Here is a 136,409-nt window from a genome sequence, read left to right as displayed (position 1 = left end):
TATAGAAGAAAACAGCACTTCCAAAGAGCATTGCTTTTCTGAGGACTCTATGGATTCTGCACTTAATTCAGTAAATCTGTCAAGCCCAGCCTGTCAAAATTCCACTGAATATCGTACTTCGGGGAGTGCAGCATATTACAGGAATTCCTTTCAGCCAGTGACTGCTACCTCAAATTCAGCCCCGATCCTGCGCCGGCTGTCATTGAGCTCTGCTGGGAACAGCAGTTACTATGAAGTCAGTAGGAATCGAATACAGAGGAGGATTGAAGGTATGCCTGAACTTTCCAAAGTATGTAACAGCTTTTATGAACATGCAAAGTCCGTGAGTTATGAACAAAACAAAAGCATCAATCTGTTCAAAACGATGTTCAAAACGATGGGCTTTGTAGCTTTGTTATTTAATTCCTTGCTATGTTCTCTTGAAGATAATAACAAGCTCCAAGCCTGTTAACAAGTCTCCTGTGAGACAAGACTTACTGAAGAATAGTCATTCTCAAGTAATCACTGGTCCTTTACTACATTAAAAAATTTCCAGTAAAATGTCTAATAGACAAGTTTGAGACAGTCTTCCATAAATCATCTCAGCTGTATATGTTAAATATTATGAGCAGGATGTGGACATAAGGTTTGATTTTTTTTTTTCATTGTCTGATATTAGCATTAACACATATGCAATCTCAGTCAAGCATTTTCATTATCTTTCTTAATGGTTATCTTCTGAGAATTTGTTTAGGAGTGCATTATGTTTCTATTTTTTATAAATATAAAAAGAATTTTTTAACATAAAAAAGCCTCTCATGTTAACTAGCAAATGTTTAATTTGTTCTACACAGTAGAGGGAGTCTCTAACTTCATATGCAAGAGGACAATTATCATCTGTAGATCTCCATATGTTCGGAGACAATAGCCATCACAAAAAACTGAAGAGACTACATGCAGAGCTGCAGAAGGCTGTAAATCCTAGACTCACATGCACACTAACACAATACAGTCTGATCACAATGCTGCAACTACGAGTCGTTAAACATCAGTGGGAACACCACTCCATTCTCTCATCATTGTATGTTCTCAGCTCCACTTGCACTAGGCCAACATCTAGCCTGAGGAAGAAGTTGGAAGCCTGATGCAAAAATCTGCATGAAACAAATGCTGCTTTGGCAAGAGACTTAAGAGCTGGAAAATATAGCTAACAGGTTCACAGAAGTGTAAACTCCACATTACCATCTTGAAAATTACTCTATGAAAGTTATAAAACATATGCTAGTGGAGCAGCATATTCTTGGGGGTAACTGGTACAATCTGTGAAACAAGTTCCTAGAATATGCTCTTTATTACTCTTCTTATATGACAACTTCCAATAATTTCTTGGGAAAATTCCAGAATTAAATAAAGGAAGAGTATTTTCCACAAACAAACAAACAACAGCAACAAAAAACACACAGAGAGCTTTTTAAGCACGTTTAACTTGTTCTATTAGCAATTACGTTCTCTCTCCTGAAGTCTGTATAAAACTGGAGTTTAGTGAAGAACTTGAGGTGTATTTCACAGTTATGATCTTCAGGCAACATTATCCCAAAGTGGAACAAAGACACCCAGAGAACCGGTTCCCTACTTAGTGAATTCAGTAAAGCAAGACATGCAATCCACCATAACATCTTCTATTAAACACAACACTTGTGGCAAAAAGAAGCTTTTAAGTCCACAAGCCCTTCTCTTTCAAGTACACAATCCTCAAGACAATAATGATAAACTTTCTAGTTTGATCTGTATCAAAAAAGCAAAGCAGTGGCTACTGAGGTTTTTGGAGAAAGCAAACTTTTATTTGTCGGCTTGAAGTAGCTGCAGCAACTTGCTAAAAGGAAAGCAATAGCCATCTTTCTATAGAATTTCAGAGGTACTAACAGACACAATCAATGATAAGCACTATAATATTAAAGGAAACAAATGAGAAAATTAGATCAGTAGAGAATGAGACCACCAAATGAAGTCTCAGTGCAAGACTGAAAGGCAGAAGTAATACTTCAAATGGCTACAGAAAAGCACTATGAAGGAGTCCAAAACTTGTAGATTGAAACTTCGTAAGTTTTTAAAGGTATGATGAAATACTGGAAGCAATATTCCACACCAGAAAGTTTCAACAGGAGTATTTCAGCAAATATCAGCCAACTCCATACAATGTCTTATGAAGGAATCTTTTTATAGTAATCAAGCAGAGATCCCAAATACATCCGTTAAATAATCATTTTATGTCACTCTTTCCATGATCGCTCAAGACATAAAGGGTTTTAAATTGACTATTTTACAGAAGAATTTAATTGCATTTACTCCAATTATATCCCAGGTTTCTTTCTGATACTACAGATCCTAGTTAAGCAACTGTAAATAGGGATGGCAAAGAGAAACTCTGCTTTGATTCCCAAGACACTAGCATTTGAGCTTAGAATCAGAAAATCATAGAATGGCTTGGGTTGGAAGGGACCCTCAAAGATCATGAAGCTCCAACCCCTCCACCATATGCAGGGCCACCAACCTCCCTATTAAATATTAGACCAGGCTGCCCAGGACCTCATCCAACTGGCCTTGAACACCTCCAGGAAGAGGGGTGTCCACAGCCTCTCTGGGCAGCCTGTTCCAGCACCTCACCATTCACTCTGTAAAGAACTTCCCCTGATACTCAACCTAAATCCTCCCTCCCTCAACTTAAAGCCATTTCCCCTTGTCCTGCCATTATCTTAAGCTTATCTTAACATAGCTCCTCAGGTCACATACACAAGGTGGGAAAACTGGCATACTTCATAGGATGATCATCTTTTAAAATAGGTGTTTCTGTCCAGCAGCTATACTATCCCAATCCACTCCCTTTCAATTCATCTAGCCTCCCTACAAACCAACCCCAACTGCAGTCTTGTTATTGAAAGCACGGTAACAGGTATGAGAGCTGATTCAGAATTGGTGTCTGACAAATACAGTTTTGCAATTAACGGAGCAACAAATGACTCTTTTCCTACTTCGACATGTGGAGCAGATGCGAGTAGTAGAGGGATGGAATGAGAACAAGTTTTTTTCTGTTACAAACAGAATTCACATTCTTACTCTCAACTATTCCAAAATTCAACAGATTTCAATGCTCTCTGATTTAGGTTTTGTAACAGAAAACTGAACATCCCTCATCTGCTTAAGCCTTCAAAGAATGCTTCTGCCACTTCAGTTTTGTTAGATTTGTAATATGGAATCAGCACTCTCTTGACCTTTGCCCTGTGAAATAAATTGTTATGCTGCTCCTTTAATGTATTTCCATCCATTACTGCATGGATGGCATCACATCTGCAATAGAACCCAACATTCACCACCAAGTAACCAATCGATGCCTTGTAAAAAAGGGCTGATCTGAAATAATAAACACATTTTCCTTACTCTGTCTTGTATCTGAACAGGTATTAACCAGACCCAGTTGTACCACAGCACTGGTAAAATACTGAAAGCAGAAGGCACTGCCATGTGATCTTATGCTGTAAGGCAGGCCCTGTAAGTAATAACTGAAGTTTTATTCTCAAGTCAGCACCAGACACCAAGGCTTCATACATGTATGAGTCCCAATTAGGAAGTTCAGCTTTTCAAAAACCAGAGTTAAATATGTTAAAGGCTGCTATTTAATGATTTCACAATGCAGCAAGCTGTTAATGACAGGTAAATTCAGCAGAAGTAGAACTTCCATATGCAGAAGATCATTAACAACATCAAATTTACTACATCTGAGAGCCACTAACAGAGCCCAGTAAGCCATATCAATTTTATCTACAAATATCAGTCTTCCAGAGGTGAGTTTTTGCACACTTGAAATGTACAAAAGATCAATGAATAATTGTCTCACCTGAAGCTGGAAAGCATCAGTTTTTCAAGTTAATTTGGTATAGACTTTCTGCACCGAACGTTTACTGTTTCAAGACCTCAAGAGGAGATGAGCAATTGCTTGCGCATCCGTTGTTATAAATCTAGATTACAAGTATCTGTGTGTATATGTAGATATACATGCCATAATTATTATGCTTTTCTTTTTCTCTATCTCATTTTTTCCCTCATTTCTCCTCTCCATCTCACTGAGATGGGGGCAGTGAATGAACAGCCACGTGACGCTCAGTGATCTGCTGGGTTAAACCCCAATGCATCACCATATCTTAAAGAACTTGCACGCTGTAAAAGATTTCTTCTTTTAAGAACGTTGCAACAAAACGTTGCTGGCATGCCATACAGAGACTTCCTAGCCTAGAAGGAAAAAAAAAACGTCAAGCAGCAGCTATTCAGTTTGAGATGTAAGGATAATTTATCTGTAGGCATGGCATTAATATGTAGCAGAACTAAACCTATTCCTTAATAGAGGACATAAGAGAACGAACACTGACCTAAGAGACCAGGGAATGGGAGAAAGGAGGAAGCAGCAAATTTAACATGTGGAATCACTTGCCTGGAAGCTAAACAGATTAGCTGGAAACTTTTCACTCACTTGGTTAAGGTATTAAGAACACAAACATTATGTATGGATAAGATTATGAGAATGACTTGAATTAATAAAGCTGATACTCCACTCATACTGAGCTTACTTGACAAATGTATAGCTTGTATAGCTGCAGCTGTTGAGATGCACAAGCTCTGCTTATTACCAACAACCTAACTGTACAGTGTACATGTAATTCAACTTTGCTATTGCTAGACTCTGATTTAAGAACTGTTCAGAAAATCCTGGACTCCCAGTGATATAAAGTATACTCCACCAGGACTATCTTAATAAAGTAGTTCACAAACATACATTCTTGACTATGCTTAAGGAGTTACAAAAGTGATAGAATCTCACTGCAGGTTACTTCAGTTCTTTCTCCCTACCCTAGGTTCACAAACAAGTGAAGAAACAAAAAAATTAGAAACATCTTCACATACCAATTATCATTTCCCCTCCATGATGGCCAGATTTCAGAAATCCAAAGACTGTTTTGGATTGATAGGCACAATCCACACAAGCTTGTACAGCTTGTTGAAGTACCACGTTGACAGGACCTGGTCCAAAGTGATCTGGAAGCTCCTGAACCTTTTTCTTATCCAGGTGAGGCCCAGAATTTCCATGCTTGTTGACATAAACACACACTGAAAAAGAACAAGCCATATTTATACAGAATATTTCTGCTTTCTTCACACCTAGTGCACACAGAATAGAGACATGTTTCACGTGCTAGAACTGCATTGTTTCTTAAGTCCCAAATTCACTCCCATCTGACCTCTAAAGCCTTTCCGTACCCTGCTAACGTACAAAGCTATCACAACCTGCATCTCTACTCACGCAATAGTCCCAGCAAAGCAAGAACTACCAGTACATGCTCTAAACTACCAAAAATCTATTCTTAAAAGTTGTCCTTGCTGCCCTATTTTTTCTCAGATTTGAGACGATACAACAAACCAAACCCTATAGCATACGCCTGCTATTGGTGCCCATTCTGAAGCACCCACACAGCGTTAATAATGTCTGTGCACAATGGTCAATATCTGCTATCTTCAGCAACCATGCATGTATGATTTCCACACTACAGATTGACTTTCAGTGCTAAACAAAAGAACAGTACTTACCTGGAAACTGTGCAAAGTGGTTTAAGGCTTATCATGAAAGTAATCAAATAGGACTGTTGAAAACAGAGACAATGAAAAACTATCTTTCAAAAGGAACAACAAGGCAGAAAAATATGGAGAAAAGCTGTAACTGAAGGGTTTTTCTTTCTTCTTTTTGGTCTTGACTATCACATGACCAGGAATGCACAAAGACATTAGTACAGGTTAAATCTGTGGTGACTAAGCAGACAATCTAAGTGATACGTAATAGAAAAGACTGCTGCATTTTCTCAGCTGTAGTACCATTCTGGCTTAGTTAGAAGCATAGATTTTAAAAATGAAACATTTCTATGAAGTGCTTCACTGATCTTGTGTCTTCATGCCTATCTGCTTAGTCTCTGATGTCTGCAAATTGGAGGAAGCCGCTTTGTATGAATAAACAAAGATACAAATCAGCAAAAAGAGCTTTCATGACATCTTCTGTCTGACCTCAATAATAGCTGAAAGGTTTATTTTCCTAGGAAACACATAGGTATTTTCCCGTCATCTATCATTGAAGTTGGGATGGAGAAGAGCCTGACAACTTCTATTGTAAAAACAGTTTTTAATTTTGTTTGGGATACTTTTGACATTTAACATAAGTTATGGGCTTTTTTAGAAAGATCTGAGCTTTCAATTGACAACCTACAAATTGTTTCATTACAGAGTTACAAGCCCCTCAACAAGCCAGCTCATTAAGTGGCTTATTTTTGTTTTGCCAATGCTTTTTAAGATACATTTCATTACATTTTCTCTTAAGTTTGCTTGTTTAAAAATAAGGGAGATATTTCCCCTGACTGCTTTTACTTGGTTTAAATGGACTTGCTTTTTTAATAGAACACTGAAGAGAGACAAAATCTCCATTTTGTGTTATTAAAGTCAAGCGTGCATGAAAGCAAAATATCATATGAGCTTTTAGCTACATCAAATCCCATTTCATACATCAGAGAATGAGTCAGAAATGAAACAATTGTACAGTTTCCTCCTTCAGACAGAGCAAAACTGACAGGTTTAGCAGATGTGTTCAAAGTCTCTGTGCCCCAGCACTTCTTGTTTTAATGCAGGCATCAAAATACCAGTTCTACAAAGTAACACTGGCACCTACAAACATCTTTTTAAAAAAACGTAGTAGGTGAGTAAGTTCGCAGATAGTTCATTCACAATCTTGAAGCAGTTTCTTTGAGTAACTGCCAGGTTTCAAACATTTTTTCATCTGTGTCAGCTTTCTGGGACATCATACTGAGTTGTTGTAGGGGTTCATTGTAGTCTATCTTCATGAGATATTTTTATTTTGACATCCTTGCTTCTTTTGAAAATGATGTAATTTCCCTGCAAAAACCTGCAAAGCCATGCATACATGTATGTATGTATATACGTATAAAATATGTATGAAAGCATAAGTATAGCGTATATATAAAAACATGTATGCATGCATGCGTACATACTATATACTGTAGTATATACATACATAACTCTCTCTGTTTCTAAAGAATAACGAGAATTTAAATATTTCCTGGCTTTTGTGACCAATTAATTCAGATTAAGACCCATAAAAGTAAACAAAGGATGATGGGTGTGCCATCAGCAAACAAGCTTGTCACACTGCTGGCAAATGGAAACAGGCATGACTCCTTACTCATTTTTCTAATAATCCTGTGCAGAAATTGTTGGCTTTGCATCCACTGCCGCTAGTTAAGTGAAAGTGCTATGGATCCCTTTAGCTGTAACATTCTGCCATTTTTGATATTAAAAAGAATTTGAAGAAATACATCAACTTCATCTATAAAAGGGTTCCAGGATCAAAATGCTCATCAGGGTACAACACGCGTGCCGACTTACTTACAGGGAGATTTCTTATAAGAGAAGCAGGTCTAAGACATCTGTTTATCTCCAATTTAAACAACTTAATTTAGGTAGAATTATGTGTTTTACAGCTATTCACGTTGCTGTGAAAAGAAGCGCGGCTATACGAATAAGAAGTCGCGCGGCTCTGCCCTCGCAACTCCCCCCGCCCCGCGCACGGAGGCGGCCCCCAGCCGCAGCCCCCAGCCGCAGCCCCCAGCCGCTCCCCCCCTCGCGCAGCGCCACTCCGGGGTGCCGCCTGCCGCAGCGACGGCGGCGGGGAGCCCTCGCGCCCAGAGGCGGCCTTCCCGGGGTCTGCCCTCTCCGCCCCCCTCCCACCTACCTGAGGGCAGCCGGACGAGGGTCCCCTTAGACGAAAGCACAGCCCCAGCCCGGCCGCTACCGCGAGGGACCGCGCCCGCGGCCGGAGCCCGGGGGCCGCGAGGAGGGAGGGCTGAGCGCCCGGTGACAGGTGAGGACGGCCCCCGCGCCGCTCCCTACCTCGCGCCGCTCTCCTCGCAGCCGGCGGCTCGCTTACCCTCGACCGCCGCCGCCCCCTCGCTCCGTTCCCCCGCCCTAACGCGGAGTTCAACGCGACCCCGCTAGCCGCGAGGCCCCGCCCCCCGCCCCGCACTGACGGCTCTCTCCGCCAATAGCGAAGAAGACGGCCGTCCTCGAGCTCCGCCCTCACCTCCTTCGACCAATAAGAGCTATCCGTGGTGCTGCCCCTCTACCTTCCCGGCAGGCTCGGTTGGCTCGCAGCTGCCGAGCAACGGGCGCGGGGCTGCGGGTGGGGCCGCTGAGGCCGGTGGCCGGTGGCCGGTGGCCGGTGGCCGGTGGCCGGTGGCCGGTGGCCGGTGGCCGGTGGCCGGGTGAGGCCCCGCTGCGGGCCGGGGTTGGTGCCGCGGGATTGTGCCCGGGGCTCCTCGTTCGGGAGCTTTCGCCTCATAGATGGACGTTTTTTGTTCCCCTCCCCTTTTTCCCTCTCGGCTCAGCCATCAGGAGGATGGAAATATCTCCCGCACTCACAAAGCTGTAATCTCGGCTTGCAGATTGTGCTGCTGGAGCCTGCGGGGCTGTGCTTCCTGCTCTGCTCACGGGAATTAAAAACGTGGGTGAAAAATAAAGCTGCTTCCAGATGCACTGCGTGTCAGATGCATCGCAGCACGGTGCAGCTCTACCGTAATGGATGCTCCATCCCAGCTCCCATTTTCCTGGAGTGCTACAATGGTTGTTTAAATGAGAAAACCCTGTGGAGTCTGCTGGATGCGGTGTGCCATTGGTTGCAAATGGCCAGCCCAGCACTTCCCACATGAGGATATGAACCTCAAAAACATCCACACAGGCATGGCCACCGAGTTTAGGGCACCGTGGTCCTTAAAGACCAGGTTCTTCATCTGCCACCCCGCACAGAGCGTATCCCCAGAATTGGGTGGTGAGGTGCTTTGGGTTGGGTGAGGGATGAGGTTCTGAAGTGAATGCCGTCACCTCTGCTCTCGGAGCATCAGCCCACAGCATGGAGTGCTGGAGGGCATGAAGGATGTGGTTAGTGGGCAGGGTGGTGATGGACTGATGGTTGGACGAGATGATTTTAGAGGTCTTTTCCAACCTTAATGATTCTATGGCATCCCCTCCAGGTGCAGCTCCATGGACAGAGGTGCTCAGGAGCGCACCTCATACCTCCCAGAAAGGTGGGCGCTCAGTGGAACCCAGCAAGGACAAGTCCAGTAATAAGAATCCCTGAGATGTGGCCAGCTAGGGCATCAGACCCATGGACCATCTACTGGATTTTCCAAATCTCCCACCAGGCCTCCTTGTCAAAGCCTCAGAGATTTGTTATTCAGGAGAAGCCCTGCTGTAGCCTCCTAAAGAGATGATTCGTGGTTCATGGCAGGCAGTCAAACTGATTGTCTGAAACACTTGCTCGCAAGTCTGCCAAAATTCCCAGTTTATGGTAAGATCTTCCTACGGTACTGTGTCAGGAGTGTATCACGTTACCCTTAGCTGGAAGAATAACTTGAAGAGATTTTTCAGCATTCTTTTCTTTCAGAAAATGCTAGTATTTCTGGGAGAGAAGACCATCTAGTTTTGAAAAAGCAGGGAGTAGTGAGAGGAAAGGTCCTAGTGTTTGGGGTGAAAACAACATCTGGAGAGGATGAGCATGGTGTTTCTGGCAGAAAAGTTCCTGTATTTCTGGGAGAAAAGTGGTATTTCTGGGAGAAAATGTCATCTCTTAGGCAGAAAGCTGGTATTTCTGTGGTCCAATGCCCTATTCTTGATGGAAAGTATCATCGTGTGGAGTGTGAAGTAGTACTTGTGGGATGAAATGCCATCTCTGTGGGAGAATGGTGGTATTTTGTCGAGATAATGTCATATTTTTGGAAGAAAGCTGGTTTTTCTGTCAGAAAATGTGATAGTTTTGGCTGAAAATGAGATATTGGGTATTGGAGTGTTATATTTTTTGGAGAAGAAGGAAACTGATATTTCTGGGAGAAAATATCATGGATTTGGAAGAAAAGTTCATATATCTTTGACAAAGCTGGCATTTCTGGGAGAAAAGATGTTATTTCCGGGGGAAAATGTCCTCTGTTTCGGGGAATGCTGGTATGTCTGGAAGGCAATCTAATTTGGGAGGAAACTGTGATATGAAGTCTAGAAAAGTATGATGGTAAGTCTCATCCTGTGGAGTGTGAAGTAGTACTTGTGGTAGAAAATGTCATCTGTTTGGGAGAATGGTGATATTTGTGGGAGAAAAGATCGTATTTTTGTTGGAAAAAGTCACCTTTGGCATTGTCATATAGTATTTTGTGGATGAAGCGTGAAGCATATCTAAGAAAAGCTGTTTTTCTGGTAGAAAACTTCATCTGTTTGGGGAGAAGGCTGTTTTTTCAGGGAGCAAGTCTCCTTCTTTGGGGAGGAAATGTCCTCTTTTGAATGGCCGAGTAGTACTTGTGGGAAGAAATGCCACGTATTTGGGAGAAGGGTGGTATTTGTGGGAGGAAATGGCATAGGTCTGGTAGAGAATGTATTCTTGAGGATTAAAACATGATAGTTGTGGTGGAATAGATCATGTGCTTGGGCAAAAAGCAGTATTTCTGGGAGCTAATCTCATTGGATTGGAGAAAGCTGGTATTTCTGGGAGCTAATGTGTTCTTTTTGTAAGAAGATGCCATCCTCTGGGTGAAAAACGGGAATTTCTGGGAGAAAATGTCATCGAATGAGGAGAAAGCTGGAACTTCAGGGAGCAAATGAGATAAATGAGGGAGAAAAGTGGGAAACGGTGGGAAAGACTGTCTTGTAGAGGAGAGCAACTGCGGTATTTTTGGTGTGCCAAGTGGTCTCGGGGAGAAAATATGGTAAACACGGGAGAAAATGTCCACTGGAGGAGTGTCAAGTAGTATTTTGGAGAGAAAATGTCAGGTATTTCTCAGAAAAGTGCTTTTTCGGGGAGACTTGATCTCTGTGCTCAAATGACATATTTCTGGGAGAAAATGTCTGATGTGGGGGGGAGAAGGTCATGTATCCGTGAGAAAGCTGGTATTTCTGGGAGAAAATGCCAGGTATGGGTGAGAAAACAGATGCTTGAGAGGGAAAAGGCCATATTTTTATTTTTTTTATATATATATAAATGTAAGAAAAGGCCATCTCTTTGGGATCTGGTAAGAAGTGTATATATAAAAAAAATAAAAATAGGTATGTTGCTTCCAGACAGTGTTCTTCTACTTTTGAATTAGTTTTGGCTCAAAAACTTCCTGAGTCATGTGGTTCTACTGCATATTTATTGAACTTTAAATGGCTCTTACATATTATTTCCCAGTTTACATTCTTAACCCCACAAAAGCCTTCAGTATTGATAGCATTTTAGTAATAAGCTTAACAGATTGTCATCCCTTTTCCATGCATAATCTCTGTTTTTCTTTGAATCTATCATAATTTGAAGCATAATATATCTTTGCTGAGACTGTGAAAAGTTGATCTCTCCATACTCCATGTCACATGCTGCCAAGAGGTCACCCCGTAGCCTTCTTTTAACCAGGCTGAACAAGTCCATGTCCCTTAGCCTGTCTTTGTAGGGGAGGTGCTCCATCCCTCTATCATCTCTGTGGCTCTCCTCTGGACCTTAACAACTCCCTTTCCTTCTTGTATTGGGGGCCCCAGACCTGAACATATAACGCTTAATGCTTGAATCTTTCTACAAATCTGCTCATTTATGATTAGCTGCTATGATTAGCTGTGTCAATGCACACAATGGTAAAATATTCTTACATTCTAAGAAAACATGTCTATTTAAAATTCAGAGTTTAGATAGAAATATAGTGTCTAACTTGTAGATGTCTGAACTGATGAACATTCCTCTGATTATTAATGCAGTAATGCAGCATCTCATTTGAGCCTAAAGAGTTCTGGTCACTCACTCAAATATTTCAAGCACTCAGATGTTTGATGTAGCTGTCAATAGGAATTGCAAAGTCAGAGCTCCACACAACAGATGTCCAGGGTAGCCCTATGGATTTAATTCTGCTTTCTGCAATATAGCTTCACAAGGCTGTGATTAGAATCAACCACTTACATATTCTTATCATTTACTGCATTAGTGCATTAGCAAATATGCAAGTCAGCCTTCAGCTTTTCAGTTTACAGATGATGCGCAATGAAAGCAGAGCGGATTTATTGATTAACTTGTTGGAATAAAAGATACTACAACGTTGCTTCCTGTTACAAGCACTTCTCAGATGTGATCAACCAGCTCCTAAACACATGCAGTGACTTAAGATGTCTTAAGATGAAGACATCTTAAGATGATTTAAGACATGTGAGACACAAAAGGATTTATTTTTTTTTTTTGAAGTAGAGCCAAAGAAAATGAGCTACAGTTGCAAAATAGACTTTCAAGTTGTAAAATAAATATTCAAACAATTTATTTAATACTGGCTACTTTATAAATATCTTACACTGAAACCTGACTTAGGTATATTTTGATTTAGAAATCAAATTTAATGTACGAAAAGTTAGTATAAAAGCATTTTATTTAAAGCATAGGTTTTGCTAGCAACGATTAAACGAGGGACAATAAGAATATAATATGTGGTTGTTCTGGATTCCCTGAACACAGTACTCCAGTAGCAGTCATAACCATTTTTTTCTTTAACAATCTTTCTTTATTATTTGCTTTCATTTCTTTCATGTTTTTTTTTTTCTTCTATTTTTCTGTTTATTGTTCATATATCCAGATTAAGTCTTTAAAATAATGTCCTTTGTGCTAAATTTTGAAATTATTAGTGGAGTACTAAGTGTTTCGAGTTGTGTTATTTGACTTTGGTGATTGTTTGCTATTCTAGACCAAATGGGTGTAGTTTTTGGTATGTTTGTTCCCAAGAACTAGTATTCTGTCATCAAAATTACTAATTGTTATAAATTATGAAGTGGATATGAATTTGTATATGCACCATCTACTCTTTATGACCCTATGGTCCATTATACCTGAATTCAAATATAAAAATAACCATTATCAGAACATTTGATTAGACTTTTATACAAACTTGTCTAATCTAAGTACATATTGCTAGAAGATAAATGGATAGCATTAGGACAGTATACATCTCATACTGAAGTGTTTTAGGAACCTAGGACAAATTATGTTTCTGAATTTAGGTATCTTTCACCAGCTGAGGCACACTCAGGCATTTTGTCTGTTCAGCAGTTGTTGTCTCATCTCATACCTCCTTCACATCTACAGAGCTATAGGGATGTCTTTGTTACTTAAGCATCTCTGGCACTAAGTACCCTAATTCAGCTTTTCTAACTAAACATAGTTTTTACCTCAGCTCAGAAATGCATCTCATTTCTGAAATGAAATGCATGCCATTTGCATTTCAGTTATATCTAACTAAAATGTGTATTATGTTGAATATGTGTTCAGAAACATATGTAATGAATTCAGACTTCTGTGTCTCCTTTTCTCTCTATCTACTGTGTTTAGGATTGAACCTCTAATGGTAGATGCAGTATGTCAATGGTTTACAGGCCAGTTCAGCCTGGTTCCATGACTAATGGGTCAGGGGGACCCACAGACCCACACCTTGGGAAAGGGGGAAGGGGAAAAGGGGTAGAGAGGGCAAAGGGTAGAGAGATGGGCCTAAAAATGAAACAACAATGATCTGAGGAGAAAAGTTGATTTACTAAATGAGATATTGAAATGCAAGATAACACAATATAATATAATATAATTGAAATTGAAGTTAAGAAATCAAATAAAATGAGAGTGTCCAAAAAACAAAGGCCTTACTCTAACGCTGAAGGTGAGATGGCTAGGGAGCACACACGCTGTAGAGATGAGCGGAAAGGAAAAAGGAGATGTCTCATGATTTGCAAACAGTTTTGTTTTCCCATCCAAACAGAAAATAAAAATGTAAAGTCCTCTGGGCTATATAGTTGTCTTCTGAGACAGCTATACCTAGAAATATCAACAATACACGGAACTGGAGCATTAACTCTTTAACTCCCAGTGCACTACTTGATGTTAAGATGTGAAATACCAATTACAAAAATCCTGAAACTGTGATACAGTTGAAATGCCCCATCCCTTGCAGTGGTTGTATGATGTGACAACCTGTATCGGAATGTTTAATTTTGCAAGCTACAGCATCTGACTTACAGGGAGAGATTTCTTCTGCTTCTGATTGCTCAGAACAAACCCATCAGGGAGAGATACATTAATCTTCTGTGATGCAGACCCAAACACGAAAAGTTAGCTAGCCTATTTGCTGTCATTAAGGAAATAAATAAGATTGACTGTCCCATTGCATCCACAGGAGGGGACTTCAGCTCTTCTGTGAGATGCTCAGTAGTGCTCCTTCTCAATGTTTAACACCATCTGCCTCTCCAGTGTGGCATTAAACACAAATCACACCAGGACTACAGCAAGCTATTGGGAGAAAGACTCTACTGGGATTCCTGTTCTTCCTATAGCCCTCCTGGATGCCACAGGAGTGGCTGTTGTCTTATGTGTTGCCTCAAGTGTTCTAATTTCAGTAACAACAGTAACACTTGAGATAGACAAAGTAAACCTCTTAAAAAGCCCAGAGAAGTCATCTGCTGCTTGAGATAGCTTGCAAAAGAAAATTCAGTTGTCTATAAACATGTTCTTTTTCACTCTCTACATTTCTTGGACATGGAGGTTGTTAATGATTTTGCATACATCAATGCAAGTGCAATTCACCGTAGTTCTGACATACAGTCTAATTGGCTTTAATATATAATTTTATTTTTTGAATGCTAACGTTTATGTAATGACTTTCTAATTGATTTTTTCTTTATAAAGGACCATTGATTCATTCCCTTCAGTGAAACTCAGTTAACTTTCTAAGAGAATTTATGAAAAGAAGGCTGTGCTACTGCTACTTTCTTTCTACCTTTCTTTCTCTCTTCTATAAAATGTGTTATTTATATTCATAAGCAAGCTTCTGCAAAGATAAACAAAGCTAAACAACTGTGCTTTATGTATGAGTATGAAATAGGTTCCTTATAAAAAATGTGTCTCTTCAAAGATGGATTGAGCTCTTGTGGCACTCTTCCTAAAAACTACATATTCATCATGTCTTATGATATATTAGCATGACAGCTATTTAACATTTGTAACAAGTTATTCTAAGCAATCAGACTGAATTGTACACAGATTATACGAACTGATGTTATTTTACAAAAATAGAAATGATAAATTTTAAATGGAAGCATAAGCTATGGTGTTATCACATTGTTTATGTCATTGTGAATTAAGTTACAGCTGATTTTATATGAAGTACAAAGACTGTGAGGAAGTTTTCTGTTATTGTACAATATACAATCCCAGCTAGATAATAATAAGTAATGAGACTGATAATTGGAAACAAAAACAGAATAGAAACCCACACTGTTATTTAAGCCTGATTTTTTACACCAGTGACAGAGGAAGAAGATCTAATTAAAAAATATGCCAGCACGTTTAAAACCAAACCTATACAAATATTGCAAATTAGATCACATTGTCATTTTGCAAGCTGTTCCAGACAAACCACCAGTTTGGCTTAATTACGTGATTACTTTGATGTTCTGCAAGTGTATCCGTTTCATCATAATTTGCCAGGAACTTGCAAAGGAGATGACATGCATAACATTGAACTATTCCTTAATACAAAGCAAAAGGCACAATGAGATCCAATTCCTAGAGGATCAAAACAGATATAGCCTAGGTGAAAATAAAGCCTATTTTAAAGAGTAAACATTATTAACTATTGGATGATCTTCTGTAGGGTGTTTGTCAATTCTGTCTTCCATTACTATAAGTTTTGAAATTAAGAGTGAATAACCTTCTAAATGTTTCACTATGACCCTGACTGAGAACTCATTAACTGAACTGTTTCATAGGAGTCTGTTCTGTGTCTACTAAACTTCTTACTAGATTATCATAATGCTCTCATTTGGACGGTGAGTCTCTCTTTTAATAAATAAATAAATAGTAATTATTTATATTTTATATTTTAAGAGAGATGTAAAAACAGTGCATCTATTGTTTTTATTTTTAAAGGATCAGTACAAAAATTTGTACTGAGAACAGACTTCTGAGGGTATAATGGATATTATCTCCTTTTTACAGACAGAATGAGTTTCATAGACATTGAGTTGTTAGGTCTAAATTCAAACAGTATGCGAGCAACAAAATGAAAACTTCCAACCACCATTCCTGGCTCCGGTGCTTGTACCATTGCATTACATGTATTTACAAAGTTTTATCAAACCGCTGTAAAGATGTTTCCTGCAGGTATTCTGAACATTTGTAAACATGGTTTCAAAGTACTCTCAAGCTCTATTTTAGTTTTTCTTACACTAATTCTAACAGAATGGATAAACTTCACTGAAGAATAGCAATGTATTAATAGTGAAGATCATATTACTAAGCTAGTTATAATATTAAGCTAGTTATAATAAGAATAGCTGTTCTTACTGGAAAAGGGAAATATTCATTTTATATATATGGAAAAATATACACAAGATTCACCATTTTTTACCAATCCTTTCCTGGGGAATTTGGGTCTTTGAATAGCAAGAAAACCACACTCCTCTGTGCTGTTATAGATCCTTTTAACTAGCAAGTAGGTGATGTAAAACAAACATTGGGCCTTTAACTTTGTATATTAAAATTTCCGTTGCCTGCTTCTACACCAGTAAGAAAACATGAAACCATTAATAGCAGAGATGCACTCTGTTGGTATCTAAATTTTCCTTTATTCAGTCCATAAAGGCTATCATCTCAACTCATTGATACAACTAGCAGCCTGATACAAAGCAAAGCTAGACTCAAAATATCACCACTTCCTTTTTTAAAAAATCCTGACTGCCGAAATTAATAATAAGAAGAAAGACATACCAGAATCAGATAAATCAGATACCTCATGCTGCATAAATTAACAAATGACTTGTAAATAACTAGTTACCAATTGACTAAATGTTAAATATTCTAAGATTTGTAATACAGTGTAAAATTAAGTTTAGGAAAATTCTGTTGCAAATAAATAAACTTGAATCTTTTAGGAATTGTTTTCCATCTATTAGTTTTTTTAAAAAAAAAAAGAGAGAGAGAGAGCTGGAGTGGGGGAGAAGCTAGCAACAACATAACAACATAGTACAGTCATTTCTTAGATTTTAGGTGAGGGAATAATGTACGCCCTAGAAAAGCAAGTATACTTTTGAGTGAGTGTACCAAATTCAGGTGCTGAGGAAGCAGCAAGCACAGATTGCCACAGTGCTGTGAGAAGTGAGGTGTAGCTGCTTTGTGCCAGACACAGCTGTTTCAGCTGGCTCCACTGACCCCACCACAGGGTGCAGTCAGGCCCCTCAACCATGGGCAAGTGCCTTGGGATGAAGAAAGCTTGGAAGTCCAAAATGCTGCCTGGCATTAAGAGGAAAAGAGTGAGAAACAATCCTGCAAGTAGCTCGGGGAGGAGGTGCATCCAGCAGAGTTCATTGTGCTGTTCTGGAGAGCCTGTGCTGAAGCAGGGAAAGGTGTGAGGAGGAAAGGTCAGCAGAGACGATCAGCTCTGAGACAGTTAGAAGGGTCAGAAATGGAGGGGTGGCGTAGGCCTGAAAAGCAGGCAGTAACATAGGCTCTATGCTCTCTGTGTTTGTTTCTCTCCATCTCATGTTATTTGTTTGGAAACAAATTACTTTTCCCCAAGCTAAATCCGTTTTGACCATGATCACAATCTGTAAGTAATCTCTATGCCATCAGGTTTTCACTTAATTTGGAAATTTAGGAAACTATGAGCTACAGTGTTATGACAGAATATATTCCCCACATAACCTGCAGTGCTTTAAATAAGCTAGTCTAAAAATTCTGCAAATTAAGTGAATAGTTTACTTAAAACATTTTAGTTTTAGTTAAAACATTTTAAAAAAGAGAATGTTGTTTTGTAATATCTTTTTTTTCCTCAGTTCTGTTTCGGTGCATCTAGATAGCCATGTTATCATTGTATGTATTTCCAAAACCTGAGACAAAGTTCTATTTGGCTTTTATTGATTATTTGAAATCAATTTTTAGGGATCAGATCCATCATATAAACTATATTTTAAATATTGATTATTTTAACTTTTGAAATGCAAAGCAAGAAAATGTAAAGCTTGAAGTGGCAAAAGAGAGAGGTTCTGTGGCTAAGACAAGTTTAGAAGTGAGGATGTCCAGACTCCACGCCCAGTGCTGAGGTTTTTTATTAACTAAATATTTGGCAAAAATTTGTATTCTAAATTTTTAAAGTGCCTAGTCTCACATCTCTTCAGTGTGCTCCCCTGCTTTAATCAGACTGTTTCCTCACCTACAAGTGGTATTGCTGATTAGTTCTCTCAAATTTTACATGTACATGTAAGTGGTTTTTCTTCATTTGAAAAGAAAGCACAATTCTCAGAATGTTTGGCTTTACATGAAATCATTGGATGGCCTTGCTAAATCTGAATAAATGCCATGGAGCAATAAATTTAATAAATAAATCACAAAAAATAAAAATAAAATAAAAATAAAAATATGTATTTGAAATGAATCTTCTACGGGTATCTCAACCAGAAAAGGTGAGTCCAAGAGGGTGTACCCCCCCCGAAAGAGTGACACAGGCAAGATGGTAACAGCAGATAAGGAGAAGGCTGAGGTACTCAAAAAATTTTTACCTCAGCCTGTTCTGATGAGTGCACAGCACAGCACACAGCCCTCAAAATACTGGTTCACAGTGAGGGGATTGGAGAAGAAACATCCTTCCCACTGTAAACAAAGATCAGGTTCAGGATCACCTGAGGAATCTGAACATCCACAAGACTATGAGTCCTGATGAGATGCATCCCAGAGTCCTGACGGAATTGGCTGATGTAGTTGCCAACCATCAAACATATTAGAAAAGCCATGACAGTCAACTGAATGCCCTGATGACTGGGAAAGATTTGGAAATGTTTCTGGAAATGTTTCTAAAAATCTATATAAAATCAATTTCTGACTATTGCTTTTCTTTTTTATTTTATTTTATTTTATTTTATTTTATTTTATTTTATTTTATTTACTTATTTTTTATGGTGCTGAGTAGTGATATTTAGAGAAGGAAAAAAAAATATATTATTAAACAAGTCAGGAATTAGCAGGTAAAGCTTAGCAAAAAAAGAAGGAAAATTACTACTGTTGCTATTTAATATTAATAAATGCCTAACTTTCTAGCTGTAGCTGCAGTACTCTCTGAACATGTCACAAGGGAAGAGAACAAATATAACTATTCCAAACTATTTTAGAGTCACTGAAGTCAAGAGTTCATAAGGTTGATGAAGTTACCAACGATGGTTTTGACGTAGGAAACCTCTAGTCAATTTGCCTTTCATTACTCCTAGTTGTACTAGGAAAAGTCCATGCTCCAAAAATAACTTCCTTAAGAACTTCTCAATAGAAGATCATGGGTTAGGAATCTTCTACTGTATGGTTCAGGATATGAGCAAAAGGATCTAAACGTAGTATAGCAATGGGAAACATCAATGAAATGCATGTGGATCCTTTCTAGAACTCAGAGATTAAAAGAGCTCTGAATGCAAAAAGTTATATTAAAACCCACAAGCAGATGGAAAATTCATATCAGAAAGAGTGCCTTGAATATATTTATTTCAAATATTCCTTTCATACGCATCAAAAAAGTACTACTGATTGATCCTCAGAGGCAGAATTACAATCTGTGACTGTCTTCAAACATGCTTATATGTCCTTCTACTTGAATGTGAAAGCTGTTCTCCTTCCTAGGAAAATGAAGACAGTTCTAAACACCTGGTCTTAAGTAGCTTAAGAAAAAGAAAGAAAACAATATAATGAACATAAGATAATGGAAGGTAGGTTTATTTGTTTGTTTGTTTTAAAGTAAATAATCTGATTTCATGCTTCTGTTTCTTTTGAAGCTTTATTATTTCAGGAGGTTTTTGTTCCTTTGGAAGAGATACTATTCCTCTGTGATTTCCCTATAGTTCTATTCATGTTTATATGAAACAAAGTACTCCAAAATTCAGAAAGTCTTTTAGGTCAAATGCCCCTGAATAGATCTTAGCATCTGAAATAGGAGGACTTCTGTATCTTAGCAAAATAGATTAAGATGTAAATATCATTTAATAACCAGAAAAAGAAAAGAGCAATAGAGAAGAATGACAAGATTTTGATAGAGTGATTTAAATACATCTTTTCCTTACAAAGAAAATGATTTAATCATTTACTGTTATATCATTGAAGCGAAGTGAGAGATTTCTAAAGACTGTTAGATGTTCTGGAACTAGAATCAGAATGAGCTACGTTCATTCATCAGATAATCTCTTCTTTGATATGTATTGTGTGGATGTTTCAAAGCATTCCTCTTTCCCTGTTCATAATGAAGTTGTTGTCCATGAAGTGCCTTCCTTTCATAAGCAATTCACTCTGCTTCTTTTTGATGTTCCTGTTCAATAAGAACTTGCTCTCTTTCAAAATGCTCTCATTCCATCCTTTCCCTCTAGATTTTACCTTTCTATTTCTAATTGTTCCCTTTCTCTTTGCAAGCATTCTTCTTGCTCATACATTATTTGTACACATTCTCTCTCATGACACTCCCTTTCAGCAATTTCTGTATTCTTTCAGAGTTCAAGAGCTCACTGTATTCTCTCCAGCAGAACCATGTGTTCTTGCAATCTCTTTTCCTTCATCTTTCCAAAAGACAAGATATCCTCTCTACTCATGTATTCTCTAAACTACACTTTATCTTGAATAATACACTCTTTGTTCCTCTACATCTGTGGTTTATTAAACCTTTCCCTTCTAACTGTCCTAGTGTGGCCTTGATTTCCTTTTGTTTAATCTAAAACTACAACTCAATCTTTTACCACTTATGCTTTTCTTTTCTTCAGGTTTTCTTTTTTAGTTGTTTCTTGATTAGGACCATTATCACTCTTCTCATCTTTACCCTCTGTTTTCTCGAGTTCTTAAGTTTGTTTTGTTTTATTTTTGTTTGTTGTTGTTGTTTTTCCAAATTTCCTGGATTGCTTCTATTTTGCTTGATGAAGTTTTTCAGGCTTTATCACTTGGTGCAGTTTGTTTATTCCCCATGCTTCTACCTGAAGCAGATTTCTCATCATTTTTTCATCAGCTTCTTTTTGGAGGGGTCACCTTTGACTTTCTGAAAAGAAATTTACACTGATTTGGCTTTTTTTCATAAGAACTGGATTAGCTGTGAGAATAATTTCAGTTCATGTATTCATAAGTAAGGAACTGTAAATTAGTATGCAATATTGGTGATATTGCTGCTGAAATAATTCTTCAGTGTAGTTACCATACAGGAGTTTAAAATTACTGGTTTGTCCCTTAAAGAGATTGATTCATACTTCTTGCTATTCTTCTGTGCAAATAAATTACCCAAGTGAACATAAACTGAAAAAGCTGCAGAAGTATTTTCAGCTCTTTGTTGAATATTGTCTCCTCAAAAGAAACCAGACTGGCTTTCTCTAGTAGAAAACTAGCACCAGCCTCTGAGGGACACCATTCATCACTTATATCCATCCAGACATTGAGGCATTGGCCATCACTCTTTGGACTCGATCCTGCAGCCAGTTCTTCGTCCATCAAACAGTCCACCCATCAAATCCATATCTTTCCAATTTGGAGGGAAGGAAGTTGTGGGGTACCATGTCAAAAGTCTTACTGAAGTCCACACAGACATTAATGACTCTTCCCTTATCCATTGACACAGGGACACTATCATAGAAGGCCAGTAGGTTGGTCAAGCGGGATTTGCCCTTGGTGAAGCCATGCTGGTTCTCCCGCATCACCTCTCTGTCTTCCATGTGCCCTAGCATATCTTCTGGAAGGATCTGTTCCACAACCTTCTCTGGCACACGAGAGATACTGACAGGTTGCTAGTTTCTGATGTTGTCCTTTTTACTTTCTTAAAAATTGGTGTGATGTTGTCTTTTTCCCAGTATCAGGGCATTCAGTTGACTGTCATGGCTTTTCTAATATGTTTGATGGTTGGCAACTACATCAGCCAATTCCGTCAGGACTCTGGGATGCATCTCATCAGGACTCATAGTCTTGTGGATGTTCAGATTCCTCAGGTGATCCTGAACCTGATCTTTGTTTACAATGGGAAGGATGTTTCTTCTCTAATCCCCTTACTGTGAACCAGTATTTTGAGGGCTGTGTGCTGAGCGCTCATCAGAAAAGGCTGTGGCAAAAAAGTCATTAATTACCTTAGCAGCTGCTCTTGTCACTTCTTTAAAGAATAACTCCTTCATTCCTTTTAGGTATTTCTCCTGAATTTCCCCATTGCCTTCTCCTGTTGCTCCAGCAGTTACTGCCTTATTATCATAGAATTTTGTATGTTCTGCAGTGTTGCCAATACCTCTCAAGGCAGGAGGTCCATTATGGCCCCTGCCAGCACCCTGTCCCACTAATATTTTTATGCCTTCCACCAGGGGAAGGCTCACTATCCTCCTTGTCCCCCTTCACACCTAGTTTAAAGCCGTCCCAGTGAGCACAGTTAGCTTTTCCCAGAGCACTCTTCTTCCTCTTCGAGAAAGTTGAGCCCCATACGGTGCCCACAAACCCAGTACCATGTAGGAAGAAAAGCAGATTTCTCTAAAAGGAGGGTCTGCTCGGCATATCGGACCTTCAGTTCTCTGTGGGAAGGAATCACTTACAACTGATATTCATATCTTCTTCTTCAATTAAGTAGTCTTTGTGTTGGTGGAAGGCTTTTCCTCGATTGGTTTAGTTAGCACGTCTAGACTAAGCAGGCTGTTCCCACCCTCAGACAGGCCTTCCTCACCCAGGACCTCATACCCGTTGTACAGAGGCACCATGGGGGAGGAGTGTGTGGGGGGTGTCAACAACAGTGTTAAACTCACTTGTTGGACACATATGTGAAACTCCTCATGTGCCTTGCCCTCTGGACAGTTCATCATCCTCACAGCCCTACTTAGGATGATCCCTAATGGTTTTATGCAATTCTTACATTTTCTCATCCAGAACACACAGAGCTCAGTTTGTGGCTGCACCAGCACAGAGGTGAGTGGCACAATCCTTACCTTCATCTGATGCAGCCTAGAGTACAGTTGGCCCTTTTGGCTGCCATAGCACACTGCTGACTCAGATTCAGCTCACCATCAACCAGAATGCACAGACTGCTTTCTGTGGGGCTGCTCTTCAACTTCTTATCCTCCAGCCTGTATATTTATACAGGATTGCCCTAAGTCAGATACCAGTACTTATTAGATTTCCTATGATTATGAATAACTACTTTGCAACTTACTGTAATCTCAATGTTAATTGTACTCTTAAAAAAACTCTTATAAGGAAAATACCTTATTTTTTTATTTTATTCTATTTATATATTTATATTTATATTTTATTTATGATCTATTGTTTTATTAGTATGCAATATTAACTTCCAACTTCAAGCATTTAATACACAATAGCCATAATTTATTCTCCATTACTTTTTTTCTTCAGTTTGACTTACAGCTATATTTCTGAAACAAACTGTTTCACGTATGGCACATTTTTCATTTAAGGATTATTCCTTGCACTCAGATAGTCTAGACAGAATTGCAATAATCTGAAAAGTAGTCCTTGGAAATTTCACATACAAATGAAAACCAGTTGTAACTGAGGATAGTTGATCCTAAAAAGCTTACCGTCAGTATTTTCCCATCAGAAAGGAAAGAATATGAAAAGAGCAAGGATTGCAATTTTGATTTATAGTTATAAATTGAAGATTTTCTATCAAGGACAAATAAAATTCTTTACATTAATATATACCTAAATAAAATATCAAATGTGTGCAGTTTTTTACTTCCTATGTCCCTACTGACCATTGCATAATCTCAGAATCAGAGAATTAGATAAACTAAATTGAAGAGATGTGGAATGGCAGTGCTCAGTTTCCATTTAACTCTCACTAGTGTGCTTGCTAGTAACATAATCAAATTCTTGGGTTTCATGAGAGTAAACCAATAGAGTAGTGGAGTCAGCTGGAAGACACTAGACTTTGAGACCAGACTGGTGTACAAAGAATACATGCTGTTCTGAAAATTTTTAATGGTTATTTAAAAAGTATGCAAGTGAGTGAAAATAGCTAAGTATATCAGTTCCAGAGAGGAAAGGAAACCATGGCTCTTATTGTGCTTACCCTTCACAAGGCTAGAGTTCCTGATACTGTTGAGCTCTGTAGCCCAGCAGCAGTGAGAGGAGAGCTTCTGATGTGATGATTTCAGCAATTGCTAGTTTTCTTCCCATCTCTTTCATTTGAGATCTAGCATTTTTGGTGTATTAACGAATAAAATTGCACAACTCCTTGGGAGACAAACAGTTTTTATTCTCTTGTAACCATTTCAGACTTTCTTTATTCTTATTTAATTTAATGTGGATGAGTCATTTGGTAACTCTCAGAACTAAGGTGATTTTATTCTCCCTTTTTTAATTCACAGTTACATTGCAGTCTGGAAAAAAAATGATGTTTTGCTGCATAAGAAGTAAAGTGTTTTAGTTTAGTTAGTGTCTCCCACTTTGCTTCACTGACTATAAAAGCATCGATTTCTAATTTACCGATGTGAATACATTAGTAAGTGCTTAAAAAGTTTTTGTTTTTTTTAATTAATTTTATTTTTGCAACCCTATAAAATCCTATAATAGATTCTTAGTCCCTATTTCATATGTTTAACTGGGGCACTGAAAGATTGAGTCAAAACTGTCTAATCATTTTCAGTACCAAAGATATAGGATATAGGAAATTAAATGCCAATAAATATGTATTTGCAGCTTATTTGTTGAGCATCAAATGGGAGATGTGAAGCAGTTGCAAAGAGAATTCAGTAGTTGTACTGTATGGCATATCCTATATGTTACCATTTGGCAGCATGCAGGGTTGGGTAATATGCATGTTTCAGATTGTCATGCAAATAAAGGAACTATTTTAATGTTATCAGTCTTACTCATTTTGAAGCTCGAAGTTATCTCTGGGTCTGCCCTCTGACCTGAATTGTCTGAGTTAAAATTTGCTTAGTTAAAGAGCACATTAATGACTACTCCCAAATATGTTAATAAAAATGTTACTAATTATGCTATTGTTTTATCATGGCAGCAAAGAAGTAACTTTATTCAAGGTCTGCAAAGGCTGAAAGGTTGTATTTTCACAAACTCAGTGCTAGTGTGAATACTGGTTCTTTAATCCTAAAAAAAATTAGAAAAGACAAGGATAGTTTCTCATCAACAAATGCTTTCAAATCAATCTCATTCATTTTTATTATTGAATGTGTTTCAAAATGGAAAGCAAACAAACAAACAAAAAGCATCTCAAGGTACTGCAGCCTCAGTTGTTTAGGATACTAAGACAAATAATTATCATTTCGCTATAGTATGACTTTCTAGGGAATAAAGAGTGTGTGTTTATGGAAGTAAATCAGTGCCATAATGTTATTTAGGAATTCATAAAGACTCTGTAGGAAACATTATTTCTAACCTTTCAGTTTTGACTTCACAATCTAATGTTATTTTAATATACTTGGGGTATATTTTATGTTTTAAAAATCTGACATTTTTCCTAATTTGGTGTCATCTTGACAAAATCTGCATGATTCAGCACAAAGGTTGAAATCTATTCATTATTCAGTTCTGTAAAAGTATCTGCTATCTTTGCGAATAATTGAAAGTTTCTTATCTTTCACATTTCGTATGTACACCAGAAAGGAGTGGGATACTTGCTTGTGAGATATTTTGAACATTTATGGAATATTATGTTCAATTTCAGAATCTGGAGAAACATAAGTTCTTTGCTACCTTTTCTGAGCTGCCATCTTTAGGAAACTGTGATACCCTCTAGAGTAAAACTAAAATATCCATCCCTATGTCCACTTAATGAGTATGAAGTTTAGGGGTAGAGAGAGGTTTGTGGTGGAACAAATTAACAGCTTATACACACGTGCATTCTCAGATGTCCTACTTCAAATAGTTGTTCTGTAAATTTAGCCAAGGATTAACTGACTGGAAGTAGTTAATTTCCCTAGCAAATGTACAAATAAATTGATAATTTTTCTGTGCATAAAATGGTATGAACAACAATTTTGCAGAAGGATAACAAAGGCAATTCATTCTTGGACTTGAAATGTACAAGGAGGGAGATTGGATGTTAACTTAATGCTTCATTACTGCAACTATATTAACAAAGATAATTGACTGTGATACTCCTAGAGGAGGAAAAAAAAAGTGCTTTTTTTCAACTTGCATTCAGTTAAATTTAAGTTTTTACTAGAAAGAGTGGTCGTGTTTGTATTGTTGCTTTTCTTTGTTTTGCGTCTTAAGAAAACCACAAACATCAGTACACAAGGTTGAAACACTGTTTGAACATGTAATCCTGATATCAGGATATCATTTTGTACAGTTCCTCAAATTCTGTCTTCGAACTGATTTTTTTTTTCCGTGCATCAGTGTGAAGAACTGAGATATATAAGAGCCATTTTTGAACAGAAGTCAGATTTATCTCTTAAAGTTATTGAGACTACTATTGAAGTAATAAAAACTTGATCTCCTGCAAATGAGATCAAGGTCCTTTGAAGTGTAGCATAGGTAACACACATTATAAAGTGTTAGCATATTATGTTCTAAAAGTAAAAAGTGTTACAGTGGTGAATCATGGTTTCGATTTAAAATGTTTTAGGGTGAAAGGCTACAAGTACAGCTTTCATCATTATTTTTTTGAATGTAGTGGATGAAATAGGTGAAATAGATCTAATTATGTACACGTGGTTACGGTATGTTTTAAGTAGACAAAAACAGATGTGGGACCTAAAGAAAGCCCCCAGGGAATCAATAGAGAACAATGTGACCCAAGTTTCTATTTCAAAATGCTTGGAAATATTTTAGCATAGAAAAGAGCTGTATTTAGTCATATCAGAAACCTGTTAGTAGAATGTAGTAAGATGCATATTTTTTCCTAATAATGAATTTTTCTTTTTTGAAACTTTACGAAAACATGGAATATTTATATCTCCTTTTTCATCAAATGCAATTGAAATTGGCCCAGTAAGCTCCAAAGAGTTGAGAAGACTAACATGCAGAAAGATACAAAGATATCCAATCATATTTTCCACACAAGACTGTGCAGGAGACTTGTTACTAATAAACCATTTTTAAAAAGAAAATAGAATAATTATTTGTTGATGGAAATTGAAATAGAAAATTGATGTAAATGGAGTGATCATTCTTTGCATTTTGGATTTAAATGCTTTTGAGCTGATACAATGAGAGCAGAAGTGTCTCAGAAGCTTTTCTTAACTTATTAAATTACTTTTCTTCTTTCTATCTGGCCTAGTCAGTTCTGTGTTTAACTCACCTTGGAATTCTCAAAGAAGATGTAATTGTGTTTTCCACAGACATTTTCTGTCTATGGTCATTTCCATATTTCATAATAATGCACTTTTATGTACATGTGTTTTTACATGCAAGCTCTGTTTGAAATAACAAGAGTCATTTATAGAGCTGTAAAGCCATGGAACAGAATCTTTGTAGTGTTTTCACTATTACTGTATCAAAATAAAGGTAGAATCCTAGATTAGACTCATAAATTATCGCCATCTTGTGTCTACCCTTGCTACAGTGTCTCTGGCAAAATGTAGCATTCAAGAAACATAAATGGGTAAGTAATGAAAAAAGCAGTCCTTCTTTGTTTAACTGGATAATAAATGTCATGCTGCTATTCCCTGCATTGCACCAGGTGTACATCACCGTAGATAAAGCATACATCAAAACAATTTTTACGATTGTGCATGAATAAACTGTTAATCTGTACAGAGACTAATCCACCTGGATAAATTAATTTTGGTTGAAGAGGATTTTTCTTCAATAAATAACATTACTTTTCAGTTTTGAAATTTCTTATTTCAAAGATAATTTTGAAATTATGATTTTCTTTTTATTTATTTTTTTGTTGTTGTAAAAGATGATCAAAGCCTCAAAATAAGGTTTTATGATTTATTTGTTTTATTCATAGAATGGTATTGCAAATCTATTCTACAGAAAACCAAAGCTATTTTTGTCAGCTTTACTTAATTAATATTCTTTAGCTGAATGTTAATGAAATTCAGTTTTGAATTTATAATTCAGTTTTGCATTTGTTTCTGGTTGATTTCATTATATTATAAATATAGATTTTAAAACTGAATTTGAATATTAAGTTTCCCTAACTTTGTCTCCAAATTTAAAACAACTTCAATTCTCACTTCATTTTTTTCTTTCTTTTTTTTTTTTCTTAACGCAAATAAAATTCTACTGGATATATTTAAAGTATTTATATGTGTAGTAATGTAGCTGAAGAATATTGGTAAAAACAAAATCACTTTCAAAGACCTTTCAAAGACCTAAATTCAGCTTTAATTGCTGATGCTTTTCCTGAAGAAAGATCCTGTCCTGCAAGCTTACCTATTTTTGTGGTGTAATTAGTTGGCCCATTAAAATACATATTATCTGTTCTATAAATCTGCTCTAGTAACTTCTGAAAAATACATGACACTAATCATAATTGTACTCTTTGGAAAGCGAGTTACAAACCTCGTACTGAGTACTTTTGAAAACTCCACTGAACATGTGTTCAAAACAAGTATTTAGAAAGGAATTGCAGGCATATTTTCTTACCTTCCTTCATTCTTACTACATACATTACTGTCGTATGGAGTACTGTATTTGAGAGAAGTTATTGTGACTCACAACATCCCCAAAGTTATTCTTCTAATATGAGATGAAAACATAAAGCAGCTTAAAGAACTTACTATAAAAATGGAAGCGGCCTGTAAAAAAGGCAGTTTACTGAACTGATGAGGCAGTGGTACCTGTTTTACAAACAGGTGAGCTGTCGTGGTCTTATTCTCAGTTTGGCTTAAAGAAAAACTACATTACCCACAGAAAGAACCTTTCTGGCAATAATTATAATAAAGAGTTAATGAGATCAGTAAGCTAGCTGTCTTGTTTAGTTTACACAAATATTTCCAGCTTTTCCTGAAAAGTAGTTTTGCATGAAGGAGGTAGAGGGAGGAAGGAAAGAAGAGAGGTTCTTACTGTGTGTTTCTGTGATTTGTTGTTGTTGTTGTTTGTTTGTTTTATTTAGAAATCACTCTCTGTGTAGAATAAAAACAAAAATATATATATTATTTACTTTTAAATCTTGTTAAACTTTTTATTAACCTTGACAAATGTAGCTTTGCAAATTTTGTTAATTCCTTTTTTAATGAGAATCTGACTTTCTCAGTCAGAAAAGGAGATTTTACAGTAATAATACATAGTTCACAAGCTCCTGGAAATTGATTATTCAGCCTTATAACAATAGAATTTGGTCTGATATTATCCACAGAACATATATTACTTTATAAAATCTATCTAAATGAAGGCTGAATTTAAAATATATTTTTCTGCTGGAGACAAAATGGAATGCTTTTTAATTATCTAGGAAGCTGATGACAAAGTACTCTATTCTCTCTTGACGACGTTTATGCATTCAGCAAATATTATTTGATCACAGATCAATGTGAACCTTCAAACTATCAAATACCTCCTGGTTCTAAGTCTTTCTGACATAGTATTCATAAAATTCAAGTTTAAGGATCAGCTTTTTTATTCATGACATAATGTCCTGTGATTCCTTGAACAGGACTCAGAAAATAGGCAGTTATTCAATAGATTGTTTAGTTCTTGTTCGGCCTGTGCTTTTTGTTGTTGTCTGTCTGCTATTCAGCTCAGAATACAGAACTATTGTATTTCTCATAAATGCTTAGCACTCAAATATGGAAGTGCTTCACAGGCATTAATTTTTGTACCTAACAAGTTTTACTATGAAGCCACGAGTGTCTTCATCATTATTTAGCACAATAATTGCAGCAGTACAAACAACCAACCTTATAAAAAATATTACATGTATTATTTTTTTTTAGCTCATCAAGGAAAGGGTTCTGTGAATCTTTACCTACACCTAGATCTACTGTGCAGTATACAAGATGGATACTCATCTGAAATATCTAGTGCTGTATCTATATGCAAAGCGTCAACCTAAATTTTTGGCTTTACAAAATTTTGATGACTATATTTTGCAGTAGATATATTTACAGCCTAGTTGTTTCTTCATTTCTTTTTATTTCCAGTACTTGAATGTATTATAGGATTCTATATGGGTTTATTTGTGTGGCAAAGATCACCTTTCTTTGTTTACTGCTCCAAGATACTCGTTTTATTGAAAATTACTCATGAAGACTTATGATGTTTCTCTGAAAATGCTGAAAATAACTAAATGGCAGTCTTTAACATTTACCATTAGAAAACAAATGGTTTGTGCATGAGATGAAAAGACAATAAAATCTGTTATGTTAACAGATAGATATCATTTACTTTTAAGCAGAGTACTATGAAATCTTTTACCAAGAGGTACAAAATTACAAAAGAAGCACTGAATTTACTTCAGTCATTTTTAAATTTTACTTGAGAGTCTGTCACGGAGTTATCTAGATCAACGTGTGCCCTCGACAGGGGGCAGCAAGCCCATAGGCCCCCTGGCCCAAAAACAGGACGGAAAAGGGGGAAGGGAAGGGAGATGGGAGCTGGGCCCAGAAACCAGAACAGCAGCAACAATCTAAGGAGGAAAACTTAATTTTACTAAACATGATATCGGAATGCAAGATAACACAATATAATATAATATAATTGAAATTGAGGCTAATAAATCAAATAAGAGAGAGAGAGTGTCCGAAACTAAAAGGCCTACTTTGAACTGAAGGCACACGGTTGGGGAGCAGACCCACACACTGCTAGGCAGTGAGCAAGAGAGCCAGAGAGCAAGATCCCATGACTCCCTCCCATGGCTTATCTTCCTCTCTGAACATGAATTCCCCTGGGATGTGTAGTTCTTCCTTTCTTCTGAGAACCAGGCATCCAGAAAGTTGTCAGTCCACGGAACTGGAGTATTAACTCTTTAATTACCCGTGCTTTACATGATGTTTGGTGTGGAATACCGATAACAAAATTATAAAACCATGACAGAGTACTGTGTTTTGTACTTTTTTGACTTCCAAAGTCAAAAAAGAGCTGATTTTGCTGTGGGAGGTAACTATGGTTAGGAGAGAAACTGTGTGCTCATTTTCCAGAAGGTAGTACATAAAAAATAAAGAAAGATCTTTGTATTCCTGGAAATTTGAGAAATTGGAGGGTCTGCTGTAGGAAATAGGATATATCAGTGTTTCTGTTTACAAGACAGTGACTGCTGTTTGTAATCTGTTAGAGGATGGGTATCTTGTCACAGAACAACCCTTTTGGACATCTTTATAAATGTTTTAGTAACTGAGCAATGGATCAGTGATGCAAAATACTTTCTTATCTAGCAGCAGCTCTTATCTGAATTTACTGTATCTATTGTGGAGAAAGCACGAGGTTCCAGTGCTACAGTGTTTGTGTTGTGAGCACTACAAAACTTTTTAAAACCACTGTTCATTTGCTCAGTATCAAAGAAAACATTTTAACCAAACTTAAGTGCTAACTAGTCACTCGGAGGTCTTCACTACCTAAAATTTTCCTTCATAACAGAATCTTTACAGTGTATGAGATAGAAATAATAAAATAATTTTCTTATTCTTTCCCTTAGGCATTTCCTGGAAACACAAACTCTGATAGTGTGGTCCGACATGATTTGCAACACCCAGTCATTGCTCGCTATGTACGTATAGTTCCTTTAGATTGGAATGGAGAAGGCCAAATTGGGTTAAGAATTGAGGTCTACGGCTGCTCCTACTGTAAGTTTTTCCATTATATTCCTTTAAAAAAAAAAAAAAATCTAAATAGAAACTGTCTTTGAATTTCAGATTAAATCTGAATCTCAAGTGCTTTTTGCTAAAATGCATGAAGATATTCCAGGATTACTAATTGTAATAACTGGAGCTTAATTTAATATTTACTGTATCCTTTATTCTGAGTTTCTAGTTAGCTCTTCTATAGGAAATACAGCATTAGAATTAGTAAGAGTGCTTTGAAATCACTACTTTTGATCTTCAAAATTGTTTTTGCAGAAGACTTGAATAGACCAGTTGAGGAAAAGATAGCATTCAGATACATTTCATGCTGGGTCTTGAGAGGGAAACAAGACATAATTCATTGCCTGATGACAAAGATAAAAATAAAACAAGTAAAAATTCAATTGAAGAAGCTCATCTTGTCTAAATATGACATGTTTTTCAGAGATTTTTCCTTTAATATTTGAGTATAACTTTAGAATCTCTTCTAAAAAAAAAAAAACGAGATGAGCAATGGTGCAAGTGGTTAAGAGCACAACAGATCAAGTTTTAAGAAAAGCAAGTGTAGTTTCTAAATACCATTCCTTGAATTTGATCCTGTGGGTGCTTATGTGAAGTCCACATGCCTGCAAACTGTAAATGTCTGATGTCCTATTTCTATGCAAATTTAGTACAGTATTCTTGTAGGTGTTTTAGGGGAAATAAATACTTGAGATTTATCTTAAAAAAAAAAAAAAAATGTTAGAACAAGTTAAGAAGCACCTATCTTGAAGACTCTTCCATTGACATCAAGTGATTTAAGGCCTATTGAAACACTTTGTCATGGTAACTAGCAATTATGTTAACTAACTAGCAAAAATATCTTGTGATTTCTGTTGCTTTGACTTGGCTATGTGCTTTCATTAAACACTATTGAGAATCACATTCTGGTATTATTTTTCCTATTTCCATGCAAAGAATTAAAGCCTCATTTTAAAATTTAGATTAAACTTAGATAATTTTTTAACAGCTGAAATAACTTAGCTGAAAAATCAAATCAAACTTGCTGCGGTGTTGGTAGGGCTGTGCTGGGGGAATTCATGGGTGTTGGATACGTTTGTAAGAAAACACATTGTATGTGTTATCTGAGGAACTGTAGGTTATCCTACAACAAGTTGGTTCTTGTTCAAAAAGGTAGTGATCATCTGAAGTATTAGGTAGCACTGTGTACAAGGCTCTTAATGAACCAAATTTGCCATCACTCTACTAAAATATTTTATATGCTGTTTTAAGTGTAGCCAACACTATAACATGGTTGATTTCACATCATGATTACATTTTTTTACATTTAAGTATATCTACTTTGAATACAAATACAAGTATATGGAGACAGAAACCAACTTTTTTTTTTTTTTTTTTTAATCCAACACTTTTTTAAACAACAACAAAAAAAAAGAAAATATTTTTAAGTTGTAGGGTTTTTTTTGTTTGTTTGTTTGTTTGTTTTTAGCCAAAAATATTTACAAGCAAAAGGTTTTAGGTTTTTGTTTTGTTTCCTTTTTTTTTTTTTTAATTAAATTGATATCTAATGCACTGTAAGCACGTTACAAGATGAATTTGGAGTCTGAAACTAAATGTGAGGAAAAGCATAGTTGGCTAACGAAATGAAAAGTTGTCTGCTTGAAAGACTGCATATTTCTGGAGAAAAATAAAACACATCTATCAAGGAAATAATGAATCAACTAAAAAAATACTGATAAAATTTGTCTTCACAGACAACTGAAGTAAGAAACCTAACCTTTTGTTTTCCTCGAAGAGAAGCATTGAACTGCTAGTATTATAAGTTATTTCAGTATTTTGTTAATGACATTAATAATAATGTTTTACATTTATATGTCTATAGGAACTTTTTTTTTCTTTCTCCTCCCAAACAAACAAAACAAACAAAACAAACAAAACGAAGAAACAAAAAAAACCTCTCCTAAAATACTGTGTAGATTTTAGAAGCAGGAATCAGGCTGTCCTTGAGTCAGTATGCTGAAACCAGTAGACAGCAGCAGCGCAGTAGAGAAGAAAAGTTCACTGTCTTATGACTTCTTGGAAAAACAGAATAATGTTTGAGAGTTCCAAACTTGTTTTCAAATGCATTATTTGGAGCAACTTATGTAAAGTTACATTGTTCCATAGATATGGAATTCAGCAGGAGCAAAGCTTTTAGCCCTATAATTAGTATTGTATATTGAAGCATTGTCATTAACCAGTGAGATTTGCAGATTAATCCTGCTGTCAGTGAAGAAACTGACTGTATAGATAAGTAGCAATTTTTTAAGCCTGATTAAAACATGGGCATCTAATCCAATTTGTGAAAATTTTTGAAACATTACCTAAAGCAAAAGGTTGCTTAATACCTTACAATCATATATTTTTCTTCAAGTTTGTAGGTTTATATTGAATGCAGTCTTTTATTTAGAGAATATTTGAGAACATATTTCAGATGTAGAACTTGCACATTTTCTCATAGTAAAGGTTTAATTGGAAAGTCATAAACTTAGTGCTTAAGAAAAATATTTCATTGCACAATACAGCAATCTGGTTATTAGTCTCAGAGTATTAAGAACTCTCATTAAACCACATATTGAAATACGTGGTCATTAATTGCCATATTGATTTGTTCTTATTTTTCTTGAGTATGCTGATAAAATACACATTATTTTTTGTGTGTCAGAAATGGAAACCACATTCTTCCTTACACAGCAATGTGAATTAAAAAAAAGGTTCAACTTTAAAAGAGAATTAGAGATGACATCTATTCCCTAGAGAAGTTTGTAAAATTACAAAATATTTCCTTTCAAGGTGCTCTTATTCATTTAATTATTTGCTTGCCTTCTTGCTTTGAGATTTTTCTATGTTTGAAACTGCAGATGAGATCTGTGACGTTACTTTCTAATAGATCTCTTGGAAGTCACAAAAATAAATAAATAAATTAATTAATTAATTAAAGTCTCCTTCTACAGTAAGATTGAAAATGAGCAAGCCATAGGAAAAATTTATCAAAAAGCAAGTCATAGGAAAGAAAGTAATGTTACAGAAGGCAAAGTATCCACTGAATTCATTAATGCAAAGCTGATGGAATATTTATATTCAAGCTCTTTTTGAGACAGAGAGTAAAGAGACATGATAGATAGATGTCTCTCGTCATGTTCCCATTTATGAATTTTTTAGACAATCAGCAAATTCAAGGCATCTGGAGGCTATGACAACTACAATATATATTGTATTTTATCACTGATTTTTGAAGTTCATAATAAGCTCCTGCAGAATCATTGCCATACGAATAGTTCCTTCAATCACAATACTGCAGCAGATTAATGCATACAAAACAAACAAACAAACAAACAAACAACAAAAAAAAAAACAGTAGCATTCCTATTGAACAGTCTTTGACAGCACTTTTTAAGATAATCTTATGAGGACTTCTGGGTGCTGAAATCTTATGGCATGAGTGGAATGGAGTCACTGATACCTTTGCTCATGGACTAGTTCTATCTTGCTATGTCAAATGTTACTGTTAGAGTATTCTGATGTATGACTGATTTCTTTTTAAGGAAGGAGAGAAAAGAAGAAAAATAAACAAGTCAGACCTTATCATTTTATGAAGAAATGAACATTTTTTTATGGAGATTATTTACTCCTTAGATAGTACAGTGAACAAAATCTTGGTCATGTGAATATTTACAAGAGAAAAAAAAATTAGACTTGGAGATGCTGTTAAGGCTTAAGCCATAAGTATTTGAAAGGAATATTTACAATAACTGTTTTGAAAATATTGAAGTGCTAAAAATTAGAGCTTGAACAGATTTTGACAAGTTAATCCTATCTGCCTGTAGTGACTTTAAGTGAAACCATTGTTCCTCTTCACTATTAATTCCACATTCATCAGCTGTATTCATCATTAGAAAAATTTCTGTGATACTTGTAATTTCCTTTGCCATTGTCATGCTATTGCTACCAACTATTCATATCTCCATCACTCTCTCCTATGGTTGCCATATGTACTTCACAGAAACTCCATTCTCTCCAAAACTATATATTACATCAAAATATCACAGGGAATATTTAAAGTAGATAAGAAAGCCACTATTTAACTTGTGTGGAACCTAACCAATTTTCTTTTGTCCAGTGCCACTAGATAGATATACTGGACATTTTGTTTCATCAGCCTATGCTCACAAACAAACAAACCTTCACGATCAAAAAACTGATGAAGTGTCTTGATGGCCACTGGAACTCCCTATGCTGAATGAACTATATGTCCATATGTATGTAAACATATGAATACATATTTATTCTTTTACACTTTTTTTTTCCACCTAAATTGTGAAGATACTTATGTGGTCTCATAATCCATGTAAATGGTTCTTTGCCAACCTCTCATAATATTTTATTACTCATAATAATAATGTTCACTAAACTGTCTTAATGAAAAGATGGACTTCTATGACCATAGAAGTGATGGAACTGCATAAAAATATTAAATGATAGATAGGAAGAAACATTTTGAAGCATATGTTTTGTCTAATCATGTTCTCATATTTGTAGCAACTGTATTAAATCATTGTAATTAAAATTGTTTTTCATTTTGGAGAAAAAAAGAATCACAGATTTGAGAAAATTATCAGCAGTCACTGTAAACTTAGTAGCTTTGTTTGTGACAGTGAATAGAACACTTAAGAGTTATCCGAAGCATCCAACCCTCTTTTTCTCTGTTTCTCTTTAGATATTTTTATTCTGGATATTTCTACAATTTCTATGTAATTGATCTTCAGCCAGCATAGTCACAGTTCAACATCTGCAAGCATAGCTTGGTATTTACTTTTTCTGATATTACAGGTGCATGTCTCAGTACTTGTATTAAAACAATGGAGAGTGAGGGAAATGAACTGTGAAAACATTTGAAGATCTCTTTGAAAACATGCTCTGTTTGAAAGCTTAATTCTTTTCTAATGTACTCTCTAGCATGTTTTTTTTTTTCTTTTTTTTTTTCTTATTTGTTTTTACATAGAGGGGACTTCTTATCTTGAAGATCATAAAAATTGGTGATTTTCCTCATTTGCTCCATGGTACTCCTCAAACAGTAGAGTTTTGCAGATTTAGGATCAAAAATAACTTTTTTTTTTTTTTTTTTTTTATAAGTATTTAAAGTGTGGGTTGTTTACCTACTCCCCAGGAAGAAATAGTTGTGATTGTTTCTTTGCAAGTGTTTGTTATTCTGGTATGAAAGTAAGTGAGAACAGACTTCAGCTAATTTCTTATCTCTAGTGGTTAACAGTAATAGGTATGGGTCTATTTTGGTTCTGGCTGTGTCCAGCACAGGGCACCCCAGACACACACAGCAGCCCAGCAGGCCCTGTCATCAACTCGGCACCTAAGAATGGTACAATTTTTAAATGAAATATTAAAATTTAACATATATTTTTCATTCTTTTAACATATATTTAGTCTGATACGAAAAAATGTTTTATTTTTGTATCAACTTCTTGAAACCACAGCAAATTGAGCAGTCCATTATTTTTAAATGTCTAGCTGTAGTGAAGTTACTGGTGGATATTCTCAGGCACCACAGGTTTGTGATCTGCAACAGCAATGTGTATCCCATACAAGTACATTTGTTATGCATCAGTGGATGCATAATCAAAGTCAGATTTAAAAAAAATCTATTTTACATGCATACATATCCCACCAAAATGTTCAGTTGCATACTCAAACATTTTTCAATTACACTTGAACACTTTTTTAAATCATTCAGCATTTCCTTTAGAAGAGTATGTATTGCTAGTTCATTTTTAAAAGATTTTTTAAGGTTTTTTGATGGAATACTGTATAATCAATGAATGTACAGATGTTATAACAGAATCACTGAATGGCCAGGGTTGGAAGGGACCTCAAGGATTGTGGATCGCCAACCTCCCTGCACATGCAGGGCCACCAACCTCCCCATTTAATGCTAGACCAGGCTACCCAGGGCCTCATAAAATCTGGCCTTGAACACATTCAGAGATGGGGCATCCACAACCCCTCTAGGCAGCTGTTCCAGCACCTCACCACTCTCTCTGTAAAGAACTTCCCCCTGACATCCAACTTAAATCTTCCCTCCCTCAACTTCAAACCATTTCCCCTCGTCCTGCCATTATCTACCCTTTCAAAGAGTTGACTCCCCTCCTCTTTGTAGACTCTCTTTAGGTACCGGAATGCTGCTAAGAGGTCACCCTGCAGCCTTCTTTTCTCCAGGCTGAACAAGCCCAACTCCCTCAGCCTGTCCTCACAGGGGACGTGTTCCATCCCTCTGATCATCTTTGTGGCCCTCCTTCAGAAAAATTGATTTAGAAATACTAAATTTTTTTTTTATGGGACACTTGGACTTTGTTTATCTTTTAGAAAGTCACAATAAATTAAATAAGATTTAAATACATTCCCTTAAATATTTTCTTTGCTCTGAAAGTAATGCTTCCCATTTATCAAATTGTATCATCATAATCTTATATAATATAGTTTCCATTTAAATAGAATAAGTTCTAAGCTACAGAAGATTATTTTTCAATGTAGTCACCATGACTATCTATGCATTTTTGGTGGTGATTGAAGAAGGGCTTGTATGCTGCGTGTATTGTTTAAAAAAAAAAAAAAAAAAAAGCCTGGAGCAGCAGATTTGATCCACTATTACTGTCACCACTGCTGAAACACACCACCTAACACACTATGCTAACACTGACTGTTAAATCTCTGTGAATGTTCATCAAGTATTGAAGAATGTCAATGGATGCTGTTTTTTCCACATGGAGGAATTCAGTTATATCTTTGTTTCATGTGCACTTCTGTGTCAGATATAATTTTCACAGACTGCCACTATGCTGCCATCATGGCAACAAAATCTAGTGGGATATTGGTGGGAACGTTCAATCTCTACTGTTATACTACTGATGTCTACCTCTGATATCATGGGCCAACAAAATAAAATAGAAGGCATTGCTTTCAGAGCAGCCTTTGCATGAGAAATCTATAAATCTTTCCTTTTCACATAAGTGCTTATGTAACTTCTAGATTAGAACCTCAAACTTTTAGAAGAATGTATGTAATTAGCAAGTTCTGAAAATAAATATTTTTTTTTACATTATTAATTGTTTTCAGCATTTATTTTTCCGAACAGAACTTCATATTTCTGTATTGGTTGCTGGAAAAAGAATTATTGCTTAATTCCTTGCATGGTAACATCTCTATTTTTCTTTTTCAGAAACTTGAAGTAGTGGATTTTTAATTCTTTCAATATAAACATGTTCTTACTTCCTTTCTTCCTTCGTTTTCTCTCTCCTTGTTTTCTTTATTTCTCATGGTACATAGTTGCCCTTTTGGTTCTAAGTATATTGAACAACTTGAGAGAATAACTTTATAAAACTATAGCTATAAGAAAGTTCTTTGTTACCTAAAAGATCGCATCCCTGGATGTGTTTAAAAACCATTTGGATGTGCTGCTCAGATACATGATTTAGCAGAGGCTTGTTAGGGTAGTAAGGTTAGGTCGTTGGACTCAATGATCTTGAATGTCTTTTCCAACCTGAGTGATTCTATGATTCTATTTGTTTAGCCACAGCTGGCATTTATGTAGCATGCTTTTATTTACGGATGCTCTTGCTTAGTGATGCATGTATAAGTGTGTCTGTCCCCCCATCACTTTACCCCTGTGTACATTCTCTTCAGGTAGAGAGAAAAGCGGTGATTCTGTTTCCTATGAAGACTAAATTGCAAACAATCATACAGACTGTTACTGAACTAAAGAAAACTGAGTTAGTTGTGTTGTTTTTGGTGACATCAGTGTTGCCATGGTACCAGAGGATCTCAACGCACCCCTTTTGCTTGGGTACTTCTTATATTTTTTTCTATGCCTTGTATAGATGCAGAAAATTGTACCATTGAACTGTCCACTGGACTAATGGGGTAAGTGGGACAGCTGTCCCTTCACCGCTGCTTCATAGCTTCTCTTCTTTGACTCGTTTTCTGAGGAAAGCCTCTGAACGGAATACAACTTGCAAGCATTGGTTGTTGGTTCTGTAGGTTAGATTCAGTGAAGCTTACTTATATCTGGTTAATCTGGGGAGGATTGAGATCCTCTGTATCTCTGTCACCTGTTCCACGTTTGAGCACCCTCACAGTGAGAGCCTTTTCATTCTACTAAGTGTCACCCTGGGTAGGGACACATTTCACTAGATGAGGTAAAAGGAGCAGTCCTTGAGAGCAGCCCTGCAGAGAAGAACCTGGGCGTCCTGATGGATGATAAACTTAACATGAGCCAGCAGTGCTCTTGCAGCTCAGAAAGCAAATGGTATACAGGGCTCCATCAGAAAAGGGGTGGTCAGCAGGGACAGGGAGGTGATTGTCCCTCTCCACTCTGCTCTTGTGGGGACCCATCTGGAGTACTGTGTCCAGATCTGGAGCCTCCAGTACAAGAAAGACAGAACTGATGGAGAGGGTCCAGAGGATGACCACAGAGATGATCATGGGACTGGAGCACCTTCCCTACCAAGATAGTCTGAGGGAGCTGGGCTTCTTCAGTCTGGAGAAAAGAAGGCTGCAGGGTGACCTCACTGCAGCCTTTCAGTACCTAAAGGGAGCCTACAAACTGGAGGGGAGTCATTTCTTTGAAAGAGTAGACAACAGCAGGACAAGGGAAAATGGGTTTAAGTTGAGAGAGGGAAGATTTAGGTTGGATGTCAGGGGGAAGTTCTTTACAGAGAGAGTGGTGAGGTGCTGGAACAGCTGCCAAGAGAGGTTGTGGATGCCCCATCCCTGGAGGTGTTCAAGGCCAGATTGGATGGGGCCCTGGGCAGCCTGGTCTAGCATTAAATGTGGAGGTTGGTGGCTGTGCACATGGCAGGGGGGTTGGAGATTCATGATCCTTGAGGTCTCTTCCAACCCTGGCCACCTGTGATTCTGCAATTTTTCTGGGAGGCAATTAAAGTTAACGTAAATACAGTTTTGCAGCTTACTCCTTTCCTTTCCTTTCCTTTCCTTTCCTTTCCTTTCCTTTCCTTTCCTTTCCTTTCCTTTCCTTTCCTTTCCTTTCCTTTCCTTTCCTTTCCTTTCCTTTCCTTTCCTTTCCTTTCCTTTCCTTTCCTTTCCTTTCCTTTCCTTTCCTTTCCTTTCCTTTCCTTTCCTTTCCTTTCCTTTCCTTTCCTTTCCTTTCCTTTCCTTTCCTTTCCTTTCCTTTCCTTTCCTTTCCTTTCCTTTCCTTTCCTTTCCTTTCCTTTCCTTTCCTTTCCTTTCCTTTCCTTTCCTTTCCTTTCCTTTCCTTTCCTTTCCTTTCCTTTCCTTTCCTTTCCTTTCCTTTCCTTTCCTTTCCTTTCCTTTCCTTTCCTTTCCTTTCCTTTCCTTTCCTTTCCTTTCCTTTCCTTTCCTTTCCTTTCCTTTCCTTTCCTTTCCTGTACTCATGACCCTATTTTCAGTTCCCATAAATAAATTACCTGCAAATTTTTAAATGTAATGTGTAGAGTTACAATCACATATTTAACTCAAACATTGATCCTGTCTCTTCATCAGACTTCTGTGAGACCTCTCTTAGCAGAGACAAACATTCCTTGCTTCACCACCCCATCTTATTCATGTCATTGCTCTCTGATTGTACATAAATTTGTGAACAACAGTTATCAAGGATGAAGCACAGAATGAATGAAATTTCATCAAAAGTCTCTCACTAACACCTTGAGAACTCACTAGGAATTGCAACCACTACTATAAAAACAGACTTGTGCATTGATTTCACAGAAATGAAATCAAATATCTTACTAGTTTTATGGTTCCCCACCCCCCCGCCCCCTTTTTAAAAATTAAAAATTGAAATGTTTTGTTACTTACATACATAAACTATATTATATATTTTACAAGAGATGCTCCAAAAATAATGCCTCCTGCTTTATTGTGTTGGCCCATGGTGACAGAGACAGATGTTGAAAGTGTGGTAGTAGAGGCTGAAACTTCCTGACCATATTCCATCACATTTTGCGTGTGACAGACGGAAGCAGGATGGTGGTCTGACAAAATAACCTCTGACACAGAAGTGCATAAGAAGCAAAGGTGGATAATTCAATTCCTCCAGGTGGAAAATTGGCTCTCATTGACATTCACTGGTGATGACTCAACACTGATGAACACCAACAGTGGATGTGAATACGAGTTGGTAGGTGGTAGATTTCAGCAATTGTGACAGCTAGTCTCCTCCTCTGGTGCAGGTTTTTACAAGAATGGCCTGTGGTTTCTTGTTCATCCCTGGTGAAAATACACAGCTAGTGGTGGTGATTTTCTTGAAAAAATAGTATTATGAGGCTGAGAATTTGCTCTATCAAATAGTGTTATTATGCTCTTTGTACCTGTTGTAGTTTCCATGGAGACATTACTTGCAGTAACCTACATACATGTAGCCCACAAAAATTCCTCTTTTCTCAGAACATACCAGGCAAACCAAAAGTATGGAAACCCATGCACCAATCACTAATTCATAGGTCACTCTGAAAGTAATGCTTGCTATTTAGTTACATGCAAACTATAATAGAGGTTTATCTAGACATGAACCAGCAGTATGCCCAGGTAGCCAAGAAGGCCAATGGCATACTAGCTTGTACCAGAAATAGTGCTGCCAGCAGGAGCAGGGAAATGATCATCCCTCTGTACTAAGTTATAGAGAGGCTGCATGACAAGTACTGTGTTCAGTTTTTAGCCCCTGACTAGAAGAAAGACATTGAAAGCCTGGAGTTTGTCCAGAGAAGGGCAATTAAACTGGTGAGGGGTCTGGAGCACAAGTCTTATGAGGAGCAGCTGACGGAACTGGGATTGTTTAGTCTGCAGAAGAGGAGGCTCAGGCATGACCTTATTGCTCTCTACAACTACCTGAAAGAAAGTTGTGGCAAGGTGAGCGTCAGCCTCTTCTCCTTTGTAACTAGCAATAGGACTAGAGGGAATGGCTACAAGCTGTGACAGAGGAGTTCAGGTTGGATGTTAGGAAAAGCTTTTTTTCCAAAAGATTGGTCAAGCACTGGGATGGACTGCCCTGGGAGTGGCAAGTTAGATCAGAAAAAGGTAATACTTTCTTTCTCTACTTGAAACAGTCATAGGCTCCACAAAATTCTTCCTGTGGAAGTAAAAGAGATTAAGAAGACTGAGGGGATAGATTCTATAGTGCAAGTTTCCTCATGTCTCTCTATGACATTGTTACTCTACATTCTACTGGAGTAAAAGGCACCTACAGAGCATTTTTATTTCATGTTATTTTTGAACACAATTGATGTAATAGCAGCTTAGTATCACCAAAATAGACATGTCACATCACTGGAAGGTTTTCAGGCTCTTTCCAATTGCCTATATATATATGTACAGATATATATTAATATGTAGATATTTTCATGGATCACCTCAACCTATCATGACTTCCACAGCATTGACTTCGCATCCTATGAAGGAGGTCAAAGGAAAGAATTTAATTTTCTGCTGTTTGTAAAGTCCCCTATGTAGAACATATCACCTTTCCCCTAAGATCAGCTGGTATCTCTTTGTAACATCAGCATAAGTTACCTTGACTGTCAAGCATGTGACTCACATCTAATCAAGACTTTGACTAGATTTTTGTGGGTTTGTGGGTTCTCAATATGTAGCTCATGAAATACAAGTATCCTTTTCATACCTGGATCAGTCTTTCAGTCATGCAGTTATGTTCTTTTCATTATCAATTTACATAAATTAATATCACACACTTTAACAGAGTCAAGTAAAAGTATCACATATTTCTAAAACACGGCCCTGAATATTATGCTTTGAAATCATTCAATTAAAAAAGAAACAGGACTAATCTTTGATTGAGTAGCTTTCTTTTATTCCTAGCTAAGCTACCAGCATGTGCACTGGCCTATATAATAATTCAATATAATAATTCACCTAAAGATTACATAGCAATTATGTTTAAGAGTCATTATGTATAGAAAGATGGTAATGACTTATGTTCCTTCTACAATGACTCTCAGCTATTTAATATCACGATAATAACCATGACAAGAAATGGTACTTAGACAGTAAAACATATTGTTCCTATAATTGAAGCGTAAATATATAATATTTTTCATCCTTAGTCACTAAACTAACTACCATTAATAGGAAAGAGACAGTATATAAGTGTATACATATATGTTTATATATTTGTTTATATATTTACTTAGTGCACGAGAGAGACAGGAAAAGAGGAAGAGAGACAAAAATGTGGTAAGATAGGAAAAAAGTAACTGACAATATTGAAAATAAATATATGCATTTAAATAAGAAATATAAATCTAATTACTTTAAACCTGAATTCTCCACTGTTGGATTTCCTGAGATATGGATAAGCACTATTGACATGTTAAAAATACAACACTACTTTCATCTGGCTAGGAAAATGTATTAGCCCTTAATCCATACATTTCTGTGATGCCACATTTAAGCAGTTTTCCTCTGAAGAACAATAAATCAGAATATCTCGAAGAAGGTGTTAAAAAATCTGGTGACAAAAGTGACCCCAATTCCAAATCTCAAAGGAAAATAAGTCACCACCCACAGTCTTATTACCTTATTAGACTTGGGTAGGCTTGTTCAGATATTTTTTGCCCTATACTTGTATCTACTTGAAGAATTTTGTAAATTTTGGTCAGTGAACAAAATCTGTAAAAGAGATTCCTTTTTGAATTCCAAAATAATTCATTTAATTAATTACAAACAATTTTGAATTAGACTCAGACTCCAGAACTTCCCTATTTCCTCTTTTTTCTGGTGACGGAAGTGTAACTATATGTCATGGTTTTAGATTTTTGTTCTCAGTATTCCACATCATAACATCATGTAGTACATGTTAAAGCATTAATGCTCCTGTTCCATGCATAGTAGATACTTCGGGGTACCTGTTTTAGAAGAGAAGAAGAACTATATCCCCCAGAGGACTGCTCACTGTTCTGTTACCATTTCTGCTCAGTGGGAAAGATAAAAACCATTCGTAGATCTCTTGACTTCCCTCTTTTGATTTTCTGGCTCATCTCTGCTCCCAGCCATATCACCTCAGCTTAATTAGAGTAAGGCTTCTATTTTTCAGACACTCTCACTTTAGTTATTAGCTTCAATTCTAATTACGTTATATTATATTGCATTATAGTATGTTATCTTGCATTCTGATATCTTATTTAGTAAATTAGTTTGTTTCTCCTCAGATCATTGCCACTGTGCTGTTTTTAGACCCATCTCCCTACCTTTTCCCCTTTTCCTTTTCCCAGGGCTTGGATTCGCAGGTTCCCCTGCCTCATTAGTCTATTACCTATGTTAGTGTCTGAAAAGTGCTAGAATAGAAGTAGAATAGTGCATAGAGGTGCTCATTCACAAAAACTCAACAGTGATTTCATAACAGCTAATTTAGCTACTTTGATAAACGTTACTGCCTTGAATTACTAAAAAATTCCTGCTAAGAGCAGGTGTCAGTGAATTTACATTGGACAGAATAGCAGTGTACTTTCCAGAGAAATGCTTGTGAATATATCTGAAATCAAGCCAACAATATTCATAGGAAATTTACCATTCACACATATTTCAAAATTGCCAATGGCTTCTACACGATCAACTCTGCACACTTCTTACAAAACATTTCACTGGGATTAAAAATATAAAGGTTCTGTACTAATGATTGCTGGCAATCTTAGGTGAAATTTTTCTCACTTTTTTCACTTACATTAACTCTATTACATCTGACATACTTTTTAGATTAAAACATTTTTAGAGTGAGGATCTTCACTTTCAGCATTCTTTTCTTAACATATTATGTGAGCCTTATGCTGCTGTATGGGCACTAATGCATATACTAATTCTGTATGACTAAAAAGCATTAACCATGAATCTATCCTTTAAAAGCATCTATCTTTCAAAAACGTAAAATGTATCAAAGAGCCTCTCGCTGGGCTACCATATTCCACACATGTACAGTATTTTGTTGTTGTTATTAATCACGGGCACCAAAATATCATTATGAAAATTTAAGCACATAAACAATATATTATCAACATACTGCTCTGATGACCAAGAAGGCCAATGAGTTCATTGAAAAGAGCATGGCCAGAAGGTCCAGGGAGGTGATCTTCCCCCTCTGCTCTGCTCTGGTCAGGCCTCACCTGGAGTACTCTATCCAGGTCTGGGCTTCCCAGTACAAAAAATGCAGGGATCTCCTGGAGATAGTCCAGCAGAGGACCACAAGTGACCTGGAGAGTCTCCCCTGTGAGGAAAGGCTAGGTAACCTGAATCTTTTCAGCCTTGAGAAAAGAAGACTGAGAGGGGATCTTATTAATGTCTATAAATATCTTAAGTGTGGGAGTCAAAGGGACATGGCCAACCTCTTTTCAGCAGTCCATGGGGACAGAACAAGGGGAAATGGCCATAAAGTTGAGCATAGGAAGTTCCAAACCAATAAGCGAAAGAACTTCTTCACAATGAGGGTTACAGAGTACTGGAACATGTTGCCCAGAGCTTTTCTTCAGAGGAGGGGAGTTACATTCAGCTAGATTGAGTCAAGGTTAGATATCATGGGGAAGACAGAGACCCCCATGCTTTCTGGGAACGCATCCTCATGGGGACAGTCTTTTTCTCCCAGCTGGAAGATGTCCATGCTGCAGCATGTGTCTGGTGCCACTTGTGCTCCTGTCACTGAGCACCTGTGAGAAAAGCCAGGCTTCATGATCTTCCGCAATCCCAGTAAGCATCTGTAGGTAACACTCACTTTTTTTAATACTGATTGTAGGCAGTTCCCTCAGCCTTTGCTGCGACTGCTGGGTGCCCTGGACTCTCACCAGCCCTGGCTGAGCTCTTGCTCCATGTGGCAATGTCTTTTTCATACCAGGGACACCAGGTAGGGACTTAAGAATCCACATGCAGATTCTCAAGGTCCAAAAGGGGGGAAAAAATAGAGAGAGAAATATGTGTTGTTTTTGTTGTTTTTGTGAGTTCGTTTTCTTAAGTATTACTCATTTTTTATTTATTGAATCAATTGTTCAATATGCCTCATCTTGAAAAGATGACCTTCATGCTGAACTTCAGGCTGCTTCATGTCAGAACCAAAGTCATCTTCTCCACATGAGTAGCCACTTCTGTAACTTGTTTGACACATTCTCAGGGCCCCAGTCAGCTCAGGTCCTTCTGCTGGATTCCTTCTGTTGTCCTGGCACAGCAGCTCAGAGAATGCTGGTCTCTGCCTTCCCCTATTCCTGAGGACTTGGGGAAGAAGAAATGACAGATTTTGGCAAGGGAAAAGGATGGAGATGCGAAGGATGGTCTCACAGGAGCTTTTGTTGTCAAAAGAATTACCAGGAATGGCCATGTGAGCCTGCAAGGTGGTACTGGAGTTGGGACTCCGCCAGCTAGTGGTAAACTTATGGGATGGATAGTTTGGTGCCAAGACAGAGGTGGCCATCTGGGGAGAGGTGGACAGGACCCTGCCTGGCCACCAGAGCACACAGCTAGTTTGAGCTGAAGGGGAAATACTTTGTCCAGTAAAGATCCCAGTAAATCCTGGGAAAGCATCCTTCAGGAATAATATTGGAATATTTTTTGGAATTTGGAATACTTCTTTCTTTCCAGACTTTTTCTGATAATTTGAAAATTTTACAGCAATCTATATAAGTCGATAATTATTAAACTTGCTTTTAGCTTTTACATTATACAGTTTTTAATTTTTTACTTGTAAATTTACTTTCCCTCTTAAAAGCTCAAAACATATCCTGATTGTGTTTTATCAAAAAACAAATAAGTGAATAAAATATATAAACAGGCAATTTCTCTAAAATTAGAAATCTGTTACTCAATTTTCAGGCACATAAGAAGCTGGCTTTCCCTCAAGATTTAGCTTTTTGACCTCAAACATTAGTGAAAGATGCAGTCAGGATTAGCAGGTTCTAAACTGTATTGACTCTCAGGGAAAAAAAAAGCACTGAAGTTTCTGTTCAGATTCTATCTGAAGAGACTGCTGATCAGTTCTTTATTAGAAAAATTTCCATTTTTAGTGAACTTTTGTCATAGGAAATACAGACAAAAATAATAGCTATTTAATAATATATTACAAACTACCAAAATAAAAACATCAGAAGAAAGCTAGAAATTACTTCATCAAAAGTTACTATAGGAAGTAGATTAATTATCTGTTAATATATATTCTGCTGGTCCTATCGTCTGATTTCTTGACTGAACAAGCCTACACATGCAATGTGATGCTGAAAATGCTTATCACTATTTATAGACAAGATTATTCCTACCTTAATGGAGAAAAAAAAAAAAAAAAGCATGATAACATCTAGATAGGAAAATTCTTTTTATTAAAGGCCAAGAGGAAAGGAAAGCAAGAAGAACTCTTAAGAAGAAAGTGAAAAAGAAAGAAATCAAAAGGGAGAAAAGCTTGAAAAGGGAACGAGGGGGGGAAGAATGAAGTAAAGAATGCTGAAAGTAGGGACTGTTCAAACCTCACTGAAATTGGCTGTAGTGAAGGGGCAACAGGATCCCTTCTCTGATAATGGGGGAATAGAATTTATTTATTTTTTCCTAGAAGTTCATATTGTGTTGCACTGGTGATTAAAGGTGAGCATTGCTTACATATAATCATGGACTGGCCTGGGTTGGAAAGGACCATAATGATCATCTAGTTTCAACCCTGATGTCATGGGTAGGTTTGCCAACCGGCAGACCAGGTTGCCCAGAGCCACATTCAGCCTGGCCTTGAATGCCTCCAGGGATGGGGCATCCACAACCTCCTTGGGCAACCTGTTCAAGTGTGTTACCGCCATCTGAGTGAAAAGCTTCCTCCTAACCTCTAACCTAAATCTCCTCTGTTTCAGTTTAAGACCATTCCCCTTTGTTCTATCACTATACACCCATGTAAACAGTCTTTCCCCTCCTGTTTATAAGCTCCCTTCAAGTATTTGGAGGCCACAATGAGGTCTTTCTGGAGCTTTCTCTTCTCCAAGTTAAACAAGCCCAATTCCTTCAGCCTTTCTTTCTTTATACAAGAGGTGCTCTGGTCCTCTGATCTTAGCAGCCCTATCAGGACCTGTTCCAAGAGCTCTGTGTCTTTCTTGTGCTGAGGGCCCCAGGTGTGGATGCAGTACTCCAGATGGGGCCTCACAAGAGCTGAGTAGACGGGAACAATCACCTCCCTCTCCCTGCTAGACACTCCTCTTTTAATGCAGCCCAGAACATAGTTGGCCCTCTGGGCTGCAAATGTACACTGATGGTTCATGTCTAGCTTCTCATCTGCCAGTACCCCAAGTCCTTCTCTGGAGGCTGCTCTCAAGGTGGTCTTCCTCCTGCCCTTATAAATACCTGGAGTTGTCCCAGCCTAAGTGCAACCTCATTAGATTCTCAGGGGCTGACTTCTCCAGCCTGTTCTGGTCCCTCTGGATGGTTTCCCTTCCCTCCAATGTATCAACTGCACTGCTCAGCTTCGTGTCACCTGCTAACTTGCTGAGGATGCATTTGATGCCATTGGCCAGACCATTGACAAAGATGTTGAAGAGCCCTGTTCCCAAGACTGACCCTTGTGGGACACCACTTGTGACCAGCCTTCACCCTGACACAGAACCACAGATCATGTCCAGCCAACCAGTTCTTAATCCATTGAAAAATACATCTTGTAAAATATATAATATAGTTTATGTATGTAAGTAACAAAACATTTCAATTTTTAATTTTTAAAAAGGGGGCGGGGGGGTGGGGAACCATAAAACTAGTAAGATATTTGATTTCATTTCTGTGAAATCAATGCACAAGTCTGTTTTTATAGTAGTGGTTGCAATTCCTAGTGAGTTCTCAAGGTGTTAGTGAGAGACTTTTGATGAAATTTCATTCATTCTGTGCTTCATCCTTGATAACTGTTGTTCACAAATTTATGTACAATCAGAGAGCAATGACATGAATAAGATGGGGTGGTGAAGCAAGGAATGTTTGTCTCTGCTAAGAGAGGTCTCACAGAAGTCTGATGAAGAGACAGGATCAATGTTTGAGTTAAATATGTGATTGTAACTCTACACATTACATTTAAAAATTTGCAGGTAATTTATTTATGGGAACTGAAAATAGGGTCATGAGTACACAAAAGAAAAGGAAAGAAAAGGAAGGAAAGGAAAGGAAAGGAAAGGAGAGGAGAGGAGAGGAGAGGAGAGGAGAGGAGAGGAGAGGAGAGGAGAGGAGAGGAGAGGAGAGGAGAGGAGAGGAGAGGAGAGGAGAGGAGAGGAGAGGAGAGGAGAGGAGAGGAGAGGAGAGGAGAGGAGAGGAGAGGAGAGGAGAGGAGAGGAGAGGAGAGGAGAGGAGAGGAGAGGAGAGAAGAGAAGAGAAGAGAAGAGAAGAGAAGAGAAGAGAAGAGAAGAGAAGAGAAGAGAAGAGAAGAGAAGAGAAGAGAAGAGAAGAGAAGAGAAGAGAAAAGAGAAGAGAAGAGAAGAGAAGAGAAGAGAAGAGAAGAGAAGAGAAGAGAAGAGAAGAGAAGAGAAGAGAAGAGAAGAGAAGAGAAGAGAAGAGAAGAGAAGAGAAGAGAAAAGAAAAGAAAAGAAAAGAAAAGAAAAGAAAAGAAAAGAAAAGAAAAGAAAAGAAAAGAAAAGAAAAGAAAAGAAAAGAAAAGAAAAGAAAAGAAAAGAAAAAAAGATTCTTTTCATCAGTCTTGAAATATAGTCTCAAATTCCTTTATCAAAACAGAAAGCATGGCTGCATGTTTTTCACTGTTTGCAGTACTGCTTTTGGCTAAAGTATCAAATAGTATAAAATTATTTGCCATAACCTGACTTACCTGTACACTGAGCTCCTGGTTTCAGTCACCATGATGTTAGTGGCAGATCTATGTGTGGTTGTTTCTAGGTGAGCACCTAGGGCCAGACCAGGCAGGTAGGTTAAGAAGACTAATCACCATGGTGGTGAGGGGCAGAGGCTGGGCCTCTTGACAGGCTGCGCCAGATTGCATGTTGCCCACAGTCCATGGGTTGGACATGCCTGGTCTAGCTGGAAAAATCCTGAAGGACAGAAACATAATGTGTTGGTGCGTATATCAGAAAACTCACTTTGCTTAATGGTGAAAGGATGTATGGACAGGCACTTAATAAACATAACTGCGAGCCTTGATCTCAACTGACTGTTGTTTAGTTAATGAATAGAAGATGTGTTGTGGATTTTGTGACTGGACAATGAAATAGAATGAAACATTGGTTCTGTTTGTACATACTTTCAGTAAAGAATAAACATCATGAAGCTTGCTTTTCTCTGACACTCAGGTAACTTTTCTATCACTGCAAAAATGTTCCTGGAAATTATAGAATGTGAAAAGAAGCCTACATTGATGCTGTACATAAGCAGTCTCTTGATAGCAGTTGAGGACTCAGAACTCGTAAAAATTGACTCAGCAGATCATTTTGGTATCCCCTAAATTCCCAGACATTTAGGCATGGTTGTAGACATTTCTTTAGGCGCTTCACTGAATCTGGATGAAAAATAATATTTCAAGAATTACTTCAAAGTAAGCATTTTTTAAAATGCATGTCTGACATATGTTGCCAAAAACAAAGGCAACTTTTTTAACATAATAGCGGATAATGTTGACTACCTAAATTTGAACTGAAATATATATAATTTATTAATCATTTATATGTAATATTAATCATGTACAAAATGCTATAATGGAATTTTTTAAGATTCTGCTGCACTAACTGCACAATGGAATGTTTTTGTTTGTGTGTTTTTGAGAAGGTCTGAAAGATTTAAGTTACTTTCCACCATGATAACAAAAACTAGTTAGGATTTTTAGAAAGTTACAAGCAGTCACACAAGAAAATAGGCACACAATAGAAGCAGGCAAAAATAAGGAAGATGTAATTGAAGAATTTATGATAAATTTTATTTTTTATTTAATTCAGAACATGAAATGAATTATACTAATATGTTGTGCCAATAACAGTGGACGCTTCCGTAGAATATAAGTGGGGAAGACTCTTTTCTTTAAAAAGATCAACATTTGAAAGAATTATTTTTAAAGAATTTAAATTATTAGTTGTGAATAGAGAGGAGGAAATACTCATAGAAATAATAGCTAGAGCACTAGTTACTGGTCACAGGTTAAGTGGCTTTTAAAGGGTTTTATTAAACAAATCTATAAAATTTTAAAGATCTATATGTTTGCAGTCTTTTACTGAACTGTTTTTAAAAGAGAAGATTCAAAACTCACTAGAAGTATGCCTGTTCATTGAAATGAAATTCTGTAGCTATTACTTCTGGACCGTGCATCCAAAAAAAGTTGTGAAAAATTCTGTCTCATTCTTAAAAAAATGAAAATAAGAATATATCAAATTTTGTAGTATATTATGCAACTTTTACATGAATATTGGATTAACTTTAAAAGATAATCATTGCATCCCTCAGTTTCCCTCCCTGATTTTGAATAAAACCAAACCTAGATAAAAGCTTGGTCCAAATGGTAGAATTTTTTCTTCTCAAGACCAGTTGAAGCTAAATTTTATCAAACATTTCTATATATACAACTGAACAAGGCAAGGAAAAATATTTTAAAACTCCTACACAATTTTTTTAGTTTCATGTCTTAGTGCTAACAGTCTTCACAGATGCATATATTTGATTTTAGGAGGCATAATATGAGTAATTAATGATAACTCAGAAGTTGTCAACTAGTTAAGAAAATGCATAGGAAAGCAAATACATTTAAGAAAAGTCAGAATAAAATCAGTACTGTGGCAGTATTTGTTTTCCTGATGCTGCTTTTTTACATCCTATGAATTAAACTTATGCCCTTCCTCGTTCCTACTTTTTATAGGAATAATCCTTGGTCAATAGAAAATATATTTGCAATGCATACTGCACTTGCACAAGTTTTTATTCTGTTCAGATACAATCTACATACAACGTATCTGTTTTTTCCAATAGCTACTGGAATATATAATCGCTCATAAACAATGTTATGTTTTTTGTTTTTTTTTTTCTTCATTAGGGGCTGATGTTATCAATTTTGATGGCCACGTAGTGCTACCATACAGATTCAGGAACAAGAAAATGAAAACATTGAAAGATGTCATCTCTCTGAAATTTAAGACCTCTGAAAGTGAAGGTGTAATTTTCCATGGAGAAGGACAACAAGGAGACTATATCACCTTGGAACTCAAGAAAGCCAAACTTTTTCTAAATTTAAATTTAGGTAATTTTTTTTTTTTTTTTTTTTTTTTTTGGTATGCTTTTGTGTCCTTTTTAACACTTGTTCTGGTTTCAGCTGAAATAAAGATGTCTTGGCTTTTGCTTAGTCATGGGAGCATGTCCATGGCCAAGCCAGGACAGGCCACTTAGTGGGAAAAAGAAGTCACCACTATACGCATGACTGCAAGGGGAGGGTGGAGCCAGGACAGGTGGCCAGAATTAGGCCAAGGGTTATTCTATAAAATATGACATGCAGAAGGTCATGACTACTACCCTCTGCTGATCTTCCACAGATGGGGAGGAAACTGCATCCCATAGTCTGAGGGGAATGAAGAAAGTCTTCAAGGACTTGGGACAGTTGGTGAAAGGGTCTGGGGCACAAGTTATTTTCTCTTCCCTCCCTTCGTTTTCAGGTGATGACATGGGATGGAATAGAAGGATCCAGTCCATAAATGCCTGGCTACAAGACTGATGCTATAGGCAGGGCTTTGAGTTCTTTGATCATGGCTGGTTTTATAAGACACCAGACCTGACAGTAATACATGGAAAAGGTTTATTTCACAGTAGCAAAAGGGTTCTGGAACAGGAATTAGCAGGGCTCATCCAAAGACCTGTAAACTAAGTTTGAAGGGGGATGGGGATGTAGATTGACTTGGACTGGTGGAGAAGTGCTCTAGTATTGATGAAGGCCAGGACATGGGACAGACACCCCTTGAGGGTTGCTGGGCATTGGTTGGTATGGGGTAAGAACTTGCATTGCTGGCAGGCCACAGGTCAGCAGGGAGTTGTATTTATTGCTGTGGATTGGTCAGTAGGTAGAGAGTAATTGCACTGTGGCTGTATAATGTATGCATTTATATATTTATAGTTGTATTTCTTCCCATTTTCCTCTTCTTTCTTAGTGTATAGTTTTTATCTCAACCTGCAATTCCTGGTTTTTTTGTTTTTTTTTTTTTTCCCCAATTCTCTCCCTTATTCCATCTGGGATGGAAAGGGGGAGTCTGGAGAGAGTGAATGGCTGTGTGATGTTTAGCTACGTGACAAGTTAAACCGCAGTTCTCAAAAGAACTTATATCCTTCTTTTTCTTCAGATATGGCAGGCCACATAATTTAATTTTGTGAAAATATTCATCATTCCTTTTATGTTGTTCTTTTTTACTTCCTGTCCTATGTCCCCCCACTTTGTGTGAGATAACATGAAAGTAAAATCAAAATGAAGATCAACAATATATTATTATTAGAAACTTGTTGGAAAGGATTGGTAGGGGACTGGGAGAACTGTATTTGCCTCAGCTATAATTTCATCTTCAGAAACTTGCAAAATTGTTGAGATTGGAAGGACTTCTAGAGGTCATCTCGTCCATCCCCCAGCTCAAGCAGAATCAGCTAGAGCAGGTTGCCCATAAGTACATCCAGAGCTTCAAGTATCCAGAGCTTTGAATATCTTCAAGAGTGGAAATTGTCATTATCTCATTTTAAGAACACAATCAAGTGGCTGTGTGAAAGAAAGATGCTGTTTTTAATGCTAGGGGAATAAGGATCACTCTTAAAAATCTGCAGCAAAAAAAGATTACTGTATGGGAAGCTACAGGCCACATGAGGTTCAGTAACCTTCCTACAAGGAAACAGAGCTTGAAGATAGGCAGGGAGAAGGTCCTGTTTGTTTTTTTTTAAGCTATACTATGAAGCACTGGACCCACTGAAGCTGGTGAAAATTCTCAGAAGGATCAATAACCTTCAGCAAAAAAGCAGTAAAGATCATTTGTAGGAAAATACTGTATTAAGCCATGGCAGTGTGATTTGCTAGAATGTGTTGTCAACTTGCACATCTTTACTGATTTTCAGGCATGCTCCAGGAATGCATTGTCTTCTCATGTATTTAAAACATAGAAGAATACACTGAGTTATTGGGCAGTGCAGCGATTTTTTAAACTTCTTGGTGAATTTGTCATTTGCTGCTTCACTTGAGATATATACTACCTACCTTTCTGGCTTATTTATGTCAGCCAGACTGCAGTGAAATATGACCTCTGATGAGCACAGCTACACAGGCAAAAGTTTCCAGAAAGCACAGCAGTAAGCTGCAAAACTGTATTTACGTTAACTTTAATTGCCTCCCAGAAAAATTGCAGAATCACAGGTGGCCAGGGTTGGAAGAGACCTCAAGGATCATGAATCTCCAACCCCCCTGCCATGTGCACAGCCACCAACCTCCACATTTAATGCTAGACCAGGCTGCCCAGGGCCCCATCCAATCTGGCCTTGAACACCTCCAGGGATGGGGCATCCACAACCTCTCTTGGCAGCTGTTCCAGCACCTCACCACTCTCTCTGTAAAGAACTTCCCCCTGACATCCAACCTAAATCTTCCCTCTCTCAACTTAAACCCATTTTCCCTTGTCCTGCTGTTGTCTACTCTTTCAAAGAAATGACTCCCCTCCAGTTTGTAGGCTCCCTTTAGGTACTGAAAGGCTGCAGTGAGGTCACCCTGCAGCCTTCTTTTCTCCAGACTGAAGAAGCCCAGCTCCCTCAGACTATCTTGGTAGGGAAGGTGCTCCAGTCCCATGATCATCTCTGTGGTCATCCTCTGGACCCTCTCCATCAGTTCTGTCTTTCTTGTACTGGAGGCTCCAGATCTGGACACAGTACTCCAGATGGGTCCCCACAAGAGCAGAGTGGAGAGGGACAATCACCTCCCTGTCCCTGCTGACCACCCCTTTTCTGATGGAGCCCTGTATACCATTTGCTTTCTGAGCTGCAAGAGCACTGCTGGCTCATGTTAAGTTTATCATCCATCAGGACGCCCAGGTTCTTCTCTGCAGGGCTGCTCTCAAGGACTGCTCCTTTTACCTCATCTAGTGAAATGTGTCCCTACCCAGGGTGACACTTAGTAGAATGAAAAGGCTCTCACTGTGAGGGTGCTCAAACGTGGAACAGGTGACAGAGATACAGAGGATCTCAATCCTCCCCAGATTAACCAGATATAAGTAAGCTTCACTGAATCTAACCTACAGAACCAACAACCAATGCTTGCAAGTTGTATTCCGTTCAGAGGCTTTCCTCAGAAAACGAGTCAAAGAAGAGAAGCTATGAAGCAGCGGTGAAGGGACAGCTGTCCCACTTACCCCATTAGTCCAGTGGACAGTTCAATGGTACAATTTTCTGCATCTATACAAGGCATAGAAAAAAATATAAGAAGTACCCAAGCAAAAGGGGTGCGTTGAGATCCTCTGGTACCATGGCAACACTGATGTCACCAAAAACAACACAACTAACTCAGTTTTCTTTAGTTCAGTAACAGTCTGTATGATTGTTTGCAATTTAGTCTTCATAGGAAACAGAATCACCGCTTTTCTCTCTACCTGAAGAGAATGTACACAGGGGTAAAGTGATGGGGGGACAGACACACTTATACATGCATCACTAAGCAAGAGCATCCGTAAATAAAAGCATGCTACATAAATGCCAGCTGTGGCTAAACAAATAGAATCATAGAATCACTCAGGTTGGAAAAGACATTCAAGATCATTGAGTCCAACGACCTAACCTTACTACCCTAACAAGCCTCTGCTAAATCATGTATCTGAGCAGCACATCCAAATGGTTTTTAAACACATCCAGGGATGCGATCTTTTAGGTAACAAAGAACTTTCTTATAGCTATAGTTTTATAAAGTTATTCTCTCAAGTTGTTCAATATACTTAGAACCAAAAGGGCAACTATGTACCATGAGAAATAAAGAAAACAAGGAGAGAGAAAACGAAGGAAGAAAGGAAGTAAGAACATGTTTATATTGAAAGAATTAAAAATCCACTACTTCAAGTTTCTGAAAAAGAAAAATAGAGATGTTACCATGCAAGGAATTAAGCAATAATTCTTTTTCCAGCAACCAATACAGAAATATGAAGTTCTGTTCGGAAAAATAAATGCTGAAAACAATTAATAATGTAAAAAAAAATATTTATTTTCAGAACTTGCTAATTACATACATTCTTCTAAAAGTTTGAGGTTCTAATCTAGAAGTTACATAAGCACTTATGTGAAAAGGAAAGATTTATAGATTTCTCATGCAAAGGCTGCTCTGAAAGCAATGCCTTCTATTTTATTTTGTTGGCCCATGATATCAGAGGTAGACATCAGTAGTATAACAGTAGAGATTGAACGTTCCCACCAATATCCCACTAGATTTTGTTGCCATGATGGCAGCATAGTGGCAGTCTGTGAAAATTATATCTGACACAGAAGTGCACATGAAACAAAGATATAACTGAATTCCTCCATGTGGAAAAAACAGCATCCATTGACATTCTTCAATACTTGATGAACATTCACAGAGATTTAACAGTCAGTGTTAGCATAGTGTGTTAGGTGGTGTGTTTCAGCAGTGGTGACAGTAATAGTGGATCAAATCTGCTGCTCCAGGCTTTTTTTTTTTTTTTTTTAAACAATACACGCAGCATACAAGCCCTTCTTCAATCACCACCAAAAATGCATAGATAGTCATGGTGACTACATTGAAAAATAATCTTCTGTAGCTTAGAACTTATTCTATTTAAATGGAAACTATATTATATAAGATTATGATGATACAATTTGATAAATGGGAAGCATTACTTTCAGAGCAAAGAAAATATTTAAGGGAATGTATTTAAATCTTATTTAATTTATTGTGACTTTCTAAAAGATAAACAAAGTCCAAGTGTCCCATAAAAAAAAATTTAGTATTTCTAAATCAATTTTTCTGAAGGAGGGCCACAAAGATGATCAGAGGGATGGAACACGTCCCCTGTGAGGACAGGCTGAGGGAGTTGGGCTTGTTCAGCCTGGAGAAAAGAAGGCTGCAGGGTGACCTCTTAGCAGCATTCCGGTACCTAAAGAGAGTCTACAAAGAGGAGGGGAGTCAACTCTTTGAAAGGGTAGATAATGGCAGGACGAGGGGAAATGGTTTGAAGTTGAGGGAGGGAAGATTTAAGTTGGATGTCAGGGGGAAGTTCTTTACAGAGAGAGCAGTGAGGTGCTGGAACAGCTGCCTAGAGGGGTTGTGGATGCCCCATCTCTGAATGTGTTCAAGGCCAGATTTTATGAGGCCCTGGGTAGCCTGGTCTAGCATTAAATGGGGAGGTTGGTGGCCCTGCATGTGCAGGGAGGTTGGCGATCCACAATCCTTGAGGTCCCTTCCAACCCTGGCCATTCAGTGATTCTGTTATAACATCTGTACATTCATTGATTATACAGTATTCCATCAAAAAACCTTAAAAAATCTTTTAAAAATGAACTAGCAATACATACTCTTCTAAAGGAAATGCTGAATGATTTAAAAAAGTGTTCAAGTGTAATTGAAAAATGTTTGAGTATGCAACTGAACATTTTGGTGGGATATGTATGCATGTAAAATAGATTTTTTTTAAATCTGACTTTGATTATGCATCCACTGATGCATAACAAATGTACTTGTATGGGATACACATTGCTGTTGCAGATCACAAACCTGTGGTGCCTGAGAATATCCTCAAAATATACCTGCTTTATAACCACTTTGTGCTTATGGAGTTTGATTTTCCACAAGTCATCCTGTTCAGGCCATGTTCTGTGTTCTTCCACACATATGGAAGTTCTGTTTAGCCTTGAGTGAGACAGAAGTGAGAACACTTGGAAGAATCTGGTGAACCATGTCCCAGACTAGACTAGGGTGGGCCTCTTTGTTAGCTTCCTTATTTTTTTTTTTTTGTTTGTTTGTTTGGTTTTTATTATTTTTGTTTTTCTTCTCAAGAGCAGAGTCAGAAGAGGATGTGTTAACCTCCTCTGCCATAGGGATACTGGCCCTTTTGTTACAAAACCATTGCTTTCTAGAAGACTTTGATGTGAGCGGAGGAAATAATTTTGCTCATGCGTGCAGCTGGGTTACCAGCACAAAGGAAAGAGATGCGGCTGTGATCACGGCAAAGTTCAGAGGAACATCCCCTGCAGAAAGATGCGTAGAGTTTAAACATGGCCAAGTGAAACTTGGAGCCACTTTTGCCCCACAGAAAATGCAATAGAAGAGGAAGCAGTCTTCTCTGGACACAAACCCCCGGTTACCCCGAGGGCGGTTCCTCCTGGGTGACCTTAAAGTCTGTAGATCTACATAAGTGAACAGCAGAGCTGGCCCTCGTACACAGAGAGCTTAACCATGCTCATGCCTTGCAGAGAAGACCGAATTGAGAAAGCAGGATAGGAAGTTGTTAGCAATAGAAGTCACTCGCTCAGTGAGGAGAAACGTGCCATGAGTGCCATGGGCAGCGCTCAGTGAGGAAGTGAGCCAGCTGCAGGGAGATGCTGCCCTCGAGAGCAGGGCAGCCGGAGATTGCCTCTTCTGGGACCTGCTCACGGGTGAGAGGAGTTAAAGGAGCGCCAGGACAGCAACGTGGGGATGTGCGACCGCAAGGATGTGCGAATGTCCCCAGCAAAGGCAGCAAAGGGACGGAGCAGAGAGCGACGCTTCATTAGCGTGACAAAACACAGCCCCCATCCTCCCCTCTCTCCCACGGGTGCAGATGTGCCACGAGAACGAGCTGTGAAACTGCCCACGGCCTGGCAGCCGGCTCGGGGCGTGCTCGCTGTGGGAATTGCTGCCCGGCACCTGAGGCTGTGCCGAAGCGGCCAGAGCCTGGCTGGAAGCCATCCGGGCAGCACCGCGGCGGCAGGAGGTGCAGCAAGGCCGTCCTGCGGCCAGCTCCGGGCTGCGGGCACTCGGCATCCTCTGCTCTCCCAGGAGCGACTCCCAGGAGCCCGGTTGCCTGCACCAGAGGTGGGAGCAGCCTGCTCCGCACCCAAGGTAGGAGCCCTTCGTGCCTCGTGCAGAGGAGCGCACGCTTCCTGCCCCCTGCCAGCAGCGGCGGGAGGGCAGCGGGGAGCGGCACCGGGCGGGGCGGAACCGGCGCTGCTGTAGCCCAGGCGGGAGCCCGGTCCCGGCCCCAGCTCCTGCCCAGCACGGCAGGTTTGCTGGGCCAGACGGGCTGCAACGAGGGGAGCAGCGGTTGCCAGGCGTGTTGCAGCCCGGCTTGGGCTCCGAGAGGCACAGGAAGGGGTTGGAGCTGGGACAGTGAGGAAGTGAGCAGAGGAGCTCAGCGTGCTCTGCTGCCCGGTTGGCTCTGTGTAACGCAGCCCAGCCGGGAGTGCGTTTCTCCCTCTGGGCCACGGCAGACACGAGATGATCCCGCTCCACAGCTCTGCACGCATGGATTGATGGCAGCTTTCAACTCCTCCTTTGGAGTGTCTGAATGGGAAGCCTCCAACGGGGGAATTTCCACTCCCCTCTCTCTCCCCGGCAGCCCGCAGTTTCCCTTCGGGGACCCAGCAGGCAACATCTGCCTCTAGCGGCCCTTCCAGCGTTCCCTTCTGTGCGCTTAGCGCCGGGCTGACGGCTCACCTGGGGTCGTGCAAACCCCTCCCGAGGCTTTTCTTCAGGCTGTCCCGGCAGCTGCAGGTGCCTTTAGCGCACACCAGCTCCGGCACTGGACTGTGTAATAGACGCTGACAAGCCGACAGCCTGCGGGCTGACTGGAGCACACGTTGTGAACGCGGCCGAGCAGCACGTCAGTAAAGCGCAGCCCGGGCTGCCCGGTGCAAAGGGCGCACGCTGCTGAGAACGCCCCCTGGAAGTGAGCGCAGGGTGCGTGCTGAGCTGGATGGGGAGCAGCGCCCCCTGGTGGGGGACGAGGGAAATGCAGCCGCCGAGGTCCAGCCCAGTCCCCAAGTGTGGGGAAAGCGCATTTCTGGAACGTAGGTCTCACCCTATATGACTACATGACCCACATGACTATGAGCTACTTTATGGCTCCTTTTGTATACCAGAGGCTTCCTCCCGCTTTGAGAATGGATTTGGCCTAGGTGAGGCTAAGACGTGTATTACAGTGTTAGGTGAGGGAGCTGTAGAGCTAGGGACAAAATAACGTGGCATGATGCACGTGAAATGATTTGCCTTACGGCATTTCATCATTGATGACAGTCCAAAAAGCCCACCAAACAATCTCTCTTCCTCAAAATTAAGACACTTGCACTTATGCCTTTGCAGGACAGATCTTTCCAGGTACAATCCCTTCCTGGTTTTGTGCAATTATCATCAGTCTCTGTTTTCAAAAGACAGGTGCCTGTGACAGATAGGTGAATATCTCCAGGAACCAAACTGAAACAATAGAAGCTAGGCACTTAATAAAAAGTAATCCCTCACAAAGCCCACCTAAATTGTTCAGTATCTAAATATTTTACAAATCTGGGTCATGGATCCCTAAGTTCATTTGGGGAGATGCCTATGTGGTCACCCTCACAGCGGTATGTGTCCCTTTTTAAAGCCGGTGGGGCAGGAAGCCTCCTCTGCATCTCCCAGCAACTCTGGCCTTTGGTTATTACTAAAAGGTTTCTCTTTAGCTCCTGTTTGATCTTCCATCATCACAAAACAGCTGCTGTAAGGTCTTCTGCCCATTTGGCCTCTGACTAATCACATCTATCCTGATGTCTGATAGAGAGACCTCTTTGCGGTCTAATGGGAGCAGTGAGGGATTCAACAAAGGACCTTCCTTCCACTTTTAGAAAGAACTTTCATCAAAATGTACCTAAGCTAAGAAAACAGCTAGAGAACTGCTTACCATCTCCTTCAATCATGACTGCAGTGGAAACAAAACAGCTGAAGAGGAAGGAGAAACAAAGTTTTCAAGCAATGATTTTATTGACGGTAATTTCTCAAATGTATCTCAATAGCTTTCCTGTTTTATTTAAAATGAAATAAAAGGAGAATGATGGCAAGTCTGATTTGGGTTTCCAATTGAATCTTGTGTCATCTAATTACAAATGTCTTCATGATATTAAAAATGAAAATATTTCTTTACATCTGCTCCACCCTCTACAAATATGGTTTTGTTTTGCTGCTTCCCTAATCCTGAACATCTGAGCATTGGAAATCCAGCAATGAAGAGTCACATACGCATTTTTAGTAAACATCCAGCTGAACATCTGTACATCCACTCAACACACAACTCTTGCCTGGTGTATGTTCTTGCTCTATCCTGACTGCAATACTGTTGCTAATCATGTCATGGCATTTATTGTCTGCAGGGATGCCAGCATATTTCAATCACCTGCCCTTCATCGCTGACAAATTTAGGATCCACCTGCAAATTTGCAGAACTCCCAAATGTAATCCTCCTTTATTTATCCAAGCAGAGATGTGTACACAACACCTTGCACCTGGCTTCCAAAGAATAAAGGTCTATCCATTATGGTGCTGGACTGCACAGTCAAGGGAGTCTGGAGGGAAACGGTACAACTACATATACCTCTTCTTTAAATGCTAGGTGCTGTCCTCTGACAAATTTAGTCTTTGTTAGTCTTCAGCAACCGGATGAAAGAGCTGCTTGATGCAGCTGATCTTAACACACGGTCATCTTAGAACTGCAGCTGTAAGGAAGACCACGCCATTCAAAAGCTTTGTGTTAAACCACTACTCCTGAGTGGCAAGTCGTCTTTATGTTCTTGGGGAAAACTGGGTGTCATTAGCTGCTCTCATTTAAACATCTGTAAAAGCTTGAAACAGCTCAACATAAGCAACACTAAGCTTGAAGAGCAACTAGATTCTGATTAGCCCAGCTATCCTGAAAATAAGAATTACAACTATTGTTTTGTACTTTTAGATCACTAAAATAACATTCCTTTTACTGTCTTTAACATTTCAACCCAAAAGTTACAAAAAAAATGCACTGAAGTGCATTGAAGTGCAGTGAAGTCCCCCCTGGTGGGGGACGAGGGAGATGCAGCCGCCGAGGCATTCTTGGTGCAACGAGGGACCGGGGCTTGTTCAGCTTGGAGAAGATAAGGCTCCGGGAGACCTCCCAGGACTTGAAGGAAACGTATAAACTGTATAAACTGGAGGGGGAACAGATGTTTACGAGGGTGGATAATGACAGGATAATGGGGAATGGTTTTAAATTGAGACAGGGGAGATTTAGTTTAGATATCAGGGGGAAGTTTTGCATTCAGACGGTGGTGAGGCATTTTAAAAGGTAGCCCATAGAGGACGTGGATGCCCCATCCTTTGGGGCATTCGAGGCCAGGCTGGACGTGGCTCAGGGCAGCCTGGTCTGGTGGACGGTGTCCCTGCACATAGCAGGGGGTTGAAACTAGATGGTCATTGTGGTCCTTTTCAACCCAGGCTATTCTATGATTCTGTGATTACCTTTAGATCTTTGATGTAACGCATGACCTTAGAGAAGCTCATGGATTTCCAAACTAACCTTGCATCTCTTACAGAAGATCTGTGTCAGCAAAGTGTCTTGACGTCAAGCTAAGAAGGAAGCTGTGTGCCCAGTGTCATTCAGGCCCAAACTGTGGTTTCTCCCTGGGAAGGGACACAGAGGGGAGCTGTTGAACAGGCACTGTGTCAGAACCTCTGCTTTCCCCCCCATCCCCCACTCTCTGCCCCTAGACTTCCTTTACTATAGAAGCTCCCCACAACTCCCCAGTTTTTCCCTTCCATCCCTCCCTCCATCACCAGAACCCCTTTCCACCCCACAGCAGTCCCACTCACTCACACCTTCCCCCCCTAGATTCCACACAACCCCCCTTTCCAGCCCAAAAAAGTCCCACTGACCCCTTTCTCACCCCACCCACACCCTCCTTTATCCCCTCTTATCCCCACTTGGAATCATGCAGAAGGATCTGCATGAGACATCCTAGAGAGGTTTGGGGGCTCCAGGGGGCTCTTCTGGACTCAACCAGAAGAGTCTGGAGATATCCCAGAGGGACCTGGTGTAGGGATCCTGCTTTGGCAGGGGGGTTGGACTCGATGATCTCTGGAGGTCCCTTCCAACCCCTACGATTCTGTGATTCTGTGACCTTGGGATGTCCAGGGAGTCCCCGGGTTGGTCCTGTGGCACCATGGAAGGATCTGGAAGTTCCCACTATGGGCCCAAGAGCTCTGAGGAGTCCCTGGGCTGATCTGGAAATGGCCCAGCAGGGTCTGGTAGGGTCCAGGGAGTTCTCATGTGGGTCTGAGTGGTCCTGGAGTCATCCAGAAGGGTCTGGGGATGTCCCAGAGGAGTCCTGGGGTGTCCACTGGGTGCTCATGCGAATCTGGGGGGTCTGGCCATCCGTCTCATCATCTGCTGTAACATGACCACAGCACTTTCATCAGTGGTTTGGACTCACAGCGACAAGACGCACTTTGTCAACTGTGTCACCAAGGAATCATAAGAATTGGAATCGTTGGAACTGGTTAATATGGACTGCTGTTTGTACTCTACAGAACCCATCCTTGTTCAGTGTATTAATTTTAGTTCAGCTACTTTTAGGATTGTTTTTGAACCGTGCTTCTTTTTCTCTTAATAGCGAAGGGGGAGATGTGGGATAAAGAAAGTCATTATCTTGCTAATGAGTAAAGAAACTTAGCAGTAACTTGAGCCAGACGTAAACACACACGAGGCTCCTGCTTCCTACATGTAAGTTGCTGTTGCACGGGTATAAAAGGTTGTAAGCATCTTCAGTAAAGGTCCTTCATCGTTCCTTCTGCACCAGCAAGGGAGTCTGAGCCTCTCCGCACCAGCAAGGGAGCTCGGAGCCCTCTTGCCAACAAAGAGGAGAGGAGAGGAGAGGAGAGGAGAGGAGAGGAGAGGAGAGGAGAGGAGAGGAGAGGAGAGGAGAGGAGAGGAGAGGAGAGGAGAGGAGAGGAGAGGAGAGGAGAGGAGAGGAGAGGAGAGGAGAGGAGAGGAGAGGAGAGGAGAGGAGAGGAGAGGAGAGGAGAGGAGAGGAGAGGAGAGGAGAGGAGAGGAGAGAAGGAGAGGAGAGAAAAGATTGAGCAGAACAAAGGAAAAAGGGAAGAGAGGAGCTTGTAAGGGGGAGAAGAGTGATGAACGAGAGGGGAGAAGAAAGAGGGCAGAAAAGAAGAGAGGATACAGGTAAGAAGAGCAGATCTAAAAAGATCCTTTTTCGGAGCAGGACACCATCACTCTGATCAGAGTGCTGTCATCTGTTCCCAGGCCCTAGAAAGGAAAACAGCCCCGTGCAGCTAACACAGAACGTGCTGGAGAATCACTGACAGACACAAAGGTCTCAGTGCCCAGTCTTGTGCAGGAGCATTTACCTGCTCTTAATTACAGCAATTTTGCATTAATGGAGCGATCCATTAGCAGCTAGTGTGGAGAAGAGGAGGCCCAGGGCAGACCTTATTGCTCTCTATAACTACCTGAAGTGAGGTTGTAGTGAGCTGGGTGTTGGCCTCTCCTCTCATGTAACTGGTGACAGAACTAGAGGGAATGGCTTCAAGCTGCACCAGGGGAGATTTACGCTGGACGTTAGGAAATACTACTTCTCTCAAAGAGTGGTCAGGCAGTGGAATGGGCTGCCCACGGAGGTGGTGGAGTCACCGACCCTGGAGGTGTTCAAGGAACGTTTGGATTTCGTGTTGAGGGATATGGTTTAGTGAGAACTATTGGTAATAGGTGGACGGTTGGACTGGATGATCTTACAGGTCTTCTCTAACCTTGGTGTTTCTGCGATCTTCTGTGATCTTCCCAGTCCCCAGTCCTGCCCTGTGCTGGTGCTCTGCAACAAACAGCAGTCCAACACACTGTGTCCCTGCAGAATCACAGAATCGCTCACGTTGGAAAAGACCTTCAAGAGCATCGAGTCCAACCATGACCTGAGCAAAGTACCCCAACTCTAACAACCCTCCTCTAAATCATGTCCCGGAGCACCACATCCAAACAGTTTTTAAACATGTTTGGGGATGGTGACTCAACCACCTCCCCAGGGAGCCCATTCCAGTGCTCAACAACCCTTACTGTATAGAAGTTTGTCCTGATATCCAACCTAAACTTACCACATGCCTGTGCGTTCTGTGCAACCCCACAGATGTGACAATGGGGACTGGCTTCTCAAAGGAAACGGTGTCAGGAGGAAGCAGCTGATCCTGCCACTCACGCTGCTATTCTGGGAGTCCCTCCCCAGGACTCCCACAGCTTCCTCTTCCCAGCCCCGCTCAGCTCCTCGCGGGCTGCAGACGCTGCTGAGGCTCTCGCACTCCACGGCCGTCATCTTCTTCTCGTGCTGCCGGACCGCTCTCTGCAGGGCTGCGCTGAGTTCCTGCCGCTGCAGCCAGAACCGCAGCTCCCGTGCTGACGGATGGAGGAGCTTCGTGCCGGCACCCACAGCACGTGGTCCCCGGGCTGCCGGTGGCACGGCAGGATGCTCCCCTCCCTGTCTCCCATCGCCCCTCAGCTACGCCATCCGCCTATAATCTGCCTAAGGATTCCAAAGACCCTGCAGAGGGCTCCGGTCAGGCCGATCGACGGCTGATGCCAACGGCACGAGGTTCGACACCACCACACGCCGGGTCCCGCACTTTGGTCACAACGACCCCAGGCATCGCTGCGGGCTTGGGGCAGAGCGGCCGGAAGGCCGCGTGGAGGAAAAGGATCCGGAGCTGCGGGCCGACGCTCGGCTGAACGCGAGCCAGCAGCGCCCTGCGCAGGCGGCCGAGAAGCCGGCCGAGCATCAGCAGCAGCAGCAGCAGCTGATCGCCCCGCGCTCAGCCCCGCCCCGCACAGCGCCGGCCTCGGGCCGGCACCGCGACCGCCGCCTGCAGCGGGACGCCAAGGTGCCCCGGAGCCGCTCGTCTCCAGCGGGTTCCCCACGCCACCGCCGGGCCGCGCCGCCCGCCCGGACGCCCCGCTCCCCCACCTGCCGGCGGCCGCCAGCCCGCGCTCGCCGCTCTCCAGCAAGGCCCGCACGGAGCGGGGCGGGGCGGAGCGGGGCGGGGCGGAGCGGGGCGGGGCGGGCCCGGCCTCGCTGAGGTCCCCCACGTCCCCGCCCTCCTCCCGCAGCCGCAGCCGAGGCCCCGGAAGCGGAGCGGGCGCACGACGGCAGGCATCGCGAGGGCAGCCGGGCTGGGGCCCTGGGAACGCGCGCGGTGATGTCGCAATGACGGCGCGCCCGCGGACAGAAAGGACCCCGCGCGGAGCGCCCGCCCCGTTCGGCGCACCGACCAATGGCAGAGCGGAGGAGGCGGGGCCGAGCGCGGGCTCTCCGCCAATGGCGGCTGCGGACGCGGGGCCGCCGCCATGGTGATGCCGATGGCGCCGGCGGGATGGAGGAGCCGCGGGGCTCCGTGCGGGGAAAGCGGCGCTCCGCCGCTCCGCTGCCCCGCTGCCCCGCTGCCCCGCCGCCGCCCTCGGGGACGCCGCGCGGTCGGGGGAAGGCGGCGCGGGGGCACCGCCGCCGGCCCCGTCCGTCCCCCGTCAGAATCCGGCTGTCCTCGGAGGGGGAACCGAGCCGTCCTCCGTCGTTGCGGCGAGGCGCTGCCGGGCTGCGAGAAGCGGCGGCTGACCGCGAGAGGCGGGACCCGCCCGGTGTCCGGGAGCGGCTCCTGGCTGAGCCGGGCAGCCCCGGAAGAGAGGGAGCGATCGCGCGGATCGAGGCGCGTTCGAGCCCGGCACGGAGTCCGGCCCAGCGGAGTCCGCTTCTCGCTCGGCTCCAGTCATCGGCAGCGCTGTGCTGAGCTGCTGCCCCGCAGCTGCAGTCTCCAAGCGCCGTTTTCCATCTGATGCCGTGGAGACGGCGCGCCCTCCCTCATTGCAGCGCGTAAAGCCGCCCCCCCGGCGACAGCGCATGCGTGATGGCGTCCCCGTGGCGACAGCGCCTCAGCGCGTGCGCCGCGCCGTCCCCGCTGGGTGACGTCACCAGCCCCGCGACCCGAGGAGGAGGCGGCCGTGCGGAAGTGGGGCGGCGCACCCCGGGGTTCCGAGCGCCGCCTCAGCTTCTACAGGTGGGTGTTCGGGGGGGGGCACCGGGGCGGGGCCGGGGTTAAGGGGGCTGGGGGCCACGTGCCGCTCTGCGTTGGCCCCGCGGGGTCTCTGTGGCGCTCGGGGCTTCCGCTCGGCGGGGGCAGCTGCCCTGTGTCTCCCCGCCTCCCCCGCCCCGTGTATTTCACTGCCCTCCTCCCCTCCCCCCGCCACTGGTCGCCCACAACCTCCCCCGTCGCTCTGTGTGACCCCCGGGGTTGCGCCTCCCCTCCCCTTTTTCCCCCTTCCAGTTCCCCCATTCTGATCACTGTAGTCCTCTTCATCATCATCAGATCATCAAATCACCAAGGTTGGAAAAGACCTTCAAGATCATCCAGTCCAACCATCCACCTACCACCAATATTTCCCCACTAAACCATGTCCCTCAGTACGACATCTAAATGTTTTCTGAACACCTCCTGGGAAGGTGACTCCACCATCTCTTTGGGCAGCCCATTTCAGCATCTAACCACACCTTTGAAGAAGAAATTTTTCCTAATGTCCAATCTGAATCTTCCTGGCACAACTTGAGGCCATAAACACACAACCTGCTGTTAATACTTTTCCTAATGCCCTGACAATACTGAATGAGAAACACATCAACCTCCTGCTAGATATCTCCGAATCAAGTCAGTAGAACAACAGAGAAAGTAGGAGATGCTAACATCTGAGAAAAAATACTGAGAAGGGGAAGTAAAACAAGAAGAAGGCAATGAAGTGGCAGGTGGGTTGTCCCTCCATACCTCTGCTGGTCCTTCACTAAAATTCTTTTCTGAGGGCAGGGCTTTCTTCTCACTGCAATTTCTTGCTTCCTGCAGCCCTTCCCTAAGGCAACAGACACATTCCTGCCAGCTGCATTAATAACTTCCACCTTGTGACACTGAAAACAGTGGGGAACTGTTTAAAAGCATCCTGTCTTGTACAGATACATACAGAAGCAGCAATTACAGTAACAAGAGGAATAATAACGACAAGAAAAAGCACAAGGTGGAAAAAGCCTGTGAAGAAAGTGTGGGCGAAAGCATTTTTTCAGGTTCCTTGCACGAAATATTCCCAAGCAACAGACACTGTGAAGTGGGAGAAATCCAGAACTTCTACAGCATTTTGTCTGAATGCCCTCACAAAGAGAAAGGAGCGGGCTTCAAGACAGGTATCAGGATTTGGCCAATAATAAAACATACCTTTAGTTTTAAATGTGTTCCTTAACCCATTGTGTTACTTTGGCTCTATCTGAAGGGTTGAAAACTAAGTGCTTTTTTCTCTGCTTGTAATCCATTTCCTGTGGGTTGTTACCACCTATCTGTCTGGCAGGAACTACCCAGTTACCCCGTTGATCAAACCTTACCTTTGGATGTCATCCAAAATTACTTAACAGAAAAGAATCCAACTGGCATATCTACTATGAGGAGAATGAGCAACATTTCCTTGAAGAATTTACTCAAAGTAGGCGTGCGTATTATGTGCCAAGAAAAGAAGGAAATTTGATGCTAGCATCAGTTGATGAACATTAGCATATATTCTTTATATGGTACATGCTGAAGGCAATGCTGGAAAAAAAAAATATGAAGAAAAATCATTGTTTTAAGGTCTTCCTGCCTCAATTTAGGGAAAGAAAATGGCAAGTTCTTCAATGGAAAGGCTTTTTTGTTGGTTTGTTTGTTTGTTTGTTTGTTTTCCATGAAGAATGGAAGTACTTCAAGAGATGGGGGTTTTGTTGTCAATGTCTAAACAAAACATTTGCATTGAATTCAAAATCTGTATGTTTCAGCGTGTCCAACACAGCCAAAATATTTTGCTTAGAGAAGGCAGGCATGTGTTACTATTTTCAATGCGTTTCATGTTTAAAAAAAAAAAAAAAAAAAAAGAAAGTCAATAATGAAGCATTCACTCTGTTGATCCAGTTCTCACTGAGTCATTAAGGGCAGGGAACAGAAGAGACAGAAGGATATGAGACATCTTTGAACGCAGCGTATACAGCGGACTACTGAGAAATTCAAACCCAAACGTCTAGACTAAGTGGAAAAACTTGAAGGAAAAGAAAATAAAAACAACACACAAAGACACAACTTGGAACGAAGTCAAAAAACCAGGATGAAATGAAACAAACTCCATCTCCCCTCATGGAGATGTTTTGATGCAGTTTGGCAGACCAGCTATATGCTCACTTCCTGCTCCCAGGCCAGCTGTGAAGATTGCTCTCTGAATTCTGGACTCACAGAATCGTTAAGGTAGGAAAAGGCCATGAATATCATCTGGTTCAACCGTAGACCTCTGGAAGGTTTCCTCCCAGACCACCACCCCCTTCCTTCAGGGGACAGGTGCCATGGTTTATTTTAGTGGGCAGCACCTCCTCAACTTAAGTTCCCTTGCCTTCAGTTCTCTTGCCCCTCTGCAAACACAGCAGCATGCCCCTAAAAATAAACAAAGAAATAAATAAATAATCCTGTGGTTTTGACACCTGTCCTCAAATTCCATGTCTGCTTTGACAGAATTACATGTTTTTAGAGGAGTACTTGGCCTGTGATTTTCAGTTAGTTCTGTCAAGCAGTGCACAGACCTTGGTCTCTGTAAAATGGGGCTCTCAGATAGGGTGAGCAAAGCTCACATGAGGGGAAATCACTAAGGGCAGGCTTGTCAGCAGGTTTGAATCTATCCCCTGAACAAAAAGAAGTGAAAAAACAAATTTGGCATCTTGGAGCCCAAACTGGCAGGCCTGATCTGAAATGACATTGCAGTTTTCATTAGCTAGTAGGAGCTGATTTCTTTCCTCCTTATCCAACACGACCTTGAAACATACCTTAAGCTTAAGTAGGTTGTTGTAGTCTTCAGGGGCCTATACTAGCTTTCCACTAATGGAAACTAAGTTTTGAACTCCAGGGGATGAAATGAGGTGAACAAAATTGTCTATCTATCTAGTCACAGCTGTAAGATTTAAGGCATATGAAATAAAAAATGGGGCAAAAGGGACACCAAGAACCGGTTTGAACTTTAAGGTAGTAGAATATGTATAGGGCTGGAGCTGAAGAAGTAGCTTAAATAAGAGTCTTGTTTCTTGTTTTTGGCTTTTGTGGTTCAGCAGGGTGCAAGGATGACAAATATTTAATAGCAGACCACTTCTGCCACAAAGCATGGCCATGGCTACAGAGGCTGGATGATGTCAAAGGATACAGAACAGCAGTCGTGTGATTATCCAGTGCATCACGTGGTAAGTAGGGGAGCTAATATGACTCTGACACCAATTCTTAGTCTACAGGCTTTTGTAGGATGGTATTCCTTAGCAGTATCTCTCACCTGGGGGTAAAGGGAAGGAGACCAAACATCCTCGGACAACCACATGCAATTTCTCACCATCATCAAAAAAGTAACCTGCTGTCAGTCATCTGGCTTGCTCCCTTCTGAGGTTACAACCCTTCAACAAAAGCAATTCAACAACAGACCACTCATAAACTCACGGTCAACAAAAATAGTTCTTTTTTTCTATTGCTGGAAGAGCTGCAGCAGTTTCAGTCTCCCGATGAGCTATACCACTGCAGCACTTCTTTGGGCTTGAGTTAGTGGTGCACCACTTTAACTTAGTAGGCTTAGTAAAATACAGAAGGTACTTCACCTTTTTACTGAGAGGGAGGGCAGGAGAGGCAAAAATTGCTACTTCTTGCAAACTACCCTCAGTTTGCAGTATCCTAATGCTCTGTATGAAAGCCTAAAACCACAAAGAAAATGACTATATCTTTAAATATTAGCAATGCAATTTCCTTTCTTCTATTCTTGTGAATTCCAACTGCTTTCCTGATGTTTGCACTTACCAAGTAGACAACCCAGTGATTACTTTCTGTGATCAAACCTGGCAGCTGTGAACTCAAAAGGGCAGGCTGGAACGAAAGCAACACGGCAATGCTGGAGAAAAGAACAGCGTGGCTTCACGTGGTGATGGAGCTTTGTTTCCTATCTCCTCTGAAATTCTGCTCTTTCACATACCCTGCTGTTGTACAGCAAGAGGAAAAAAACAATCAGTGAAAGGGTTGAGTTTGTAGGAGACATGAGCTCCACTTGAAGAGCCATGAGACGTTGGCTGGTATGCTGGTTCAAGGGTATGCTGGTAACTCGTAAACTGAGAAGCCTCCAAGTAAACACTCAGTGTGTCAATAAAAGGCTTGGTGGAGGGCAGAGAAATGTGCTGCTCCTTAAGGCGTGGTGCCCCCATGAACGGATGCACACGGTGTCCATCTCTGCTCTGCATTTAACGCAGGGCCCATGTCCCAGCCCACGTCCCAGCCTCGGATCGCGTCCCGACCCATGCCTCGAAGGACTACATCGCAGTGCTCGCCCTATACGCGGGACCAGCTGCTGAGCCCAGATCCCCCAGCGGGGGCAAGGGGCTGCTCAGTAGGGCTGCCCTTTATGCTCTCACCCCCTCGGGCCCCTTCTGCGAGTCTAGGGGGCGCCGAGCTCGAAGGTCGCTCGATGAGGGCCGGGGGTCGCCGGTCCGGTCCGGTCCGGTCCGGTCCGGGGCAACGGAGAGGCGGCGTGAAGGGCCGTCCGCACACCCCGGGAGCTCCCCGACAGCCCGAGCGGCCGCAAACAGGGTTAAGGCCGAGGCGATTTGCGCGTAATCCCCGGCACGGCCCGGGGAAAGGGGCGCGGTGCCGGGTAGGGGCGGTGAAGAGGGAGGGCAGCTCGGCTAGACCCCCGGGAGCCGGGGGAGGGAGCGGAGCCGGTGGGGAGGGAGGACGGGGCCCGGAGGGGGCCGGGGGGAGAAAAGGGAGGAGCGGCAGGGGGTGGAGGGAAGGAAGAGCGGCGTGGGGAAGCGCTACGCGCCCGAGCGGCGGAGGGAGGGAGGGAGAGGAGGAGGCGGCGGTGGAACGCGCTCGGCTCCGTGGGCCGAAGGTGCCCGCCCCTCCCCTCTGTGCCTCCCCCGTTTTGACCCCCAGGGTCCACCTGTCTGCCCCCCCCCCCCCGCCCCGGTCCCAGCACCGGATGCCAGCACCGGGACAACCGCCTGTCCCGAAGTCCACACTGTCACTGTAACCATGGAATCTGGGGCCGTACCAACCCGTCTACCTCGAGAGCCCCATCAGCGTCCTACAGCTCCTGGAGCCTGGTGTCGCTGTCACCCTGGCTGTCCATGACTGTCCCAAGCTGTCCACCCTGCCATGGTGGCACAACTGCAGCGCGGTGCCATCCTCATTGAAGAGGTGACGAGGAGGGGTACAGGGAGGGGGGCTGGGGACAGTTGGGGGACACGTGGGGTGTGACATGGGGTTGGTGGTGTCACCATCGTTGGGTATCACCTTCACTGGATGCCATTGGGTGTCATCGAGTGTCACTGTCTTCAGGTAACACCGTGACACAGGGTGACCTCGATGTGGAACAGCCGTGATGCAGTGTCCCCATCCCTGGCTGTCACTGTTGTTACCGTCATCCGGTGTCGCCATCACTCGTGTGTCACCATCCCTTGGATGACATTATTCCCTGTGCTGTGATCACCACACAGAGGTAGGCACTGGTGGCCCCGCGTTGTCACCGTGCTGTCTCTGAGCCTCTTGCTGTCCTTTGTCACCCCTCCAGGCCTGCCTACAGCCGGACTCAGTGACACTGGAGCCCTCTGGTGCCCATCATTGTCTGCCACGAGGACGGGGACACACACGGTGGTGAACGCTGTGCCACCACCAGAGGAGACCACATGTGACATCAGCGTGGCACAGCCGTGATGCAGTGTCATCATCGTTGTGCGTCGCCAGCAGCTCACCAGCTTCAGCCTGTATGACACGTGGCAAGTTCTCGTGCCATTTGCCGAGTAAACCACGGTGACTGTCAATAATGATATTTCAACCTCGTGAGGTGTGTGTGTGCCTGTGAACGCACAGGTTTTTGTTTATTAAGCAGACGTGAAACAACTTCTCTTACTAAGCCATTAAAGTTAGGCTTGCGTTCTTTCATAACAGAATTCAGTAAGTTAACTGGAACTCCTCCTGGAAGAGGAGATCTCCTCTCCATGCCAGTGACCCAACAGAGCTCCAGGTGACCCGGGCTGATGTCACAGTGCGATGCGCTGCATCACAAGGAGATCTTCCACAGGGCAGCATCAGTGCCAGCACTTCCCTGCAAGGCCTGGGCGCTGCTGCAGCACTGCTCAGGGGCTCTGTCCTTCTGCGGTCAGGAGTTGGCTCAGGGGCAGCAAGGCTGCACTGGGTGACCTTTGTTGACACGTGGAGGAGCAGGGGCACTTTGCGGAGAATTGTTGGTTGGTTGAGGAGCCTTGTTTGTGGAGGGCATCCTTAGTTCTGAGCTGAGGGCTGTCGGCCAGCGACATGGAAGGCTGCTGGACTGTGAGCCTCAGCTCGGAGCTGGTCTACACGTTCCCAACGCTGCTGGAACTCTCTACCAAAGGTAAGGCTTTCCGGACTCCCTTCCCAAGGCATCGCACGGGGCTGTTAGCTGTCCAAAGCCTCAGCTCCTGCTCTCTGTGCTTGGCTGGGCATGGCTGGGGGCTGCTGCAAGAGCCCTGCCCAAGGGTCCAGCTCTTCTGGGGACCACGTGGCAGCCAGGTCCCAATAGTAGAGCTGCCCAGAGCCCCCAGGTTCCTTTAGGCATGCTCAGTCCCCTGTGATAGGGCAGTCCAAGACCAGGTTTCCCTGGGAGAACACACCTACAGGTGTTTCCGTAGGTTCCTGCTCTGGGAGGAAAGGCATCCTGTGTCCCACAGGTTTCCTATGTCCCCGTTTCCCCTCGGGGCCCTGAATAAGGCTGAAATCAGAGCAAAGCCCAGCTCCGCTAGCCATGGCGGTGCTTTTCTGGGGTGTGTGCGTGTGCCTGTATCGATCACTGTCTGTGTGAGGAGCTTGCCAAGCAGTTGTGAAGAGGCTGTCCTGGAGCATGACATGTCTTTTCTTTCCTTTGCAGAGATTGTGGCGGTCTGGGATGCCGTGTCTGATTACATCCTGGAACAGATGAAGCTGGACAAGGTGGGCTGGTATGCTGGTGGCCCTTGCCCTGGAGAGAGGTTCAGTCCCGCCAAGAGTGTGGGCCTCACAGAGCAGTCCCTCCCTGAGCACCACACTGAGCAGCACTCTGAGCCCAAGCCGGGTGCCCAGAGCAGCCTGTTGGCCAACTGGGAGGGAAACCCAAGGCCAGAGCTGCCCTGAGCAAACGTTCGGCACACGCAGGGGCTTTGCTCTGCCCTGTGATCAGAACGGGGAGAGCCAAGGGAGAAATGGGTGGGGGATTTTTTCTGGCCCTATGCCAAGGATGTCCTTGGGAATAAGTCCCAGGCTTAAGCCCTGTGCTGTAAATGCCCGGGCTCTTCTCTAGCCAAAGGATGTTGGGAAATACTATGCGAAGGTGACTGTCTTGCAGGGATCACAGATTTTTCCAAAGCTTTCCAGAGAGCCCCATCTCACCCTGCTGTCCATCAGGAGTGGGGAGGGCGGAGAGCAGTGACCCCATGCTCTTGATGTTTGTGGCTTTTGCCGCCCCTAAAGTACACACTCGTCAGCCTTTCTGTCTTTTCCCCGTGCAGGGAGTCCTGGTTCCGGGGCTCGGGGTCTTTGCTGGGGTCCGAGAGCAATTCCACAGCAAAGAAGAGGCAGTTTCGGTGCTAAGGCCTGTCTTCCAGCTGGACATCGGGGTGCTGTGGCTGCAGGACCTCCAGTCACCCAATGACATCATCCCTGGTGAGAAGGCAGCAGCCACCTTCCCCTTCCTGTCCCACGTCTGGCTGGGTGTGTTATCCCTGCTCTCTGGAAATGGCCGGGAGCAGCAGAGAATTGTCTGCAAAGCTCGGGGTACAGCGTGAGTTCATCCCGAAGGAACCACAGCTCAAGAGCTGTTTCTCCGAAAGACCTTTTCTATGGGATTTGGTCACGATCATGTTGCATGGGAATGTGGCTTGCTGTGGCAGTGAGGCTGTGCCTTCTCCTTGCAGACGATGTCAAGATTGAGTCGCTCAACTACCGGCAGCTCTCGCGAGCCTCCGGCGTCCCGCTGAACGTGGTGCTGCGCTGCGTGCGAGAGAGCGTGCTCTTATACTGTCACCTCCTGAGGAACAGGGAGCCCGTCTCATTTGTCTTTAAGAACATCGGCGTTATGACGTGCCAAGACGACTTCCTCCTCATGAGGTTCTTCTGCAGCTGCATTGCAACGCTGGAAAGCAATGCCACCGTCCTTTCTCTGTTCCGCACTGTAAGTTGAGGAGGTTTTGAGGGTGCGCCATCAGATCACTGCTGGCCAGCCTGGATGTGGCAGGCCAGTCCAATGCTTGTCCCCACGGCTTTCTCCACTAGCAAAGAGATTTCCTGGATCTCTGCCCCTGCAGAAAGCCTGGCAGTGCTCTTGCACAGCCTCTCTATTTGGCCATCCTGCTCCTTCAGAGCAGAACAAAGCTCTGATGTTCACGGAAGAGGCTTTGGTGGAGAGCAGCTTTCTCTTGGCATGGGAGCCAGGCTTGCTTCCTGTCAAGAAGAGCCATGAAAAAATGGCCTTGGCAAGCCTCCAGCAGGTCTGTGTCCCTTTGCAGAGATTTTGGACAGAAGATTCTGCTGACTTCGGGCCAGAGACCACCGCCCATGGGATCCGGGTGTTCCCGAGGTGAGCGCATTTCCTCTGCAGCACTTAGCTGGCCAGGAGACAGGCTTATTTCCCACCTCCTCCTCTGAGACGTGCCCTGCTGGGTCTCCGTGCTCGGCATCCAGTTGGGTAGAAATCCTGGAAAGTCTGGCTCCTGGGAATCATGGTTGTGTTACTGGTGCCCAAGCTGTCCCGATTCTCATCAGAGAGAATGGACTGCACGTGCAGAGGAATTTGGGCTACGTGTGCTGGTTTGGCGTGGCCAGGAAGGAAAAGGATGCCACGCTTTGCATAGCACATAGATAAATACCGCCAACAGCTGCATGGGTAGGAGGTCATCCTTCTTCAAGGGTTGTCACTCTTTGTTTCCAGGTTTCAGCTCACTGTGGAAAAGAGCAGAGCAGAGGTTGCCGCGGAAAAGAAAGCTGCAGTAGAGCGGAAGATGAGTAGAGGTGAGGGAACGGGTCCCAGCTGTAGGGAGGTGGGCCCTGTCCCGTGCCGGGTGGCTGGATCCAGGTTCACGTGCTGTGTCCGTTGGGCTGCTCTGAAGAACTTCTTTCTGTCTTGGTTCCAGGGGGCTCTGCCGGCAGGCTGCTGCAGAGGCGGAAGACACTTCCCCCCTCCATGCTGCTGCAGCGCAAGCCAAGCTCAAGGCAGAAAGATGTGGCGAAGGAGCCTTCTGCCAGGTGAGAGCCTTGGGTGAAAAGAAGAAGGAGATGCGTGTGCTCGTGTAGGAGTAGCCTCCCCTTTGGAGCTGCCAGCTCTCAGCACCCAGAAAGGCTCCTGACACACGTGTCCCAGTGGGAGCCGTTCTCTCCAGGGATGGCAAGCACGTGGCACAATTGCTCGAGGCAGACACACCAGCTTCATGTTCCACCCTGGCCCCCGATCCCTGGGGGAGCTGAATGCTGATCCCCATTGATGGCAGAAGCTCTTCTCCCTTCAGGGGTCTCTCCGCACTGCACCGGAGCCCATCTTTACAGCTGTGGGAGCACGGGGGGAGACTGAGGTGCCCTGGGCTCCTGCAGACTCCTCTTGTGTCTGTTTGCAGCGCGCTCCCGCCATGTGCAGGCAGCTCCCGCAGGACGAAGACAGCGGGACAGAAGGAAGCATCTACTCCTGCCCAGACCAGCACTGCACTCCCTGCCACAGAGGAGTCTAAGAGGGTGCTGCAGGTACCGGCCCTGCCTTGCTACGGGGACTGTGCTGCTTGAGACTGCACAAATGACAGAATGGTAGAATCATAGAGAAGTTTGGGTTGGAAGGGGCCACTCAGACCACCTAGTTCCAATCCCCTGCTGTAGGCAGGGACACCTGTCTCTAGACCAGGTTGCTCTAAACCTGACCCAGCCTGGCCTTGAGTGCTTCCACAGGGAGGGAAGCAAAAGCCTCTGTGTGTGCAGTGACCTGGAGCACAGCCCTTGGGGTGCCATCATTTCACATTTCTACCCGCTCCTTCAGCTCCTCTTCAGTAGATGGAGGGTGCTGCACACCTTCCCTATCTTTTCTCGCCTCCTGGCCTGCCACCTGCCACAGCACTCTGATTTTGAGCAGGGGCCATGAGAGTGGAATACGACCTCTGAGCCACGTTTGCTACAAGTTGCGGATCCCGTCCTGCCTTTAGGGCCCCTGGTCTTTCAGGGACAAAACAGTGCTGACCGGCTGCCAGAGGCGAGGAGCAGGAGCGTGGAGCTGAAGGAAAGTCCCAGGGGCTGAGGCTGATCCTGTATGCTGCTGTGTCTCTGCAGGAGCTCCGGGAAGTGTCTGCATTGTGGAAAGAAGTAGACCGCACGTGGCCCATGCACCAGCAGCAAGTAGAGCAAGCACGGGCAGAAAGGGCGGTGTGGGAAGGCTGGAGCGTAGGGGCGGACCAGCGTCCACCCCAGGTACTGTCAGGGATCGAGCCTGCTGGCAACAGCCGCCATCCTCTGAGCCAGGCTGCGAGCTCAGCAGGACTGAGGGGGTGGGGAGTGGGACAGGCGCCGTGCAGCATGGCAGGGGCTGGCCTGCTCCTCCCTGGGAGGAGAGCTTGGCACCTCACAGGGAGAGCCCTGCAGGGAGAAGGGAAGGGCGGCGGGCAGCCGTGGGCTGGCAGGGCCAAGTCTCCTGCTTGCCGAGGCCTGCTGCAGGGCCCTTGACAGAGGGCTTCTGAGAAACAGCCCCGTGCTCCCAGCCACTTTGCTGACAGCGTCTCCTCTTTGGCAGCTGATGGCCAGGCAGAGCATGCGTGCTCCGCATCCTCCAGCCCAGCCCAGGGGGCAGCAAGTGGAGAGGAGGTGGAGGAAGGATGTGGATCCTCTGCCGGGAAGTAAAATGGGAACAGCGACCAAGCTGGCACTGCATGCTGAGTAAGTGTGTGCGGGCTCTGCTGGCTGCCTGAGGCACTCGGGCAGCTGTGACCCTGCAGCTCGGGGACAGGCCCGGCCCGGCCAAAAACTCTGGCGGGGTGCAAGGGTGGGGACACGCGGCAGCACGGGGATGCTGGGCTGGGTGAGGGGAGAGGCAGGGGGGCTCAGCAGAGCCCAAGGGATGACTTTCTCCTCCTGCTGCAGCCTCCTTTCCCCACGAGTGGCTCAGGTGCTCCAAAGGTTGGAGCCGCACCTCCATCAGCAAGAGGCTTTTGCCAGCACAGCGGAAAGAAACCGGCAGAAGCTGGAGCTGAAGCGGCAGCTCCCCTGGTGAGCTCCACAGGCAGCAGATCCTGAGAGCCGGGCTGGAGCCCAGCCTGCACTACTTGCCTGCGCTCAGCCTGTAACGCTCCGTGCGCTGTTCTTTTCACCTCCGTAGTGCTCGATGCTCGCGTCGCTCCAGAGGGGAAGGTGCAGCCAACGGTGGTGACCGCGGTGGAGCTCTCGGCAAGGGGGCTGGGAAGCTGTCCAGATTTCCACCTGTGAATGGAAGATCGTAGAATCAAAGACTCATTGAATGGCCTAGGTTGAAAAGGGCATTGAAGGTCGTCTAGTTTCAACCCACCTGCTATGTGCGGGGTCGCCGACCACCAGACCGGGCTGCCCAGAGCCATATCCAGCCTGGCCTAGAACGCCTCCAGGGATGGGGCATCCCCCACCTCTCGGCAAGCTGTTCCAGCACGTCACCACCCTCCGCGGGAAGAACTGCTAACATCTAACCAAATTCTGCCCCCCCTTCCACAGTTTAAAACCATTCCCCCTTGTCCTGTCACTATCCAGCCTCGTCAACGGCCGTTCCCCCTCCACTTTATATCCTCCCTTCAAGAATTGGCCACAATGAGGTCTCCCCGGAGCCTTCTCCTCACCAAACTAAGCAAGCCCAGTTCCCTCCACCTTTCTCAATAGGAGAGGTGCTCCAGCCCTCTGATCATCTTAGTGGCCCTCCTCTGGATTCGATCCAAAGCTCTGCGTCTTTCTTGTACTGGGGCCCCAGCCCTGGACGCAGTACTCCCAATAAAAATAAATTGGCCTTATTTCCAGTCGGTCTGCTGGTGTCGTGTCTGTTGCCATCAACTAATGTGATGGAGCCGTGCTTTGAGAGAGGAGTTTGGGTGGCAACAAGAGCTGCTCCCAAGGCCCGGTAGGCCCATGCTCTCCAAGAGCGGATTCCCAGGACGGCAGCCATCTCTGCTGGCCGTGCACACTTCCTGTGCAGAAGAATTGATGTGTCCCCTCGTATCCCCATAGCTCCCTCCCTGCAACAGAAATGCTGTGACAGAATTCTCTTGCGCCCAGCACCCAGCCTCTGCTGAGCTGAATTCAGCCTGTGTGATACGTGACAAGTTCTTGTGCCAGGGAAGGGAATGGGACAGGGGGGAGATGGGGGAAGGGAAGGGAAGGGAAGGGAAGGGAAGGGAAGGGAAGGGAAGGGAAGGGAAGGGAAGGGAAGGGAAGGGAAGGGAAGGGAAGGGAAGGGAAGGGAAGGGAAGGGAAGGGAAGGGAAGGGAAGGGAAGGGAAGGGAAGGGAAGGGAAGGGAAGGGAAGGGAAGGGAAGGACAAAGGGAACAGAAGATGATGGAAAAAACAAAGGATGATGGAAGGGAAGGGAACAGAAGGGGACCGGAGGAATACACTGCAAGGAATGAAAAGAGACTCCTGTTGAGCCCATCGATTGGCACATGACGGCATAACTTGGACATCAGCAACATGACTTGAAAGGCCAGCATCGGGAACGCCTCCTTTGGAGAGAGACTGAGCGGTTTGGGCTTGTTGAGCCTGGAGAAGAGAAGGCTCTGGGGAGACTTTCCGTTCTTTTATCGCAGTTCGCACCCGTCCTCCTCCCACCACCCGCCTCCCGGGAGCCCGGAACCGATGGCTCGGCCGAACGGTGGCGAGACGTGAGGGTCGGCGGCACCCCCACCCCACCGCCCGGATCCTCCCCGCCCGGTCGGCCTCGGTTCCTTTGTCTTTCCCGCCCTATTTTTTTTTCTTAACCTATTCATCTCCCCCCCGCCCCCTCCCCCATCTCTATCCCCACTCCTTCTCCCCCCCGTCCTCGGTTTTGCTTTCCCCACCCCCATGTGTTTTTTCTTCCCTCCGGTGGGCTAGACCCGATGGCTCGACCGGTCCCCGCACCCCTCGAGCCGACCGCGGACCCACCCCCAGCCCGCCACGCGCATTCTTTCCATTTGTTTCTTCTTTTTTCTTTGGAGGTGCCGGGCCGGGCCGCACCGGGGCTGCGGGTGTGTGAGGATGGACGCGTTCGTCCTCACGCCTGTAGTCGCTCACTCATCTTTCCATCTTTCACCTTCCTCTCTCCCCCCCGCCTTCGAGCGACCGTCTGTCCGCCAGCGAGCTGCCCTCCCGCCGGGAGAGAGGCTCGGGGCGAGCCCGGCGTGCGGACGAATTGAACGAACGAACCACAGACAACCGACCCGGTCGCTCCGCAGCGGAGTCCGGACTGCACACGGTCTACCCGGCCCCGAGCGGCTCGTCCGGTCCGCGGAGGCGACCAGAGGTCTCTGCCGAGCGGATTGCAATCTGCATCCAGGTCTACCTGGCTCTCGTGAGCCTCCGCTGTCCCGCCGCACGTGGTGCAGCGCTGCGTGCCAGAGAGCGTCCTCTTGGATTGTCACCTCCTGAGGAACCGGCTCATTCGTCTTCAGGAGCGTCGGCGCTACGACGTGCCAAAAAATAAACCTTAATTACAAAGGTAAGGGGGGTCACCCCCGCCCCATGGAAACAATGTGGTCTGTGGGGGAGGGCACAGATGGGGTCCCCTTAGGGGTGTGTCCCCAACTTTGGGGTCTGAGACGGTGGGGGTGTCCCCAACTCCGGGATGTGACACCACCAGGGTGCCAGGAAGGTGTCCCCAGCTTTGGCGCAATGTCCCCACGGGGTCCTTCTGTCCCCCCTCATGACGGTGACACCCGACGCCAGCTGCCAAAACGATGCACAATGACTATGACACCGTGCCATGGCTGTGCCACGCTGATGTCACATGCAGTCTCTTCTGGTGGTGGCACAGAGTTCACCACCATGCGTGTCCCCGTCCTCGTGACAGACGATGATGGGCACCAGAGGGCTCCGGTGTCACTCAGTCTGGCTGTAGGCAGGCCTGGAGGGGTGACAAAGGACAGCAAGAGGCTCAGTGACAGCACACCAGGATCCACTAGAGACCCTCTGGTCACCCCAACATCCCTCTGGGACAGATCCACACCCTTCTAGGTGAGTCCAGAACCCTGCTAGACACCCCCGGACATCTCTGAGACATCTCCAGACCCTTCCAGAAGACAACAGGACCCTCTGAACCTACCTGAAAACCCCCTGGACCCCACAGCATCATTCTGGGACATTGCAGACCCCACAGGATGAGTCCAAGGACTCCCTGGATCAACATGAGGATCCCCTGGACCCTCCAAGTTCTCACTGGGACATCCCCAGATCCTTCTGGATGACTCCAGGACCACACGAGGCCCGTACCAGACTTTACTGGTGGGACATCTCCAGATCATCCCAGTGGCTCCTTGGAGCTCCTGAGCCCATCCTGGGAGCTTCCAGATCCTTCAAGGGATCCCCAGGACTATCCTGGAGACCCCCTGGACACCCTCAAGACCCCACTTGGACATCTCCAGACCCTTCTGGATGAATCCAAGGACCCCCTGGACCCACCTGGGGACCCCCTGCATGCCCCAAACCACTCTAGGACATCTCCAGATTCTTCTGCATTACTCCAGGGGTGGATAGGAGAGGTTGTGGGAGGAAGAAAGGGGTTAGTAGGCTTCTAGAGGTGGAAAGAAAGTCTGAGGGTGGGTAGGGGGGTTGTGGGGAATCTACAGGGGGAAAGGTGTGAATGGGGCTTCTGTGAGGTGAAGAGAGGGTCTGGAGTTGGAGAAAGGGTGGAAGAGGGAAACTGGGGGATTCTGGCATGCACTGTCTGCACGTGCTCTGCAGCATGCCCAGTGCAAGCAGAGAGAAGCAGCGTGGTGGTGGCAGCTTTGCACGGGAACCTGCTGTGCTGCAGCGTGAGCCTCTGGTCCTGCTGCTCTGCAGCGCTGGGTGCAGCCTGGCTCCATCCTCTCTGCTGATTTGCAGAATCAGACTCTAACCCACGTAAGATTATAAGATGTTCCATACACAAAAGCAAAGCGGAAAGGTTGTGAGGGGGTTTACCAATGAGAAGTAAGATTCCAGAAAGGGACACATACAGAGAACCCAGAGGGATATTGAGGCAAAGGTAACAATGACTGCTACAAAACCAATGGTACAGAGAGAGAATTCACTGCCAGGAGTAGCTCACAGTCCAGTGATAAAGATTCACAGCACTGGCTGCAAGGCTGTGTTTTAATTAAAAATGCTAATTGAAAACAATATGGATTTCTGAGCTAACTGTACTTTTAGTAGGGGGGAAAATATACCGGCTCGACAAAGTAGGCGTCCCCCATCCCGACCATCCTCGGCTCCCCAGGTGTCTCTGAGTAATAGGTTTGAGGCCCTGGAACTCGAGGGAGAGGTGAGTGGGGATGTAGGGGGAGGTCAGCCTATGAGGTTGCCTTGGGAAAAGCACTTGGCCCCACTCCTCAAGACTGCCTCTGCCCGGAAGGACAGAAGGGTGGTTGTTGTAGGAGACTCCCTGCTGAGAGGAACGGAAGGTCCTATATGTCGGCCTGACCCTACCCGCAGGGAGGTGTGCTGCCTCCCTGGGGCACGGGTCAGAGACATTTCTAGGAGACTTCCTGGTCTGATTCGCCCTTCCGATTATTACCCGTTATTGATAATCCAGGCTGGCAGTGACGAAGTTGCAGAGAGAAGTCTCAGAGCTATCAAGAAAGACTTCAGGGGACTGGGGTGGGTAGTCGAGGGAGCGGGTGTGCAGGTCGTGTTTTCTTCCATACCTTCAGTGGCAGGGCGGGATACCGAGAGATACCAAAAAACACACCTCATAAATAAATGGCTCAAAAGTTGGTGCAAATCCAGGGATTTTGGGTTTTTCGACCATGGGGAAACTTACTCAGCACCTGGCATGATGGCAGCAAATGAAAGTAGTCTGTCTCTGAGGGGGAGGAGGATCTTAGCTGAGGAACTAGCAGGACTCATTGACAGGTCTTTAAACTAGGTATGAAGGGGGAAGGGAGCAAAATCAGGGATGTCGAGCTTGAGCGGGTCATTCCAGGGCTCGTACCGAACCTGCTGGGCGACGACAGTCAAGTACGAAGGGATGGACTGGGGCAGGGGGGTGCTGGGGATGCTGCTGTTCTAGGGGAACCCAGACCATCTATAAAGGCGGTGCGACGGAAAGCTGAGCTGAAGTGCCTTTATACTAATGCACGCAGCCTGGGAAACAAGCAGGATGAGTTGGAAACCGTGATGTGCTTAGAAAATTACGACCTTGTTGCTATCACGGAAACGTGGTGGGATGGTTCCCATAACTGGAATACCACCATTGAGGGCTATCAGCTCTTTAGAAGAGAGAGGCTAGGTAGGAAGGGTGGGGGAGTAGCCCTCTATGTCCAAGAGTGGATAGACTGTGAGGAGCTTCCTCTGAGAAACAGTCATGATCAGGTTGAGAGCCTGTGGGTTAGAATTAGGAATGGGTCTAACAAAGGCCAGCTGGTGATAGGAGTATACTATAGGCCACCTGATCAAGGGGAGACTGTTGACGAGGCTTTCTTGCTTCAGATGCGGGAGGCTTCGTGCTCACGGGCTCTTGTCCTGATGGGGGACTTCAACCATCCGGATATCTCCTGGATAGATCACATGGCGAGTTGCAAGAGGTCCAGGAGGCTCCTGGAATGTGTTGGTGATAACTTTCTGGTCCAGGTGTTGGACAGACCGACCAGAGGTGAAGCGCTGCTGGACCTGCTGCTCACCAATGTGGAGGAAATAATTAATGGTGTTAAGGTTGGAGGCAGCCTGGGTTGCAGTGACCACGCTCTGGTTGAGTTTGTGATCTCGAGAACTGTGGGCCTGGTGAAGAGTGGCATCAGGACCCTGAACTTTGGGAGAGCAAACTTTAAGCTGTTCAATGGACTGTTGGCCGAGATCCCCTGGGATGCTCTCTTTAAAAACAAAAATGCTGAAGAGAGCTGGTTACTCTTCAAGGACGCCTTCCTAAGAGCGCAAGAACTCTCTGTCCCACTGAACAAGAAAGCGGGCAGAGGAGGGAGGATGCCGGCGTTGCTCAGTAAGGACCTGCTGAGGGAGCTGAGGGCGAAGAAAGGTGTGTACAAACTCTGGAAACAAGGACGTGCCACCTGGGAAGAATACAGGGATGTTGTCCGGACTTGCAGATGTGGGATCAGGAAAGCCAAGGCGCAGGTGGAACTGAACTTGGCGAGGGACGTGAAAAACAACAGGAAGACTTTCTATAGGTACATTAGCCAGAAGAGACAGGCCAAAGCGAGTGTACCTCCTTTGGTAAATGTAAAAGGAGAACTGGTTTCAACAGACGAAGAGAAGGCCGAGGTACTGAATGAGTTCTTTGCCTCGGTCTTCACTTGCAGCCAGGACTCCAGTACTCCTTCCGTCCCTGAGCCCTGCATCCCTACACCTCTGGGTGGGGACTGGGGTGGTAAATCCCCCCCCGCTGTGAGGACAGAGCAGGTCCGAGACCGCCTCATGAGATTGAATGTGTACAAGTCTATGGGGCCGGATGGCGTGCATCCCAGGGTTCTGAAGGAGCTGGCTGAGGTGGTTGCCGAGCCGCTCTCCATCATATTTGAGAAGTCGTGGCTGTCTGGTGTGGTCCCAGATGACTGGAGGAAGGGTCACGTCACTCCCATTTACAAGAAAGGGAGCAAGGAGGACCCCGGGAACTACAGGCCAGTGAGTCTCACCTCTGTGCCTGGGAAGATCATGGAACAGATCATCCTGGATGACATGCTTGATCACATGAGGAAAGGGCGTGTGATCCGTGACAGCCAGCACGGCTTCACCAGAGGAAGGTCATGCTTGGCCAGTCTGGTGGCCTTTTATGATGGAGTGACGGCATCGGTGGACAAGGGAAAGGCGACCGATGTCATTTACCTGGACTTGAGCAAGGCCTTTGACATGGTCCCCCACCACATCCTTCTCTCCAAACTGGAGGGATGTGGATTTGATGGGTGGACCACTCGATGGATAAGAAACTGGTTGAAAGGCCGCAGACAGAGGGTGGTCATCAATGGCTCCATGTCCAGGTGGAGGCCGGTAACGAGCGGCGTCCCCCAGGGGTCTGTCTTGGGATCGGTGCTCTTTAACATCTTTATCAATGACATCGATGACGGAATCGAGTGCACCCTCAGCAAGTTTGCTGACGACACCAAGCTGAGTGGTGTGGTTGACACGGTTGAAGGACAGGATGCCATTCAGAGGGACCTCGAGAGGCTAGAAAGGTGGGCCCGGGTGAACCTGATGAGGTTCAACACGGCAAAGTGCAGAGTTTTGCACTTGGGCCGGAGGAATCCCAAGCATCCCTACAGATTGGAAGGAGAGGTCCTTGAGAGCAGCCCCGTGGAGAAGGACCTGGGGGTCTTGATAGATGAAAAACTTAACATGAGCCAGCAGTGTGCCCTTGTGGCTCGGAAGGCAAATGGTATCCTGGGCTCCATCAGAAGAGGGGTGGCCAGCAGGGACAGAGAGGTGATTGTTCCCCTCTACTCTGCTCTTGTGAGGCCCCATCTGGAATACTGCGTCCAGGTCTGGAGCCCCCAGTACAAGAAAGACAGGGAGCTGTTGGAGAGGGTCCAGAGGAGGGCCACGAAGATGATCAGGGGACTGGAGCACCTCCCCTACGAGGACAGGCTGAAAGAGCTGGGCTTGTTCAGCCTGGAGAAAAGAAGGCTGCGGGGTGACCTCATTGCAGCCTTTCAGTACCTAAAGGGAGCCTACAAAGAGGAGGGGAATCAACTCTTTGAAAGGGTGAGTGACAGCAGGACAAGGGGAAATGGTTTTAAGCTGAGGGAAGGGAGATTTAGGTTGGACATCAGGGGGAAATTCTTTACAGAGAGAGTGGTGAGGTACTGGAACATGCTGCCCAGGGAGGTTGTGGATGCCCCGTCCCTGGAGGTGTTCAAAGCCAGATTGGATGGGGCCCTGGGCAGTCTGGTCTAGCATTAGGTGGAATGGTTGGTGGCCCTGCGTGTGGCAGGGGGGTTGGAGATTCATGATCCTTGAGGTCCCTTCCAACCCTGGCAATTCTGTGATTCTGTGATTCTGTGAAATCGCTAAATGGTGCTGCAAAAGAAGGCTGCAACAAGGGGCACAGCAATGGAGGGGTTGTGCACGAAGGAAGCAAAGCCTCATGCAAACTGGAGGGCTACGGGGGGTGGCACGCTACTGGGGCCAAAGCAATGGGGGGGCGGGGTGGGGAAGGGGAAGCAGGAATGGGATCTGGTGGGGGGAGGAGGAGGAAAGCCATGTGGCTGAAGTGTGCAAGATGGGATGGTGCGTTTGCATGGCAGGTGGAAGGGTGGTGGGCTGCACACGTGTGTGTGGCGCAGGGGGTGGAGCAGAGTGCAGTGGCCAAGTCCTCCCTAGGCAACGTCAGGTGTCAGCAACAGCAGGAGAACCTCCAAGTTCCACTGCCTCCAAGAAGAACAATGCCAGGATGGCAGCTTGGTGGTCCGAAGCTGCATAGTTTCTACTCTGGACCAGCAGTAGTGCAGCAGCTCATGGAATGCCACTGGACAAATCAGGCCATGCGCTCTTTGTCAATCTCTAATTGTGACTATTTTTTATTGACTACAACCAAACATGGAGTGCCAAGTTGGGTGGCACTCAGAACGCTGCCCTGTAACTCTGCGTGCTGCAGCCGCTGCCTTCTGATGCTCTTCCTCTCAGTCCTTCAGCTGCAGCTTCTGCATCATCTCCACAAGGGTGTTCATTGCGGATGACTGGAAAGAAATAAGGCAAGTATAGAGATAGGACAGAAACAATCTAGGGCGATCTCATTAAGAAAGTCTGATCAGTAAACCTTCCAGAACGGCCCCATGCAGCCCAGCACGTTCCTGCCATTCAGGTCACTGACATTCCTTCCCATAACACGCTGCCTATGGTAAGATTCATGCTCTGCTGGGGGAATGAGGTCCCAAAGGTCGCAGTGCCCGACATGGCAAGGCTCTTTATCACAGAAAAACCCTCCAGCCGTTACCAACAGTGTCCTTCTCAAGCCAGAGGAAGGCATCCAAGCTCCCCTAGGCAGCTGTCACTGACAGTGTGATTTCCTTAAACATACAGCTGGGTGTTTTTCTATTACATTGCTTGCCTTGGGATTCTGCAATATCTTTCATGTCTGACAGGCAGAGGCACTGAGAACAACAAGAGCCGTGTCTGTGCTCACCAAGGACTCACCTCTGCACGTGCAGCGGCAGCTCTCAGAGAAGCCTTCTTCAATTCCACTCTTCTCTCTTTTCGTTGTCTTCTTGCTATAAAGCAAGAATAAAACTGAATTCGTTCTGTCAGCAGCAAAACTGCAGAAACATGGGTACCATAAAAACAGATGGCAGAAAAAAGACAAAGGAAATTGGAAGCCTCTCAGTGAATGACATTTCCAGTGGAAAGGTGCAGAAGACTACCATGGAGTTAATGGAGTCGGGGTTACATACTGTGGCACCTCACTGCCTTTGGACTTTGTAGGCTTCAACTCTTTTCCCCTCTGCAGAGAAGGAAAAAGCAAAGCAAACCCTATGCAACTTCAGTGTGCTTGATAAGGGCAGCACCTACCCTACAGGGTGGGTACCACAGCACCTTCTTACCTCTTAGCTTGGAGCTCCGTGCTGCAGCAGGCCCAGGCTGTGCTGCTGGAGCCGGCACGCTGTCTCCGCTCTGACCCCTCGCTCTTTTGGTAGCAGGCAACTGCGCTGCTGTTTGCTGCTCTTCTTCCAAGCCCTTGCGTTTACATTCAGCCAGGGACTTGGAGACAGAGCGGGGGCACGCTGCAGGGGAAGGTCTTCTCCCTGAGCTGGGACCTGCTGTTGTAGGAAGCCCTCCAGCCTGGAGATGAGCTCTCTCAGAAAGGACTTCCTGCACCACTTTCGTGTAGATCTTTCCATTGGGCTCAGCACCTATCTCTGGCAAGAAAGAAGAAGCAAGAAGATATAACAAGAGTCCAATACTACTTTCGGTCTGCAAAATGGGTCACAATGCTAGCACATCTCATCTGCAGTGTTCACAGTCACGGATCTTAGGATCGTGGATGAACTGTGGGTTTGTATTTCAAATCAGCACAGGAAAGGTAACTATAAGTCCCGGGGATTAAGACCCCAAGCAACACGCAGTGAGAACAGTCCCAGGAAGAACAGACAGAAAGCCTAGTTAGAAAGACAGTGCACCAAACCCAGATGCCTGTTGTGCGTCTGTACCTCTCTTGGGTGCCATGTCATGGTCTGTAGCTTCCCCCTGCCTTTCTGCAAGGCTGCGCTTCAGAGGAAGGCCACTGGCATCAGCTTCTGACAGAAAGGAAACAAGAAAGACATGAAGAGCATCTCTTTGGAGGAAGACTTTAGCACAGTCAGACACAAATTTCTGGTCTTCAAGCATAGTTTCTTCCATTTGCCTTTCTGCTGATTCAACACTGTGCCATTTCTGCAGTCAACACAGATCTGCAGTGTCCTTTCCTCTCCATCACACACAGCCCTGCATGCAGCCCTATTTAGAGGCAGGTACCCACACCACAGCTCACAAGAGCTGCTTACCTGCGGAGGCTTTCCGCTTCCCCCCTTGCCCAGCACCATTCCACAGACGCGCAGGCTCCGTCCCTACAACAAAATACAATTTGCTGATTTAACAGAAACCAGTAGCCTGTAGAAGTATTGTCCTGTCAGACCAAATCCATCCATAAAACAACAAAAAACCAAAAGTCTCATTCTTGCTCAGATGACAGCAGAAGAACCCCAGCCTCCCTGACAGCTCTACATTTGACAGAGCAGAGGTGCATCACCAAACAAAACACTATCAGGTGCAAAAGTTGAGACACATTTTGTGGCTCTAAAAGGAATTCACTCGACTCTAAGCATTTATATGCAGACTTCTGCCTCACTGCTGCCACCAACTGCCGCTGTCGGTCTCTCCAACACTTCCACAGTGGCTTATTTGACATCCCCTGCAGCACTACACCCACTCAGAAGTAATACTCAAAATTCATTCCTCCATCCTTCATAACAGAGGCCTCAAGAAACTCACTTTTGCGTGGCAGTAAGGACGCTCTGTTCCCATCGCGTCCCTCTGCGCGCTGCAAGATGCGGTTGGATCTCCGGCAGCCTGCTGGCTGCTGCTCCCAAACACAGGGAACCGCGCCGCGCTGCTTCTGGGGAGAGAAAGGAAGAAACGTCAGTGGGAACGGGCAGCCAAGGTTTGCAGAGAGGTTCCAGATTGTGCCAGAGATAGATTATCAGAGTGCTGAGAGATTAATTATCACTAAGGGAAAATACAGCCTAAGCCATGTCCACGTCATTAGCCCAGACTGTCAGCAGGGAGCGCAAAATCCAAGTGGTTTTTGAGGTGACAAAGGACCAGTAGGGCTCCTCCTGCTCCACCCCTTCCCTTAAACATGGGAAAAAGAAAGAAACATCAAGCAAAGGAAACCCAGCCATACTTTTCCTCTCACAGAGCAGGAATTAGAACCACGGTCATCTCCTTGCTGAGCCATGATGGCTGAAGTGTCAGAGGAAGACTTGCAAGGTCTGAGGGTTCTCTCCACAGGAACCTCCTTCGCTCTTAGAAGGAGCTGGCTTCACTCGTTCTTCAACTGCCTTGATCTCCTAGATCCAAATTTTAGGAAATCAACACCAGGGTCACCCAGTGGGGTGAATGGGGTTAACTGAATGGGGGTTAATTGAAGTAAAGCAACAGAGAAGTGAACATGACTCTTATGCAGCCCAATAAAAACTCAATATGGCCTCGTTGTGGTCAGTAGAGTCCCAGAGGAACTAGTAGGAACTGGGAGGAGTGCACACCAGTATAGACCAGAAAAGTCCAGTATGGCTAAGTAAAAACCAGTAAGGACCAGTATGGCCTCAGAGTGGTCAATGGAGTCCTATAGGAATCAGTAGAAACCAATAGGAAGGCACATCTGTGTGCCCTGGGGCCGGAGCTGGCCTGTGCCTCTGGCTTTGGGCCCCAGGGCTGGTGCCGGCCTCTCGGGCTGCAGATGTGGCTTTAGGCCCTTGGCCTGGTTCCGGCCTCTCGGGCTGTGGCTGCACCTTCAGGCCCCGGGGCCGGCGTAGGCCTTTGTGGCTGTGGTTTAGACCCGAAGCTGGTGCTGGCCTCTTGTGCCTGGCTTTAGGCCCTGGAGCCGGTGTCAGCCTTTCAGGCTGTGGATTGAAGTCCTGGGGACAGTGCCGGCTTCTCCAGCTTCGGCTTTAGGCCACAGCAGTGGTGCCAGCCTCTCTGGCTGTGGTTGTGGCTTTAGGACCTGGGGCCAGTGCAGGCCTCTCCAGCTGTGGCTTTGTCTTTAGGCCCTTGGCCTGGTTCCGGCTTCTCTGGCTGTGCTTCAGGCGCAGGGGCTGGTGCCGACCTTTCAGGATTTGGCTTTAGGCTCCACATCTGGTGCCAGCCTGTTCGGCTGTAGATGTGGCTTTAAGCCCCATCTGGTCTGGTGCTGGCCTCTGTGGCTATAACTGTGGCATTATGGCCCAGGGCTGGTGCTGGGCTCTCTGGCTGGAGCTTCAGACTTCAGGGCCAGCGCAGACCTCTCTGGCTGTGGCTTTATACCCCAGGACTTGTGCCAGCCTCTCTGGCTGGGGCTGTGGCTTTATGCCCCAGAGTTGGTGCTGGCCGCTCTGGCTGTGGCTTCAGGTCCTGTGGCCACTGCCAGTCTCTCTGGCTCTGTTTTTAGGCCTCAGGGCCAGTCCTGGCTTCTCTAGCAGCATCTTTAGGCCCCAGGACGTGTGTCAGCCTCTCTAACTGGACTGTGGCTTTAAGCATTTGGACTGGAAAGCACTCCATGGCCAGGCGCTGCTCAAATACTGGGCCTCCATTTCCTCCTGGGCATCCACATGTGCTCTGAGTCTCCTGCAGCTTTCTGCAGGGTTTGCAGCTTCCTGCTGAGGAGCTCCTTGTGTTCTTCTGCAACTGCCCCCCAACATCACTACTGCCTCCCCTGGTACCGTACTGGGAGATGCTTCAGAGTCCATTAGCCTGCACTTCCTTCCTCCCATCAGCAGCTGCTCCTACACAAACCTTCATTCACACTGGGATGCCGTCCACTTCTAGCACCAGCTGACCTGCAAGACAGAGGATTAGCACAAATGCAGAAGCCCAAGGCTGTGCCACCACCATGTGCTGCAGCCTTGGGAAGTCAGCTGCAACTGCAAACTTTGTTAAAATTAAAACAGGCACCGTAAATTAAGCATGACTTCTGAACTGAAGTAATTGCCACAATCAGAAATAAATACTGAAATCGCTTACTTAACTGTAGGTGGTTACTTTTGAATTCTTTTGTTTTGGGGAAAATATGAACTTGGAATTGAAGGATACAAGAAAAATGAGGAGCACATGGCAACTCAGGCAAACTGAGCAGTGCAGGGAAGATTGTTGCATTTCTTCTTCTCCTGTCCCAGAAATGAATTTTCCTAGCTTAAAATGAAAAGAGAAGAAGAGCCTGACATAGAGTAGACACAATACAGTCTCACATCACAGGTAGAAACTGGAGAGCTCTTGTGGCACAAAGCTCAGGACTGTAGAAATTAAGGTTGCCTCTAAGCTTTAAAAGAAGATGAAAGACAAGGTTAAATGCAAAACATTAGCAATTCCTGCAGAGCACATCACACAGCTGTAGGCACCACCTGAGAGGTAACAGTCAGGTGAGAAAGGAAAACCTTACTATGTGAACACAGGGACAAGCTACTCTCTTCTTCTGGGCCTTTGTTCCCAGTGAGGATTTCCCTCAAGAGCGCTGCTCAAGCTGCTGCTGTCTCCAGCTGTTGGTCACTTCTACCTGCTGGACGCTGTGCCCACAGGTCATTCTGCTTTGGGCAAAGCCTGCTGGATTAACTCCAAACCAAGGTCACAGGCCACGTTAATCCAGCTGGTTTATCTGAAAGGGCTCAGAAGCCATGCATGGGATCCTTTCTGCTGGTGGTTCTTTCCAGGCAAGAACCTCCGCTCTCAGATCAACAGCCAAGAGCTGGAAGGCAGAAAAAGCTTTCCAATCCCCATGGATGTGGCTGTCTGCAAAGACAACAGCTGCCTACTCTTCAGCAGGGTGATGCCCACCCAGCAAAGCACTCAGCCAGCAGATGCCTTTCCTTACACTGACAGAACTGTCCCACATTTGTGCAGTCCTTGGCATTGCATTTCCAATCCAAGTTCACATATACCTCAACCATTCCTGCTGTGTTAGTTTACTTGGATCCCCAGTTGGGGCTGCAGCTCAAGAGGTCAACGCAACAGAAATAACACAACATGCAACTGGAAAACACATCTCAAAGCCGAGAAGAGCCAACTCTCTGACCTTGGGCACAACTGGGCACCAAGAGCCAGGCCTTGCAAACTTGGCTGATCTGAGCATGCGGGAGGGGGCTGGCAATCAGACCAGGAGTCTCCATTTCAATTGCAGTTCCATGTAGAGAAGAACACCAAACAGTAACAGGTGTGAATGAATTCATTCAAAAGCTGCACAATGAGTTTGTTCTTTACTAAAAAAAGCATGCATTCCAAGTCAAAAAGTAACCGCGGGAGTTGATATCAATGGAAGCTGTTCTTATTCCTACACCTCATCCTCTTACCACAACTTTCCTTGCCTCATCCCTTACCCCTGCTCCTGGAAAATGCCCACAGACTTAAAGTCAACTCTCAAATCCATAGGACTCCCTTCACATTACTCCATTAATAAAAGATTGCAGACTTGTTTCATGCACTCAAACTGATCGAGCAGCGGTATCACCATCACTCGTAACACACGGAAGCATCCAAACCCTGAGGATTTTTTTCCCCTCCACCACCAGGTTCTTCTTAGCACACAAGACTTCTCTTGCTCCTATCAAACAACAGCCAGCAGTACAAAGCAAGCAGCCACCGAGGACTTTAAAAACAAAGCCTGATCCACATAGCACATCTGAACCTCACAAGAGGCCGACTGTAGGCAGACCTGGAGGGGTGACAAAGGACAGCAAGAGGCTCAGTGACAGCATGGTGACAACGCAGGGCTTGCGGGGCCGGATGACAGTCGAGTCCCACCCTCTGTGTGGTGCTCAGTGTACAGGGAATAGTGTCATCCAAGAGATGGTGACACACAAGTGATGGTGACACCAGATGATGATAACAACAGTGACAGCCAGGGATGGGGACACTGCGTCATGGCTGTTCCACATCGAGGTCACCTTGTGTCATGGTGTCACCTGAAGACAGTGACACTCAGTGACACCCAATGGCATCCAGTGAAGGTGACACCCAATGATAGTACCACCAACGATGATACCACCAACCCCATGTCACACCCCATGTGTCCCCCAACTGTCCCCAGCTCCCTCCCTGTAATCCTCCTCGTCACCTCTTCAATGAGGATGTCACCATGCTGCAGTTGTGCCACCAAGGCAGGGGGGACAGCTTCGGACAGTCATGGACAGCCAGGGTGACAGCGTCACCAGGCTCCAGGAGCTGTAGGATGCTGATGGGGCTCTCGAGGTAGACGGGTTGGTATGGCCCCAGGTTCCACGGTTACAGTGACAGTGAGAACTTCGGGGACAGGTGGTTGTCCCGGTGCTGACACTGCTGACGGTTGTCCTGGTGTCACCTGGTGGCCTGTGGGGAGTTGTTTCTGTGGAGCTTTGCACGGAGATTTGGCGAGAACCATCCATTTCTGAAAGGAAGTGGCGAAAAAATACAACAAAATTGACATAGTATTTATTTTAATGGAAACAGATATTTTTGGGGACGATCCCATGGGGACAAAGCAGCATAAGAACGTGTCACTATGTGAGGTTGTCCTCAAAATCCCCATTCGAGAACTCTGGAACACTCCAGGAAACCCTGGGCACCCTCTGCTCACCCCAACAAACCCTCTGGGACATCTCCAGACCCTTCTGGATGAGTCCAGGATCCACTAGACACCCCAAGACACTTCAGGAACATTTCCAGACCCTTCCAGAAGACTACAGGACCATCTGAACGCACCTGAGGATGCCCCCAAAGCGTGTTCCAAGAAGGGCAACACAGCTGGTGAGGGGTCTGGAGCACAGGCCTGATGGGTGGGGGATGAAGGAGCTGGGAGTGTTCATTGTGGAGAAGAGGAGGCTCAGGGCAGACCTTATTGCTCTCTATAACTACCTGAAGGGAGGCTGTAGTGAGCTGGGCTTCGGCCTCTTCTCTCGTGTAACTGGTGACAGAACTAGAGGGAATGCTTCAAGCTGCACCAGGGGAGATTTAGGCTGGACATTAGGAAATACTACTTCTCTCAAAGAGTGGTCAGGCAGTGGAATGGGCTGCCCAGAGAGGTGGTAGAGTCACCAACCCTGGAGGTGTTCAAGGAACGTTCGGATTTCGTGTTGAGGGATATGGTTTAGTGAGAACTATTGGTGATAGGTGGACAGTTGGACTGGATGATCTTGTAGGTCTTCTCTAACCTTGGTTTTTCTGTGATCTTCTGTGATCTTCCCAGTCCCCAGTCCTGCCCTGTGCTGGTGTTCTGCAACAAACAGCAGTCCAACACACTGTGTCCCTGTAGAATCACAGAATCGCTCACGTTGGAAAAGACCTTCAAGAGCATCGAGTCCAACCACAACCTGAAGTACCCCAACTCTAACAACCCTCCTCTAAATCATGTCCCGGAGCACCACATCCAAACGGTTTTTAAACACGTTTGGGGATGGTGACTCAACCACCTCCCTGGGCAGCCCATTCCAGTGCTTAAGAACCTTCCTGTAGAGAAGTTTGTCCTGATATCCAACCTAAACTTACCCCATGTCTGTGTGTTCTGTGGAACCCCACAGATGTGACAGTGGAGTCTGGTTCTGCACTGGCTTCTCAAAGAAAACCAGCGCACGGTATCAGGAGCGGAGGAGGAAGCAGATGATTCTGCCACTGATGCTGTCATTGCGCGTCCCCCCCCAGGACTCCCACAGCTTCCTCTCCCCAGCCCCGCTCAGCTCCTCACGGGCTGCAGACGCTGCTGAGGCTCTCGCACTCCACGGCCGTCATCTTCTTCTTGTGCTGCCGGACCGCTCCCTGCAGGGCTGCGCTGAGTTCCTGCCGCTGCAGCCAGAACCGCAGCTCCCGTGCTGACGGATGGAGGAGCTCCGTGCCGGCACCCACAGCACGTGGTCCCCGGGCTGCCGGTGGCACGGCAGGATGCTCCCCTCCCTGTCTCCCATCGCCCCTCAGCTACGGCATCCTCCTATAATCTGCCTAAGGACCCTGCAGAGGACTACAGACAGGCCGATCGATGGCTGATGCCAGCGGCACGAGGTTCAACATCACTCAATGCCGGGTCCCGCACTTTGTTCACAACAAGCCCAGGCACCGCTGCAGGCTTGGGGCAGAGCGGCCGGAAGGCCGCGTGGAGGAAAAGGCTCTGGAGCTGCGGGCCGACGCTCGGCTGAACGCGAGCCAGCAGCGCGCCTTGTGCAGGCGGCCGAGAAGCCCGCTTTACCGGCAGCAGCGAAGGCAGCAGGAGCAGGAGGCGATCGCCCCGCGCTCAGCCCCGCCCCGCACAGCGCCGGCCTCGGGCCGGCACCGCGACCGCCTGGAGCGGAACGTCAAGGTGCCCCGGAGCCGCTCGTCTCCAGCGGGTTCCCCACGCCACCGCCGGGCCGCGCCGCCCGCCCGGACGCCCCGCTCCCCCACCTGCCGGCGGCCGCCAGCCCGCGCTCGCCGCTCTCCCGGAAGGCCCGCACGGAGCGGGACGGGGCGGCGCGGGCCCGGCCCCGCTGAGGTCCCCCACATCCCCGCCCTTCTCCTCCCGCAGCCGCAGCCGGGGCCCGGAAGCGGAGCGGGCGCACGACGGCAGGCATCGCGAGGGCAGCGGGGCCGGGGCCACGGGGACGCGCGCGGTGATGTCGCAATGACGGCGCGCCCGCGGACAGAAAGGACCCCGCGCGGAGCGCCCGCCCCGTTCGGCGCACCGACCAATGGCAGAGCGGAGGAGGCGGGGCCGAGCGCGGGCTCTCCGCCAATGGCGGCTGCGGACGCGGGGCCACCGCCATGGAGATGCTGATGGCGACGGCGGGATGGAGGAGCCGCGGGGCTCCGCGCGGGGAAAGCGGCGGTTCGCCGCCCCGCGTCCCCGCCGCCGCCCTCCCCGTGCCTCAGGGACGCCGGGCGGTCAGGGGAAGGCGGCGCGGGGGCACGTTCGTCCCCCGTCAGAATCCGGCTGCCCTCGGAGGAGGAACCGAGCCGTCCTCCGTCGTTGCGGCGAGGCGCTGCCCGGCTGCGAGAAGCGGCGGCTGACCGCGAGAGGCGGGACCCGCCCGGTGTCCGGGAGCGGCTCCTGGCTGAGCCGAGCAGCCCCGGAAGAGAGGGAGCGATCGCGCGGATCGAGGCGCGTTCGAGCCCGGCACGGAGTCCGGCCAGCGCCTTCGCTCCTCGTTCGGCTCCATTCATCGGCAGCGCTGTGCTGAGCTGCTGCCCCGCAGCTGCAGTCTCCAAGCGCCGTTTTCCATCTGATGCCGTGGAGACGGTGCGCCCTCCCTCATTGCAGCCATCCTCGTGACGACAGCGCATGCGTGATGGCGTCCCCATGGCGACAGCGCTTCAGCGCGTGCGCCGCGCCGTCGCTGTGGCGCCGCGCCGTCCCCGCTGAGTGACGTCATCAGCCCCGCGACTGAGGAGGAGGCGGAAGTGGGGCGGGACACCCCGGGGCTCCGAGCGCCGCCTCAGCTTCTACAGGTGGGTGTTCCGGGGGGGGCCCCGGGGTTAAGGGGGCTGGGGGCCACGTGCCGCTCTGCGTTGGCCCCGCGGGGTCTCTGTGGCGCTCGGGGCTTCCGCTCGGCGGGGGCAGCTGCCCTGTGTTTCCCCGCCTCCCCCACCCCGTGTATTTCACTGCCCTCCTCCCCTCCCCCTGCCACTGGTCGCCCACAACCTCCCCCGTCGCTCTGTGTGACCCCCGGGGTTGCGCCTCCCCTCCCCTTTTTCCCCTTTCAGTTCCTCCATTCTGATCACTGTAGTCCTCTTCCACCCCTCCTGTCTGTGCCTCCCCCGTTCTGACCCCCGGGGTCCACCTGCCTGCCCCCTCCCCCTCCCGATCCCTCATTGCCACCTGAGCTCAGGTGCCTCACCAACTGCCCCAGTACTTTACCATCACCCAGACCCGCAGTCACTGCGGAGCCCCGTTTGCAATGAGGATCTGGAGAACCTCTCCCAGCCATGGGCAAGTTGCACAGCAATGCATCCATCCCACGGTGAGGCGTCCAGAGCCGCTGCAAGCAGCTCCAGCCTTTCTCGCACGGAATAAACCAACGTACGGAGCGGTGCGGGGGGACAGCCGCTGCCCTCTTTCTCCTCGTGGCTTTCTCCCCGCAGCCTGGCCAGGGCTCAAGGGGAACGAAAGGAGTCGTGCTGTCAATCCTGCTCTAGCACGGGCCTCTTTAGCAAGACTGTCTGCCCAGCCCCTCTGCGTCGGGCTTCATCGGGTAACGAACACAGCAGCAAAGCCGCCCTCGGCTCCTCGGGGAGGGCCCGCCGTCCTCGTGGAAACGCAGCATGACAGCACGCGGGTTCCAGCAGCACCGGTGCTGTGACTTCCTCTGCCCGCCCTGGAGCCGCAGCCCGCGAGCTTTCCCGGCCTCGCACACTGAGCAGCCGAACCTGCCGTGCTGCACGCGGTCCCTCCGGGCAGAGGCCCGCCAGCTCTGAGCCTCGCCCGGCCGCCGCTTCAGCCGTGGGGAACGGCGGCACGCAGGCTGAGCCGGCCGCCATCGGCGCGGGGCGACGGCGAAGGCCCGGCCTCTCATTGGTCAGCGCCGGCGCCGCCCCGCCACCGGCCTCCCTCTCATTGGTCAGCGCCGGCGCCGCCGGCTCTCTTCTCGCTCCCCTTCCCTTCAGCTCCCTTGCGGCGTCTCTCCCCTGCCCCGTTCCCGTCCCCTGCCGTTACCTTGCAGCATCTCCCACCAGTTTCCTTCCCTTCCCCTCCCTTGCGGCGTTTCCCCCCAGTCCCCTTCCCTTCCCGCATCTCCCTCTGGTCTCCTTCCCTTCCCTTGCATCATCACCCCGGTTTCCTTCCCTTCTCTTCCCTTGCGGCATCTCATACCGGTCCCCTTCCCTTTCGTTCCAGCCTTTCCCCCTTGTCCCCTTCCCTTGTAATGTCTCACCCTGGTTTCCTTCTCTTCCCTTCCCATGTGGCAAATTCTCCCAGTCCCAATCCCATTCCCTTCTCTTCCCTTACACGATTTCCCCTGTCCCCCTCCCTTCCTATACGGCATTTCCCCACAGTTGCCTTCCCATGCCTTCCCTTCCCTTATGTCATCTCTCCCATTTCTATCCTTTCCCTTCCCTTCCCATGGGGTGTCTCCTCCTGGTCTCCTTTCTCTTCCATTACCTTGTGGCATCTCCCACCAGTTTCTTTCTCTTCCCTTCCCTTCCCGTTGCCCCTTGTGCAAGTCATGGAATCGTGCACCATTAAGTTTCATTATTACCATCAGAACACGCTGGATGTGAGAGTCACCTTTTTTGCCCCGTTAGTAGGCCATGACAGAATTGGATCTCCTCTGAAAGGACTCTGGGTTCCCACTGCTGCTGTGTGTGTGTCCCTGCATGGTCCCTGCTGGATCACAGAACCCACAGGGTAGGAGGAGAGAAGCTTCAGACGAGACAAGGGGCATCGAGGTCAGCTCCTGGACATCAAATCACGTGCCTCAGAGCGTATTCCTCCAGCATCTCTGGATGCTGCCTTCTGACTGAGAGAACCACCAGGGAGTGTGTCATCAGTGACAAAAAATACAAAATGAATGTCTTCTGGTATTGCTGGAATACAAAAAAAGCCAGAAGGGGCAAGACAAGAAGCGAGATGAGGTAAGGGGAGGCCAGAAGAGGATGGCAAAAGAGGTGAGGTGAGATGAGGGGATGCCAGAAGGAGAATCCAAAAGAGGTGAGACAAAAGGCTAGGGGAGACAAAGGGGGATGAGAAGGGGATGGGAGAAGGGGGTGCCAGAATGGGACACCAGAAGGGGGTCAATAAGAAGTGAGATGAGATGACACCAGATAGGGATTCCAGAAGGGGACACCAGATAGGGCAAGATGAAAGGTGAGATGTGATGAGGGGAGGACAGAAGGGGGCGCCAGAAGGGGCGAAACAAAAGGCAAGACAAGACAGGAGGTGAGGCGAGATGAGGGGACTCGAGAAGAGGAGTTGGCAGCAAGGCTAACCACCATGAGCCCAGGTCCTTTTTTCAGCCGTAGTTAATTAACTCTTGAATAACTTCCCAAATGCCCCTGGGCTTGGCAGAGTCCCCTGGCACAGGCTGAGCCTGGTTTGCAGCCAGCTCGTACTTCGGCCCCAGGGCATGGGAAGGAGCCGTGGATCAGGGGACAGGCACTGAGTGCTGGGAACCCAATGGCACCGAGCCCCAAGCACCAAATCAAGCATCTGGTACTTGCCTTCTGTCTTCCAGGACCACCTGGAGATGGTCCCTATATCAAGGATTTGTCCAAGTAGGTATGCCAGAGTCCTCTTAAGTCCTGTGAGGCACCAAGGTGAGAGACCGATCCCTTGGGGCCCTAGGAACATGACATCTGGGGACACTGAGAAGTGAGAGGCCAATGGGACATGGACAGTGGGGACATCATGGTGACACGGGGACATCGTGGTGACATGAGGACAGGGGGACACATAGAAGCAGGTGGGTGACAGGGACATCAGAATACAGGGCAACAAAGACACGCGTCCCTGGCAGTGTCCACTCAGCGCCCTTGTTGCCAAGCAGGAGATCGGGAGTGAATAAAAATCTGGCAGTGGCAGCTGGGTTTCCTTGTCATTTACTGCTGCAAAACCCAAAGACCATGACTTTTAGATCTTTGAAATCTCAGAATCGTGGGGTCTTAGACTCATAGAATGAACAAATCATGGAACCACAGAATCACAGTATCGTAGAACTATAAAGTCAAGGAGTCACTTGGGTGTGACAAGACCCCTACAGTCTCATCAGGAGACACGTCGTGTATTTTCTGCTCATAACCAACATCAGGAGTCACCACGTTACATCCAGAAATCTGCATCATGAATCTGAAACGGCAGTAGTGCTGCCTCTGTCCATGAGGACAATTTGTCCTTAGGACACGCAGTCAGGCAATCAAAAATTTGTGTTGGGGTTTGGAGTCACTGGGCTGTGTGCCTGAGTTTCAGCAGAACAAAAGGTGTCCTACTGGTTTTGTTCCCGTGATGGTCCAGCCTCCTGTCATGGCTTCAAAGAAAGTGACTCTTGTTTTATCCAGATGAAAAGAAATAATAAAACACTGATAAATGGCTCAGAACTGTAAATGGCTCAACGGTTCCTCAAGGAAAAGCGGTGTGCTAATTTTAAGTGTTATGTCTGGCAGAATGGATAGCTGGTCACGGCCTTGTGGGACGTTTCCCATAGATAAGAGAGCTGCTGTGCTCTGAAAAGATCACTTGAATGTCTGCTTTGGAAATTGCCCAGAGAGCAGTCAGCTGGAAGAGTTTCCTTTGGGCTGCTTCTGCTCTGCAGCGTTTGTCAGGGAGCTTATCAGTGCTGTGTGTTTTGCTGTATTTAAATACAGACTGACATCACACTTAGGTGAGGTGAAGACTGTTTTTAAGATAAAGGCAAAGCAGGTGGGTGATACTTGGTAGTAACTTCACATTAAAGGTTCCACTCAGGAAAACCCTCTTTGCTGGTTTGATGATATCTAAAAAGGAATCCTAAGTTCTTTGTGACTGTACAATGCTGAAACGTAAAGTGTGATGGGGTCCGAGGTTCTCAGGCTGCTCAGCCAGCAGCTGAGCATGGAATCATGGCTTCTTTTAACTTGGAAAAGACCTCTCAGGTCATCCAACCATTAACTCAGTGCTGCCAATTCCACCGCTAAACCCACAACCTGTGACATGTCACCATATCTGCATCATGTCACCCTGCTGGGCCCCGGGCTTGTGGTGCTGGGGAGTAGGTGCGGGGACAATGGCATGGCACATCCTTGGTTGGGCTTGATGTTCTTAGAAGTCTTCTCCAACTTAGTTCTTCTGGGATTCTAGGACAATAGGACTCTAGGATTCGGGCATGATATTAGGATTCCCCCCTTTGGGGCTCGGTGCCATTGGGTTCCCAGCACTTAGTGCCCTTCCCCTGATCCCTGGCTCCTTCCCATGCCCTGGAGCCAAGGTAGGGGCTGGCTGCATGCCAGGCTCAGCCTGTGCCAGGGGACTCTGCCAAGCCCAGGGGCATTTGGGAACGTGAGGGGGGTCCCAAGAGAATAAATGCAGCCCTGGCTTCTTGCAGCCTCACCCAGCTCCCAGCGTACAGTGGAAGATGAAAGCAGTTGCTGTCATCGTGCTCCTGCTCCTCGCCTCCATGTGCCTCCAGGCACAGGCTAGGGTGTGCAGACGGGTTCTTGGTAACGGGCTGGCTCGCAACCACTTTCTCCTTGGGTTCCCTTGCTTCCTGCTCTTTGGGTCCCCTCTGTCCCCTTGGTTTCCTCGCTTTGGGTTCCTTTGGTTCCTTCTCTTTGGGTCCCTGGGTTCACTTGGTTTCCTCTTTGTGAGTCCTATTGATTCCCTTTCTTTGGGTCTTCTTGGTTTCTTCTCTTTGGGTTTCCTCTTTAGGTCCCCTCTGTCCCCTCTCCTTGCATCCTCTCGGCCCCCCTTCTTGGGTCCCCTTGTTTCCTTCTTTGGATCTCCACCTTCTGGTCTCCACCCCCAGCCAATCCCCACATTCCAGGGACTCCAGATGACATGTGGAAGCAATTGGGTCTGTGGGAACCAGTAGGGATTTTCCCTTTAAGACCAAGGGGAGGCCATATGGGGTTGTTGCGAAGGCATCACCCGCTGCCATATGCTTTCCTATTAACTCCAACCCAAACTGTCCCTCATCCTCCTTCCTCAGCTCCTGGATGACTTCGAGGTGGGAGCAAGCGGAGCTTTTTATTTAGGAGTGAGTACTACGGTGCCCTCAGGAGGTGCCTCCCATTTGGGGAGCCCCAGGTCCTCAGTGGTTTTTGAGGAGGTTCTGGTGCCCACTGGGATCTCCTCATTTCTCCCACTGCAGCTTAAGTTGCTACGAGGAAAGCGGAACTCCCATTCCCTTCCCCCTCTGCTGGCGCTCCCAGATCCCGTGGTTGTGAATCTTCCTATCAAGGTGAGTGACACTGGGGGACCCCTGTATCCTGCAGGGTCCTGGGCTGTGGGGGGACCCCAAATCCCTCTGGACTGGGAGGTGTGGAGGAGATCAAAAAGGATCCAAGAAGAACAGTGCCATCCCTGTAAGGTGCAGGTGATCATCGTGGTACCATAAGGACCCCATAAGGTCACCCAAAGAACACAAAGGGTTCTGGTGCCATACAGACCAAATAAAGTGACCATAAGGTCACCGCCTGCACTTTGACTTTCAGGATGAAACACTGGTGCTGTCCCCACCATGTTCCATAAGGACTTGATCATCCCTGCATATCGCCACCAGATCTTTGAAAGAACACAGTCCGTTTTCCCATAAAGAAACACCAATAAACACCGCCAGCAAAGCTCCTGTGTCTGTGTGTCCCTCTATTCTTGCATCCATCAGTCCCTTTGTCCTTTTGTCCATGTGTACCCATTATCCCTGCAGTAACTCCATTATTCCACGATTCTGTGATATCCAGTGGGTTGAACACAGTACTGAAGTCGAGGAGATGGCACTGAGTGACGCTGGGGGGGACAGCCCACCAGAGGTAGCACCCAGTGTCCTCTGGAGCCCTCAGCACAATTTCTGACTCCTTTTGGTGCCGTTTGGATGCATTCTGTCCCTCCTGCACTCTCCCTGTGGGGCAGCTGCAGCCCCTGCCCTCTGCTTCCCTCTCCCTCCATCTCTTCTTCCCTCCATCCCTCCCTCCATTCTTCCTTCAATTCCTCCTCACTTGGCCTTGCCTTCTACCCGCCCTCCCAGCCAGTGGCAGGGCACCCAGTGCATTTGAATTGAAGCCATAAGAGGGTGCTGTAGTCCTGGTGCTTTATAATCCTAACAAAGCTTTTTCATTTTCCCCTTGATGTAGCCCACCAAAATCTTTCTCCATTGCAATTAATGATCCCTTTAAAGGCTGTGATCTGGGGAGGTCAGCCAAAATTTCCTGGTGTATCCGTTGTTTCATACCTACAGAAAAGGAGCACCTTTTACTAAGTCAAGCTTATGCGAAAAATAAAGAAGTGTTTTTGAGGTTGCTTACATTCATTTTCTTCCCGACTAATTCTAATATATTTATTTAGCTTTTTATTCCCTTCAATCCTTTCTACAATATGGCAATCAATGCAGAAGAGAGAAAAAAACACATTTGAAATAAACAGAGAAAGACAAGCTCATTGTCACTGATGTGTCATTTTGCTGTTGTGGCATGTCTTCTGGTATTCTGCCTTCTCTGTTATCTGTCTATACTATTAGCTTTTTGGATCAAAGCCATTTTCTCTACACATAGAGTTATATGAACGATATTGTAGAGCCTTTGGTTTCTCAGCACTGGCATTTGTGAAGGGATAAATGGCTACTGCCCCGTTGCAAAAAGGAACTACTAATACCAAGATGCATTTGTTGCTCTGAGCTGTCGTGGGCTGGAGTCCTGCAAAGTCAATCTGCAGTCATTCCCCTGTGCCTTCGGTACACTGGTGCTGGCCTGAGGCTTTTACTCCAGCATAATCAGCACTGGTCAGGGCACAAGCATGACAGTTCTTACATCAGCAATCTACTGTCTTCCTCATGTTACGTCACAAATCAGTGTCCTTCACTCCGCTTAGACCATTTGTTTTTGCTCATGGGTTAAGTGGATTAGACAGCTTTTAGTAAATTGAGGCACAGTCCAATAATGTTTGCCTTCTGCCACTATAGCACAATACATTTGATTTTCCCTTACTCAGAGGATTGGCCGGATGGATCTTTTCACACTGTTCCACTTAACTTCCCTAGCTGGAAGGAGATGTTCTCCCCAAATAATGGATTCTACCACAGTTACTTGGCGTGACCTGCACTCGACTCTTTCAGTCTGAGTTTGCCACAGATAATCCAGCATGTTTCGTGGATATCTGGATATCTACTAAGAACCAGGAAGAGTTTCTTGGATTCCAGTGGCCACTTCAACTGTGGATCATCCCCAACGATCCACTGTCTTATTGTGGGGGGGAGGATTTAGTGCCGGGCTGGGCTGCAGTACAGGGACAAAGACAACTGCTAGCAATCAGATCCCTTGGGGCTCTCCTTCCAGGCTCCATCTGCAGTCCCAAAGGGCTCTGGTCTCCTGCAGGTTCTCTCTGACAACTGTTAGTCCCAGGCAGGTACCTCAGGAACACCAGGGCCTCTCGAGATGGCACCGGCTGCTTGTGGTCACACGGTGGAGCTCTGCTTGAAAACCTGAAGTCATCTTCAGTGTTTTTCAAACACTCAGCACCTCCTCATGAGCTGCCCTGGTTCAATCCTGTCAGTGAAACACGCACACAATAAGTGGAATTTCTATCATGAGAAAACGTGACCTTTCAGGATGGATATTCACTGTATGGAAAGAAATACCAATCTTCCGCTGTTCTTGCACTGACAACTCTCTCTCATTCTGTGCATGTAACTGCCCTCATTTTACAGGTATTTCCACCTGCCCTGATTAGGCTGACCACGTTGGAAGCCACCTTTCCAGCTGCCTGTCTCAACCTTTGCAGTTTCTATTGTTATCCCAATTTCCTCTCCCCTTAATCTCTGATCATTTATAGCCCTTTTAATGAGTGCAGTTCTTTGAGTTTCAGGGAGCTAATGTTTGTCCCTCCTTAGCAGTTTGTCTCACTGTGTCCTTAGCCAGCTAACTGTTTAATTAATATGCCTTTCATATTAATATTTATCATTTCCTATCTATGTACGTGACATATTTCTTGTACAGTTATCTTTTGGGAAGGAGAACTTCAGTGGAGGCATACAGCTGAGGAGTACGTTCTATTTCTTGGTAACCTGTGTTACGCTTTGTTACGCTTACTGTTCTTTGTTTAAAGGTAAGAGAAACCCTTCTGCACCCGTGTTCTCTGAGGAGAGCAGGTGGCAGCTGCTACAAAGGATCTGAAACATTCAGTGCAGACTTTAGAAGAGAAGTCTGATGTAAGGAAAAGCAAGGCAAGTGCCAGGTGGCATTAAGCAGACAGGGCTGGGGAGATGGGCAGTCACGTTGTCCATGCAGTGTCAGATTAAGCAACTGCTCTTCCTGCCTATGCAGGTCTCCTTAAGGGACACCCTGGATCCACGTCAATTGGAGAACGATGCTCCAGAGCCAATGGAAGAACATTATGGAACAGACACAGCTCACTGTAACCTTCTGCACTTTAGAAAGATCCACGGTATATTTAGTGCTACTTCTGCGAACGTAAGGTACTGAGAGGAGAATCACGGAATCATTAAGGTTGGAAAGCTCATCCAGTCTAACCATCCACCTGCCACCAACACTGCCCAACAAACCCTGTCCTGAAGTACCACAGCTACCCTTTCCTTACGCACCTCCAGAGACTCCACCGCTTCCCTGGGCAGCCTGTGCCAATGCCTCGCCACCCCTTCTGGGAGAAACTTTTCTTAATATCCAATCTGAACCTCCCATGGTGCAATGTGAGGCCATTCCCCGTAGTCCTATTGCTATTTACCTGGGAGAAGAGGTCCCATCTCACTGTAACCTCCCTCCAGGTAGCTGGACGGAGCGATAAGGTCTGCCCTGAGCCTCCTCTTCTCCACACGGAACCATCCCAGCTCCCTCTCCCACTCCCCGTTAAGTCTTGCGCTCCAGACCCCTCCCAGCTTTGGTGCCCCTCTGTGGATACACTCCAGGGCCGCCATGTCTTCTTGTAGGGAGCGGCTGGGCTGGGCTGGGCTGCAGTTGATGGGACAAGGACAACCGCTAGCAATTTAGATCGCCTGGGGCCACTGGCAAATCACAGCGACGATCGCATCCCCGCTCCTGACTGCCCCATTTCAGGCTGCCATTGGGCTCCTTGGCCACTGGAGGGCACTGCCGGCTGTCACCAGCACCCCAGACCCTTTTCGTCCGTGCAGCCTTACAGCCGCTCTGCCCCAAGCCTGTAGTGACGGTGCCTGGGGTTTCTGTAGCCGAAAAGCAGCACTCAGCTCTTGACGTTCTTAAAGCTCATGCAGTTGCAGTCAGCCCAGTCATTCAGCCTATCTCAGTCCGTCTGTGGGACGCTTCCTCCTAACTTGGTGTCATCTGCAAACTTACTGAGGGTGCACCCAATTCCCTCATCCGACTCGTCAGTGAATACACTGAACAGGACAGGCTGCAGCGCCGACCCCTGAGGAACGCCTCTCAGAACTGGACTCCATCTGGATCTCTCTGGGCCTGGCCCTCCTAGCAGTTTTTTACTCAGCAAAGAGTGTACCCATCCCAGCCATGGACTGCCAGCTTCTCCAGGAGAATGCTACAGGAGGTGGTGTCAGAGGCTTTGCTCCAGTCCAGGTAGCTTCCACCCACAGCATCTCATCCACCAGGTGGGTATGTAGTCATAGGAGGACATCAGGATGATCCTTCTCGTAGATGGGCACCACATTAGCAAGTATTCAGTCACCTGGGAACTCCCTGATTGATTAGGGCTGCTAGGATGCCACGTCCACCAACTGCCTCAGTACCCTCAGGTGGATCCAGTCCAATCCCACGGATGTGTGACAGCCCGGGTGGAGCAGCAGGTCACGTGCTGTTTTATTCTGAATTGTGGAGGGTTTATTCTGCTCCCCACCCTGTCTTCCAGTTCAGGGGGCTGAGTACCCTGAGAATAACGGGCCTGACTATTAAAGACAGATGTAAAAAAGGCGTTGAGAACCTGTCTGCTTTTCCTCATCCTTTCTCCTTGCACTGGGGTGGAAGGGGATCCATCCTGTGCCAGCCACGTGCACTTGTGTTAGGCTGTTAGGGTGCCTTGGCATGTTTATACAGATATTTATTTGGGTCCCAGATTGACCAACTGAACCGAGTTAGATTCAGAGAATCATAGACTGGTTTAGGTTGGAGCAATATTAAAGATCATACAGTTCCAACCTCTCTGCCATGGGAAGGGTTGTCATGCAGTAGATCAGGTTGCCCAGAGCCACATCCACCCTGGCCCTGAATGCCTCAAAGGATGGGGCAATCCAAAACCTTTCTGGGGGACCTCTTCCTGTGCCTGACAGCCCCCACAGTGAAGAATTTATTTGATCACCAACAAAGATATTAAAAACAGCAGTCCCAAGATGGAACCCTGAGGGATTCCTTAATATAACCACTTATTGTTAGCCTCCACCTGGACACAGAGCTGCTGACCACAACCCTCAGGCTGCAATCATACAGCCAGCTACTAATCCACTTTTCAAATCCACGTATCTCCAAATTAGAGATAAGGATATGGAGTGAGATCATATCAAAGCCTTGCACAAGTCCAGGTAGATTACTTCAGTGTATGGGAACTGCTGAGTCACGGCCTGAACCTCTGATTAGTCACCTGAGGCGAGCAATGAGGCAGCCCTGGGAGCACAGGTGAAAGCAATTCACCTGTGCTGCAGGAAGGGGTGGAGCCTGGCTGCACCTCTCCTAGACCCATTCAAGAGCTGACTACCAGGGGGGAAGGATCTCTCTCTCTCTCTCTTCGGAAGATCCACTCCACTGGTCTTTCCTGAGCGAGCCCACGACACGGGTGAGCCTTCTATTTATTCTCTTTGTCTCGCTGTGCCTAACTCTCTTGCTTATTTCATTACTATAACATCTTAATATTATTAAATTATATAATATTCCTTTATATAATTTTCATTAATTATACACTTGGCGAGTCAGGCAGGCAAGCTGAATATACTGAAACTTACACTATGTCCTTTCTTTGGAATTTCTGTAAATGGTTCAAGGGGGAGAACACTACCCCCCTAGATAAAACAATTCCAGGGCAGATCCCAGGATTTGCGGGATCCCCTTATTATGAATTGGCAACTATCATTGAAAAATGGGTCCCCTACGTGTTGTGGGAAACGTTTCCCCATATCGCCTAGCGGATTACTTTCAGGGACTAGGCAAAGATATATTAGTCACTAGAGAAAGACAATTAGCTGCTTCTACAGTGGCATGGCCACTATTAAATGCTTTAAACAATGCCGAAATAAGGAATAATACTTCAGTGAATGAAAATGAACTTTTAAAAGATCGTATTGAAAAGTTAGAGCAGGAACTTGGCCTATTAACAGGAAAAAAAAACCAATTCTATGTCTTCCAATAGGTCAAGTTCGTAGTATTTCAATAAACAATGACCAGGCTCCTGAATCAACGGACTGTGTTGATCAGGAAAATAAACCATCTAAATCGAATCTTGAATCCCCAATTTTGACGGACGCACTAGAAGTCCGTCCTGTTATATCTCAAAAAACAAAAAAGGTACAGGACAGACCAGCAGGGGGTGCCACCTGATCAGTGGCCCCCCACTCAAACCAACTTGCACGTAACAGCCCAACCGTACACGGCAACAGAACTGATGGACTTAGTCCAACGATTCAGGCAGAAACCTAGAGAAAGTGTGCCGGCTTGGTTATTAAGACTATGGGATTCTGGGGCAGAAAGTGTTCTGGTGAATGGCCTGGAAATAGCCAAATTGGCCACAATGACCGTCCATCCTGCTCTTAGACAGAGATTATATGCAGGTAATCAATATAATGATGAAAACCATTCAATAATAGAATGGTTAATGGTGGCCTGCCGTATGGTATGGCCCAATAAATCTGATATTCCTTTACATACAGGGATGTGGTCCTCCATAAAACCAGGTAACGGTCACAGGATGTGCATTTTCAGTAGCCTAAGCGTAGCCTAAGTTGCTAAATATTGCAACATATTGGCATTGTGTGTTTATTGCTGTCTTTTTCAGGGCTTGCAAGAGTCAAAATGGAGCATGAAAACTGTAGTTAGAGAGTTTATTCTGCTAGGATTGTCTCAATCCCACAAAGTCCAGTCAATTCCCTTCTTCTTCTTCCTCCTGTTCTACATCATAATTCTCCCAAGCAACATCCTTATCATTCTCACAATTCAGGGGGATTCCCAGCTGGGATCACCCATGCATTTTTTCCTGGCTAATCTGGCATTCTTGAATATCTGCTACTGTTCTGTGACCCCACCCAAAATGCTGGCTGACTTTTTCTCAAATCCTAAGATCAACTCCTACAAGGCCTGATTGACCCAGCCTTTGTTTCTTCACTTCCTGGGAGCAGCAGCAGCTTTCCTGCTGTTGGCCATAGCCTGTGACTGTTACGTTGCTATTTGCAAGCCTCTCCACTACACCATGCTTGTGAACAGGACTGTATGCTGTGCCCTGGCTGGAGCTTCGTGGGGCGGTGGCTTCATTCATGGCATCATTCTATTTGCTCTCACCATCAAGCTCCCCTTCTGTGGCCCCAACGTCCTGGACGACTTTGTCTGTGATGTGCGTCAGTTGGCGAACTTGGCCTGTGCTGACCTTACACGGCGGAACTTCTGATGTTCCTCAACAATGGAGTTGTCATTGTCATGTGCTTTGCACTTCTCCTCATCTCCTACATAATCCTCTTGCTGAAGCTCCAGACACACCAAAACAAAGAACAAAATAACCTCCACCTGCGTTTCCCACATCATCGTTGTTTTTGTCATGCTTGGCCCAGCTGTCTACATATATGTCCTACCCTCTGAGGCTGTCCCAGTGGAAAAGGTTTCCATTGGGAAACCTTTCTTTTCCATACGGTTGTCTTCCCTTGACTAATCCCATGATCTACATGCTGTAACAAGGAGATCAAAAGCTCCGTGTGGAAGTTGGTCAGCAAATACATATTAAAAAAAAAATTTGAAAGAAATAAATGAAAGTTTATTTGTTCCTCGTTTTGTTCATGCAATTTTCTTAGGAACAAATCCACACTGTACGTTATGTAAAAGCATAATGTACAAGTGATAACCTTCAAGAAGTCCTTTTCTATCAAAAAAATCCCTAGAGTGATACTAAAACCTGTATGGAATAAGTTAAGGAAGAACCAACCTGTGTAAAGGAACCAACTCATGCACTATGAAGTTATCATTAAGAATCTTTTAAATTCATTAGAAAGTATCTGGTAGGTGTTGAGACTTCATAGAACTATTACTGGACTACTGGTTCAGCTTCAACCATGGTAATTCATTATTTCAGTTTATAGTCAAACTTTCACTGTTGATGCTGCCTTCTCGTTGGACTCATTCATGATCCCACCATTGAATGAGTTGATTACATTTCCACAAAGGGAGAGTGTGAAAGCTGCTGGATGATCCAGCTTGCAGGCAAGCTTTGCAATTCATATAGCATAGGCAAGACATTGCAATCTGTTAAGTAAAAATCAAAGACAATGTAGCTATAGCTTTACAGGACGTGCAGATCATAAACTTTATCCATACAGTTACAGACATTTGCAGCACAGATGTCTGTCTGAATTAGTCACTAAGGATTCCAGCAAAACTAACAGGCATTTCTAGGGAGAAGTTCAGCTAACCCTTTCTTAATTTCTACTTTGAGAAGTAATAAACCATGCCTTAGGCGTTTTTGTCTCGCCCCTTGTACTTGCCCTGTAATCCGCTTTATAGTTTGACCCCAAGGTGGTCAGCCAAATAATTCTTCTCAATGGGAAACTGTGCTTTCAGAGAGCATGGTTTTCTTACTGCAGTGTAACTTCCTTAGGCAGTGTAGATGATGCAGAGTGAGCTAAACACGTCTCCGTCCACAAAGTCCTCCAATAATCTCTCAGAAGACATTGCATCCTACAGGTCATGGAGTTCTTGGTTCTCACATAACGCTCTAGCATGCTGTAAATATCCAAATGCAGTTGCCCTTGCAGTAGGGTATTTTTGTTCTTGTTCCTTTCTTCACTAACTTTCTACATATCACTAGGTGAAAGAAAACGCCATAAAGTCAAGAGTGCCTTTCTCAGGAATGCACTCAGCTCTGAGCACCACCACTTATACACGGCCTTCTGTCACACTGCTGCCATCAGCTGCCACTGTCGGCCTCCCCAGTGCTTCCACCATGGTTACCTGACATCCCTACAGTCCTGCACCCGCTCAGAAGTAATACTTAAAATGCATTCTTCCATACTTCATGACAGAGGACTGAAGAGACTCACTTTTGCGTGGTGCTAAGGATGGTCCATCCCCAACACGTCCCTTTGCGCGCTGCAAGGCCCAGCTGGCATTCTGGCAGCCTGCTGGCTGCTGCTCCCTAACGCAGGGAACCGCACTGTGCTGCTTCTGAGGAGAGAAAGAAAGGAGGGTCCATGGAAATGGGCACCCAACATCTGCAAAGAGATGCAGCGTTCCAGATCGTGCCAGAGACAGGATATCACAGTGCTGAGTCATTAGCTACCACTAAAGGAAACAAACATTTGGGAGAGTATTCACAGCAACTGCTGCAATTTCTGGGCATACCCCAGCTTTCTTACTGTTCAGGTGGAGAAGACTGGCGCTCACAGACATCAGTTCAGTGGGTTAAACCAACACACCTGCAAAATGCCAGCATTATTCAGGAAACAGTCTTCAGGTGCCACAGTTCAATCCACGCAAAGTTATTGTGCAGAGCCTTAGCTCTTGACTTCCATTTCTTCCCTAAATTTTACTACTGCAAGCAGCTAGAACAAACCTTTCAGGTGAAATTCAGGGCAGCAGGGACCTGGCAAACCATAACTAGGTGCAGCTGGCAGGAGGGCAGTTCACGCTCTTTGCTCCCACCCTGCCCCAGCAGGTTAAGGAGCCTGGCAATGCTGTCCTGTTGCAGCACATGCAGAATCCAACCGGTTATGGAGGTAACAAAGGACCAGTAGTGCTCCCCCTGCTCCAGCTTTTCCCCTTCAAAATGAGAGAAAGGAAGAAAACCCAAACAAATAAATCCAGCCATACTTTTCCATATGCAGAGCAGGAATGGGAACTGCGTCTGTCTTCTCATTGAGACAGTGGTGGGGAAGCTCAGTTCCTGGGGTCCTCTCCACAGGGACTGCCCCCTGGCTTCACTCTTTCTTCAACTGCCTCAATCCCCAAAATCTCCTTTTGGAAAGAATCCCTAAAGAAAGAATCTGCAAGTGAAAAATAGTAAGGAGAAGCATTTTCCCAGCTTTCTTCTATCATGCACTCTAAAGTACTCTTGAGTAGGACAGTGTCTTAAAATCAACTGGTTACAAGAACCATCCCCAAAATACAACTAGATTCTGTACAGCTGCCATGATTTCTGACAGCAAGTGTTCTCCATCTCCTCAACATTTATACACCTTGAAGCAAGTGGCTGGTGTTGCTGTCATGAAGAAAACTCCCTTTGTCTTCCACCCCTACTGCAGCCACAATAGCTGCACTGGTACGATCCACGTGTTCAACAGACCTCAGCTCTGCCTTAGCCAGGCACAGTGGCTGTCCTCCTCCCTCCCAGCTCACACACCAGAGCACTGTTGTGCCACATGGTAAGAGCAGCAGTGACAGTGGGCAGCACCCATCAGCCTCCACCCTGCTCTCACCACCAGCTGGGACAAGGGCTGACATAGCGGGCCCACCCCAGCCCAGCTTTTCTTCTGAGACACATCCCAGTAACCACTCAGCACCAAACCCAGTTCACCCACTCGGCCTGCTCAGCCTGAGCTGTGCCCAGCTCATGCACGTGCTGCAGCAGTGCTTCTGACGGGTTCTCACAGGGCGATCTCTCTCAAGGAAGGCCCAGAGCCCAGTCTCTGCGTGCAGCACCAGCTCTGCTCACCAGCTGTGGGACAAACGCTCCCACCCCAGCAACAGTTGTGACCTCTGTGAGTGCCCACATCACTTCTGGGCCTCCATCAGACGTAATCCAAATTTTAAGAAACCAACAGCAGGGTCACCCAATGGAGTTATCTGAAGTAAAATAACAAAGAAGTTAAGATGACTCTTGTGTAGCCAGCTCAGGTCACCCTCTTGCTCAGGTGCTGCATGATCGGACAAAGGAGATGTTGCCTCTGAGGTGGAGGCTGGAAGGGTCTGGGCTTTCAAACTGTCAGCAAGCATTTGGATGAGCCACCTTCCTGCTGAGGAGCTCCTTAACATCATTCCTGCCTCCTCCGGTACCGTACTGGGAGATGCTCCAGAGTTCATTAGCCTGGACTCCCATCAACAGCTGCTCCTGCACTGACCTTCACTCACACTCTGATACCGTCCACTTCCAGCACAAGCTGACCTGCAAGGAAATGTGGGATTAATGCAAATGCAGAAGCCCACGGCTGTGTCACCACCACGTATTGCAGCCTTGGGAAGTCAGCTACAACTACAACCTTGGTCAGAATTAAAACAGGCACAGTACATTAACTGTGACCTCTAAACTGAAGTAATTGTCACGATCAGAAATACATACTGAAATTGCTCACTTAACTATTGGTGGTTACCTCCAAACTCTTTTGCTTTTGGGAGAATATGGACTCAGAATTGAAGGATATAAGAAAAATGACATCTGCTTCACTGGAGGTGGTTAAGCTTGGAAGTAGGATTCCAAAATGAAAAGGTTTTCAACTCCTTATAAGGCAGAAAGCGATGGGATGATTGCTGACGCCTGCAGAAAGCCTGATCTGCTCTGCCACAGGTGGCTGAATGACACAAAGCTGTGCTGCTCATTCAGAAGTGTGTGGGGCATGGGGTGGGCATGGGGCACCAACACACGGGATGTCAACACTCCTCGGGCACTTTCCCATCAGAAAGGAATTCCCTTCTCCCTGCCATGCCATGTCCACACCACTCCTAAGGGCTGTACTGACACAGTCAGCACAGAATCCATGCAAACGTTCTTTTCTCATCGTGGTGGTTTTTAACAGACGCAAGCAATGAGACATCAGGTCACTGTGTGGGCTGCTGGGTGACACTGCCATCATTTCCAAGCCATTGCTTCCTAGGGGCAAATAAAGTAAAATACTTTAAGAAAATTTCACACAGAGATTGCATACTATACTATTCTTTTACACAAAGCAGAAGGACAAAACAGGAGATACGTGCAGCTGCATCAACACCCCAGTTGCTGAAGGAATGGAAAGAGATCAAATGACAATACGTTATTCTCATACAAGGACTGCTCATCAGCACCCACTGCCCAAGGAGCAATGCAGGGAAGACTTGCATTTCTTCTTCTCCTAGCCAGAAACTGTTTTTCCTACCTTAAAAAGGAAAGGAAAAAAAGCCTGACATAGTGCTGACAGGGCAGGCAGATGTGGCACACCAAGGCATACTGAATCTGCAGAACATTTGAAACTTTCACCTTTCCTCCAAGAGCAGTCTAAACCTTCCATACCCACTCCTACTTTCACCACTATTCTTACCAAAGCTGCTTTTTCAGCTGGGGCTCCTCTCTGTCCTCAGCAGTATGACTCAGCACACAGATGCACCTCAGCTCCACTTCGTTTCCACGCCCACTTTGTGGGACCGTGGGTTTCCCATCAGAAGGCTTCACACACACCGTGCGTTCAGCTCAGTGAAAGGAGACACAACTGATACAGGCTTGTTGTGCAAGAGAAATCCAGGTTCTCTTCTCATTCCCACAATCCTTCCAGTAGTTCAGTCCATTTGGTACATTACCATGTCCCGGATTCTCAGCTGTGTTTTCCACACACTAATCTGTCTACCAACAATGCATACACAGGAACCAAGAAACCAATAGCTACACTCAATCATAACCCAGGGCAAGGAAATTTCCGCGGCCATGCTGCAGTGGAAGGCCACTGGCGTCAGTTTCTCGCAGAGAGAAAGCAGGAAATACTTGAAGAGCAACTCTTTGGAAGAAGATTTTAGCACAGCCAGCCACTAACTTCAAGTTTTCAAGCACAGTTTCTTAAATTTGCCTTTCCACTGCTCTAACATTATGCCTTCCTTACAGTCAACACGAGGCACTTTTCTCTCTCCTCCATCACACACACCCTTTCACACAGTCCTATTTAGATGAAAGTACCCAAACTACAGCTCACAAAACATTCTTACCCACAGAGGCTTTCCATTTCCCCCTTTCTCAATAAGAGTCAATAGAATCCCATGCTCCATCCATAAAATAAAGTACAGCCTTTCCATGTCACAGAAAGCAGTTGCCAATAGAATCCTTGTCCTGTTAGCCCACACCCACCAAAATCCCTCCAATACACCATTTCTACAGCCAAAACAAACTCATTTTTTCAACTGAAATGCATTTACAGAAAGTATTACTAGTCTCATTCCTGCTGAGTGAGTGGCAAATGAATCCACATCTGTCTGACAGCTCTACAATGCACAAAGCAAAGCTGCACAAGCAAACACAACGCTGTCAGGTGCATAAGCTGAGAAACACTTCATTCCTAAGTCAAACAACTGTGAGTACAAGTACCTCCACACTGTTTGGCCTCTCCAAGGAACAGACACAGCTCTAAGAACCATTTAGACACAGACTCGGATCGCTCTACTGCCACCGACAGCCACTGTCAGCCTCTCTATTGCTTCCAGTACAGCGCTGCCATCAGTCACTCTTTCCTCTCAAGACTCTCTTGTTTTCTCACTTACCTCCTTAGTTGCACTAAGGAAATGGTTTTGCCATTAGCTACGGCATCCACCCCCAACCAAACCAACACATCTATCAGTCAGCAGGGTTGCACCCCATGAGGCCAGGCCTCATGCCATGACAGCAGAGGAGCAAGGTCCAAGGCTGCAGCAAGGGAGAATTTGCTCAAAGGCAACAGCCGTGGGCACAGAAATCAAGGCAAGAAGCTGCTTATCTTCAGAAGGATTCAGGTAGGCAGGGATCTCCTTTGCCTACACTGCCAACCCTTCAATGAGGGCTGGGAAGGGGTGGATCCTGGCTCCACCCCTTCTGTCATTCTGGAACATTGCATGCTCTGGGTTGGCCCTGCCTTTCTACCAGGTGAAAAATCAGGTTTCAAGCCATGTCTCAGCATTTACACTACAGCATCCCTTAGCATTAACTCCACAGGACAACCCTTAACCCTTTACCTTAACCTAAAAGGCTAATCCTTAACACTCACCCCAAAAGATACTCCTCAGCCCTAATCCAAAATGCTAACACTTAACCCTCATTCCCATCTCAAAAGTGCTGCTGTTGTCCCTAACAAAAAGGACAAGCCATAAACCCCCAACCAGGTGGGCACACCCCCACCATCACTAACATCAAGTGTTAAGCCTTAACCTTTAAACCTAACAGAAAACAGTAACATGAAACCCTAACCCCAAAGGGTTACCCTCAGCACTTAGCTCTAGCACTAAACACTAACACTTCATCACAATCCACAAGTGTAAACCTTAGGATCATAGGATCACCACGGTTGGAAACAACATCTAAGATCATCTAGTCCAACATTTCCCACTAAATCACATCCCTCGGTACAACACCTAAACACTCCTTGAACACCTCTGGGGATGGTGATTCCACCATTTCCCCTTCCATAAAAACCTAACCCAAAAGGGTATATCCCATCACCATCACCCACAAGGGTAACTGCAGACAAAGGCAATAGCAAATACAGCTGCTTTAAACCAGTCCTAAATTACCCAAGAAAAGTAAAGGACACAAACCTGTAAATACAGAATGAGCCAGCAGGATGAGGAAATGAGCAGAGATTTCAGAAACGCGTCTGCTGTCAGGGAGGGGAGTTCAGGCCTGCCCCAGCACCACAGATCTCCATGACACGACACAACATGGGGAGGTGGCAAAGGTGACAGGGCTAGGAGGAGAGCTGGCGGAGGAGGAAGGTTGGATGCCTGGCAGTTTGAGAGGGACTGAGGTAGCCTCACCCATCACAGACGTGGTCAGCGCAGACACTTTGGTGTCCGACATGATGTAAAGTGTCTTCGTAGGGCTGGATGTGGTCACTGCAGAGAAGGAAAGAACGTGGTCAGCAGTTGTGGGGACAGGGTGCCTACCCTGGGCTGCAGCCCTGGCAGCAGAGTTCAAAGCAGGTTTCAAACAGGCTTCAAACTGCACAGAAAACCCCCTTGTCTCATTTTGTTTTCAGACTGACTCCAAAATAAACCCCAGCACTGCCACAGCCTGCGCAGAGCACAGCAAGGGAGCCCCAAACCTTTCAGCTCCCTTTCTAGACCCCTCAGAGTCTAAGAATCCTCCCTCCCTTTAGTGATCTCACTCTCTCCCCAGGGGGCTAGGACCATAGGCTTCTTCCTTGGCCATCCCACTCTCAGAGCTGTCACACAGCTCGTGCATCTTCAACTCTGACCCACCAGCACTGAAGCGCACACACCACCTGACATGGCTTCACAAGCAACCATCTGCCTTCGCATCACATGCCTCTACCTGCCTTTGCTAAGCAAGCACGCACCTACCTGCCTTTGCTTTGGAAGCATGCACACGCTTCCCTTTGCTAAGCAAGACCACAGTCCCTTTTAATCTCAGGAGGGAATAAAACAGCCCGAACAAAAAGGGTACAGCAAGGCTCTCTCTAGGACGCCTGTTGTCTCAGCAGAGTTGACAGTTACTTAAAATGCACAAAGTACCTACAAAACCATCACGCTCAAACAAGGAAAGTAAACAAGTCCAGGATGCCGTGAAGGGTTCCTAGCTCTTTGTAGGTAATACCTGCTCCGTGGGCACAGGATGCGCACAAATTGCCCCTCATCTCTTCCCCATCCCCTTGCCCCCCCCACCCCCCCGTGATTTCCACAGGCATTTAGAGACTCTGTGGAAAGGCAACATAAGGCTCATGGAGAAGACTGGATGTACATGAGGTTTTTCCCTTCCCTGGTGCTAGAGCACTGCTTGTCTAGATGATGAATGTTTTTCATACAAGCACCAACCAAGCGTGGCAACAAACAGCTGAAATGGCATTTCCCCTGCAAAACAACCAGCCTGTCTAAAGACCTCACCTCAGAGACTTGCCAAAAAGGCCAGAACTCCCTTTTGGCAGGCTTACTCACAGAACAGCAGGCTTCTCTTCACCGTGCATCACATGGACACAAACAGGCTGTTTGTGCAAGGAGGGCAATTTCACCCGAGCACCTCACCATATGTGTTCCCTCCACCCTGCTTTTCTGCAGAGATACAAGGATAAAAACCTCAGTTCCTCTGAGCAACGACTGGAAGGAACTCTGGAAAATTCTCCATTCAGAAGCAGCTCCTTTGTGGTCTTGGTTCCTGAGGGCTCCTTTGGATCACCTTTCAGGCAAAGTGTAGGAGGTTCTACTGTACAAACCTATGTACCTTGGTACCTTTTTCCACCCCAAAACTAATTCTGACAGAGTTGTGATGCAGACATTGGACACGGAGAAGAAGAGAAAAAGAACAGGAGAGAGGATAAAATTAAGGATACCGGTAAGGAAGAAGCGCAGAAGATGAAAAGCACAACAGGATACAGGCAAGACAGCAAAAGAGATGAGCAGTAGCGGAGAGAATAAAGGTAAGAGACGCTGAGAAGGATAAGAGCAGAAGGAGAACAGACAAGAAAGAAAGAAGAGCAGAGAAGAAGAAAAAGGATGTAGGTAAGAAAAACAAGCAGACAAGGAGAAAAGCAAAAGAGGTATTAGCGTATACAGAGCGTATACAGAGAAGACAAAAGCAGAAGTTGGAGAGAAGCTGAAGAGGAAAAGCGAGAAAGGAAGTCTGGCAGAAGTACAAGAGACGGTAAGAGAGGAAAGTGGCAAATGAGAAGAGCAGAAGAGAAGTGAGTGCAGAAGAGCAGAAAACGAAAAGAGCAGTAAAGAAGAGCAGATCGTGCTATGAAGAGAACAGTAAAAGGAGAGCACATGAAGAAAGAGGAGAGAGGACAGTGAAGAAGGAACTGCAGAAGAGGACAGTAGAAGAAGGTGTGAGGACTGGAATGAAACAAAGTGAGTGTAGTAACAGGACACCATTTCCCTTGGGACTCTGCAATCTCTTTCACTTCTGACAGACAGAGGCGCTGAGAAGAACAAGAGCCATGTCTGTGTTCACCAAGGACCTGTGTTCACCTCTGCACGTGCAGCGGCAGCTCTCAGAGAAGCCTTCTTTAGTCCCACTTTCCTCTCTTCAGGCCCTGGCAGGCATGGGGAGGAGCCTGACCACCAATGAAGACCGAGGCAAGACACTTATTGAGCACCTCAGCTCAGCTTTTTCCATGTCTGAGGAAGCCAGTTCTCTGTCCTCATTTATCAGAGGGGGAACGCTCTCCTTGGCCTGTCTTCTGCCTGCATACCTGTAGAATCCCTTCTTGTTATTTTTCACATCCCACACCAAGTTCAGCTCCACCTGTGCCTTGGCTTTCCTAATCCTATCCCTGCACACAGACAGCAACCCTGGCAGGAACGCAGCGCTGTGGCAATTTGCAGAGCATAACATGCAGTTCCATCAGCGCATTGTGTTTTTGCACTCAGACGTTACTGGCTGCCGAGCGGAGCGGCTGATAAGGCCATAGTGAGCCACTTTTTCCTAGCAGTGTATATGGGACCCAAGGAAAATGTCCTCGCGCGTGTTGAGGCAAAAGATAAAAGTATTCTACTGGGACTCTGGTGCTTCTCGTGAGGCACAGTCATGGAGGCAGAAGGTAGAAGTATTCATTTGTGTCCCCATGCAAAGTTATTGAGGAGGAACGAGGCTGTTCTCCCACTAAAGCTGAAAGTTTCAGAACGATCACTCATGGATTCCTTTTGCTAAACTCATGCGCTGGTTCTTAAACTGATGTGCTAATCCCTACTGCTGAACAGAGCAACCCACATCAATCCCCCCTTTTCCTTTGAGGATTACGATGTTCACATCCTAATCCTCACCACCTTTGACCTTTCATACTTAGATACATCTCCACAGTCCAATCACACTACAAGGAAGGATGCATACATACAGCGATTACACACACCATCCCCACAAATAACTTCTTTAACCAGTGCAATTTGGGAAGCCAGGAAGTCACGCTGGTTTCAGCTCACATCGTCTTATGTTGTGCAGTATTTCACTTTGGTGCCATATCTTATCTCCATCTGCTTCAATTCTACCACTCTGACCTACATGAACACAACAATATCATTTATTGCTGCATGAACTCCTTCTTGTGCACCTAATAAGATACCTGAAGCCCTTCTACATTGCAATACCACCCAGGCCAAGCTCTGGACTTTTTCCCTTTTCTTCTTCCCTTCTGCCCCTCTTCCCCTCTCTCCTTCTTCCTTTCCTTTCCTTCTTTTCCCTTGTCCCCTTTTTTTCCCCTTTTTCCATTTCCCTCCCCCCTCTCCCTCCCTCCCTTTCTTCTCATTCCTCCCTCGCTCCCTCCTCTCCCTCCCTCCCTCCTTCCCTCTCTCTCAGCCTGGCTCTCACGCTGTTGTCCGGATGCCCGTCTTCCTTTTCCCACACCTCCATGCTCTGCCCACAACCCCCTGTTTGGCTGCATCTCCCTGCGGATGTCCCACCCCACAGCCCCACTCACAGCCGCCATTCCCAGAGCTCTGCCCGCCCCCAGTCGCTCCCCCACCTCCCCAGGAGATCCCTGAGGGCTCTCCGTTCCCCCCCCACCCTTCTTCGCCCCCCGCTGCCCCTCGAGCCCCACTCGGGCTTCAGGCCGTGCGTGCAGGCCGCGCTGCCACGGCGACAGCGCGCCCTCCCTCCTTGCGGCGCGGGAAGCCGTCCCCGCGGCGACAGCGCATGCGCGGCGGCGTCTCCATAGCGACAGCGCCCCGGCGCGGCCGTTGCTCGAGCGACGCGCCGTCCCCGCTCCCCGCGGAGTGACGTCATCACGCGGCGACCCGAGGACGCGGCCATGGGGAAGCGGAGCGGGGCCCCGCGCTGCTCCAGCGCCGCGGCGCAGCCCCGGGACTCCGAGCGCCGCCTCAGCTTCTACGAGTGGGTGTGCGGGGGCGGCGGGGGCATCGGGGCTGGGGCCGTCCTGTCTTGGCCGCGTGGGTCCTCTGCTGCTCAGGGCCTCTGCTCGGCGGCGGGAGGTGCCCTGTGCCCCCCGCCCTTCCCCCCCACCCACGGTGTTTCACTGCCTTCCCCCCACACCCATCCCCCCCGCCGCGGGTCGCCCACAACCTCCCGAGTCCCTCAGTCTGACCGCTGGGCTTATGCTCTCCCCCCCCCGTTCCCCGCCTCCACTTCCCCCATTCTCATCGCTGGAGTCCTCTTCCACCCGTCCCCTCAGTTCCTCCGTCACTGTCTGCCCCTGTTCCCCATTCTGACCCCCAGGCTTCCGCGTCTGTCTCTCACTGATCCATTGTGTCCCCATTCTCTCCCCCGACCCCCCCAAGTCTTCCCAATTTCTCCCCTAGATTCATCCCCCTCCCCCGTCCCTTCTATCTGACCCCCAGAATTCTCTGTCCCCTCAAGTTCCCCCGCTCCAATTCCCCCATTCACATCATAGAATCTCCTACCATTCCCCAGTCCCCTCTATTTGCACCCCGTAGGGTCCCTTGTCTTCCCTTCCTCCCCCTGCTTCTGACCCCATTTTCTGTCCCCTACAGTCCCCTGTACCCCCATACCCTCCTCCCTGCCCTCTGGAGTCCGTTCCCCTATGTTGACCCCCAGTTTCCCCCAACTGGGCCCCCTTTACGTCCCATAGAACCCCCCCACGATCTCCAGTTCTCCCACCCCTCCCTCCACCCCCAGACCCCCTTTCCACTCACGTGGTCTGCCTCTCCTCTTTACCCCTCCCCCCCAACTAGCACTCTCTCCTCCCAGGCCCCCTTTACACCCCACAGAAGCTCCACACAACTCTCCAGTTTCCCCCCTCCACCCCTCCCTCCATCCCCAGACCCCCTTTCCACCCCACAGAATCCTCACTAGCTCATTTCTCCCCCTCCCACCCCCTGCCGAACCCCCCTTATCCCCCGTTGGAATCATGCAAAAGGATCTGCAGGAGAAGTCCTAGAGAGGTCTGGGGGCATCCAGGGGGTTCCAGACTCATCCAGAAGAGTCTGGAGTTATCCCAGAGTGGTACTGGGGCATCCAGAGAGTCCCCAGGTTGATCCCATGGGCCCCTGGAAAGATCTGTAAGCTCCCACTAGGAGTCCAGGAGCACTGAGAAGTCTCTGGTTGTGAGAATCTTTCTTTGTTTTTTGGCTCAAAGCTTGCTTCCTGAGGTATTTCTTGTGATAAGACTCTGATTGATTTGTTGAGGAGGCAAGAGATGGGTGCTACCGTGTGACAATTGACATCCCTCTGGGAACATTTGAAAGCCCCTTCCTCCAGAGTTGCTTACCTCTGGAAGAGAGTGCTCAGAAGTGCTTACTGGCGGAAGATCTGGCCTGTGACTAAATAGCTCCAGCCTTGTATGGGAAAATTGGGGAACGATACCATCGTGTCCTGTGAAAAACAGGATGCAGATGGGCATCCCTGCTCTCTCTTATCTGCTGGCAAGGCCGGGAAGGTGGGAACAAAGGAATTTCTGCTAAGATCCCAGAGCCAGAAACTGCCACTCCAAGGAGAGCTGACTCAACCACTTTGGATTTGAGCTGTCACTCCAAAGACAGCTGACTCGACCACTTTGAAAGCATTGAAAAAGGGCCATCATCACCATGGTCACCGTTGTCGTCGTCACCATCAACAACAATGCCCGATGACCCACCACTACTGAAGATCAAAGGCTGAACTATGAACCACGCTGGATCCATGGTGGTGACTATGTCCCTCTTTCTTACGATAAAGACTCCTTGCTTCTTCTTTCCTACCTTTTCTATCGCCCTCCTTTCCTTCCCCATTACCCTAATTCATAATAGCGTCCGTCCTCCCCTTCCCCATCTCCCTAATTAAGATCTGTAATAAACTGGTCGGACCAACATTTGAACCGTTGTTTCTTAATCTCACGCTGGGTATACAGATATTAAAAGAACCTCCTCTCCCTCCTATAAATCGGAGTGAGACACTGGTCTGATCTGAAGATGTCCCAGTAGAGTCTGGTACGGTGCAGGGAGTCCTCATGAGGGTCTGAATGGTCCTGGAGTCATCCAGAATGGTTTGGGGATGTTCCAGAGAGGACTTGGCGGGTCCGGGGGGTCCTCATGTTGATCCATGGGGTCTGTGGATTCATCCAGAAGGGTCTGGAGATGTCCCAGAAGGATCCTGTGGGGTCCAGGGAGTCCCAGGTGTGTCCAGGACATCCTCAGAGGGATTCAGAAGGGTCTGAGGATGTCCCTGAGAGGACTTGTAGGGTCTGGGGGGTCCTTAGGTGGGTTCCAAGGGACCTGTTGTCAACTGGAAGGGTCTGGAGATGACCCAGAGGGGCACAGGGTGACTGCTGTCACCGTCATTGGGTGTCATTGGGTGTGGGCATCACTTGGGTGTCACCGTTATCACCATCTTTGAATGTCACCGTCATTGGGTGCCTCCAGGTGTCATTGGGTCTCACCGTCAACAGCTGTCACCATCACTGGGTGTCACCATTGTGACTGTCTTCAGGTGTCGCTATCATTGGGTGTCACTGCTTTTGGGTGTCTCTGTTGTCACCATCGCTGGGTACCACTGAGTGTCACTGTCCGTGGGGTGTCACCATCATTGGGTGTCACTGTTGTCTCTGTCATTGGGTGTTACCATCACTCTGGTGACACTGTTAAAAAGGTGACTGCATGTGACCTCAGTGTGGAACAGCTGTGGCACAGTGTCCCCATCACTGGCTGTCACTTTTGTCACCATCACTTTTGTATCACCATCACTTGTGTGTCACCATCTCTCGGGTGACAGCATTCCCTGTGCTCTGACCACCACATGGGGGCAGGCACAGGCGGCCCCACACAGTCACCGTGCTGTCACTGAGCCTCACACTGTCCTTTGTCACCCCTCCAGGCCTGCCTACAGCCGGACCCAGTGACACCGGCGCCCTCTGGTGCTGTCACCATCGTCTGTCATGAGGACAGGGATGCACACAGTGGTGAACTCTGTGCCACCACCAGAGGGGACCAGGGGTGACATCAGTGTGGAACAGCTCTGACGGGGTGTCATTGTCATTGGGTGTCATCCTCACGAAGAGGGGACAAAAGGACCCCCCTGGGGACATTCTGTCGAAGTTGGGGACACCGTGAGCAGCTTGAAGACTTTCCAGGGGAAGTGGGGACACCGCATCATGGTGTCACATCCCCAAAGTTGGGGATGCCTCCAGAGTGTGACGCCCTGAAGTTGGGGACTCCCCTATGTCATCCCCACAGTGTCACACCCCAAAGCTGCGAACAAATCTGTGTCACCCCAATGGTGTCACACCCCAAAGTTGAGGACACCCCCACAGTGTCACACCATGTAGTTGGGGACACCTCTCTGTCACTCCAATGGTGTCATACCCCAGCACTGGGGACACTGCCACAGTGTTGAACCCCAAAGTTGGGGACACTTTTATGTCACCTTGACAGTGTCACACCCCAAAGTTGGGGACAGTCCCACAGCTGGGGGCGCCCCCACATCCCCCCATGGTGTCACATTCCAAAGCTGGGGGGCCCCTTCTGTGTGTCCCCCACCACAGACCACACTGTTCCCATGGGGTGGGGGCAATATATATATATATATATGTTTTATACATATACATATGTATAACACATATACAGACCCTCATCTCCATCCCATACCCATATCCCAAATCCATCCCATATCTACAGCCCATCCCATAACCATCTCCCCTTTTCCCATCCCGTATCTCATCCTCTATCCATATCCCAGACCATATTCATTCCATGTGCACATCTAATCCCAAGTCCATACCCCCGTATCCTATCCCAAATTGATCCCATATCCATATCCCAAAATATAAAGAAACACAACCAACAGAACAGCAAAGAAAGAGGATTTAATGTCATGGCAAAGTAGAGATGACAACTGACAAAAAAAAAAAAGAAAAAGAAAAAACAAAAAGCAAACAGAAAATAACACAAAAAACACTAAGACACCATGAAACTACAAGCTGGAGGCATTGGCTCCAGGCCAGGCAGAGCACCAGCACAGAGCACGTCACAGCACAGATGACATCAGCCGGGCCCCTGGAGCCTTTGTGCTGTCACAGTGCGTTTCCATGAGGACGGAGGGCCCTGCCCAAGGCAGCTGGGTGCAGGCACCTCCTCTGTGAGCTGCGCTGCCCGCAGCCGCTCGCCGTGCCCTGTGCCTCAGAGCAGCCCCGGCAGCAGAGAAGCTCAGCCTCATCCCGCTCTGGGTTGTGGCGAAGTGTTACCGTTTGTGTGATTGGTGAGTGCTGAGTTACCCTCTTGGGTTCGGCTTTCGGCTTAGGGCTTCCCAGATGGGGTTCTGCTTCAGGGTTACGTGTCAAGCGTTCTGCATTCGGGTCAGCTTTAAAGGTCACCCTTTTGGCTGAGGGCGAAGCGTTAAGGCAAACGGTTTGGGGTTTGTGTTACCGGTTTCTCTCTGGGGTTAGGCTTGTTATCAGTTTGGGTTCGGGGTTGTGCCGTTACGGAAGGGTAAAGGGTTACCGTGTTGGAGAAGCGGTAAGAGTGATGGGTACCCATTTTTGGTTTGGTTTAATGGTTGCCCTTCGAGGTTTGGATTGGGGTTTAGGATTCAGGGATACCCTTTTGCATTAGGCGCAAGATCTACCTTTTTTGGATATGGCTAGTGCTTGCCATTTTCTGTTAGTGATAAGTGTTAAGGGTGACACATTTCTGGCATGTATAAGAGTTACCAGATCCACAGAAATTCGTAGGAATATTCATAGGAAAAAAAACCGATGGAAAGAAAGAAACTGCAAGGAAGAAATCAACAAAAGTAGAGAAAACATTGGAAAGCAGTAGGAAAAACTGAGGGAAAAAAAAGCAAACAAAATCTATGACATCCAAGGGAACAAAATACCCAACAGAAAATAAATAATAACTAACAAAACGAAAGAAAAACAGGCAGGAGAAAAAAAAGACTAAGAAAAATCAAAGCAAAACTACGAAAGGGAATGGAAAGAAAAGGCAAAGACATACAATGCTGTATCATGGCAAAGCAAAGGATTCAAACAAAAAAAAATAAGCAAACTAATGCAAGAGGAAGTAAACGGAAAAAGAAACAGAAAAGAAAAAGAAAGGGAATAAAAGAGAACTAAGTAAAGCAAGCAGAATGAAAGGCCATGCAAAGGAAAGGTAGGAAGGAAAACCAAGAGCAAAGGAGAGCAAAGCAATGGGCAAAAGAATAAAATGAAAAGGAATATTCAGGAAAAAGAGAAAAGAAATGGAAAGAAAGAAACTGCCATGAAAATCCAACCCAAGTGAAGAGAACAGTGGAAAGCAAAGGAAAAAAAACAACAGGTAAGAAAACTAAGCAACAACAAAAGAAAGCAAACCAAAACAGAAAAGTAAAAACTAAATAAAAAGGCAAAGAAAAAAGAAAAAGGGAAGAAAACAGAAAACCTAAAAAAAAAAAGAACAAACAACGGTTCAAAAAAAAACCCAGAATACAAAAAGAGACAAAACAGGCAAAACATGTAAAAGAACAAAAGGACAAAAAATGAAAACACACACACACACACAATGATATATTAAAAAAAAAAAACAACAACAACAAAAAAAAAAGCACAAAAAGAAAAACACACACAAAAACAAAAACAAACCCAAGAAAATAAAAAGCACAACCAACATAAATTAAAAAAACCCCAAACTAAACACCAAACATACAAAAATTGCAACAAAAACACACAAGCATAAAACAAAAACCACAAATAAACAGAAAAAAATTAAAAAGAAAAGCAAAAATTAATCATAAAAAACAGAAAAGCAAAAAACAAAAGCACAAAAAACACACAAGCACAAAAAACCAAAAAGATGTAAAAACGAAAAAAGAAAAAAGCAAAAAATAAACAAGCATAAAATAGAAACAAAAAAGCAAAAAGGAACGAAACAAAAACCACAAATACAGAAAATAAGAAACCAGAATGAGCACAAATCACAAATCAAAAACCAAAAACAAAAAAAAAACAGAATACAAATACCAACAATGCACACCACAAATACATAAGTTACAATAAAACACACAATACAAAAATTACCATAGAACACACACACAAAATGAAGGAAAAAAAAAACAAAATGAAAAAACAAACAGGAAAAAAGGAACTAAGCATAAAAAAAAGAAAAGCAAAAAGAAATGGGCAAAAATGACACAGTAAAGAGAAACAAAGATAAAAAGGAAAAACAATAATAAAAAAGAAAAATCCAAAAACAAAAGAAGAAACAAAAATATCCAAAGCAAACCCAAAAAGGGAAAAACAAAAAAAAAAGCAAAGACAACAATATACAATGGCGAATGAAAGGATTTATACAGACAAAGATGGGGAAAAAAAATGCCAGCAAACAACAGCTAAATGAGAACGCAAAAAAAAAAAAAAAAAAAAAAAAAGCCAAATACATTAAAAAGGGGAGCAAAGAGAATAAAAGGGAAGAAGCAAAGTAGAAAGTAGGAAAAGCAAAGCAAAACAAGAAAACCAAAAAGCCAAGGAAAAGAAAGAACAACAAAACGGAAAGCAAACCAAGGGAAAAAATAAAAATAAAAATAAAAATAAAAATAAAATAAACTTTGGAAACCTACGCAAAGAAGCAGTAAAAAAAACGAAATCAAGTGAACAAACGAGAGCAAACCAATGCGACCCAGCGGAAAAAGAGACAAGGAACGGAAACAAAAAGAACCCACACCAACCAACAGAAGAGCAAAGAAATCTGCTCCTCAATTGGATGGCAGGGCAAAGATGACAAGAGACTGTGGTGCAGCCAGAAGCAAACCATCCGTGCCTGGGAAGAGGAAAGGGTAGCTACTGGGCATGCTGCGACCTCCACCAGAGATGCACTTTCTCAGCTAGCGCCCGTGCAGGAGTCCGCGGCTGCTAATGAGGACAAACCATCTCTCTGGAGGAAGGGAAAGCGCTCGTGGTCATGCCGAGGAGGAGGTAAGGGTAGCTACCGGGCACGGATGTGCCGGCCATCTGATGAAAGCCTCCAGTCCATGTCGAGGCATGAGGCAAGGACACCCAGGAGGCGGGAAGGCAGCTGAGCCATTGAGGAAGCACCAAGCAGAGGAGGAAAGCCGTGGGAGCTGGCTTGAGTTAAACAAGTCAGCAAAGGAAAGATAAAAATGAAGAATCCAGAGGACTAATGTCAGGTAAGTAAAGGCAATGTAAGAGGAAGCAGGCAGGCATGGGGACAAGGAAGGAGGAAGAATGTAATGAGAAAAAAAAAAAAAGAGGAGCTCATGGAATGCAAAAAAAAAAAACTACATTGAAAAGAGGAGAAAAGAAAAGCAATACTTCTAGAACAGAAAAAAATAATGCAAAGGCATGGTCTGGAAAGAAAAAGAACCAACAACAAAGGAAAAGAAACAGCAGAAAGCAAAGCCAAAGGAGCAGTAAACAAATGTGAAAAGAAAAGTAGCAAAGTAAACCAAGGGAAAAAAGGACAAACAAAAAGCTAAGGCATAGACTGCAAGAATATGGCAAAGTAAAGAATTCAAGGAAACACTTGAGACAATAAAAAAGCTAACAAATTTAAGGAGAGTACATGGAAAAAAAAAGGAAAAAGAAAAAAGAAAACAAACAGGAATAAAAGAGAAGCAGCAAAGTAGAAAGCAGTAGGAAAACTAAGTGGAAAAAAAAGCAAACAAAGCCTATGACATCCAAGGGAATAAAATACCCAACAGAAAATAAATAATAACTAACAAAACGAAAGAAAAACAGGCAGGAGAAAAAAAAAGACTAAGAAAAATCAAAGCAAAACTACGAAAGGGAATGGAAAGAAAAGGCAAAGACATACAATGCTGTATCATGGCAAAGCAAAGGATTCAAACAAAAAAAAAATAAGCAAACTAATGCAAGAGGAAGTAAACGGAAAAAGAAACAGAAAAGAAAAAGAAAGGGAATAAAAGAGAACTAAGTAAAGCAAGCAGAATGAAAGGCCATGCAAAGGAAAGGTAGGAAGGAAAACCAAGAGCAAAGGAGAGCAAAGCAATGGGCAAAAGAATAAAATGAAAAGGAATATTCAGGAAAAAGAGAAAAGAAATGGAAAGAAAGAAACTGCCATGAAAATCCAACCCAAGTGAAGAGAACAGTGGAAAGCAAAGGAAAAAAAACAACAGGTAAGAAAACTAAGCAACAACAAAAGAAAGCAAACCAAAACAGAAAAGTAAAAACTAAATAAAAAGGCAAAGAAAAAAGAAAAAGGGAAGAAAACAGAAAACCTAAAAAAAAAAAGAACAAACAACGGTTCAAAAAAAAACCCAGAATACAAAAAGAGACAAAACAGGCAAAACATGTAAAAGAACAAAAGGACAAAAAATGAAAACACACACACACACACAATGTTATATTAAAAAAAAAAACAACAACAACAACAAAAAAAGCACAAAAAGAAAAACACACACAAAAACAAAAAAAACCCAAGAAAATAAAAAGCAAAACCAACATAAATTAAAAAAACCCCAAACTAAACACCAAACATACAAAAATTGCAACAAAAACACACAAGCATAAAACAAAAACCACAAATAAACAGAAAAAAAATTAAAAAGAAAAGCAAAAATTAATCATAAAAAACAGAAAAGCAAAAAACAAAAGCACAAAAAACACACAAGCACAAAAAACCAAAAAGATGTAAAAACGAAAAAAGAAAAAAGCAAAAAATAAACAAGCATAAAATAGAAACAAAAAAGCAAAAAGGAACGAAACAAAAACCACAAATACAGAAAATAAGAAACCAGAATGAGCACAAATCACAAATCAAAAACCAAAAACAAAAAAAAAACAGAATACAAATACCAACAATGCACACCACAAATACATAAGTTACAATAAAACACACAATACAAAAATTACCATAGAACACACACACAAAATGAAGGAAAAAAAAAACAAAATGAAAAAACAAACAGGAAAAAAAAGAACTAAGCATAAAAAAAAGAAAAGCAAAAAGAAATGGGCAAAAATGACACAGTAAAGAGAAAAAAAGATAAAAAGGAAAAACAATAATAAAAAAGAAAAATTCAACAACAAAAGAAGAAACAAAAATATCCAAAGCAAACCCAAAAAGGGAAAAACAAAAAAAAAGCAAAGACAACAATATACAATGGCGAATGAAAGGATTTATACAGACAAAGATGGGGAAAAAAAATGCCAGCAAACAACAGCTAAATGAGAACGCAAAAAAAAAAAAAAAAAAAAAGCCAAATACATTAAAAAGGGGAGCAAAGAGAATAAAAGGGAAGAAGCAAAGTAGAAAGTAGGAAAAGCAAAGCAAAACAAGAAAACCAAAAAGCCAAGGAAAAGAAAGAACAACAAAACGGAAAGCAAACCAAGGGAAAAAATAAAAATAAAAATAAAAATAAAAATAAAAATAAAAATAAAAATAAAAATAAAAATAAAATAAACTTTGGAAACCTAAGCAAAGAAGCAGTAAAAAAAACGAAATCAAGTGAACAAACGAGAGCAAACCAATGCGACCCAGCGGAAAAAGAGACAAGGAACGGAAACAAAAAGAACCCACACCAACCAACAGAAGAGCAAAGAAATCTGCTCCTCAATTGGATGGCAGGGCAAAGATGACAAGAGACTGTGGTGCAGCCAGAAGCAAACCATCCGTGCCTGGGAGGAGGAAAGGGTAGCTACTGGGCATGCTGCGACCTCCACCAGAGATGCACTTTCTCAGCTAGCGCCCGTGCAGGAGTCCGCGGCTGCTAATGAGGACAAACCATCTCTCTGGAGGAAGGGAAAGCGCTCGTGGTCATGCCGAGGAGGAGGTAAGGGTAGCTACCGGGCACGGATGTGCCGGCCATCTGATGAAAGCCTCCAGTCTATGTCGAGGCATGAGGCAAGGACACCCAGGAGGCGGGAAGGCAGCTGAGCCATTGAGGAAGCACCAAGCAGAGGAGGAAAGCAGAGGGAGCTGGCTTGAGTTAAACAAGTCAGCAAAGGAAAGATAAAAATGAAGAATCCAGAGGACTAATGTCAGGTAAGTAAAGGCAATGTAAGAGGAAGCAGGCAGGCATGAGGACAAGGAAGGAGGAAGAATGTAATGAGAAAAAAAAAAAAGAGGAGCTCATGGAATGCAAAAAAAAAAACTACATTGAAAAGAGGAGAAAAGAAAAGCAATACTTCTAGAACAGAAAAAAATAATGCAAAGGCATGGTCTGGAAAGAAAAAGAACCAACAACAAAGGAAAAGAAACAGCAGAAAGCAAAGCCAAAGGAGCAGTAAACAAATGTGAAAAGAAAAGTAGCAAAGTAAACCAAGGGAAAAAAGGACAAACAAAAAGCTAAGGCATAGACTGCAAGAATATGGCAAAGTAAAGAATTCAAGGAAACACTTGAGACAATAAAAAAGCTAACAAATTTAAGGAGAGTACATGGAAAAAAAAAGGAAAAAGAAAAAAGAAAACAAACAGGAATAAAAGAGAAGCAGCAAAGTAGAAAGCAGTAGGAAAACTAAGTGGAAAAAAAAGCAAACAAAGCCTATGACATCCAAGGGAACAAAATACCCAACAGAAAATAAATAATAACTAACAAAACGAAAGAAAAACAGGCAGGAGAAAAAAAAGACTAAGAAAAATCAAAGCAAAACTACGAAAGGGAATGGAAAGAAAAGGCAAAGACATACAATGCTGTATCATGGCAAAGCAAAGGATTCAAACAAAAAAAAATAAGCAAACTAATGCAAGAGGAAGTAAACGGAAAAAGAAACAGAAAAGAAAAAGAAAGGGAATAAAAGAGAACTAAGTAAAGCAAGCAGAATGAAAGGCCATGCAAACGAAAGGTAGGAAGGAAAACCAAGAGCAAAGGAGAGCAAAGCAATGGGCAAAAGAATAAAATGAAAAGGAATATCCAGGAAAAAGAGAAAAGAAATGGAAAGAAAGAAACTGCCATGAAAATCCAACCCAAGTGAAGAGAACAGTGGAAAGCAAAGGAAAAAAAACAACAGGTAAGAAAACTAAGCAACAACAAAAGAAAGCAAACCAAAACAGAAAAGTAAAAACTAAATAAAAAGGCAAAGAAAAAAGAAAAAGGGAAGAAAACAGAAAACCTAAAAAAAAAAAGAACAAACAACGGTTCAAAAAAAAACCCAGAATACAAAAAGAGACAAAACAGGCAAAACATGTAAAAGAACAAAAGGACAAAAAATGAAAACACACACACACACACAATGTTATATTAAAAAAAAAAAACAACAACAACAACAAAAAAAGCACAAAAAGAAAAACACACACAAAAACAAAAAAAACCCAAGAAAATAAAAAGCAAAACCAACATAAATTAAAAAAACCCCAAACTAAACACCAAACATACAAAAATTGCAACAAAAACACACAAGCATAAAACAAAAACCACAAATAAACAGAAAAAAAATTAAAAAGAAAAGCAAAAATTAATCATAAAAAACAGAAAAGCAAAAAACAAAAGCACAAAAAACACACAAGCACAAAAAACCAAAAAGATGTAAAAACGAAAAAAGAAAAAAGCAAAAAATAAACAAGCATAAAATAGAAACAAAAAAGCAAAAAGGAACGAAACAAAAACCACAAATACAGAAAATAAGAAACCAGAATGAGCACAAATCACAAATCAAAAACCAAAAACAAAAAAAAAACAGAATACAAATACCAACAATGCACACCACAAATACATAAGTTACAATAAAACACACAATACAAAAATTACCATAGAACACACACACAAAATGAAGGAAAAAAAAAACAAAATGAAAAAACAAACAGGAAAAAAAAGAACTAAGCATAAAAAAAAGAAAAGCAAAAAGAAATGGGCAAAAATGACACAGTAAAGAGAAAAAAAGATAAAAAGGAAAAACAATAATAAAAAAGAAAAATTCAACAACAAAAGAAGAAACAAAAATATCCAAAGCAAACCCAAAAAGGGAAAAACAAAAAAAAAGCAAAGACAACAATATACAATGGCGAATGAAAGGATTTATACAGACAAAGATGGGGAAAAAAAATGCCAGCAAACAACAGCTAAATGAGAACGCAAAAAAAAAAAAAAAAAAAAAAAAGCCAAATACATTAAAAAGGGGAGCAAAGAGAATAAAAGGGAAGAAGCAAAGTAGAAAGTAGGAAAAGCAAAGCAAAACAAGAAAACCAAAAAGCCAAGGAAAAGAAAGAACAACAAAACGGAAAGCAAACCAAGGGAAAAAATAAAAATAAAAATAAAAATAAAAATAAAAATAAAAATAAAAATAAAAATAAAAATAAAAATAAAAATAAAAATAAAAATAAAAATAAAAATAAAATAAACTTTGGAAACCTAAGCAAAGAAGCAGTAAAAAAAACGAAATCAAGTGAACAAACGAGAGCAAACCAATGCGACCCAGCGGAAAAAGAGACAAGGAACGGAAACAAAAAGAACCCACACCAACCAACAGAAGAGCAAAGAAATCTGCTCCTCAATTGGATGGCAGGGCAAAGATGACAAGAGACTGTGGTGCAGCCAGAAGCAAACCATCCGTGCCTGGGAGGAGGAAAGGGTAGCTACTGGGCATGCTGCGACCTCCACCAGAGATGCACTTTCTCAGCTAGCGCCCGTGCAGGAGTCCGCGGCTGCTAATGAGGACAAACCATCTCTCTGGAGGAAGGGAAAGCGCTCGTGGTCATGCCGAGGAGGAGGTAAGGGTAGCTACCGGGCACGGATGTGCCGGCCATCTGATGAAAGCCTCCAGTCTATGTCGAGGCATGAGGCAAGGACACCCAGGAGGCGGGAAGGCAGCTGAGCCATTGAGGAAGCACCAAGCAGAGGAGGAAAGCAGAGGGAGCTGGCTTGAGTTAAACAAGTCAGCAAAGGAAAGATAAAAATGAAGAATCCAGAGGACTAATGTCAGGTAAGTAAAGGCAATGTAAGAGGAAGCAGGCAGGCATGAGGACAAGGAAGGAGGAAGAATGTAATGAGAAAAAAAAAAAAAGAGGAGCTCATGGAATGCAAAAAAAAAAACTACATTGAAAAGAGGAGAAAAGAAAAGCAATACTTCTAGAACAGAAAAAAATAATGCAAAGGCATGGTCTGGAAAGAAAAAGAACCAACAACAAAGGAAAAGAAACAGCAGAAAGCAAAGCCAAAGGAGCAGTAAACAAATGTGAAAAGAAAAGTAGCAAAGTAAACCAAGGGAAAAAAGGACAAACAAAAAGCTAAGGCATAGACTGCAAGAATATGGCAAAGTAAAGAATTCAAGGAAACACTTGAGACAATAAAAAAGCTAACAAATTTAAGGAGAGTACATGGAAAAAAAAAGGAAAAAGAAAAAAGAAAACAAACAGGAATAAAAGAGAAGCAGCAAAGTAGAAAGCAGTAGGAAAACTAAGTGGAAAAAAAAGCAAACAAAGCCTATGACATCCAAGGGAACAAAATACCCAACAGAAAATAAATAATAACTAACAAAACGAAAGAAAAACAGGCAGGAGAAAAAAAAGACTAAGAAAAATCAAAGCAAAACTACGAAAGGGAATGGAAAGAAAAGGCAAAGACATACAATGCTGTATCATGGCAAAGCAAAGGATTCAAACAAAAAAAAATAAGCAAACTAATGCAAGAGGAAGTAAACGGAAAAAGAAACAGAAAAGAAAAAGAAAGGGAATAAAAGAGAACTAAGTAAAGCAAGCAGAATGAAAGGCCATGCAAACGAAAGGTAGGAAGGAAAACCAAGAGCAAAGGAGAGCAAAGCAATGGGCAAAAGAATAAAATGAAAAGGAATATCCAGGAAAAAGAGAAAAGAAATGGAAAGAAAGAAACTGCCATGAAAATCCAACCCAAGTGAAGAGAACAGTGGAAAGCAAAGGAAAAAAAACAACAGGTAAGAAAACTAAGCAACAACAAAAGAAAGCAAACCAAAACAGAAAAGTAAAAACTAAATAAAAAGGCAAAGAAAAAAGAAAAAGGGAAGAAAACAGAAAACCTAAAAAAAAAGAACAAACAACGGTTCAAAAAAAAACCCAGAATACAAAAAGAGACAAAACAGGCAAAACATGTAAAAGAACAAAAGGACAAAAAATGAAAACACACACACACACACAATGTTATATTAAAAAAAAAAAACAACAACAACAACAAAAAAAGCACAAAAACACACACAAAAACAAAAAAAAACCAAGAAAATAAAAAGCAAAACCAACATAAATTAAAAAAACCCCAAACTAAACACCAAACATACAAAAATTGCAACAAAAACACACAAGCATAAAACAAAAACCACAAATAAACAGAAAAAAATTAAAAAGAAAAGCAAAAATTAATCATAAAAAACAGAAAAGCAAAAAACAAAAGCACAAAAAACACACAAGCACAAAAAACCAAAAAGATGTAAAAACGAAAAAAGAAAAAAGCAAAAAATAAACAAGCATAAAATAGAAACAAAAAAGCAAAAAGGAACGAAACAAAAACCACAAATACAGAAAATAAGAAACCAGAATGAGCACAAATCACAAATCAAAAACCAAAAACAAAAAAAAAACAGAATACAAATACCAACAATGCACACCACAAATACATAAGTTACAATAAAACACACAATACAAAAATTACCATAGAACACACACACAAAATGAAGGAAAAAAAAAACAAAATGAAAAAACAAACAGGAAAAAAAAGAACTAAGCATAAAAAAAAGAAAAGCAAAAAGAAATTGGCAAAAATGACACAGTA

General features: G+C 44.9%; 2 protein-coding genes and 3 long non-coding RNA genes across 35 annotated transcripts; 2 read left to right on the top strand and 3 right to left on the bottom strand.

The window, feature by feature from the left end:
* Positions 1–3,568: 3,568 nt before the first annotated feature.
* LOC149911706 (uncharacterized) lies at positions 3,569–8,599 on the bottom strand. The gene is made up of 3 exons (XR_016462955.1): positions 7,817–8,599; positions 4,933–5,136; positions 3,569–4,263 (listed from the first exon to the last, which is right to left on the bottom strand). It is a non-coding gene; the product is annotated as an uncharacterized LOC149911706 (long non-coding RNA).
* A 58,630-nt stretch (positions 8,600–67,229) lies between these two features.
* Positions 67,230–79,848, top strand: LOC149911705 (uncharacterized). Of its 10 annotated transcripts, none has more exons than XM_090133333.1 (16): positions 67,230–67,828; positions 68,663–71,049; positions 72,813–73,036; positions 73,178–73,682; positions 73,766–74,231; positions 74,745–74,806; positions 75,361–75,514; positions 75,766–76,022; positions 76,357–76,427; positions 76,779–76,858; positions 76,981–77,092; positions 77,458–77,581; positions 78,155–78,292; positions 78,612–78,754; positions 78,959–79,084; positions 79,194–79,848. In XM_090133333.1, the coding sequence occupies exons 5-16, from the start codon at positions 74,153–74,155 to the stop codon at positions 79,312–79,314; spliced, it is 1,467 nt and encodes a 488-aa protein (XP_089989459.1). In that variant the 5' UTR covers positions 67,230–67,828; positions 68,663–71,049; positions 72,813–73,036; positions 73,178–73,682; positions 73,766–74,152; the 3' UTR covers positions 79,315–79,848. The 10 variants fall into 10 exon arrangements, with proteins under 10 accessions (XP_089989459.1, XP_089989454.1, XP_089989456.1 ...); XM_090133328.1 differs by having other exon boundaries at positions 67,811–67,828; positions 68,138–71,049; XM_090133330.1 differs by lacking the exon at positions 67,230–67,828 and adding an exon at positions 67,845–68,568.
* Positions 79,849–87,309: 7,461 nt separating this feature from the next.
* Positions 87,310–96,104, bottom strand: LOC149911704 (zinc finger CCCH domain-containing protein 11A-like). 5 transcript variants are annotated; one of them, XR_016462952.1, is made up of 9 exons: positions 95,060–95,819; positions 90,387–94,592; positions 89,975–90,098; positions 89,488–89,550; positions 89,155–89,241; positions 88,549–88,863; positions 88,399–88,448; positions 88,145–88,218; positions 87,631–87,687 (listed from the first exon to the last, which is right to left on the bottom strand). XR_016462952.1 is itself a non-coding variant. In XM_090133337.1 (8 exons), the coding sequence occupies exons 2-8, from the start codon at positions 90,438–90,440 to the stop codon at positions 87,631–87,633; spliced, it is 774 nt and encodes a 257-aa protein (XP_089989463.1). In that variant the 5' UTR covers positions 90,441–94,592; positions 95,356–96,104; the 3' UTR covers positions 87,310–87,630. The 5 variants fall into 5 exon arrangements, 4 of the variants coding, with proteins under 4 accessions (XP_089989463.1, XP_089989464.1, XP_089989466.1 ...); XM_090133337.1 differs by lacking the exon at positions 88,399–88,448 and having other exon boundaries at positions 87,310–87,687; positions 95,356–96,104; XM_090133338.1 differs by lacking the exon at positions 88,399–88,448 and having other exon boundaries at positions 87,310–87,687; positions 95,690–96,104.
* A 903-nt stretch (positions 96,105–97,007) lies between these two features.
* Positions 97,008–103,772, top strand: LOC149911703 (uncharacterized). 3 transcript variants are annotated; one of them, XR_016462950.1, is made up of 4 exons: positions 97,008–97,615; positions 102,781–102,828; positions 102,943–103,032; positions 103,286–103,772. It is a non-coding gene; the product is annotated as an uncharacterized LOC149911703 (long non-coding RNA). The 3 variants fall into 3 exon arrangements; XR_016462949.1 differs by lacking the exon at positions 102,781–102,828 and having other exon boundaries at positions 97,015–97,615; XR_016462948.1 differs by lacking the exon at positions 97,008–97,615 and having other exon boundaries at positions 102,407–102,828.
* Positions 103,773–103,861: 89 nt separating this feature from the next.
* On the bottom strand, positions 103,862–121,554 carry LOC149911702 (uncharacterized). 16 transcript variants are annotated; one of them, XR_016462934.1, is made up of 9 exons: positions 121,344–121,554; positions 120,764–120,838; positions 119,813–120,036; positions 117,428–118,897; positions 114,277–114,773; positions 112,327–114,071; positions 112,012–112,135; positions 104,439–105,328; positions 103,862–104,019 (listed from the first exon to the last, which is right to left on the bottom strand). It is a non-coding gene; the product is annotated as an uncharacterized LOC149911702 (long non-coding RNA). The 16 variants fall into 16 exon arrangements; XR_016462939.1 differs by having other exon boundaries at positions 105,193–105,328; XR_016462943.1 differs by lacking the exon at positions 104,439–105,328.
* Positions 121,555–136,409: the final 14,855 nt, after the last annotated feature.

Source organism: Phasianus colchicus, unplaced genomic scaffold (assembly GCF_987193195.1).
Source record: "Phasianus colchicus unplaced genomic scaffold, bPhaCol1.hap1.1 HAP1_SCAFFOLD_59, whole genome shotgun sequence".
Taxonomy (NCBI): Eukaryota; Metazoa; Chordata; class Aves; order Galliformes; family Phasianidae; genus Phasianus; species Phasianus colchicus.
Note: the sequence above shows the minus strand (reverse complement) of the source record. Positions and strands in the feature narration are given on the sequence as shown.

Coding starts and splice junctions, on each gene's coding strand:
- LOC149911705 (XM_090133327.1), top strand. CDS start 74,555: ATGTCCCCGTTTCCCCTCGGGGCCCTGAATAAGGCTGAAATCAGAGCA. Junction 76,428..76,778: donor GGGATCCGGGTGTTCCCGAG/GTGAGCGCATTT, acceptor CTTTGTTTCCAG/GTTTCAGCTCACTGTGGAAA. Junction 77,582..78,154: donor AGTCTAAGAGGGTGCTGCAG/GTACCGGCCCTG, acceptor GTGTCTCTGCAG/GAGCTCCGGGAAGTGTCTGC.
- LOC149911704 (XM_090133337.1), bottom strand. CDS start 90,440: ATGGCTCAGCAAGGAGATGACCGTGGTTCTAATTCCTGCTCTGTGAGA. Junction 88,864..89,154: donor TGACATGGCACCCAAGAGAG/GTACAGACGCAC, acceptor CTTTCTTGCCAG/AGATAGGTGCTGAGCCCAAT. Junction 88,219..88,548: donor ACGGAGCTCCAAGCTAAGAG/GTAAGAAGGTGC, acceptor CTTGCTTTATAG/CAAGAAGACAACGAAAAGAG.